This window comes from Camellia sinensis, chromosome 6 (assembly GCF_055761805.1).
Source record: "Camellia sinensis isolate YWXY chromosome 6, ASM5576180v1, whole genome shotgun sequence".
Lineage (NCBI taxonomy): Eukaryota > Viridiplantae > Streptophyta > Magnoliopsida > Ericales > Theaceae > Camellia > Camellia sinensis.
This window is the reverse complement of record NC_138966.1, coordinates 129,739,154-129,875,094: the sequence shown is the minus strand read 5'-3', so window position 1 is coordinate 129,875,094 and position 135,941 is coordinate 129,739,154. Positions and strand designations below refer to the sequence as shown.

Below are 135,941 nucleotides of genomic sequence, written 5' to 3'. Positions count from 1 at the left end.
GGATGATACATTATTTTGAAATATAGTATACTCCATCAGATTTTGAGCTGATTTTTGAAATAAAGTTGTCTTCTACTAGTTTCTTACAATTTTCCCTCTTCTTTTTTTTTTTTCCCTACTTTCTGCCTACTTTGTAGGTATGCATTTGTAAAAATGTATGGGTCAGAAAATTCTCTAGATCACAAAAGAAACAGCAAATCGCATTAGTCCTACACAGTAATTGCAAGGAAAGACCTTTAAATTCAAACTCAGAACAACTAAATTTTCAACAACAACAAAGAATCAGATTCATATTACCTTTAAATTATCTAGGTTGGTTACATCAGAACTGTGGGTTGGTTACATTCATATTACATAACATCAGAACAGTGGGTTCATCTTTACCCTCATCATCTCCAAAAAATATTACCAAATCATCCTCAAATTGAAAAAAAATTCAGACGTTAAAAGCCCTAAATTTTTAGCCGTTCGAATAGAAATTCGAATCCATAATTCCCAATTCAATCCCTAATTTTTCAAAAACCAAAATTCCTAATTTTTCAAAACCCAAATCCCTAATTTTTTTAAAAAGCCCTAATTTTGAAATTATAAAATCCTTAATTCTGAAAACCCTAACTTGTCCATATCAATTCCAAACCCAGATCTCAATCTCAATCTCAGACGTTGGAAGACAAAAGATCTTTGTTCGAAGACCAACCTGGTTCGTGAAGAAGAGATCTTTGCTCAACCGATGGTGAGTTCACGAAGCGTAGAGGCTGGAGCGGTGGAGTTCGCCGTCGGTGAGGATGGAGTTCGCCGTCGGTGAGGATGGGTTTGCCGGTGAGGATGAGGATGGGTTCGACGGAGGCGAGTGCTGCGTGAGAGTGAGAGTGGTGTGTGAGAGTGAAAGTGAATCCCTCATCTGAGCTGTGTTGTTGTTTTGTTTGGGCGGGAAGTCGAAAACACAACATTTTTTATTTTTATTTTTATTTTTTTTATAATATCAGCCGTTGGATGACCAACGGCTTATCTGAGCCGTTGCCCGCAGGAACTCAAGGACCTTCCTCAAGGAGAGGATCCGGACTCCAACTGGAGGTGTTTGGTGAAAATTATTTTAATATAAAAGTTAATAATTAAAAAGTAAAAATTAAAAGCAACTTTCAGTCAGTTTCTGGAAAATCAATTTTTTTTTAACTTATTTAAACTATTTCTATTTAATAAGTTATAACCAGAAACTATACTAAACAGTCTAATATAAACTCCCATATTAAAATAAATTATAAATTACTTCCATAATTCTCGCCGATCACCCCACTACAAATTAGTGGAATTCTTTTAATCTTGGCAGGGGCCCTCCCCAGCCACCCCTTGGGTCTGCCAGTGCTGGTAGCATTCGAGTCCACGCATCAATGCTCGTGTCAGTTTTGTTAGGAACACATAACTTGATCACAAAATTAAAGATAAAATATAAATGAATGGATAAAATTTTTCAAGTTGAGAGCCAGGCTAAGCTGAAGACTCCACGTAATGCTGCTGCAATACCCCCCATTCACAAAGGCTGGTAAATTACCACCTCCAAAAAACGCATCCAATGGCCCACTCACCATAGCCACCACCACCTGATTCAACATGAGAAATGATATTCTTACATAATTTTTATATAAAATTTAAAGCGACAAGCATATTTTAAAAAAAAAATTGTCACTTGAATGAATTTAAAGTGATAAAATAAAATTACTCCCAGGAGGCGTTTTGTAAATAAATTTATCTTGATCGGTTTTAAGGTATAAAATAAGGGAAAAGTTAGGGATCATGAATTTTTTTTTATGAAAATGATTATGAAAAATTTATGATCCTTGGATTACCTTGATTAGTGTGCGGTGTTTTATTCTAAGTGTTATCCAAAGGTTACAAAGTTTTCATGATTATTTTCATAAAGATTTTTCATGATACCTACCATTGCTGATAAAACAATAGGCACGCAACTGAAGGCATAATTTTAAAAACATTTTCTGTATAAATGTTTTTTCTGTCGGTATATTATTACCCAATCAAAACTTGCCACATCCTTTTTATTAATTTATGTATACATTTTTTAAATTTATATATCACTACTCATTTCAACGTTATTTCCAAAAATTATTCCACTAACAAAACTAACTCATCTCAACTAATTGGCACGAGAGAAACTTAACTCATGCATGTCATGTTAATTGTTGAATCTTACCTGTGGTATCACAATTGAAAGATTTAGAACGCCCAAAGCAAGTCCTACAAAGTTCAAACATCCAATGTGTCTTAGAAGGAGACCTTAATTATATAGTTGTCAAACATTGTTTCATAAGTCACATAATATTTACCTTGACCTGCACCAACTGAGCTGGAAATTATGGAGGTTAGAGCAAATGGAAGGCTATAGGTCACCTGCGCAAATGCAAAATATTTAATTGTATCATCACCAATTATTTCTCACCATTTTGTATCTTCAACTAATTGTATACTTATTTAGAATTTATGATTAAAAAATTAGTGAAAAAACAATAATATATTGTCGTGAATCTAGTTTTTTTTTTTTTTTGATCGGCAAAGAAAATCTTTATTGATAAAATATACAAAGTATGGAAGATTACATCAATAAAGAGGAGCTTGGGGCTAGAAAAGCACAAAGCGCCAGTTGGTGAGAAACCAACAAAAAGAGAGAAAGAGAAAGGACAATAAACAGAAGCAAAAAACACAGAGCCAATCCCAAGCAGAATCCTCACTAAACACAAAGCCATATCCTCCCACAGAATTAGACATTACCCATTTCTGATCAATTCAATCCTCACTAAGCCAACCATCCATTTCTAATCAAGTTCAGAGCCACAGCCTACCTATACAATTCAATCCATCTGCCTTCAGATGATTGCAGAAACAGAACAAAACGAGTGACACAGAACATCCTTCTCATTTCTGAAGCAGAAGCAATTAACCAGATGAAACAATTGACCAGCCTTCCCATTTCCAGGTGAAGACAATTGGCCAGCCTACCTGTTTGCATTCCAAATGAAAACATCAGATATACTTCAGATTGTAGAACAAGCTTCAGAACAAGCAGACTGCACAACAGATATAACACACCAAAACCCAGAATACACAGACTACAAGTAGATTCAACACTACAATACACATCAGTTCCTCACACAGGTGCAAAGCTTGTCAGAACATCACGTAATAGAACACTTGCCTCTTACCATGCAAGCCATTCGCCCAGAGCACAGACCAAACAACCCTTACAGCATCATCTGATCTGATGAAGACCAAACATAGCATATGCAGCAGAAGGACTCCAAACATAGCAGAATAACAGATTCAACAGATGAACTCCAAAAACACCTAACAGTAATCAAGCTCACTATGGAGACCCACCAAAGCACCCAACAGATGTAACCCACCAAAAAGCACCCATCAGCAACCAATCTCACCTAACACAAAACACCCCACAGAGAAGTAGACTAGCAGATTAGAGTAGAAGTAAATAGACTAGCAAATCAAAATGAAACCTTAAGGGGAGTGGTTCTATTCCAAATGGATTTACAGATTCTGAGATTGGGGTCGAAATTAGAGCTACTAAGGGAGTAAAGAGAGGACACAGAGAACTCACTGTTACTTGTAGATGCGCAAGCCCAGGACAAACAATCTGCTCTATCAAGACTTAGAGAAGGAACTGAGGAAAGGACACAAAGCAATCTAGCTTCTTCAGCCAATTCCCGTACATATAACACTCTTCTATGGGGTAAAATCCAATCACTTGAGCTGATTTTTCTTGCAAAGAATTGGTAAAGAGATCCTTCTTTATCAGTTGAGAGATTAAAGAGATGTGGAAAATCGATCTTAAGACAAGAGTTACCACACCACCTATCATGCCAAAATTTGATTCTATTTCCATTTCCCACTTTAATAATGCAGTTGCCCAAGTAGAAATTGTAAATAATACTGCTATGAGACCCTATGGAGATGATGTCCTTCCACAGTCTGGAATGTTTGTAAGAGGACTTCATTGGTGGAAACCAACACAACTCATCAATCTTATATTTACTACAGATAGCTCTCCTCCAAAGAGCATTGATTTGAGTTCCAAATTTCCACCACCATTTGAGTAGCAAGCAAGCATTGACATCTCTGATCCTTCGGATACCCAGCCCCCCTTGATCCGTGCTCCTTGTGACCTCTATCCATTTCACAAGGTGAACTTTCCTTTTAATGGCATTACCACCCCCTAAAAAGTTAGCCTCAATCTTTTCAATATCTCTAGCCACACCTTCAGGCATCTTGAATAAAGAAAGAAAGTACACTGGTAGACAGGATAAAGTAAACTTGATCAAAGTTAGTCTTCCTACAAATGACAACATTTTCCTCTTCCACCCGGAAAGTCTAGCTTTAAATTTGTCAATCACAGGCTTTCAAGTAGATTTCCTACTAGAGTTAGCACCAAGGGGTAGCCCCAAAAATTTGATAGGAAGGTTATGCACTTTACAATTTAAAAGCCTTGCAAAAGAGAGCAGAAGTGCATCATCCACACCAACACCACACACCACACTTTTGTGGAAATTAATTCTGAGACCGGAGAGGACTTCAAAGCATCTGAGAATTCTTTTGACCAAGACCATTTGATCCCAATCTGTTTCAGAAAAAAGAATTGAGTCATCGGCAAACTGTAGGTGAGATAAGAGAACATCATTAGCCCCAAACTAACACACCTTTGAGAATGTCAAGATTATGTGCTCTGCCCAAAAGTATATTAAGCCCTTCAGATACTATATTGAACAGGAAAGGTGAAAGCGGATCACCCTGCCTAAGACCTCGTTGAGGTGAGAATTCCTTTGTTGGTGATCCATTCACAAGAATCGAAATTCTACCTGTAGAGACACACACTTTCATCCAGGAAGTCCATTGAGATCCAAAACCAAAACTAGACAACAATGAGAATAGGAATTCCCAATTTATAGAGTCGAAGGCTTTCTCAAAATTCAACTTTAAAATCAGACCTTGTTTCTTGGCTTTCTTCCATCTATCCACCACTTCATTGGCAATGAATACCCCATCAATGATATTTCTCCCACCTATAAAAGCCGTTTGAGTTTCACCAATAATAGTGGGTAACACTAGCTTCAATCTATGTGTTAGCATTTTTGCCAAAATTTTGTATAAAGAACTCACAAGGCTAATGGGTCGATAATCAGACAGATTAATGGAATTTTCCAACTTAGGGATGAGAGTAATAAACGTACTATTAATACCATATGTGAGCCTACTATTCTGATGGAATTCTTTAAAAAATTGCATAATCTCAGCCTTCAAGATCTTCCAAAATTTCTGATAGCACAACAGATTGAACCTATCAGGGCTTGGGGCTTTGTTGCTATTGCAATCTTTAATTGCAGCTAAAACCTCAGCTTTAGTGAACTCTGGAACAAGGAAATGAGAAACAAAATCTTCCTCTATAGTCTTGAACACCCCTCCCAAAACAGGTCTTTTAATCCAATCTTCAGTAAAATGAGTCTTGAAATGTTGAAAAACCTCATGCTTGACCCTGCTAGGCTCCTTATGGGACACTCCATTGATAGTAATAGAGTTAAGCAGATTTCTACTCTGTTTGAGATTGGCAGAGACATGAACGAACCTAGTATTCCTATCCCCATTCAGAGTCCAATTCAGTCTGGACTTTTAATGCCATTACCACTCCACCATTCTGTAAAGCTTCCACATTTCTTGTCTGACCATTCTTCTTCGTATCTTTTCTGAATCTAGCAGTGCTCTATCTTTTGCCATAATATCCAATGTATGCAACTCCTCCTCTGAAGCCTTAAGTTTGGATGTGACATTACCAAACACCTCAATATTCCATTTTTTTAATTCCATCTTTAGATGCTTGAATTTTTGAATAAGCCTGAATCCTGCCCACCCAGAGAAAGAACTGTTATTCCAGCAATTGATAAAGAGGTCTGAGAAGCTTGGGTGTAAGGTCCAAGCGTTTAAAAATCTGAAAGGGCGAGGTCCTCAATCTCTTTCATCTTCCATCATCAACAAGGGGTAGTGATCTGAGATTAATCTAGGTAGGCCCCAAAGTTTCATTCTAAAGTTGACCATCCACTCCGGACTGAGTAAGACTCTATCAATTCGGCTCCACTTCTCAGAATCCTGGGCATTACACCAAGTGAATTTCCTTCCATACAGAGGTAGATCATTGAGCTCACATTTCCCAATATAATCATTTAATTGTTTCATCCCCCTGTCTCTTCTGGAACAACCTACCCTCTCCCCAATATGTCTGATCTCATTAAAGTCACCTCCCATGCACCAAGGATCAGGAAAAAAGACCTTGAGCTTTAATATATCTTCCCAAAAATTGGCTCTAGCACTAACATCATTGGGTGCATATATGTTCAACAAAACACAATTAAAGGAGTTGTATAGAGAGCCAGAGAGTAATATGTACCTCCTATTACAACAGCAGCTAGATAGTTGGAAAACAGCAGGACCCCAAATGCATAGGAGCCCACCCGTAGATCCATCAGGGTCTACAGACATGTATTCCATGTTTTTGCTTCCCCAAAGATCCCTTACAACATTTTCTGAAACCACTGTTTTCTTGGTCTCTTGAAAAAAAACAATATCAATAAGTCTATCCTTTAGAAGGCATTTGATTTTACCCTTTTTCTCAGGTTTTCCCAAACCCCTAATATTCCAAGAGAGTAGCTTCATCAAGAAACAAAGAAATACACTCAAGGCACTCATCTACAGCATATTACTGCCGAGCCTTCCCATCTTTGATAATTCTCTCTTGGTCTTGAAACTCTAGATCAATGATCTCGCTTAGAACAACATCTTCCATCCCATTAAAGTTGATTCCTAGGGATTTCCCCAGATGCATTGTGTCTTTAGCTTCTTGGAGGAGACAGTGGTTAAAAGATGAAGAACTTCCAAACAGATCCAAATGTGCAAGAGCAGATGCAGCTGGTCTGAAAATGACATTCTTAGAAGATTGCTTATGAACTGTAGCAGCCCTGTAGCCATGAATTCTAACAAAGCTAGAAAATCCTTCAAGCTGAGATTTCTTTTTTCCTCTTTTCTTCGTAAATTGCTGGAGTTTTGAATTGGGGTAAGGGGTCAAAAAACTCTTCCCAGCAGAGAGATTAGGCCCAGCAGATTGCATGTGAGGAATGGATGAGGCCAAAGAAACAAAATTGCCATGTTTGGTACTAACCACTTCCTTGGGCCTATTAGAAAGACCACAATCTGAGAACTTATTTAAAGAATGGGCCAAAACCACTTCCAAATTAATGCCAGGCCCAAAGTCTTTTCTGGACTCCATTGCCGATAACTCTTCCAAATTAGTGCCATGTCCAGGCCCATCACCAACTTCATTGAAGTTTTTGATAAACCCGGGTATATAGACTTGAGGGATACACCTAAGATTGTCATCATTGCTTTTTGAATTGCGATCTGACCCTTCCAACAGAGGCTCCTCAACGCTTGCTTCCTTCTCTCTACTGAAACCTCCTACAGCTAGTGTCTCTTCAACAACAGTATCCACTACCTCATCTATATGACTGACAGAGAGCCCCTACCGTTGAGCTACCGCCCCATCACCGTCGTTTTTAATTCTGACATCTGTCCCTGAAACATTTCTACTCTCCTTACTGTAGCAATTTCCGATGAAGTTGAACTCCTCCAAACCGTTGTGGTCCAAGCAATCGAAGAAAGCTGGATGATCTTCACAGATTAGAACGGGATGTGAACTTCCATTACACTTCAAGTTGACAGTTCTATTGATATATTCCATACACCCAGTGACCACTCTAATTCTAGCATGAGAGAATGACTTTGGTTGACATAAGTCACCCTCTAAACTAAGAACAAAACCCCATGTGCGCCCAATGTTATTTAGAGTATTTCTATTCCATAGATTCAGTGGTATGCCAAAGCATCTCAGCCATACACATCTCTCAAGTTGTAGATGAAAGCCAGGCTTCCATTCTGACACGGAAAGACTCCAGTCCTTGAACCAATCTTTGAGCTGGCCGATGTTTGAATGCAGTTCCGCTTGAGATTTAAAAGATAATATTATATCACGACCTCTCCCTTTTCTGGCCACTACCTGCTCCAATCCTTTCTCCTTCAGGGCTTTTGAAATAATGTGAGTGGGATATTCTGTATTGAATCTGATGATTGCACTGTCATATAGCCAACTGTTTCCTTCTTCAAAGGCTTGAATCTCCATGCTTTCTTCCCCAGTCATTGAAGGAATGTCCCCTTTTAGTACCTCTGCGAAAGATTTATGACCCACTAATGCAGCTTTTCCACTAAAGTTGTTTGTGTGAGGGGCCCTTCTAGAATGCTGAGGCTTTCCCCTTCCCTGTTCACCTCTGTTATTTCTATCATATGCAACAACCTTGACCTCCAGCACCTTATCATCCACTAAAAGGCCGTTACCTTTTTGAATGGCAACAACTGCTGCTACCTGACAGTCATATCTCACAAACCCAAAGCGTGAGTTTGTCGCTTGCCTTCTTTTGTATGGGATAAATGCTTCCTTCACAATCCCAAAATTTGAAAATAGTTTGAACAGAGCCTTTGCAGCCATTGCTGAGGGTATGTTGTCCACGAAAACAGTAACAACGCCATGCCTTGCTTCATTACCTTGTGCTCCACCTCCTCTCCTTTGTCTCAGCACTGGGATCCAACCCCCACCTCTACTCATGTTGAGATGGATTCAAAGATTTTTTGGGTGATCGAAATCTTGGCAGCTAGCAATTGAGTTTCATGCAGTGTGTGACTAGCTAAAATAACAAAATTGGTTTATCAGCTCTAATTTGACTAAAAATTTGAAATTGTCATGAATCTAGTGATATAAATAAAACCAATAAAAAAAAGAGAAGTGATTTGTAACATAGAGAATGGACAGGTCTTGGCTTAATACTCCTCCATATCTTCTTACAATGTTTTATTAAAAAAGAAAACATTGATTTGAGGTACTAACCGCTTGTGGGATACCCAACAAGGCGAAGAGACACAAAGAAGCCCACTTGACTTCGGATGGTGGCGACACAAGGTAATTAGCATTGCCAACGGTGCTAGCGGTAATGGCGGCGACACTTCTAGCATGATCAGCCATGTAAGTGATCACCACAGTCATTGCCATGCCAATCGCCAACAAAAAGTTTCCAAGCGCCCACACCTGCTTTATGCCGCCGAGAACTTGCACTAGAGGCTCCATAGCCAACGACGTAATGGCAAGTGTCAAGACATACCACACTAATCCTAATGCCCCGGCCGAAACCCCCTCATGGTACAACTCTTTTTCAACACTAGTCCCTCCAACACGGCCACCGTACACCTCTTTTCCAATCCAATCCGTGTCGTACAACAAGAACGGGAACCAACCGGTCCAGTTCAGGCTCGTAACGAGTAGTAGTATCCACATTGGTTTTGATAAGCTCTTCAATGCCGACGCAAACTGTTGGAAAACCCTGTTGGTACTACAGCCTCCTCACCCTTCCCAAGAGTCACAATCGATATGTTGTTCTCAATGGGGGCCACGAACGGTTCCTTCTTCACTAAGATGACAGCAAACGTAGTTACTGTTGACAGGATGATAATAGAGAAAAGAAAACAAGTTTTGAGATTCGCACAATAATCATCACAAGCTTCGGTTTGCGTAAAGGGAAAATGTTTGTAGAGATTACTGTAAGAACCAGCGGCGTAGCCTAATAGGTTTCCGATGGCCATGAAGAACGCAAACATGGCGTTTGACACCCTCAACATGGTCTCGTCCCTGCCGGAGATGTCGGCCAAGAGAGCTCGACAAGGACCTTGCAACGTGTTGTTTCCTATATTGAGCACCCAAAACCCTAGTACAAAGATGGTGACTGACATAGGCTTCATTCCTTGATCAAGATTGTCACCAAGAACCTATTAGAATATTTCAACAAAAACAAAATTATTATTTGATCAATTGTATATGTATTTTAATTATCCAATTCAAATTTTTAGTTACTTATGATTGAGTGATTTGAAGGAAAAAAAAAATGATTCGCTTGCACTTAATTATTTGTTTGGATTACTAAAAAAGAGAGCAAATGAACCCCCTCCCCCCCCCCCCAAAAAAAAAAAATAATAATAATAATAGAAATTACTCTCCCTTAAAATTCACTTTTTGGACCTTTGAAAAAATAAACAGATCAGGAGAGAAAATAAATAGCATGATTAGTATCTTTGTATAACACTAAAAATGTAAGTACTAAAAGAATAAAAACAGAAATTATTCTTTTAGTAATATAACTTCTAATATTTTCTTTTCCTTTTTTTTTAAGGAAAGAAATCATTATTATTATTTTTTTAAATATTTTCTTTACTCTCCAACTTAATCAAACATATAGAAGAAATTCAGTGTGTTTGGTTTCAGTTTTCTGAATTCAGTTTTTTGAAAACTGAATTTTTTATTTTTCGTGTTTTTTTTTTGTTTTTAGTGAATATTTTTTTAAATTTTAAGGTGTTTTTTTTTACTTTTTTAGATGCACTTTACTTAGATATATTTAAATAGTAAAATATTTGTGAAAACATATTTTAAAAAATTAATAAATATACAAAAATACGAAAATATACTAAATTTTCATTTTTTTTTTGTATTTTTTGGTATTTAGTATATTTTTTAAAAACAAATTCATAAATATTATATTTTTTAAGTGTGTTTATGTTAGGTTTATCTAAAAATTAAAAACAATACTTAAAATATTAAAAAAATTCATTGAAAACATTAAAATACGAAAAATAAAAAAGTAAAATTTTCTGAAAACTGTTTTCTGTAAACTAGAACTAAACAAGCTGAATAGAATTTTTTCCTTTTTTTTTTTTCCTTCTTTTGGTTACCAAATCATTTCTTTTATTTATTTTCTCTCACCTAAATTCCTAAAGAGAACAATTTCAAAACTGCTAATGTACTTTGCTATAGCGACCCCGGTCTTTTCCCATTTGATTATTGTATCAGGACTTAGGTTCCGTAGATTCTGTCATTGTATAATTGTTGTTGTTGTCTCTTATTTTCTCATTTGGAATTATAGGAGGTGTTGGGCAGGTTTGTTTCAGGTTGGTTGGGTTTAGAAACCAAGTGTTGCTGTCCAGGTTTTTGGTTCTTCGCTCGAGCGAGGAGTTGTTCGCTCGAGCGAGAGGTTGCGTTTGATTTGGACCTGTAGCTGTGCATTCTTGGCTCGAGCGAGCTTTTCTTCGCTCGAGCGAGTTAGTTTGTTCTTCGCTCGAGCAATAGTTCCTTCGCTCGAGCGTGTGTCTGGTTTCAGACCTGAGGGTTTGAGTTCTTCGCTCGATCGAGCTTTCTTTCGCTCGAGCGAGCTTTTGGGTTGTTGGCTCGAGCAAGGTTTCCTTGGATCGAGCGTAGTTTCTCTGTGTCTGGTCGCTCGAGCGACCAAGTCTTCGCTCGAGCGAGCCTGTCCAGTTTATATACGCAACAGCGGGTTTTGATCAGTCTTTTTCATATTCTTTTGATTCCAAACCCTAGGTCCGACTTCTCTCTCTCCCTACTCACCTTCTCTCTTAGATTTGATCCACTTAGGGTGTGTTTCTACCCTAGATCCTTCATTAAAAAGATACAGGGAGTCGAGGGCTTTCATTTAATCTGAGCATTTGGTGATTTGGAGCACTTTGGTATTTGGGCACTCATCTTTGTCTTCACCATTTGTGTTGTTTTCTTCGAGGTAGGGATTTCCTACTCCATTTTATAGGTTTTGTTCTAAGCTTTGGTAATTTGATATGTTGGGGATACATTGGTAAATTTTGGGAAAAACCCTAGTTGTATTATTGAATTAATTTGTATAAGTAATTCATGGAATTGGGAAAAGATGGTTAAATTCATGGAATTGGGGAATTCATTGATTAAATAGCGTAATTGGGTAATTGGAATCATTTGCCTATTGAATTGTTGACATAGTAATTTTCAGTTTAGAAATAACTGTTTTGGGCTATCGGTGGAGGATAGTCGTGATTGTTGTAGACATTGCATGTGGATTAGGAATAAATGAAACTAATCACATTGATTAAGTCATTAATTTTGACTATGGCATTGATACAGAAAATATGTGTATTGATTGAGCATTGCATTTGCATACATTGTTTGTGTGTGGGAGGAGATAGGGGATGTACTCCACGGTTTAGGGGAAGATAGGGGATGGACCTCTAAACCGGATTTTGTTTGGGAGGAGATAGGGGATGGACTCCATTAGCATCACTTTTATGTGTGCTTATTTATATAGAAGTGTTTTATTGATACAACACTAAAATGTGTATCAATCTGGAAGTATGAAGTGTTTGATTTGAGCTTGAGTCTCATTTGTTTGTTGATATTGGAGGGATGTGAATTTGATATATGTGATCCACTGTTATAAGTTTGGCCAGGTTCTGAGCCATGTTGATAAAATTGGAAAGTAAAACGTATCTTTGGCAATAGTGTCATGAGACTGTAAAATGAAGTAATTGATTATTTTGGTTAACCATCTGTTGAATGCTATTGCTTTATTCATTGCTTATATGTGGTTTAGTATATTTCTACTGGGCTGTGGCTCACCCTTTATGGGAACATCATTTTCAGGTTCAGGTGATAAACTACCTCCAAGGACTTAGCTTGGGAGGGTTTGGCATTTGGATTGAAGAAGACTACCTTTAGTTAATAGTTTTTATTTATTAGTACATGTAAACATTCAAGCCTAGGGCATTTCTTGTATTGAGATTATAACTCATATTTTTGAATCCAAGTGTTGGCTTGGAAAGATGTATGCCTGTAGGGCATTTTATTCGATGTTACATGTAATGCTTTATTTAGTAATACTCTGATGAATGAATTAATAAATTGTCTTCTTTAAATAATGCATGTCAATGATATATAATGGGTTATTTTTGAGGGCGTTACATTTGCTTTCAATATCCAAATCAATATTTATGCTACAGTTGTTATATCAAAATCAATACAATGTTTATGCAGCTTTATATGAATTCTGCACCACTTAGAGCATCCCCCACCCAACTTTCATATCTTCAAATATGGAGGATCTTCTCCCCAAAACAACTCCAACCCATCTTCTATTTCCTCCTTCCATGGAGGAGAATGAATTGATCCTCCAAATATAGAGAGAGGATGAAAAAATAGAGAAGATTCTAAAATACTATTCACTCTATATTTCTTAATTATATTCAAAATAACTTTTAATGTGTAAATTTAATTTTTATAAAAATGACATCAATAAAAAGTATAAAATCATACCTTTAAAATGAGTATAATATTAAATATGTTTTACAAAAATTTTAAAATTAAATATTTATTGATGAACAAAAATTACTTTTTGATTGGAGTTTGAATGAAGAAAATGAAGGTTTGTGATTGGAGTTTGAATGAATAGTGACCTCCTCTATATTTACTTTTTGAATAAAAAATATTATTTTCATCCTCTTGTGAAGAGGATGTGATTAGAGATGCTCTTAAGGGTGATCTCTGAAGTTACGACTCTCTAGGATCTAGTTATAAAAGTTGCCTCTATGTGGTTAGCTATATGAATTCCATATCATTTACTTTTCAGTTTACTGTTCTAAATTCCAATTTAAATCATGTCTAATAAAAAAAAAAATTCCAATTTAAATTCTGTTTATACCATACTAGGGCAAAATCTGCTTTAATCCCTGTGGTTTAAGTTTAGATTCTTAAATGATATAGAATTAAGGTCTTAAAGTGGATTTCGCCCTAGATTCTTAAATTGCATAGAGCATCATACCTTTCCAATACCTTCGGCGAAACTGATGAGGATGACGGCGACAAAGATCATGAATGCACCTGCAACTATGTACGGGCGTCGGCGGCCGAAGCGGCAGGTGCAACGGTCACTATAATAGCCGACGGTGGGTTGAATGAGCAAGCCAGAGATGGGTCCGCAAAGCCAAACGAAGGCAGCCCATTTATGAGGGACCCCGAGTAGCTGTGTGTAGGGCGTTAACAGCGACAGCTGCAACGCCCAACCGTACTGTACTCCGGCGGCAATAGAGGCTACAAGAATTGACTTTCTTAGTGAGTTTTGTTCCTTTTCTTCGTAGAATTGCTCTAGGATTTGAGGTTGATAAACCATGGTTAATGTAGAGGGTTTTGGTTTTTATTTTTATGAGCAAAATAAATTTTATTGAATAGAATTTGTATTTCGAGAGACACGAATACAATCATCAATCAAATAAACAAACAAAAGTACAAAAAGTATCTGTGGGGATATATTTTCCGATCACCAACACGTGGCAAGGTGACGCCGGCGTGTCAGCCGAGGTGCCACGTGTCCTGGTCATGACGCCGAGGTGATCTCGGCAAGGCCGAGGTTATCTCCGAAGATATCGGAATCTGAGATAAACGGATAAGGGACAAGAGTCCTAGAATGAAAAAGGAACTCAACCTAGATATGGACAAGAGTCCTAGAGGAAAGAGAAGACTTTGCTAAGATAAGGATAAAGCTCTTAGGGAGTTTATCTTTATCTCTTGAGAAATCCAAAGTAAGCACTGAATGGGAGTCCATAGAAGTCAGGCTTCTAGTAGGATTAGGATTGAGTAAACTATAAAAGAGAGGCACCCCCATGGTTCTAAGGTACGCAGTTTTATACTTTGAGTAGTGAGTTTAGCATTTGATTATCTTTGAGAGATATACTGACTTGATCGTCGGAGTGCCCCCGGGTGGAAGAGCCACCGCCGGAGCCTTTTCTTTCTGTTACAGGTTTGCTGAAGCCATCTATTCTGCCGGTGCTCTCCATCTGGTTACTAAGCGGGCAGTGTGGTCAGGAAATCACCCACACAATTTGGCACCGTCTGTGGGAATCTTAGAAGAATAGATGGCCAGTAACGGACAGAAGGAAAACATTGGGGACGACACTCCTGTTGGGAGTGGCAGACCAATTGACCTTGACATTGAAGGAGACAACCACAATGCAAAAACTCATGACCAAGGCCACGGTGAAAAAGACGTCAGCCAGGAGGGCGATACTTCGAAGAGAACAGACCAAAACAAGTATTATAACGAAGATAACCTTCAGGTATGGAGGGATAGGTGCCTGTGCCAGAAGAGATTCCGGCAGTTCAAGAGGGAATTGGCCAGGCTAATGTGGCCGAGCCAGTAAGCCAGCAGGCAATGGGCGCTTTAGCTCGAGAGATAGCAGGAGCATTCAAGGAGTCAGTAGGCATTCTCAGAGCTGAGAATCAAGCTCAAGTTGTTGCTGCTGATGCAGGACCTTCCTTTCTGAAGAGGGAGTTCTTCCGGTCTAATCCAGATGAATTTGTGGGTGATCCAAAAGAGCCGCTTAAGGCAGATGAATGGCTCGAACAGACAACGAAGACGTTTGAGATGCTTGGCATCGAAGACGAGGGGTTGAAAGTGACCTTGGCATCTTTCCAGTTGAAGGGGGATGCGGGTCAGTGGTGGAAGTTTACTAAGGGGCGTATAGGAGGTACGTGGGAGGCTTTTGTGAATGCTTTCCAGGAGAAGTTCTTATCTCCAGCTATCAGGGAGAAGCTGCGAGACCAGTTTTGTCAGCTTAAGCAGTCGAGTTCTTCAGTGGCCGAGTTTGAGGCTGCATTTACTAGTTTGTCCAGGTTTGCACCTGAGTTGGTGGCGTCTGAGGAACGTCGTTGTATTGAGTTTGAGAAGAAGTTGAGGCGTGGCCTCAAGCTGAGAGTTGGGGGAACTATGATTCGGGATTATGGGCGTATGGTTGATGCTGCAGCCCACATGGAAATCATGATGCAGGAGGAGGAGGAAGGACAGAAGGGCTCCAAGAGGAGTCAGGATGGTCAGAGTGATGGTAGGAGACAGAAGGGTTTTAATCCTTAGCAGTCTCAGGGTAGCTTTTCTAGATCGACTTTTCCTGTGCCGAGTGCTAGTTCGGGGAAAGGCAGTCAGGGAGACATTACCTGTTTCAAGTGTGGCCAGTTGGGCCACAAGTCTCCAGTTTGTCCTCAGAGGGGAGGAGTTCAGAGAGCAGCATCTTCTTCGGCTCGATCTCAGAGCTAGAGTCAGGGTAGAGGTCAGCCACTCTCGTGTTATCAGTGTGGTCAGCCAGGGCATATGAAGAGGTATTGCCCGCAGTTGGGTGGCACATCTGGTGCATCTGGTTTGAGGCCGATTCAGGGTCAGCAGCCAGCTCAGTCGGGTCAGGCCTCAAAGGCCAATCAGGGAGGGGCTTCATCGTCTCAGTCGGTGCAGCAATCTTATGCTCCTAGGGTTGAACAGGTTGATCAGAGGTCGTCTGGGCGCGTGTATGCTGTTACCGCGCAGGATCTTGTGCCAGCACCATCAGTTGTGAGAGGTACCTTCTTGTTTTGCAACTCGATTGCTAATGTTTTGATTGATACGGGTGCATCTCATTCCTTTGTGTCTGCTGCATTTGCATCTGTTTTGGAGTTGGAGTTAGCACAGCTAGCATCTCCTATTTGTGTAGTGTCACCTCTTGGGGGTGAATTGATTTTGAAACAAGGCGTTAGGGGTTGTGATATAGAGGTTGATTATCATAGAATCCCATTTTCCTTTGTAGTTATGCCTATGAGAGGTTTCGATGTTATTTTGGGTATGGACTGGTTATCGTCATACCGGGAAGTTATTGATTGCTACCGCCAGAGGGTCACTTGTTGTACCGTGAGCGGAGAGTATTTTCATTTTCTGGGGGACCGGGTTGGTGATGTGTTGCCACCGGGGTATGTTCAGCGAGGACGGAGTGAGCTTAGTGGTCTACTTGCTAACCTTTCGATTAGTGAGGATGTTGAGACTCAGATTGTGTTGCCAAGGGTGGTTTGTGAGTACTCGGACGTTTTTCCCGAGGATCTTGTTGGTTTGCCACCGCATCGAGAGATTGAGTTCTCTATTGACCTGGTGCCCGGCACGGCGCCGATTTCTATGGCACCTTATCGTTTTGCCCCAGCCGAGTTAGTTGAGTTGAAGATTCAGCTCCAGGAGTTGCTAGACAAGGGTTTTATACGTCCTAGTGTTTCGCCGTAGGGAGCACCAGCCCTCTTTGTTAAAAAGAAAGGTGGTGCTTTGAGACTGTGTATAGATTACCGAAAATTGAATCGGGCTATGGTTAAGAATAAGTACCCTATGCCTCGTATAGATGATCTGTTTGACCAGTTGAAGGGTTCCCGTTGTTTCTCTAAGATAGACTTGAGATCAGGTTACCACCAGTTGAGGGTCAGAGAGGAGGATATTCCGAAGACGGCATTCCGTACGCGGTATGGCCATTATGAGTTTCTGGTGATGCCATTTGGACTCACCAATGCACCGGCAGTCTTTATGGACTTGATGAACCGGATCTTCCGGGAATTCTTGGATCGGTTTGTAGTCGTTTTTGTGGACGACATCCTTATCTATTCACCTTCTGAGGAGGAGCATGAGTCACACTTGAGGGTGGTGCTTGAGTTACTTAGAGCTCATAGGCTGTATGCCAAGTTTGGGAAGTGTGAGTTCTGGCTGAGGGAAGTCAAATTCTTAGGCCACGTGGTATCCGGGAAAGGAGTGTCTGTTGATACATCTAAGGTGGAGGCAGTGCAGGATTGGGCACAGCCTAAGAGTGTATTTGAGATCCGCAGTTTTCTGGGATTAGCTGGGTATTACCGTCGGTTTGTGAAAGATTTCTCCAGGATAGCATCACCGTTGACTAGACTGACTCGGAAGGGAGTCAAATTTGTATGGACTGGGACTTGTGAAAAGTCGTTTCAGGAGTTGAAAGTTAGACTGACCACCGCTCCAGTATTGATTATTCCAGAGAGAGGTTTGGGTTATACAGTCTATTGTGACGCCTCACGAGAGGGTCTGGGTTGTGTGTTAATGCAAGAGGGGAAAGTAGTTGCCTATGGCTCACGTCAGTTGAAAATTCACGAGCAGAATTATCCTACACATGATCTAGAATTAGCAGCTGTGATATTTGCCTTGAAGATTTGGAGGCATTATCTTTATGGTGAGAGGTTCGAGGTGTTCTCGGATCATAAGAGTTTGAAGTATTTGTTTACACAGAAAGACTTGAACTTGAGGCAGAGGAGGTGGATGGAATTTATAGAGGATTATGACTTTGAGTTGCATTATCATCCGGGAAAGGCCAATGTGGTGGCCGATGCCCTTAGCAGGAAACCTGTTGGTGACATAGCTAGTATAGCCATCCGAGAATGGGAGATGTTGGGTGCACTTGGGGAGTTTGATTTAATTTTGGGTGAATCCGTTGAGGCTGCGACCTTGTTTTCTGTTATTGCACAGCCTTCACTTGTGACTCGAGTGTTAGAGGCTCAGAGAGATGACTTCGAGGTAGAATCTCTCCGTGAGAAGATTTCCAGTGGGAAGGTTGAGAAAGGTTTGACGGTGTATTCTGACCTGAGTGTGAGATACCGAGACCGTCTGTTTGTGCCGGAGTCTTGCCGAGAGGAAGTACTCCGAGAGTTCCACCATTCACGCCTTGCGGTGCATCCGGGAGGCACTAAGATGTATCGGGATTTGGGTCGCCAGTTTTGGTGGCGGGGTATGAAGAGAGATGTGGCAGCTTTCGTATCTAAGTGCCTTACTTGTCAGCAAGTGAAGGCTGAACATCAGAGGCCAGCGGGTTTGTTGCAACCCTTGCCTATTGCTGAGTGGAAGTGGGAACACGTCACTATGGACTTCGTTGTGGGTCTTCCGAGGACTCAGCGGGGTAGTGATGCTATTTGGGTGGTTGTAGATCGGTTGACTAAGTCGGCGCACTTCATTCCTATGCGCGTGAGAGATTCGGTCGATCATCTTGCCGACTTGTACATTCGGGACATAGTGAGGTTACACGGGATTCCAGTGACGATTGTTTCGGATAGAGATCCTCGTTTTACTGCCAGGTTGTGGCAGAGTTTACAGAGTGCCTTAGGCACTAAGTTAACCTTTAGCACGGCTTATCATCCTCAGACTGACGGACAGTCCGAGCGTACTATTCAAATACTTGAGGATATGCTTCGGGGTTGTGTTCTAGACTTTAGTGGGTCGTGGGAGAGGCACTTGCCGTTGGTAGAGTTTGCCTACAACAACAGTTTCCAGTCTAGTATTGGTATGGCACCATTTGAGACCTTGTATGGCCGACCGTGTAGATCTCCTGTGTGTTGGGCCGAGGTGGGTGATGCACCTCTGTTGGGTCCAGAGTTGGTGAGAGAAACGACAGAGAAAGTTGAGCTTATCCGTAAGAGGCTTGTTACAGCACAGAGTCGTCAGAAATCGTATGCCGACCGTAGGAGGAGACCTTTGGTGTTTGCGGTGGGTGATCATGTCTTTCTGAAGATATCACCTAGACGGGGTTTGATGAGGTTTGGGAAGAGTGGGAAGTTGTCCCCTCGGTTCATTGGTCCGTTTGAGATCCTTGAGAGGATTGGCGAGGCTGCTTATCGTTTAGCTTTGCCGCCGCAGTTGTCCGGAGTACATAACGTATTTCATGTGAGTATGCTTCGGAAGTATGAGCCGGATCCATCACATGTGTTGGATTGGACCGATTTAGTGGTTGATAAGGATATTTCGTATGAGGAGAGACCGGTGCGGGTCTTGGATAGGCGGGATCAAGTTTTGCGAGGCAAGACCATCCCTTTGGTAAAAGTTTTGTGGAAACATCATGGAGTGGAGGAAGCCACTTGGGAGCGTGAATTGGAAGTCCGCGAAAAATATCCGGACATGTTTATTGATTTGTAATCTTGTATTTAGATTTTGTAATATTGTTGAACTTAAGAGCTTTATAAATGTCTTAAGTTGTAAAACACTGGGTATGTTTTGGTCAATGGATATATTTTGGAATTAAATTCGATATGGGAATTGCTAACATTGGAAGGAATAATGCACAATAGTAATGCAGGTTGAGATATATGTTGTTTTTATATATATTGTGAGATGCCTCTTGATAAAGAGATGAAGTGACCAGTATTGGGTCAAGTTGTTTATTATTGTTTTATAATATCTTTGGGAATTGAGAAAAGAAAAAAAAAATCTGTTTTCAAAAAAAAAAAAAAAAAAATTTATGCTTAATTTTGAGGACGAAATTCTTTGAAGGGGGGGAGGTTATAGCGACCCCGGTCTTTTCCCATTTGATTATTGTATCAGGACTTAGGTTCCGTAGATTCTGTCATTGTATAATTGTTGTTGTTGTCTCTTATTTTCTCATTTGGAATTATAGGAGGTGTTGGGCAGGTTTGTTTCAGGTTGGTTGGGTTTAGAAACCAAGTGTTGCTGTCCAGGTTTTTGGTTCTTCGCTCGAGCGAGGAGTTGTTCGCTCGAGCGAGAGGTTGCGTTTGATTTGGACCTGTAGCTGTGCATTCTTGGCTCGAGCGAGCTTTTCTTCGCTCGAGCGAGTTAGTTTGTTCTTCGCTCGAGCAATAGTTCCTTCGCTCGAGCGTGTGTCTGGTTTCAGACCTAAGGGTTTGAGTTCTTCGCTCGATCGAGCTTTCTTTCGCTCGAGCGAGCTTTTGGGTTGTTGGCTCGAGCAAGGTTTCCTTGGCTCGAGCGTAGTTTCTCTGTGTCTGGTCGCTCGAGCGACCAAGTCTTCGCTTGAGCGAGCCTGTCCAGTTTATATACGCAACAGCGGGTTTTGATCAGTCTTTTTCATATTCTTTTGATTCCAAACCCTAGGTCCGACTTCTCTCTCTCCCTACTCACCTTCTCTCTTAGATTTGATCCACTTAGGGTGTGTTTCTACCCTAGATCCTTCATTAAAAAGATACAGGGAGTCGAGGGCTTTCATTTAATCTGAGCATTTGGTGATTTGGAGCACTTTGGTATTTGGGCACTCATCTTTGTCTTCACCATTTGTGTTGTTTTCTTCGAGGTAGGGATTTCCTACTCCATTTTATAGGTTTTGTTCTAAGCTTTGGTAATTTGATATGTTGGGGATACATTGGTAAATTTTGGGAAAAACCCTAGTTGTATTATTGAATTAATTTGTATAAGTAATTCATGGAATTGGGGAATTCATTGATTAAATAGCGTAATTGGGTAATTGGAATCATTTGCCTATTGAATTGTTGACATAGTTATTTTCAGTTTAGAAATAACTGTTTTGGGCTATCGGTGGAGGATAGTCGTGATTGTTGTAGACAGTGCATGTGGATTAGGAATAACTGAAACTAATCACATCGATTAAGTCATTAATTTTGACTATGGCATTGATACAGAAAATATGTGTATTGATTGAGCATTGCATTTGCATACATTGTTTGTGTGTGGGAGGAGATAGGGGATGTACTCCACGGTTTAGGGGAAGATAGGGGATGGACCTCTAAACCGGATTTTGTTTGGGAGGAGATAGGGGATGGACTCCATTAGCATCACTTTTATGTGTGCTTATTTATATAGAAGTGTTTTATTGATACAACACTAAAATGTGTATCAATCTGGAAGTATGAAGTGTTTGATTTGAGCTTGAGTCTCATTTGTTTGTTGATATTGGAGGGATGTGAATTTGATATATGTGATCCACTGTTATAAGTTTGGCCAGGTTCTGAGCCATGTTGATAAAATTGGAAAGTAAAACGTATCTTTGGCAATAGTGTCATGAGACTGTAAAATGAAGTAATTGATTATTTTGGTTAACCATCTGTTGAATGCTATTGCTTTATTCATTGCTTATATGTGGTTTAGTATATTTCTACTGGGCTGTGGCTCACCCTTTATGGGAACATCATTTTCAGGTTCAGGTGATAAACTACCTCCAAGGACTTAGCTTGGGAGGGTTTGGCATTTGGATTGAAGAAGACTACCTTTAGTTAATAGTTTTTATTTATTAGTACATGTAAACATTCAAGCCTAGGGCATTTCTTGTATTGAGATTATAACTCATATTTTTGAATCCAAGTGTTGGCTTGGAAAGATGTATGCCTGTAGGGCATTTTATTCGATGTTACATGTAATGCTTTATTTAGTAATACTCTGATGAATGAATTAATAAATTGTCTTCTTTAAATAATGCATGTCAATGATATATAATGGGTTATTTTTGAGGGCGTTACATTTGCTTTCAATATCCAAATCAATATTTATGCTACAGTTGTTATATCAAAATCAATACAATGTTTATGCAGCTTTATATGAATTCTGCACCACTTAGAGCATCCCCCACCCAACTTTCATATCTTCAAATATGGAGGATCTTCTCCCCAAAACAACTCCAACCCATCTTCTATTTCCTCCTTCCATGGAGGAGAATGAATTGATCCTCCAAATATAGAGAGAGGATGAAAAAATAGAGAAGATTCTAAAATACTATTCACTCTATATTTCTTAATTATATTCAAAATAACTTTTAATGTGTAAATTTAATTTTTATAAAAATGACATCAATAAAAAGTATAAAATCATACCTTTAAAATGAGTATAATATTAAATATGTTTTACAAAAATTTTAAAATTAAATATTTATTGATGAACAAAAATTACTTTTTGATTGGAGTTTGAATGAAGAAAATGAAGGTTTGTGATTGGAGTTTGAATGAATAGTGACCTCCTCTATATTTACTTTTTGAATAAAAAATATTATTTTCATCCTCTTGTGAAGAGGATGTGATTAGAGATGCTCTTAAGGGTGATCTCTGAAGTTACGACTCTCTAGGATCTAGTTATAAAAGTTGCCTCTATGTGGTTAGCTATATGAATTCCATATCATTTACTTTTCAGTTTACTGTTCTAAATTCCAATTTAAATCATGTCTAATAAAAAAAAAATTCCAATTTAAATTCTGTTTATACCATACTAGGGCAAAATCTGCTTTAATCCCTGTGGTTTAAGTTTAGATTCTTAAATGATATAGAATTAAGGTCTTAAAGTGGATTTCGCCCTAGATTCTTAAATTGCATAGAGCATCATACCTTTCCAATACCTTCGGCGAAACTGATGAGGATGACGGCGACAAAGATCATGAATGCACCTGCAACTATGTACGGGCGTCGGCGGCCGAAGCGGCAGGTGCAACGGTCACTATAATAGCCGACGGTGGGTTGAATGAGCAAGCCAGAGATGGGTCCGCAAAGCCAAACGAAGGCAGCCCATTTATGAGGGACCCCGAGTAGCTGTGTGTAGGGCGTTAACAGCGACAGCTGCAACGCCCAACCGTACTGTACTCCGGCGGCAATAGAGGCTACAAGAATTGACTTTCTTAGTGAGTTTTGTTCCTTTTCTTCGTAGAATTGCTCTAGGATTTGAGGTTGATAAACCATGGTTAATGTAGAGGGTTTTGGTTTTTATTTTTATGAGCAAAATAAATTTTATTGAATAGAATTTGTATTTCGAGAGACACGAATACAATCATCAATCAAATAAACAAACAAAAGTACAAAAAGTATCTGTGGGGATATATTTTCCGATCACCAACACGTGGCAAGGTGACGCCGGCGTGTCAGCCGAGGTGCCACGTGTCCTGGTCATGACGCCGAGGTGATCTCGGCAAGGCCGAGGTTATCTCCGAAGATATCGGAATCCGAGATAAACGGATAAGGGACAAGAGTCCTAGAATGAAAAAGGAACTCAACCTAGATATGGACAAGAGTCCTAGAGTAAAGAGAAGACTTTGCTAAGATAAGGATAAAGCTCTTAGGGAGTTTATCTTTATCTCTTGAGAAATCCAAAGTAAGCACTGAATGGGAGTCCATAGAAGTCAGGCTTCTAGTAGGATTAGGATTGAGTAAACTATAAAAGAGAGGCACCCCTAAGAGACAACCACAATGCAGAAACTCATGACCAAGGCCACGGTGGAAAAGACGTCAGCCAGGAGGGCGATACTTCGAAGAGAACAGACCAAAGCAAGTATTATAACGAAGATAACCTTCAGGTATGGAGGGATAGGTGCCTACGGAGGGATGAGGAAGTAAAAGACTTGGCAAACAAGTTGGCAAACCTACAGTCGGTCGTCAACTTCATGATGCAAAATAATGTCATGCAGCCACCATACCCGCTGCAGGATACGCCGATGCTCGCAACTAATACACAGAAGAGGGGAAGAAGAGCAATCCCCGAAGTCCCTCAGCACACCAGCAGTGGAAGGCACTCTCACCGACCTTCCAGGGAAGTCAGACGAGAGGAGCCAAGACGAGAAGAGTCCCGAAGGACGTATCAGACAAAGGACCAAGAGCCCAAAGAACATCGGCATGTTCAAGGGCAAGCGCTCTGCTTTGACACAACACATGGAGAGAGGTCAAAACGAGCCCACCACGAGGCTGAAAGTAGTGTGCCAAAAAGATTGAAGTCTAAAGATAGCCGAGCTCCAGGGAGGAGTAAAGAAGACTTGAGAGATTACTTGAAGAGGAAACAACAGAATGTTGAAGCCGAGGTAACTTCCCCGGTTAAGCCGAAGACACCATTCTCGATGGAACTGGACAAATTTCAAGCACCAAAGCAATTCAGTATGCCGAGGTTCCAAATATATGATGGTAGTCAGATCCCAACTTCCACGTCGGGCTATACCTGAATTCGATGGCATTATATAGTGGGAACGAGCCGTTGCTCTGCAAAGTGTTCCCCTCGTCCTTTAGGGAAATTGCATCAGATTGGTTCCATAAACTACCGAAGAGAAGTGTAAAGACTTGGGAAGGCCTGGGCGAGATATTTGTGGCCAGGTTTGTGACGAACAAATTGTAGCCATTGAGGGTGGACGTATTGATGGCTCTGAAGATCAGCAAAGACGAAGTCCTTAGGGCCTATGCGAAAAGGTACTATGAGGTGTTCAATCGAATACCAGAATGTAATCAGGAAGTAGCGGTCGTGTCATTCAAGAACGGCCTGAAAGACAATTGTCCACTACGGAAGTCTTTGGCAAAAACTTTGCCAAAAAGCATGAAAGAGCTCATGGTGAGAATTGAGAAATATGCCAGAGCAGAGGAGGACACATCGGGGAATAAGGAGGTAAAGCAGGAAAAAGGGAACGGTGAGCCGAAGCGAAGCCGAGGTGACAACGGATTTAACAAATCAGAGATAGAATTGAGGGGTAAACAGGCAGTGACGACTGTGTTCTGAATCCCAGTACACAAAGTCCTGGATCAAATCCGAAATCAACCTTATTTCAGAGCACCAGCAAAGACCCTAGGGGAATACATGGGAAGGAACGTTGGTAGGCGTTGTGCTTACCACAATGAAGAAGGGCACCCAACTCAAGGCTACAGAGCCCTAAAAGCATACTTAGAGGACTTAGTAAGGCAAGGCCATTTGAGGGACCTCGTCGACGAAGCTAGGACAAGAGAAGAGCAGACAAGATTGCCTCAAGCACCAGCAGCCCCGCCTCCCCCAGCACAGCAACCACAGGGAGGGGGACCTAGGGTGGTTAATGTAATTCACTCAAAAGTGAACGAAAGCGACATTCAGGGAGAAACCCAAACAGTAAAACATCTGCAGTACGTGAACCAGGTGGGACATAAATGACCTCAGCCTAAAGAGTACCAAGGACCAATGATAGCCTTCACTAAAGCTGACCTAGAGATGGTCCATCATCCGCATAATGATGTCTTAGTAGTATCCCTCCAGGTTGGGGAGTGCCAAGTGAAACGCATCCTAATATATCAGGGCAGCTCTTGTGACATCATGTACGTTAGATGTTACAAGGAGCTAGGCCTTCACCCAGATGACATGGAGCAAACAAATGGCCCGATGGTCGGCTTCAATGGAACGCCGACGTGGCCACTGGGCGCAACAAGCTTGGAAGTACAAGCTGGCACTAAGAAGATCAGGACAGAATTCATGGTGATTGACACACCTTCACCATATAACATCATCTTGGGAAGACCATGGTTGCATGTAATGGGGGTAGTTCCCTCAACATTGCATCAACTACTGCGATTCCCAACAGAGCAGGGGATTGAAGAAATCAGAGGAGATCAACTGCAGGCAAAAAGTTGCTCCATGGCAGCAATAAAGTCCACTTGCAACGTTTGAGAGCCAAAAGAGGCAGAAATTGAAGATGTGGACATGGAAGTACTAGAAGACGTCGGCAAAGAACCAGCCGAAAAGAGTGAAGAGGCGCTAAAGAAAATCCTCGTCCAGGATGGAGACGAAGAACGCTTTTTTCTTCTCGGCTCGGGCTTAGTCGAAGAAGAGGAAAAAGAGTTGGAGACTTTTTTAAGAGCCAACATTGAGGTGTTCGCCTAGACACCTTACGAAATGCTTGGCATTGACCCGAGGTCACTTGCCATAGACTGAATGTTGACAGGTTGGCAAAACCTGTGATTCAACGAGCCAGAAGACCGACGTTGATGCACGTCAAAGCAGTCGAAGAAGAAGTGGACAGACTTCTGGAGGCTAAGGCCATCCGAGAAGTTCATTACCCGACATGGCTATCCAACACAGTAGTGGTAAAGAAGAAGAACGGTAAATGGCGGGTCTGCGTAGATTTTACAAGCCTGAACAAAGCTTGTCTCAAAGACTGCTTTCCTCTACCCAAGATTGACCAATTGGTAGACGCCACATCTGGACATGGAAGGATGAGCTTCCTGGACGCTTACAGAGGATACCACCAGATAGCCATGTACTCCCTAGACGAAGAGAAGACAGCGTTTATCACCCCCAAAAGGCCTGTACTGTTACAGAGTGATGCCTTTTGGGTTGAAAAACGCAGGAGCAACCTACCTAAGGCTGGTAACAAAAATGTTTAAACACCTGATTGGCCAAACAGTAGAAGTCTACATCGATGACATGGTCGTGAAGACCAAGAAGCCTAAGAGTCATCTTGCTGACCTAAAAGAGGTATTCAAGATCCTCAAAACATATCGCCTCTGACTCAACGCATCAAAGTGCACGTTTGGAGTTGGATCTGGTAGATTTCTGGGGTACCTGGTAACAAGGAAGGACATAGAGGCCAGCCCAGATCAGATCAAGGCCATCCTAGACCTACAGAGCCCAACATCGGCAAAACAGGTACAAATGCTTACTGGAAGGGCCGCAGCCCTAAACAGGTTCGTAAGCCGAAGCTCAGACAAATGTAAATCCTTCTTCAACATGGTGAAGAAGACCACAGACTTCCTATGGACTGAGGAATGTGAAGCCACTTTGGCCGACCTAAAGAAATATCTGACCACGGCTCCGGTCCTCTCGACACCTGAACCTGGGGAAGCGCTGTTTTTATACTTAGCTGTGTCAGAACAAGCAGTAAGTGCAGTGCTAATCCGAGAAGAACAAGGAGAACAAAAGGCTGTTTATTATGTAAGTAAAACCTTGGCCGACGCAGAAACAAGGTATCTACCACTAGAGAAATTGATGCTGGCCTTAATAATGGCCTCAAAAAAATTGAACCATTACTTTCAGGCGCACAAGATCGTGGTACTCACAGAGCACCCATTGAAGTCCCTATTGCAACAAGGAGACTTAATAGGAAGAATCGCAAGATGGGCAGTTGCCTTGGGCCAGTATGACCTGGAGTTCAGGCCCAGAACAGCAATAAAGGGCCAAGTTTTGGCCGACTTCGTGGCAGAATTCATGCCTGAAACCATCGAACATCGGGCTCCGTTGAGCCAGGATGAGCATCGTCCCAGCAAGCAAGGAGAATCCCAGCCTAAGACAAAAGATCAAAGGAAGGAAAAACTCAGACCCTGCAGCATCTACATCGGCGACCCATTCAGACTGTTTGTCGATGGAAGTTCGAACCGACAAGGAGCGGGGGCAGGAGTACTGCTGATATCTCCAGATGGAGAAATAATAGAACAGTCCATCCGTTTGGGGTTCAAGGCCTCAAACAATGAAGCATAATACGAAGCATTAATTGCAGGGCTAAAACTGGCAGTAGCAGCAGAAGCAGATAAGGTAATCGTTTTTTGTGATTCACAGCTTATTGTTAACCAATCAACAGGAGAATTTGCAGCCAGAGACGAAAGGATGTCGGCATATACAAAAGAAGTCATCAGATTAGCAGCCCTATTTCAGAAGTACCGACTACTCCAAGTTAGCCGAGATGACAACACCCACGCCGACGCGTTGGCTAACCTGGCAAGTTCAATGCAGATTGGAAAAACAAGGACAATTATGATCGACTATATGTCGGGCCCTGTAGACGTCCCCGAACGCCCCGGGGAGGAACGAGTCCACCCCATTTTGTTTGTTTTGGGTCACTACAGTTCGGACTCACAAATTGTCACGGTTCTAAATCTGAACCAAAGAGTCCAAATCTGGCAAATCGTTTTGAGAAAATAGATTTTTAGAAAAGAAATGCCAAACATGGACTGCTTTGCCAGATACAGAGTCGCCACCTAAATATTTTATTTTTGGGAAATTTAGGAAACCCTGACTCGTTGCCTAAGGCCACGTGTTCGTCATCACCAAAGTTACCTCGGCTCGGGAATTTGGATACGATTGGGGAAGGTCACTTCGTGAGCACCCCTGCTCGCCTGATCAAAGATCGGCTTCTACTAACCATGATATCTAGTTTTGAAAATATTATGCGTTCTTATTCCGGTTATTAGCCTAGATTTACTATGTGATGCGCACAGTATACAAGTATAGACTGGGTCGCCTGATTTGGAGCAAAACATTTCATGTTTGTTTATTTGAAAACGGTTTGATGGTGCTACCCGCAAGTAGGCTAAGACGTGGATTTGCCACCCTCGGGTGGGCTTAGAAAACATGATTTTGCCACTATCTAGTGGGCTTAAAACATACATTTTAACGAATTGCTCCAACTCAAATAACCCAACCTTTACCCACAGGCATTCAGGCAGTTATATCACATAAGCATATAGCCTCATGGTAAGCATGCTATCATAGCAGTCACTCACACACATGCAAGGATGCTAAAGCATAAAACTTACCGAGTACTTCAAGCCAAAACAAAAGCTAATTAGAAATCCATGCATGATCCTAATTATACAGAAATGCCTAATGCAACACATGCAAAAATGCAATTAAGTTAGGCTCGGCTATTCTAAACATGGCATATGAAATGCTACAGCTAATATGTATTCAACTTGGAATTGAAAATACAATGCAATTAGTATGATGCGCCGAGCCCGGTGCATGCAATACAGATGAATGAACGCAAACATGCTATCATACTGTATGCTAATTGAAACATGCCCTAATCTAACCATCATAAGCTGGTAAATAAAAGGGAGAAAGACGTGGGGTTGGAAGACATACATCACACACACGCACACTTATTACAATATTGCCCTCGCGTAGAGGGTCCGAATAAAATAATATACAGTCCCAAATAAATAGTACAGTCCAAATAAATAATACAATCCAAATATGTACATAATCCAAATTAAATAACAAATTTAACTAAGAAAGCGGTAAACTAGCATGCAAGCTAGGGACTGCCTCGACTCTGCTTCGGATGATGAATGGTGCATGCTCGGGTTGTTTGGCACGAAAATCCATTGCGATGCCCCAATTAGCCTCTGTTTGCGATTGATGTCGGAATGCTGTGCAAGGCCTTTGAAAGGCTACTGATTCTTGATTTGCTGCAACAGAGAGCAGGAAAAGGGCATGGCAATATATTTTCACAAATGTATGCATGCCTCGATCCTCGTGCCACCAATCACCCATATCGATGCATGATGGTCGAGGAGTCGAATTGTGCAACTCAATATAGAATGAATGCATATATAAACACAACAAAACCTAAACTCCATCATGGGTAATCCGAAGTGTTGGTGATTGGGAATTGAGACACGTTCCGTCACTCGGAGTACGAAACGTACCTCGTTTCCCGTGCTCGGGCTAACTCCTATCCCAAGCACAATGCAGTATGCATGACATGTATGAATGCAACTAAGATACAACCTAACATGCACAATGCTATGAAATGGCATACACGATGCACAAGGTAACATGACATACACTATACGCTAACATGCAACCTAGCATACACAATGCTATGAAATGAAATGGCATACACAATGCAATATGGGCTTACACCAACATGAGTGGACCTCAGCCACACTTACATAAGAGGCCATGAGATGAAAAATGAGACACTCGAAATGCGCGCACACATGCACGCAAACCGAGGACCGAAACTAAGGCCCGAATGCCATTTTACCAAAGCATGTCAAGGCATGGAACATGGTATGAAAACATGCAAATTTCAGCGCTAAAATATGACACAAAATAGCCCTGAATCATGGAAACATGGCACCCGATGCATGAAATGAATCCCGAAACATGAAATGAGGTACATGGAATGACCTATGGCTATGCAAAGCATGAAGTATTTGAACATGAAGTGTGAAGATAGAATCAAGACAGTCCCAAAACAATCATAGTTACAGTTTTAAGCAAGGTCAAACAATGAACACAAATAGGACTAAGCTAGCATGCAAAAATGGCCCCGTAAGAGAGGTAATGAAGCAAGTAGCAGTTTCTGGGCCTAAATGGCCAAGATCCCTTCAAAAAAGTTGAAGAGGGGCTCAAAATGAATCACTTTACAGTTTACAACAAGCCACGGATCTAAACACAAACAGGCCTAAAACATTGTGCAAGAAATGAGCCAAAAGGGAGACAAAGAAGCAAGTGATGGTTTCTGGCCTCAAACATAGGAGGGCCCTTCAACAAAGTTGAAGAAGGGCCAAAAACATGGTGTTTTATAGTTAGTGACCAAACCCAAAACAGTACACATGCAAGCTTAAGATACTATGCAAAATAAGGCCTAAAAAGAGGTTTAAACACAAACAGCTAAAAAGGAGCTTCAAACAGCAAAAGTCCCTTGATCAAACATGAAGAGGGGGTAACAATAAGGCTATTTACAGTTTGGACCAGAGCCCAAAAATACAAGTACAAGGGTCTAACAAAATATGCAAAAATAAGGTCAAGAGAGGGATAAAGAGGCAAGTGACAAAAGGAAGCCTCAAACAGTGAAGAGCCCTTCAACAATGTTTAAGAAGGGCTCAAAATAAGCCACTTCACAGTTTATATCAAAGCTCAAAAAAATTTACAAATAGGCGAAAAATACTATGCAAGAAAGAGGCATACAAGAGAGGTAAAGAAGCAAGTGTTAAAAGGAAGCCTCAAATAGGGAAATTCCCTTAAACAAACATGAAAATGAGCTCAAAATAATTCTATTTTCAGTTATGGTCGGAGCCCAAAAATGGAAGCAAGTATAGCTTAGATTGTATGCAAGAATAGGGCCAAAAAGAGGAGAAGGAGACTTACCCTTGAAGACCAAGTCTTTGACAACTCTTGGACCAAGTTTGGTGGCTCCTTAGCTCTAGAAAACAGCTCCAAATGGCTGGAATGGATGGTGGTGGTGTGGTGCTAGGTGGTGGTGTAGAAATGGTGTAGGGTTTGGGAGGTTTTGAGGGTTGGAGTGTAGGGAGAGAGAGATACAATATAGGAGGCTTAGAGCAAAATTTGTAACCCTTCAAATGGGAGCTGGAGGGCTTGATATATAGGCGAAAGTGTGGGAAAAAATGGGGGAGAAAAGGGGGGGGGAAATGGATTCAAGTTTCCCCCCAAAAGTGCAGCCCCCCGGATACACAATCTGGGGGGAAACAAAATACATATCTGTAATGTACCTGGAGAAAGGATCAAGGCCGGCTGGTTTGCTAGGGTTTAGGTGGCCGGCCGACCAAGGGTCAAAAGGGTCAATCATGATTAGTGGCCGGTCACCCCAGATTGGTGGCCTCCCATGTGTGCACAACACAACCATGTGGTCAAAAACTGGAGAAAGTGAACCAAGAGAGAGAAAAGGTCACTTTTAGGAGGAGTTCAAAAGGGTCACATTGAATTACTGGCTGACCATGTGATATTGGTGGCCTCCCAGGTGTGTACAACACAAATATGTGGTTTGGGGCAAGAAAAAGTGGCCTTATGGTGGTCAACATTGGCTTTCAGGTGAGAAAAACGGGCGACGGAGGGCGATGGAGGAATAAAACTGGTTGTCAGAACAATTACTGGCCTCCCACCCTTCTACAACCTTCTTAACCATGAAACAGAGGTCCCTGCCAAAAATAAACTCAAACCGATGCAAAATGGAGGTTCGGGGGCCGAAACGCGCAGCCCGAGGCCTCAAAAACTGACTGTTAGGCACCAAAAGTGGTGTTCGACCACGAAGTTGGTTTTTCGAGCCACAGTGTCCCTCAAAAGGGAGCAAATAAGATGCATGCCAAAAATCGGAGCAAACGGAGGTGGTTAAGCGGTCCCGAACCGAGGCACACGGCCAATGGCTCCGAAAAATCGGAAACCAGACTCCAAATGGGCAAAATGGCCTACGACCACGAAATATAGCCTACGGCCACTGAGAGATGATCTACGAGACCTCTCCCTCCCTTCGGGAGGGGAAAACAGAGTCTGGTTCGCAAACCGAGGCAAAGCATGAAAGAGTCCGGAAGTCCGGAGGTAAGGCTCGTAGCCGAGACTCTGAAACCTCTGAACGAGCACGATATGCAACATCACCAAGTGCTCAATCGGTGACGTCTGAGTCTTAAGGTCGGTCAAAAATGGGCTGTCTACAGTTGCCCCTCTTTGACAGAACTCGAAAGTCATAAGTGACGGGTGTGAATGTCAAAGCCCAGAGACGACCCATTTTTGACAAGGCCGAAGACTTAGACAAACAGGTGAGATAAACAGAGATGTGCCCGCAGGCAGGGGAAAAATGCAACCGACAATGCAAGAAGCCAAAGGTAACTCATGGATCATGCGAATGCAGCAAGCTGTAATGAAGCACATATTCACAATAGGTGCAACAGTTTTAAGCAAGAATGCAAAGCAACAACTACATTTCATGCAGTTAAGAATGCGGATAATTATCCAATTCTCGTCGCGTCTCACGCGGAGAAGATACGATACCTGCGCAATTCGTCTGGTCGCACCAGCCTCAAATGAACCGTACATACAATATCGTGCCTGCAAAAGAAGGAAACTCAACAAGCACAACAGATCTAATAACATAGGTTCAATGTGATATCGAATGCAGACAATCGCGGTGCCAATGGAAAAGTGCATCTCAATGCGGGAAGGAACGCGCGTGACGACGTGAGTTTAAGCACGGAGGCTCGGTGATATCAAAGAGACGTGCATAACAATGCAAGTATGTGCATGGGAATGCAAGTTATGTACATGATAATGCAGAACAAGCGTAAACCAGGATGTATGTTTGTCACAAAACAACGAGCAAGGAAATGTGCGTTTCGGCGAGGGCGACTCGATCGCGGCCTCCGGTTCACCTCTCGGAGAGGTTACAACATGTTCAAAAGGATATATCTCCCTTTCGATGAGTAATGATAAGACACGCATCGGAAGTTGAAGCTGAGGTTCCGGCGGAGCGATTTCGCGATAGAAAGTGCACTTCTCTTGTACTTTTTCAGGTCTCGGGGACTCCAATCCTGCCCAAAATTTGCAGGGACCTGGGGGGGCATGTGGGGAACACCACCGGCCATATTTATTGGGAGAGGGAGGCCACCGGCCAGTTTTTGAAAAGGATATGGCCGGCCTGCTAGAAAAAGTGGCCGGCCGGCCACTTTGCCAAATTTCGGGGCAATTTTGTACTTTCACCCTCCTTTCTTTAAATACACTCATCCAAACACTTTGTGCTCACAAGTGCAGCTCCGAAAACATCTTCTCTAGCTTCCTAAACCATTTTCTCCCTCAGATCTGTGCTCTATACGCGTTTTCCAACGTGCCACGCAAGTTGTTTTCGCGAAATCTTTCAGTTTTAAGCACTTTGAACCGATTAAATTTTGATTTCGGGGCTTCTTTTCTCATTTTCGCCACTTGAGGTGAGTTTATCTCAATATTTGGAAGATTTTCTCGGGAGTTGACTTTTGTTGACTTTTCATTTCCCGGGAGTTGACTTTTGTTGACTTTTTCCAATTTTGGCTCATTTTCGCTCATTTTTGCCCCTTTTGCAGATTTTCCGAAATGGCTGGTCATTTCCCCCACGGTGGAGGTCCCTCGGACGCCGGAGGTGATCCCGATATCATGGCTCTGCCTCCGGGGGTTCGACCTTTCATACCCGAGAGGTACGACCCACCGGTACATATTCTTCCGTGGGCTGTTTTCTGTCACTTCACCGATTTCGACGAGCGAGCACTCGAGGATCTCCTTCTGCGGGAGCCAGAGTATCACCTCTCCCATGAGGCATGAGAGGTATTTACTTCGTTTTTACCTTTTCTGTAACATATTATGAATTTTTCATGCATTCTATTTGCACTCTGAACACATGGTTCAATCACTTGAATTCCTGAACACTCAGCCCATAAATTGATTGTGAACACACGGCACACACTGGTTGAGGGTTGAACACGCAGGCCAAAACACTGATTTTCTGAACACACAGCCCAAATTGAAGGTGAACACACAACACACACTGATTGAAAGTTGAACACGCAGTCTAAAACATTGATTTTCTGAACACACAGCCCAAATTGAAGGTGAACACACAGCACACACTGATTGAGAGTTGAACACGCAGCCCAAAACACTGATTTTCTGAACACACAGCCCAAATTGAAGGTGAACACACAGCACACACTGATTGAGAGTTGAACACGCAGCCCAAAACACTGATTGAACACACAGCCCAAATTGAAGGTGAACACGCAGCACACACTAATTCTGAACACGCGGCTCACTTACTTTACTTTGCACGCAGCCTATTCATTTTATGCTGAAACATGTATTCATTCTGAATGTAGGTGACTTCTCTCACTGTGCGGGGATATGGCTCTACCGCAACGAGAGATTGGTACACCAAGCTTCCGGAGGCTGTTCGGGATTTGGTTGACTTAGCGGGGTTTGGGCCCTTCTGTACTGGGCTATCTCGTTGTCCTGCCAGGAGGACGTTGATGGCCGCCTTGGTGGAGAGATGGTGGGACACCACTAACTCCTTCCATTTTTCTGCCACGGGGGACTTGACTATGACCCCGTTTGACTTTGCTATACTGACTGGCCTTGACGTGGGAGGTTGGCCCATCCCTTATGACGAGGACATGGGCCAGTGGGAGGCTGCTTGGATATATTTGCTGGGGGTTCGCCCGCTTGTTGATAGAGCTTCGGGGAGAGTCTGATACACCTGGTTCTCTTCCCATTTCCGGCGAGTGGAGATGAAGCCCGGGACTCCTGAGGAGGCAGCACAGTATGCCCGCGGCTTTCTGATGTTCCTTTTCGGGACCACTTTGTTTGCCGACAGGGGGAACGCCGTTGGGCTTTATCTGTTGAGTGCATTGGTGGACCTGTCACAGGTCAGACGGTATGACTGGGGTGGCGCCGGCTTGGCTACCCTTTATTGCTACATGAGCGCGACCTCCCGCGGACGGGGGGACTTACTTGGCGGCTATTGGAGAGCCTGGGAGGTACTTTCTGCCCTCTTGATTTATATTTCTGCTCCTCATTACTTGCACATTGCACACACGGCGCACTTTATACTCTGTATCGTGCATTTTGCCCTCAACACTTCGTATTCTGCTTTGTTTTCCACAGTTGTGGGTCTATGTGTATTTCCCGACATTGGCCCTGGAGATGGTGGTAGAGGGACCTCTCGTGACCCCGTACTCATTTGTATTTGAAGGCCAGCACCGGCCAAGACCTCGGGAGTCTCTCCTTTATCTACGGCAGTACTTCGACACGGTGCGGTCGATAGAGGTATTTCAGAACTCTCAGTTCTTTCTGTTTTCATCTTTGATTTGTCCTGTACACTTTTGATTTTTGCTTGGTTTATGCGTCTGTTATCCGCAGATTACATGGCAGCCCTTGGCGCCTTTAGGTGAAGGTCTCCGATTCCAGTTTGCCGGAGGGTGGGGTGCCTCTCGGTACAGGATCCTGTTCGAAGGGCCGGTTGGTAGGGCCTGGTTTTTGGGGGACTGCTTCTTGCGTTAGGTCTGGGGATACACTTCTCAGGACCCTCCCTCAGCACCCCTAGTCGATATGTGGATTGTTGATAGGCTCTCTTCCTAGGATGTTGTTAGTGCTATGCTGGGTACTGATGCTTTGCTACATCTTGAGGAGGGGGATTACACTACTTATCGTCACATATACCTGATGCCTCCATTGACGGGAGTTTGTACTCCGACGATGAGGCTTGCTGGCATGCCATCTTCGAGCCAGGCCCGGGCTCGGGCTGCAGATGCCCCTTCCACCAGCATGGCTGGTACATCTAGAGGTGGGGGTGGATTGGTTCCCCCGATTCCTCCGACTTATCCTCATCCTGGATGGCCGGACATGCCGACCGAGTTGATGGGGTGGCAGTATGGGCTACCTCTCCGATTCCGATCCCGATAGAGCCTCCGATGCCCGGCCATCGATATGTCAGAGACCCCGACTCATTACCGGTATGCTTTACGGCTTTGATTCATTACTCAGATACTTAGACGTTCATTCCTTTACTGATACCCTTGCCTTTGCATCTGCAGCCCCCTGTTGAGTACATGGATCAGGTGCTCGAGATGGTAGCCTCACTTGAGGGGATGGTCCTGTGAAGGGAGGCGCAGTTGTCCATCATGGGCTTCCAAGTACCCTTTAGTTTTCTGGCGTTTATCATACTTCTGATGATATGCTGATTTCTACTGCATTGATAGGCTACTTGTGTAGAGCACATCTGACACACACCTCACTTATACACTGTGTTTACATGTACCCACTTCATGTAGTTTTCTTGTATCTGCATCTAATGTACATATTTGGACTGATGTATTTAAATTGAACTCTTTATTCTCAGATGCCCCCGGTATATGCTCAGCCGCAGGCCGGGCTACCTGGCCCTTCTAGGGGAGGTGGACCATCCGGGCCTTTTCGAGGAGCTGGGCCATCCAGGCCTTTTCGAGGAGCTGGAGGAGGGTCATCTCGTAGACGCAGAGCACACATTGTAGAGGAGGAGCCTAGTGAGGATGAGGAGGAGGAGGCTGCAGATCGTCAGTCGGAGACATCTGCTGACAGAGAGGATGGCTCCGGTCTTGGTTCCGGGAGTGGAGGCGAGGCTGAGGAGGATCCCGAGGATAACGACTCCGATTCAGATGATGATGATGGCAATGGTGGCGGAGAGTCTATTCCGCAGAAGATGACGAAGAGGGCCTCTTATTCCTGCTCTTGAGAGCACAGATGCGGCTGTTTCTTGTTTTATTTATCTTTTTGCTAGTAGTTGTAGCACATTGTACATTATCGGGCAGTTTTATTCTCTGTAAAACTTGTGCCTTAGTCTGTAAAATGTTGTAACAAGCGATGCATGATGGAATGAAACAGCTTTTGAAAAAGTGTTGTATTTTAAACTCTTAGCATCATATTGCATCATTTTGCACCATAATGAGATTGAATGGAAATGTGCATTGTGCATTTTGCCCAGTCAGGTAGTGAACCGACGCAACAACTTAACTTTCTAAGATATAACAAAACCTTAGCAAGTTTACAACTCGATAAGCAAAACACAATAGTGTTGACAACTCAATAAACAAGACTCAAACGAAAATTGCTTAAACAAAAAGTAACAACTCAAAAACACGAAACACGACAGCTCGACAAACAACTCGATAAGCAAAACGACAACTCGATAAACAAAACAACAACTCGATAAACAAAACTTAACAAAACAAAGTGTACTTCGGACGATCTGGGCAACGGAACGCATCCGAAACAGAGGGAAATAGAGGCCTTCGACACACCTGTTGCATGGAAATGCTTGAAACTTTCTCTTGGAGGGTAAAACAGGGCTAAAGACACACATTGGAGCATGGCCGACTACTTTTGGGAGCCGGCCGGCCAGATTTATTACAAAGGGGAGGCCGCCGGCTAGGTTTTGAAAAAAGAAATGGCCGGCCTGCCAGAAAAGGTGGTCGGCCGGCCACTCAGCTCAGTAACCGTCAAATTTTTGACACTTGTCCTCTGAATAGTGTCTTTTCCTCTTTAAAAGCCTTAGCTCCATGTTTTGATTCAATTCATCTTAGTTTTGCACAAAAATGGAGGCGTTTCTCATTGAAAATCTCACAACTTGGATCGCTTCTTTGGATGGTTTGGAAAAGTTGAACTTCCGGGGTTTCGGCTTGAATGCACTGTTTACGCTAAGTCGCACTCCGCTACACCTTCCTTTCCTCCATGTCGCGGCGAGGTTTTGGAACCCGGTGACGCATGTCTTTAGCTTTGGTGGGCAAGAGGTATGTCCGACTTTTGAAGATTTTCAAGTTTTGATGGAATCTGAATGTCATGAAGAGATCTTGCCCCAATTCCGCTTTGGTCACGCCCAAGCTTTAGGGCGGATGTGTGGACTCACCGCGCATGACGCTTGGTCTCTGATCTGTAATGGGGAGCTGGATGTCCTCGGTTTGATTCATCGCTTTTTTGACGCTGGTGACCGCAGCAACCATTATTGGCAAGGTTTCCGGCAACACGCCCTTTGCTTGTGCCTGCTGTCTCACTTTCTGCTTTCCCCGGGCTTTGGCGGATTTAGTATTTGTCTTATTGAAGTTGCTCAAGGCTTGAAAGAAGGGAAGAGCTGCATCGCCATGACCCTGGCCGAGACACTGATGGGCTTGGATGCTATCTATCGCCGGGACACGACTAGATTTGCTGGGAGTCCACTGCTGCTGCAGGTAATGTTTCCCACCTAATCTTACATATGTATTTGCTCACATCACTCGGCCCTCAGGCTCGGTTTTTCTCACAAAAACCCTTTTCTCATTTTTCTCTCACCGTACATCTCTCTATTCTTTATTCTCTCATTTTTCATCCCTTCCCAGGTATGGTTGATGGACAAATTGCAGGTTGTGGACTCTTGCCCAGCCTACTCAGCTCGAGGCTATTTCTTTCGACAGCGCCTAGTCGATGCCCCTGATGAAAGGTGGTGGTTTGACTGGATGTGCAATTTGTCTGCAGGTCGCATTGCTTGGCGTTGTCCTTGGCTCAATCTCCCGGTAATGAGCTATAGCATGTCCCGGCTAATCGGGATCTAGTTAATTGGTCTGACCCACTGTGTGTTCTACTTTCCATTCCGGTTCCTGCGCCAGTTTGGTCATGATCAGATTTGACTGCCAGAGGGGATTGAGTACCCGGCCGCTTTCCCGATCCGAGGTGCACAGCTTGCTTGATATGCCACAGCATGGAGGACTAGAGAGCTCCTGGCCCCGCTCCCACTTTGAGTTGCACTTTGTCTGACGAGTGCTTGGATTGACTCAATGAGGAGGCACAAATTGGACCTAGCTTGGCATCAGAGGCTTCGACCAGCTCTGGGAGGGGGCGTAGGGATACTTGACTCGACTATGCCCCGGACTTATTGCTTTATTAGTACTTTCAAGTTTTCTTTATGAATGTAATAAAAAGCAACTTCGATTGTATGCAAGAGCAGGAGAACTCTGTTTTGAAATCAATGAAATTGAAGGTTGTGGTACTGAAAATTTTCCGCTTTGGTCCAAAAATGGTCTTAGTTGTAAAGAGATTAATTTGAACAAAGTCAACTTTTATTAAAACTTTTCAAAGCCATTTTCGATATGGATTAGAACTGGAAACGCCTAAGATCTGTCACTGAGATGCACAACCCCCGATCCTAGCAACTGGAAAGTTGCCCCTAGTCTGAATAGTACCGCGACACCGTGTGGCAACGGAAAGTTGCTCCTAGTCTGAATAGCACCGCGACACCGTGTGGCAACGGAAAGTTGCCCCTAGTCTGAATAGCACTGCACCGGAGATTGCGATAAATGCTGATGGATAAAGATGACTGAGATGGTCAAAATGGACAAAGTTGATCGGGGAAAAGTTTATGGCTGAACTTCAGGGTGAAGTTGCCTACGTATCCCAAAGATGGGAATCAAGCCTTACGTAGTTCAGGCTTAGGTTCACTCGAGTATTTTCACTCTCCTTTTACGCTCTAACTTTTGCCAAGGTCGCCCTTTGCGGGTTTTCAACCTTGCGAGCTCAGTTTTATATTTTCCAATTTTTTGTGATCTAACTTTTGCTTAGGTTGTCCTTTCGGGTTTTTGGCCTAGCGAGCCTCTCAGGGGTAATATTTCTTCAACTTGTCCATGTTGATCGGTTGGGAAAATTCCAGGCCATCTAGGTTCATCAGAATCACAGCTCCACCTGACCAAATAGCTTTGATGATATGGGGACCAATCCAATTAGGTCTGAACTTGCCCCTTGGGTCGTGGATGGGAGCTCGGTTGTCCTTGAGCACCAAATCTCCTTCTTTTAGATTCCTAGACTTAACTTTCTTGTTGAAAGCCCGGGCAATTCTGCGCTGATAACCTTGAACATGGTACATTGCTTTTAGTCTTCTCTCGTCAAAAAGCATGAGTTCCTCAAACCTGCTCTGCTGCCAATCTGCTTCGGCTATTTGACACTCAGCCAATACTCGTAATGACGGAACTTCAATCTCGATAGGTAGAACGGCCTCCATCCCATAAACCAATGAATACGGAGTTGCTCCGGTAGAAGTTCTAATTGAAGTCCTGTAGCCCCACAGAGAAAATGGCAGCTTATCTGGCCAATCCCGGTAGGTTTCCACCATCTTCTGCAGTATGTGTTTGATATTCTTGTTGGCGGCCTCGACCGCTCCGTTGGTTTGCGGCCGATATGTAGATGACTTATGGAAAGCCACGTTGTATTTCTCCAACAAGTCAATCACTTCCTTCTTAAAGTGGGAACCATTATCTGAAATGACCTCGTTTGGGACCCCATAGCGACAGATGATGTTGTTTCTGATAAACTTTGCAACGTGCGACACCTTCAACACCGCATACGATTGGGCTTCGACCCACTTCGTGAAATAATCTATCGCAACCAGGATGAACTCATGCCCATTCGACCCCTTCGGAGTGACAGCCCCGATCACATCGATTCCCCAAATTAAAAATGGCCATGGCGAAGTCATGTTGTACAGCTTCGACGGCGGGATATTCATGCGGTTTGCATGAATCTGACACTTGTGGCATCGCCGAACAAAACCAATACAATCCTCCTCCATGGTGGACCAGTAGTAACCCTGTCTGAGGATCTTCCGTGCTAGCATTACTCCGTTCATATGCGCCCCGCATTCTCCTCCATGGATGGCCTCCATCAGGCGCTTCGATTCCTCGGCTTCAACACACAGCTTATGCATTCCCAGATGACCTCTCTTATACAGCTTACCCCCACAGATGATGAACTGAACGGCCATTCTTCTGATTGCCCTTTTATCCTTGGCATTTACCCCTGGCGGGTATGCTTCCTTTTCCAAGAAATTCCAAATGTCATAATACCATGGGTTTTCGTCTTGAACCTCATCTATAGCAGCGATGGACTCGTAGGCTAGCGCAAATTTCTGGTCAATGACGACTGGACGCATCCGGATTCCAAACGGGATGTCTATCATGGAAGATAGAGTTGCTAAAGAATCTGCGAACCTGTTGTTCTCTCTTGGAAGATGAGCAAAGTTTAGCTTTTCAAACTGAGGAATTAACAAGTCCAAGGTCTGGTGGTACATCATCATCTTTTCTTCTTTGACCTTCCAGTCTCCTTTTGCTTGAGACACAACAAGGTTTGAATCCCCGATGACGTCCAACCGTCTTGCTCCTAATTCCAGGGCTGCTTCTAGACCGGCAATGCATGCCTCATATTCTGCTTTGTTGTTCGAGACTTTGAACCGGAGTTTGAAGGCTAGAGGGATACGGGAATTGTCGGGTGCTGTCAGCAACACTCCTATCCCATACCCGTATTGATTTGATGCTCCGTCAAAGTACATAGTCCAATATTCGTCGTCGATGTGCAAAATGGCTTCATTTGGGAATAAATACTCAACTGCTTCACCTCCTTCAACTGGATGATCGGCTAAGAACTCTGCTACTGCTCTTCCCTTGACTGACTTGCGTGTCATATATTTCAGGTCGAATTTGGAGAGCAACAATAACCAACGAGCTAGCCTACCTGTAAGTGCCGGTTTCTCGAAAAGGTATTTGATGGGATCCAGTCGTGAAACCAACATTACGGAGTGAGCTAACAAGTAGTGCCGCAGCTTCCCGGTAGCCCATGCCAAAGCTAAGCAAGCCTTCTCCAGCGGAGTGTAGCGGGTCTCGTAATCCAACATCTTCTTGCTCAGATAGTAGATGGCCCTCTCCACCTTATCCTTTGATTTTTGTGCGAGCATGCAGCCCATTGTAATCTCAGTCACTGAAAGGTACAATATCAACGGTTTCCCCGGCTCTGGTGGCGACAACATGGGCGGGTTCTGTAAATATTCCTTGATCTGTTCAAAAGCAGCTTGGCATCAGCTGTCCTATTAGAATTTCTTTCCTTTCTTCAGGAGACCAAAAAGTGGTTCACAAGTCAAGGTTAATTTCGAGATAAACCGTCTTATGAATTGCACTTTACCCAGAAAGCCTCGCACCTCCTTTTCAGTCCTTGGTGGTGGCATTTCTAAGATGGCCTTGATTTTTGAAGGGTCGACCTCGATGCCCCTTTGTGTAATCAGAAATCCCAGCATTTTTCCCGCTGTAACACCGAACGTATATTTCTGAGGATTCAGTCGCAACTGGAATTCCCTGATCCTTTGGAAGAACTTCTATAAGGCGGTGTAGTGGCCCTCTCTTTCTTTGGACCTGATAATCATGTCGTCCACGTACACCTCAACCTCTTTATGGATCATGTCGTGCAATATTGTGGTCACGACCCATTGATAAGTAGCTCCGGCATTCTTCAACCCAAACGGCATTACTCTGTAGCAGTATGTCCCCCACGGGGTGGTGAAAGCAGTCTTTTCCCGATCTTCTGGTGCCATCACTATCTGATTGTACCCTGAGAAGCCATCCATGAATGAGAGCAAAGCATGCCCTGCTGTGAAATCCACCAACTCATCAATATGCGACAAGGGAAAGTCGTCCTTCAGACTAGCTCTGTTCAAATCCCTGAAATCCACGCACACCCGGATCCTGCCATCCTTCTTTGGCACTGGAACGATGTTGGCCAACCAAGTCGGGTATTCAGACACCAGCAGGAAGCCTGCATCGATTTGCTTGGTGACCTCTTCTTTAATCTTGAGAGCCCAGTTCGGGCAGATCCTTCTGAGTTTCTGTTTGACAGGTCGGGCCTCGGGGTCAAGGGGGATCCGGTGCTGTACAATCTCAGGATCGATCCCATGCATGTCTTCGTAGGACCACGCGAAAACATCTTTGAAATCTTTTAATAAGGCGACTAAGCGCTCGCGTTCTTCCGAAGACAACGTGGACCCGATCTGGACCAGCCGCGGGTCCTCCTCAGTACCAATTTTCACGGTAATGATTTCATCTGTTAAGGGTTTGACAAATCTCTCCTGCTCCTGCTCAATTAAACGTTGCAAAACCGAAGAAATTTCTTGCTCGTCATTTTCATCAAAATTTTGAAAGTCTGAGTTTATGCAATAAATTAAGGACACAGAAAAGTACTCAGAAACCACAGTTACTTGATTCTCATTAAGCACATCCAAATCGTCCAAATTCTCGGTTACAACAGACTCAAACGAGAAAGAAAAAGACGACCTGGACATAAATGTGGCATCCGGGTTATCATCCCCAGGATTACCAGACTCAGACTTAGTCGAGCTGGAACCTGATTCCAACTCACAAGACTCGGTGGAATTAGATTCCGGCTCACTACCTGACTCGGTGCTGCTGGACAAAAATCCCTCCTCGTACTGCCAAGTGAGAGAGGGTGCGATAGATGCATCCAAAATAGTTGCTGGCGGGCTGGCAGCCGTTCCATTCCCGATCACGCATATCGAGAAGTTATCCCCCAAGCACTTATGGTCGATCGGAGGATCTGAGAGTAGACTCGCCAGCGCTACCCCCATTTCAATTTCAGCGCCTTCGGAACCCACTGGCTTACACTGCCCAATCTCAGCTGATGGGTCTATCTGTTCTTCAGTAATATCATCCCCGGGTAGTTGCAGGTCGAAGAAGATCTCGAAACCTGGCGCGCGCTTCTTCTCCGCGTTCAGCCATGGCTCTGGGAAGCCACAAAATGGAAAGTCCTCCCCTTCCCGGACGAAGCGTCCGTTTAGGGTACCCTGAATGGGCCTATGCATCAACTCGAAAGGCTTCCCTGCCTTCTTTGCTTTGGCTCTCCCAGCCATTTCCTTACCCTTCCTTACCTAGTCCTCTTTGGTGGGCATATAACCCAAGCCAAAGGTATGAGGGTTGTGTGGCACTTCGGCCAATGCTGCGACGCCCTTCCGGCTGCTCCTTCCTAATCCCATCCCGGGGATGTGTTGCAACTTGTTCATGAGGTAGACGGATTGAGCACTGACGTACACCCCCTCATTCACAGCCATAATATTCTGCACCACTCGAGCCTCAGCCAAAGTGAACCCTGATAAGAACACATCCTCAGTGCCATGCTCGATTTCCAAGACTGGTGTGCACTTCCGGTGGCGGATGGATTGATGAATTCCCGAAGACAATAGCCACCCCCTTCCCGTGAGGGTACTTCAACATCTGATGTAAAGTGGAAGAGACTGTCTTTACTTGGTGCAACCACGGCCGCCCCAAGAGTAGATTGAAGGTTGCGGGAACGTCCAAGACATGGAATTCAATGTTGTGTTGTCCGGGACCAACCTGGGTCTGAATTTTGACAGTTCCCATCACTTCCCTGCTAGTGTTATCATAGGCTTTGATCACTTGAGTAGTCGGCACGAAGTCCGCGGGCTTCAACCCGATTGCATACGCTGTTCTGGCTGGGCAGACATTGATGGCGGACCCGGTATCAACAAGTACCACCGGTATCCACTTGTCTCTATATTCCACGGAAACGTAAAGGGGTTTGTTGTAATTTGTGCCCTCAAGTGGTAGTTCTTTGTCTGAAAAGGTTAATGCCGGGAAACCTCCTCCCGGAAAAACCAGCCTAACCAACTGTTCTGGTGTAGTATCTATAGAGTGTTTGGCCTTGTCCATGGTAGATAAGACAGCCTGTCTGTGTACTCGCGACGCCATAAACAGTCCCCAGATAGAGATGTCTGCTTGTATCTTCTTCAGCTGTTTCAGTACAGCTTCCTCTTCGATCTGCTTCTCTTTCTGTCTCTCGGCTTCTTTGTCCTTCCCAGATGCCTCGGGTTGGTCTAGGTGCGGGGGCTTGAAGTACCACCCGCTTCTTGTCATATGATCAACCTCATCGAGGTACCAGGTATCATCTGGTTGATTGCTTCCCCAGTCTTCGTCTGTGTGGGCAAGACATAAGTCATCGTCTTCCCACCACATTCCGTTGGCATTCAAAAAGCACCTGTTTGGCTTGGGCATGTTTGTACTCACAGCACTTTCAGCCTGCATGCTCACAGCATCCTCTGTTCTTGTGCCCATAGCACTTCCGATCCCCTCATGGATTTTGGTTTTCCCGGTTCTCTCAGATCCCTGTTGTTCTACCTGCGTCAGTGCAGTTTGTTGTTCAACTTTCCCTGCATTCACAATGCTTTTGTCCTAAGCGAAATTCTTTGTACCGGCGCTCTCCGACAATGCACTCTGACTTTCAGCCCTTCCGGCCATCACTGGTACTCTCGCCCCTGTTTGGCCTTGTTCTGGTTGAAATTCTACAATGTCTGGTTGATCATCTAACCATCCGGTAACTTCTGCCGACTCCTCATATTCAAACCAGTTGACTGCCGCATCCCCTGATTCTTGGTCACTGAAGAACTACAGGTTGGCAAGGCCCTCTTCTACAGCCATCAGATTGTCGGTTCCTTGTTCAAATCTGTTCCCCTGAATCACACATAGTTCTGCTTATTCTGGCAGCCCTACACTTAGCTCAGATTGGCCCACTGACATGATGTACTCACTTGGGTCGTAGGCTTCCCCAGCAAAACTCTCAGACTGTTCAATCCCAGACTCAACAATCCCATTCTTTCCTGAAGTCTGCCCTGCCCCATCTTCGATGGTCACCACCGTTGGCTCGGGTTGGGTCGTAGAGATGTCCATCATGCACAAGAAGTCAGTGCAGTCGGGAAAGAGCACCTCCGGCTTAGGTAGATTGGTAGGAGTAATATAGATGCTAGGATCGTAAGACATGACCCCAGTCTGGATAAGATTGACTCTTTTGGGAGGTGGAGCTTGGTTGTGTGTAGGAAGTGGATTGGTTGTGACGTTAGGTTTCTCCGGGGGTAGAATCACATTTTTGTCAACGAGGTCTTGAATCTCGTGACGCAGCCTGAAACATTAGTCAGTATCATGACCGTGCTGCTGGTGATATGCACAGTACTTGGCTGGGTTGTGAGAGGGTGGAAGTGGATTTGGTAATGGCCTCGGCTCCAGGGGTTTTAGATGCCCCTTTTCTAATTAAGACCCCCAGAGCCTTAGACAAAGGCATGTACAGTGAGGTGAAGGTTCTTTGGCCTCTGGGCTGGTATTTAGAGGTTTGGGTATTACTTCCGGATGCACCGGAGAAGGGTGTGGCTGCCATGGGTCTTAGAAGGGGAGGGGGGATGGTGGTGACTATGCTCACCTCTGAAGCTCTTGCAGTTGCAGCGCCACTCGGGCCTGCATTGTTGTTACGGTTGAAAGTCCTCCTTGGTTGCTCCCTACCTTGGTCGATCAGACCTTGTTTCATTGCATCTTCAATCTGTACCCCCATCTCGTGCAGATCTGAAAAAGTGGGGAAGGGGAGTACAATCATCTTTTGCATTAATTTTGGCTGGAGATTGCGCACAATCATCCTGATCTGGTCTTTATCGGTGGGCCTTAAAGTCATCATCGAGGCCTTCGCCCTCCACCGGGTTACGAAATCTGAGAAAGTCTCTTTGGGCTCCTGCCTCGTTGTAATCTCGATCTGGGTAGTGTATGAGTACTGTGCGACAAAGGCCTCGGCCATTTCATCCCAACTTCTTTTTACCTCATCTTCCAACTTCGCGTACTAGATAGTGGCCACACCCGACAGGGTTCGGCCGAACAGCGAAAGCTTTTGTGGTCGGGTTAGGCCCATTGGCCGCAGTATATCTGAGAATAACTGGAGGTGGACCATGGGATCCCCGGATCCGTCGAAACGATCAATCTGCGGCATCTTGAATCTATCTGGCAACGTTACGGCCACATCGGTATATCCGTCCTCGATATCCGGAATAGCCTTTACCCCTTGTGATTTCTTGAAAAGCTTCTCGAGCTTGCTCAGTTTCAGAGCTGTATGGTCTATTTCGAACTCGAAGGGAGAGTCCGGGTGGTTGGGTGTATGGGTCTTCGACAGTTGAGGCGGAAGCGGGGGCGGAGCTGGCCCCGTTGGAAGGTCTGTGTCCTCTTGGATGTTCTGGACATTGGGTAAGGTGTTCTGGGTGTTTGGCAGGGCAGTCTGGACAATAGGTGCCTACTCGGGTAATGGGACCCCTGGTGGAGGAGGAACTGGATGTGAGGCAGATGCTGCATTTTGCTGTTGCAGTCTAGTGATTAGTTCGGCCTGTTGAGCCATGACTGTGGCTTGCTGTCTAGAGAACTCTGCTTGGCGGGTAGCGTCCTCCTGCATTTGTTTCATGCTCTCTTGGAGCTGGCGCATCATTTCTTCCATCCTGGCAGTATTCTGTTGATCTTGCTGACTGACTGGTATGTGTATCTCTATGGCAGAAACTGACACCTCAACCCGGCTATTCACTGCTAGGGTAGACCACTGTTCTGGTAACCTCTGCTCAGACACACTGAGTCTTCTCGGCCTTCTTCTGACAATTGGGGGTAGAGAATGAAACATTGGCTGTCCGTCAACCAGATCCTCGGATCGATTAAGTCGGCGACCTTTTGTCCAAAGTGCTTGGGGAATATCTACTGGGTTGGAAGCAATTGTGCTAAAACTGCCCTAGTAAAAAGATAAATAAAGCAATAAGGAAATAAATAAACAGATAAACGGATAGCATAACAGCTTAAAGTAAATGCATGACACACAGCCGGGCATAACAACACACGGTCGATAAGATGAATACACACTGTCCTCAATCACTGATCATTATCCCTGAATCACTGTCCCCAAAACTGAATCTCTGATACTCGCAGATAACTGATTCTCAAACACTGACTTATGCCCGCAGGCCTGATGCCCAAACTCATAAACTGATACATGTAATCCCTGTAGAGACACACTCTGACAGCACATAACAGATAATTGAGAGCCGAAACACCCCTATGTTGGGGTAGGGTTTCCCTGTCCTATTTTGTTAGGAGCTAGGGTTTCACTACGTACGCAGCGGTTTCAAACAACCTATATCGGGTAAGCAACCTGTCCTAGTTTGGAATGGTCACTATGGATCCGAATATGCACTAGGTTGAATGGTCGAAAAGGGTGCCCCGGTAAAACCGGGGTTTGTGTTCCCATACTGGTAGAGCCCACAACCGGTCAGCTTATGGTCATGTCTTGACAAGACAAGCCTCCGGCAAACCGTTCAGGAATAGCAGATGGCAAACACGGTGTCCTAGGAGCACCAATGCAAATGCAATGCAAAGAAACACATAAGTGTAGTCAAAACCAGATATCATGAGTTCGAGTCAAGTTCTCTAATTCCCCAGCGGAGTCGCCAGAAACTGTAGACGTCCCCGAACGCCCCGGGGAGGAACGAGTCCACCCCGTTCTGTTCGTTTTGGGTCACTACAGTTCGGACTCACAAATTGTCACGGTTCTAAATCTGAACCAAAGAGTCCAAATCTGGCAAATCGTTTTGAGAAAACAGATTTTTAGAAAAGAAGTGCCAAACATGGACTGCTTTGCCAGATACAGAGTCGCCACATAAATATTTTTTTTTTGAGAAATTTAGGAAACCCTAACTCGTTGCCTAAGGCCACGTGTCCATCATCACCAAAGTTACCTCGGCTCAGGAACTTGGGTACGATTGGGGAAAGTCACTTCGTGAGCACCCCCGCTCGCCCGATCAAAGATCGGCCTCTACTAACGATGATATCTAGTTTTGAAAACATTATGCGTTCTTATTCTGGTTATTAGCCTAGATTTACTATGTGATGCGCACAGCATACAAGTATAGACTGGGTCGCCTGAATTGGAACAAAACATTTCATGTTTGTTTATTTGAAAATGGTTTGATGGTGCTACCCGCAAGTAGGCTAAGACGTGGATTTGCCACCCTCGGGTGGGCTTAGAAAACATGATTTTGCCACTATCTAGTGGGCTTAAAACATACATTTTAACGAATTGCTCCAACTCAAATAACGCAACCTTCACCCACAGGCATTCAGGCAGTTATATCACATAAGCATATAGCCTCATGGTAAGCATGCTATCAGGGCAGTCACTCACACACATGCAAGGATGCTAAAGTATAAAACTTACCGAGTACTCCAAGCCAAAACATAAGCTAATTAGAAATCCATGCATGATCCTAATTATACAGAAATGCCTAATGCAACACATGCAAAAATACAATTAAGATAGGCTCGGCTATTCTAAGCATGGCATATGAAATGCTACAGGTAACATGTATTCAACTTGGAATTGAAAATACAATGCAGTTAGTATGATGCGCCGAGCCCGGTGCATGCAATACAGATGAATGAACGCAAACATGCTATCATACTGTATGCTAATTGAAACATGCCCTAATCTAACCATCATAAGCTGCTAAATAAAAGGAAGAAAGACGTGGGGTTGGAAGACATACATCACACACACGCACACTTATTACAATATTGCCCTCGCGCAGAGGGTACGAATAAAATAATATACAGTCCCGAATAAATAGTACAGTCCAAATAAATAATACAATCCAAATATGTACAGAATCCAAATTAAATAACAAATTTAACTCGGAAAGCGGTAAACTAGCATGCAAGCTAGGGACTGCCTCGACTCTGCTTCGGATGATGAATGGTGCATGCTCGGGTTGTTTGGCACGTAAATCCACTGCGATGCCCCAATTAGCCTCTATTTGCGATTGATGCTGGAATGCTGTGCAAGGCCTTTGAAAGGCTACTGATTCTTGATTTGCTGCAACAGAGAGCAGGAAAAGGGCATGGCAATGTATTTTCACAAATGTATGCATGCCTCGATCCTCGTGCCACCAATCACGCATATCGATGCATGATGGCCGAGGAGTCGAATTGTGCAACTCAATATAGAATGAATGCATATATAAACACAACAAAACCTAAACTCCATCATGGGTAATCCGGAGTGTCGGTGACTGGGAATTGAGACGCGTTCCGTCACTCGATGTACGAAACGTACCTCGTTTCCCGTGCTCGGGCTAACTCCTATCCCAAGCACAATGCAGTATGCATGACATGCATGAATGCAACTAAGATACAACCTAACATGCACAATGCTATGAAGTGGCATACACGATGCACGAGGGAACATGGCATACACAATGCGCTAACATGCAACCTAGCATACACAATGCTATGAAATGAAATGGCATACACAATGCAATATGGGCTTACACTAACATGAGTGGACCTCAGCCACACTCACAAAAGAGGCCATGAGATGAAAAATGAGACATTCGAAATGCGTGCACACATGCACGCAAACCGAGGACCGAACCTAAGGCACGAATGCCACTCTACCAAAGCATGGCAAGGCATGGAACATGGTATGCAAACATGAACATTTCAGCACTAAAATATGACACAAAACAGCCCCGAATCATGGAAACATGGCACCCGATGCATGAAATGAATCCCGAAACATGAAATGAGGTACATGGAATGACCTATGGCTATGCAAAGCATGCATTATTTGAACATGAAGTGTGAAGATAGAATCAAGACAGTCCCAAAAAAAAGCATATTTACAGTTTTAAGCAAGGCCAAACAACGAACACAAATAGGACTAAGCTAGCATGTAAAAATGGCCCCGTAAGAGAGGTAATGAAACAAGTAGCAGCTTCTGGCCCTAAATGGCCAAGAGCCCTTCAATAAAGTTGAAGAGGGGCTCAAAATGAATCACTTTACAGTTTATAACAAGCCACGAATCTAAACACAAACAGGCCTAAAACATTGTGCAAGAAATGAGCCAAAAGGGAGACAAAGAAGCAAGTGATGGTTTCTGGCCTCAAACATAGGAGGGCCCTTCAAAAAAGTTGAAGAGGGGCCCAAAACATAGTGTTTTACAGTTAGTGACCAAACCCAAAACAGTACACATGCAAGCTTAAGATACTATGCAAAATAAGGCCTAAAAAGAGGTTTAAACACAAAGAGAAAAAAAGGAGCTTCAAACAGCAAAAGTCCCTTGATCAAACATGAATAGGGGGTCAAAATAAGGCTATTTACAGTTCGGACAAGAGCCCAAAAATACAAGCACAAGGGGCTAACAAAACATGCAAAAATAAGGTCAAAAGAGGGATAAAGAGGCAAGTGACAAAAGGAAGCCTCAAACAGTGAAGATCCCTTCAACAATGTTTAAGAAGGGCTCAAAATAAGCCACTTCACAGTTTATAGAAAAGCTCAAAAAAATTTACAAATAGGCCAAAAATACTATGCAAGAAAGAGGCATACAAGAGAGGTAAAGAAGCAAGTGTTAAAAGGAAGCCTCAAAAAGGGAGAGGCCCTTAAACAAACATGAAAATGAGCTCAAAATAATGCTATTTTCAGTTAGGTTCGGAGCCCAAAAAAGGAAGCAAGTATAGCTTAGATTGTATGCAAGAATAAGGCCAAAAAGAGGAGAAGGAGACTTACCCTTGAAGACCAAGTCTTTGACAACTCTTGGACCAAGTTTGGTGGCTCCTTAGCTCTAGAAAACAGCTCCAAATGGCTGGAATGGATGGTGGTGGTGTGGTGCTAGGTGGTGGTGTAGAAATGGTGTAGGGTTTGAGAGGTTTTGAGGGTTGGAGTGTAGGGAGAGAGAGATACAATATAGGAGACTTAGAGCAAAATTTGTAACCCTTCAAATGGGAGCTGGAGGGCCTGATATATAGGAAAAAGTGTGGGAAAAAAGGGGGGAAAAAAGGGGGGAAAATGATTCAAGTTTCCCCCCAAAAGTGCAGCCCCTCGGATACACAATCTGGGGGGAAACAAAATACATATCTGTAATGTACCTGGAGAGAGGATCAAGGCCGGCTGGTTTGCTAGGGTTTAGGTGGCCGGCCGGCTCTCCCCATGGCTGGCCGGCCAAGGGTCAAAAGGGTCAATCATGATTAGTGGCCGGCCACCCCAGATTGGTGGCCTACCATGTGTGCACAACACAACCATGTGGTCAAAACTGGAGAAAGTGAACCAGGAGAGAGAAAAGGTCACTTTTAGGAGGGGTTCAAAAGGTTCACATAGAATTACTGGCCGGCCATGTGATATTGGTGGCCTCCCAGGTGTGTACAACACAAATATGTGGTTTGGGACAAGAAAAAGTGGCCTTATGGTGGTCAACATTGGCTTTCAGGTGAGAAAAACGGGCGACAGAGGGCGATGGAGGAATAAAATTGGTTGTCAGAACAATTACTGGCCTCCCACCCTTCTACGACCTTCCTAACAATGAGACAGAGGTCCCTGCCAAAAATGAACTCAAACCGATGCAAAATAGAGGTTCGGGGGCCGAAACGCGCAGCCCGAGGCCCCAAAAACTGACTGTTAGGCACCGGAAGTGGTGTTCGACCACGAAGTTGGTTTTTTGAGCCATAGTGTCCCTCAAAAGGGAGCAAATAAGATGCATGCCAAAAATCGGAGCAAACGGATATGGTTAAGCGTTCCCGAACCGAGGCACATGGCCAATGGCTCTGAAAAATCAAAAACCGGACTCCAAAAGGGCAAAATGGCCTACGGCCACTGAGAGATGATCTACGAGACCTCTCTCTCCCTTCGGAAAGAGAAAACAGAGAAAACAGAGCCTGGTTCGCAAACCGAGACAAAGCATGAAAGAGTCCGGAAGTCCGGAGGCAAGGCTCGCAGCCGAGACTCTGAAACCTCTGAACGAGCACGATATGCAACATCGCCAACCGCTCAATCGGTGACGTCTGAGTCTTAAGGTCGGTCAAAATGGGGTGTCTATAGGCCCGAGCATAGAACCACAGAGCACAGAGCAGGAAACAATGTGTGTGGACATGGGGCCAAGTTGGATGGATACAATTGTTGCATTCCTGAAAGAAGGAAAGCTGCCAGAAGATCGTAAGGAGGCACACAAAGTCAGATTGAAATCGGCAAGATTCAGTCTGACAGCAGATGGACACCTCTATAGAAGGTCCTTCACTGGACCCCTTTTAAGGTGCGTACACCCTTTGCAGGTTGAAGATTTCCTATATGAAATTCATGAAGGAATTTGCGGAAGCCATGTTGGGGGCAGATCATTAGCCCATAGGGCCATTACCTAAGGGTATTGGTGGCCCTACATGCAAAAGGATGCTGAAGCCTACGTGAAGAAGTGTGAACAATGCCAAAGGTTTGCACCTTTGATACATCAGCCAGCTGCTGACCTAAACCCAGTATCCAGCCCTTGGCCGTTTGCCCAATGGGGCATGGATCTTATTGGGAAACTTCCCCAGGCAACCGGGCAGAGAAAATACTTGCTGGTAGCAACAGATTACTTTACGAAGTGGATAGAGGCAGAACCTCTCGCCAAAATCCGAGATGTGGACGTCAAGAACTTTATATGGAGAAACATCATCACCAGATTTGGCATTCCAAGAGCAATAGTTGCCGACAACAGAACACAGTTTGACAGCAAACTCATCAAGAACTTCTGCGCGAAATTCAAGATAAAGAATTACTTTTCAACACCAAGTTTTTCCCAAGGCAATGGGCAAGCAGAAGCATCCAACAAAGTAATTTTGGATGGGATAAAAAAGAGGCTGCAGGCAGCAAAAGGAAAGTGGGTAGAAGAGTTGCCCAATGTACTCTGGACATATCGCACTACGCCGAGAAGATCAACAGGGGAAACCCCCTTTGCCATGGCTTATGGCACAGAAGCAGTCATCCCTCTGGAGATCGGCATCCCAAGGATCAGAACCGACGGAGTAGAGAATGGCACAAATGATATATTTCTAGCCCGAGATCTGGATCTCTTAGAAGAAAGAAGGGAGAAAGTTGCAATTCAGCTCACACCATACCAGCAACAGCTTGCCAGAGGTTACAACAAGAAGGTCAATCCAAGAGATTTTCAAGTCGGCGACCTAGTCCTGAGAAAAGTCGTCGACAACAAGAAGGATCCCAGAGAGGGCAAGCTTGGCCCAAACTGGGAAGGACCCTCCAGAATTACTTCGGTATTAGGCAATGGAGCTTATCGACTTGAAGATAACGAGAGCAAAGCACTGCCAAGACCTTGGAACACTTGTAATTTGAAATTCTTCTATCATTAGATATGCATTATTTTTTGTCGAGGTCATCAATAAAATCTTTTCCTTTTTCTTTAAACACATATGATTGATAAAGTTACATATTGGTGTTTTTGGAGACATGAATAATGAGAACCCAAGTAGAACTCAGGTTCACATTGGAGGCAGAGAGAAGGCAGAGACACTTAATTCACTTGTTGAAATTTGTAGCAATTTACAAGTTGAAGTTAAGCTGAGATGGTTCCTTATCTTCACTTGTTGAAATTTATAGCAATTTACAAGTTGAAGTTAAGCTGAGATGGTTACTTATCTTCATTTGTTGAAATTCATAACAATTTACAAGTTGAAGTTAAGATGAGATGGTTCCTTATCTTCACTTGTTGAAATTTGTAGCAATTTACAAGTTGAAGTTAAGCTGAGATGGTTCCTTATCTTCACTTGTTGAAATTTGTAGCAATTTACAAGTTGAAGTTAAGCTGAGATGGTTACTTATCTTCACTTGTTGAAATTTGTAGCAATTTACAAGTTGAAGTTAAGACGAGATGGTTCCTTATCTTCACTTGTTGAAATTTGTAGCAATTTACAAGTTGAAGTTAAGCTAAGATTACTGTTTCTCGTCGCTTGTTTAAATTCGTAAGCAATTTGCGAGTTGAAGCAAAGCCGAGGTCATTGCTAAACACTTGTAGCAATCTACAGGTTGGTTAAACCAAAAAATATGCTTAACACTTGTTGAAATTTATAGCAATTTACAAGATAACGTTAAGCCGATATATGATCATCTGTTGAAATTTGCAGCAATTTACAGGTTGAAATAAAAGCTAAGTATATTGTTTAAACACTTGTTGAAATTTGTAGCAATTTACAAGTAGATCATTGTTTAGCACTTGTTATAACTTGAGAAATGTTTGCAAAGATAGCATTGAATAGTATATACTTGTTAAAATTCATGAAAAGTTTGCAGGTCAGTATCTTGCCGAAGTAAAGCTTGTAGTTACTATACCTGAGGTCTTTAATCCCGAGAAAATTGCACAAAAGAGCCAAAGTATGAAAGGCATGCCAAATGTTATAAGTATAAAACCATGTAGAAGCAATCAAGAGAAAATAAAGACTAAAGCATTCAGAGAAAAACAGTTGCAGTTGTGTACAAAAAAGGCACTACAGCCTAACCAAAAGCAAATTACTCGGCAGTAACAAAGATAAGCACATCGGCCACAAAAGGAAGCTTACATTGTCCAGAAAACAGAAAAGTAAAAAAAGTTCAAACAAAGAAAGACATTGGAGTCAGGCTCCTTCAGCATCAACAGCTGGATGGGCTGAAACCTCGGAGGATTCTGGTGGAACCACCTCGGCAATCTTTTCCGCCGCCAACTCGGCGTCAATTTCGGCAAGTGTTTAATCAAGACTTCTATCGACTGGAGGAACATCAGATGATGCTTGCTCAGGAGTGGTCTCCTTGATAACCTCCTCATCCTTCTCATGAGTCAAGTCTAGGACTTGATCATCCTGAGGAGGGAACTGGGTCTCACTAGCATCTTTGGGCTTCCTTACCAAAGCCTCATCATCATCTTTATCCTCATCCTCAGATTCAGACTCAGATTCATCTTCAGCTTGGCTTGGCGGAGGAGGTGGAGGAAATGGAAGAGGAATAGCGTCGGCTTGGCGCAGTGGTGAATTGTCAGGAAGATTAAGTTTCTTTGCAAGGGCCATCCAACCAAGGGAGAAGCCCCTATTGCACGCCTGCCTAACTTGTAGTTTGTATTCCTCTGTAACGTCGGCCATTCCTTGAGCATAGGCATTTTCGTCGGCCAGTTTGATTTCGCGTCTTTAGTGGATAAGGCCTCTTGAAGTTCCTTTTCGGCTTGGGCCTTTTTGTCCTCGGCCTCTCTTTTCTTGGCCTCAGCGACCTTCTTAATAGCCTCGGCAGATTCGGCCTTTTCTTCGGCTAGGATTTGGGCTTTGATGGCAGCCTCAACCTGGTCTTCAAGCTTCTTCATCTTTGTCAGAAAAGTTTTGTTTTCATTTTTTAGGGCAGAAACCTCCTGCTTCATATCGGCCAACTTCTCCCTTGTTTCAAAAGCTTGCATGGAGAGAGAATGGGCATGTTGAATGGCCTGAAAGAACCCAAGGGAAAAGTTATTACACAAACTTTACAAGTATAGAAAAAGAGGCAGAAAGACAAGTTGCCAAATGGGGGAACTTACTTGTACAGAACGTTGGAGCATGAGGGCATAGTTCTCGTACTCGCACATCTTGGCATTCCGCTCAAGATCGCCAGGAAGGAGAACAGCAGTACTGAGTGCCACGCCGACATTGATGTCATTGGCACTGTCGCAAGCTCGAACAGGCTTATCTTCCAGGGTGATTTTAGGCACCCAAGGGACTCTTGGTATTTTGGAACCCGAGGTCGTCGTAGATGATGACCTTGGCTTCTTTGATTGAGTGGACTCTGATGGCTGTGTATCAGCAGACCTTTTTGTGGGAACGGAAGTGGTCTTCCCACTCTCAGCTAGTTTGGATATAGGTAAAGTGTCCTCAGACTCAACCTGAGTCACTTTAGCCTTTGGCTGGGCTTTCTTGGTTCTCTTCGGTTTTGGTGGGGGCATGGTTTGCATCGGCTGAGCATCAACGTCCGTAGGAAGGTCGACTAGGAGATCTTGGGCAACAGGCTTCGGGCGACCCATCTCAGCAGTTTTGACAAGTCGTCGCCGACGTTTTCTTTCTGGTATTGGGATTAAGTATGGGGCTGAAGTTGATGGTTGATCGGCTGGATCAGAGGTTGACCCTTGGTCAGCCCGAGATGTTGATGCGGTTTGTAGAGTGGTAGCAGAGGGAGGAGATAAGCCCTTCTTCTTTCTTTTTGGGACGTCGAGCAGTGTAGACTTGTACGTCGGAATAAAATTCAGTACCAGTGGAGCCTTGCGCTTTTGGATTAGCAGATCTAGGAGCTTCTTTAAGTCTTTGCCTGGAAAGTAGGACTGGCGAAAATCCTTTGGTGGCTTGCGAACATCTGCAAGAAGAACAAGACATTAGAAACGGACAAAGTTTTGAAGACTTGAAAAAGAAACAACTAAGTAATTGACATTGGGCTCTTACCCTTGCCCTCTTTAACTGTTCGAGGAAGAGGGTATAGATGGACATCCTCGTCTGGGGCAAACTCCCAATTTCCAGAGGCAATGAAGTAGTCATCTCCAGCCCCCTTGTTGGAGTCTGAGAGGTCGGCTACGATTTTGAATTCGGTGGACCTTGGCTTGAGGTAATAGACGAAACATCTTTCTTTTAAGTTCAGGGCGCACATGGTATAACAATATTGGATATCAGCAAGGGTGATCCTAACGTTCTCCTGCCTAGCTAGGGCTATGATACCATTAATCACTCGATAGGAGTTGATGGTAAGTTGCATGGGGTTCAACCTATAGTAGTGGAGAACTTCGCGAAAAAGGGGATTAAGTGAAAGCCGGAGTCCACATTCAGTAAAGGCTACAATGGGAAAGGGCATCGTATTGTCTGTAGGCATGATGGAATCGTCATCCCCAGCTAGCCTAAGGTGAACAACGGTTGGAATGGAGAACTCTTCCCTAAAAGTATTCGAGTTTGGTTGGGGTATTTACCCTATGTCTCCACATACCCATGATTTCGGCGTAAAGGAATTTGATTACCGAAAGAAGATGTTCTTAAAGGATTATTGGAACCTCGGCAAAAACCTAGGTAAGTATTGGTACGGCTTGTTTCAGTTTTCCCTAAAAATTAAAGGCTCTATAAACAAATCCCAAGCCTAAAAAATATGAAGATGAAGATCAAAGGCACGGATCTGGAAAAGATACAAAAAAACAGAAAACAAAGACGAAGTTTCAGAATTTAGAACAAAAAGGGGCTATCAGAAACATGGAGAATACAAAGGGTTGAAGGCCAAGAACAGTGGCAAAAAAAGTGGTGAAACAGTGCAAGTGTTCAAGACATGAGCAAAATCGTGGAATAGACGCATCCAAATGAATAATCCAGTAAATTAAATGTTTGAGCACGACAGTAATAGCAAGAAAATTCCAGAAAAAATCAAGAACTGAGGTAAGAAGGAACAGCTGCTTACCAGACAAAGTAAGGCCGGAATAGAATTCGTCGAAGATAGACGACGGTTACTAAAGTACCAGAGTGGTAAAAGCTTCACCAGAAAGACGAACGAAGACGGTTGCAGAACTTGGAGCCTTAGCAATGGTAGATTCAAGAAGCAAGAGCTTTAGAGAGAGAAAAACAAGTAAATCGAATACAAAGGTAAGGAAAGAAAGAGGGAAAAAACAAAGTTTTGTTAAAAACTTGAAACGGCGGCAAAACGGGGCATTTAATGCGCCTAGAACATCGCATACGTCAGACGGCGCAGACAGATGGAGGACGGCTTACAGGCGCGTCGCAGACACGGGCCAATGAAGATATAACGCGTAAGTGGAACGGTTTAGAAGTGATGCATGACAGCTCATACGCGTAGGAGAGTTCATTTGAATTCTTGTTCTTGAAAGAAGACGTGTCGGCCTGAGATGAACGACCTCGGCTGAAGAGTTCTTATGCCGAAGTACTGGAAAGAGGAATAATATAGGTTCCATCACCTCAGAATGCTGAGGTAATAGAACCAAAGGGGCAGTTGTGGGGATATATTTTCCGATCACCAACACGTGGCAAGGTGACGCCGACGTGTCAGCCGAGGTGCCACGTGTCCTGGTCGTGACGCCGAGGTGATCTCGGCAAGGCCGAGGTTATCTCCGAAGATATCGGAATCCGAGATAAACAGATAAGGGACAAGAGTCCTAGAATGAAGAAGGAACTCAACCTAGATATGGACAAGAGTCCTAGAGTAAAGAGAAAACTTTGCTAAGATAAGGATAAAGATCTTAGGGACTTTATCTTTATCTTTTGAGAAACCCAAAGTAAGCACTAAATGGGAGTCCATAGAAGTCAGGCTTCTAGTAGGACTAGGATTGAGTAAACTATAAAAGAGAGGCACCCCATGGGTCTAAGGTACGCAGTTTTATGCTTTGAGTAGTGAGTTTAGCACTTGATTATCTTTGAGAGATCTACTGACTTGATCGTCGGAGTGCCCCCGGGTGGAAGAGCCACCGCCGGAGCCTTTTCTTTCTGTTACAGGTTTGCTGAAGCCATCTATTCTATCGGTGCTCTCCAGTTAGTTACTAAGCGGGCAGTGTGGTCAGAAAATCACCCACACAGTATCCTACCAAGACATGCCCATCTCAACCATGATTAATTATGAGAGTTTCTACCAACAACATTGTTGGGTACCTGACAAAGTATTGTGAAAAGATATCCAACAGTAGTTGGACATGAGAAGAAAGGGAGAGAAGAGAGAGAAACTTTATTGATGACAATGAAAAATACAGGTTGTATATACGAAAATCATCAATAAAGAGAAGAAAGGGAGCCTTTATTTGATGTAATTCATGTTTGGCAATTTTCATCAATAAAGGGTTGTTTTTTGCTGTTAAAAAAAAAAAAGAAAGGGTGAGGAGAGAGAAAGAATTATGTTATTGTTGCAGGCTTAGAAAGATGGGCATTTTGGACATGCGATCAAACACTCAAAGATCACAATGAGAGAGAAAATGTTTGCAAAGCTTGGAGCGAGGTAAGAGAAAATGATAAGAGAGATTGTTAGAAAGCCTCTATGGTGGTTGTTGGGTTAAAGTTTTTTTTTTTTTTTTGCTGATTAAAAAAAAAAAAGTCTTGCAGGGCGAAATAAAGGGTATGGTGCTGTTTTTTTTTTTTTATCAGCAAAGAAAAATTTCATTAACAGCATGAAATTAAGGACATGTTTGATTGGGTGGATTAAAGCATGGGATTGGAATTATTTATCCGTGGGCCCAATTATACTATGTTTGTTTTAACATTTTGGTTTAGGATTATTAATCCAATGGATAATTAATCCAATAAATTTGTAGGATTATTAATAATGGGGTAGGGGTGGGATTATTAATCCAATGGATATTAATCCAATTAGATAGTGAATACCACACTAATTTAATAGGATTATTAATACTTCACTATTAGTTTTGTGAATCAAACATGACCTAAGAGTACAGGAAGATGAAGTGCATCGAGAGAGATTTGGAAAGTACAAACTACCCTTACTACTGCTACTCGCACCCATACAGCCATCCCATCAGCATCACAATTTTTTTTTTTTTTAAACAGGAAAATAAAAAACAGAGGTAAGAAGGACTTACCTCAACAAAACACAAGAATCCCCCACAAAATTATCCCTACAAAACCCAAGTAAAACACACCCCACAGAGCAGAACTCTCACGCTTAACCCTCACCCATTTAGCAGAGGTAAACACCCATCTCCACCTCCACGGTCAGAACACTTCTATCCCAATACAAGCTCCGAACACCCATTGCAACCGACATCTCCACTGCCAACAAAACCCACTGCCATCTCCACTGTTTTACTAGCTCCTTTTTTCCGATCCAAACTCCGAACACACCCACTGCAGAAGCTCCAATGTTGACAACCCAAACCCTGAAAGTTAAAACAAAATGACCCTCTATTAGACCCCAGCACACTGCTATTACAGCTGAGCCTTTCCATCCTTTACAAGTCTCTCTTTGTCCTTAAGCACCAGCTCAAGAATCTTATTCACTACACCATCTTCTTGCCCACAGAAATTAATTCCTAGATCTTTCCTTAATTTGACAGTGGCCTGCGCTTCCTTAAGGAGATAGCTATGCGAGCTAGATTCACCCTCGAATTCACCCTCGGATAGCTTAGAGTGTGCACGGGCTACTGCTGCTGGCCTGAAGATAACGGACTTGGAGGAATACTTACTGATACCTGCAGATTTGAGACCATAGAGTCGAGTACAACGAGAAAAGCCCTCTATCTGCACCTTCTTTTTCCCAGCTTTCTTGGCAGACCGAACTGGGCCTTGATCATGTAAACTTATAGTGCCTAACCCATTTGAAGCAGCAGCTAAGTGAGGCCCAGGTAATAAAGATTCATTACATGCCATGTTACCTTGTTGTTCAAATGGCATGAAAATAGGGCCTTGTACTATTTGCTCATTGTTCGGATGGCCCAATGCAACCTCCAGATTAATACCTGGCCCAAACCCATCTATGGATCGTTAATATTTTTGAACAAGCAAGGTGCAGAAGCGTGCACAACACACCTCTGTGAGTGATCATTGTTCTTTGTGCAGGGTGCACGCTCCTCCGTCATTGCTTCTTTCCCACCTATTGCAGTAGGTCTACTGACCTCCACATCACACCTTGTCTCCTCAACAGCTGTGTCCACGACCTCTCTACTGTTGCATTGAGAAAGCTCCTTCCTTTGTGCCACTTTAATGGAAGAACGCAACGCAACAGCAGACAAGTCATACTGTTTTGCCACTGAATCAACATCATCCTTCCTCTTGCAACCCTCGTCTGTGAAGTCATTTTCCGCAGTGCTGCGCTTAACTCCACATTGGAGTTGCTATTGCACTCTCCCAGCCCAATGTTTCTCATTCCATTACACTCTACTGGATTGACAGAATGATCTTCACAAACAAAAAGTGGGTGTAATTTACCCTTGCATTCTAGATTTATGGTTTTGTTAATGAGCTCCATGCATGTTGTAACCACTTTACTTTGGAGTAGGAGAATGACTTTGGTTGACTAAAATCACCCTCCAATTGAAGGACTGTCCCCCACAAAGCTCCAGTGTTGTTTGGATTGTTCCTATTCCAGAGATTCAAAGGAATACCATGACATTTCAACCAAACATATCTCTCTTGGTCTATTTGGACTCCTAGCCTCCATTCCAAAACAAACTGACTCCAGTCTTTAAACCAGTCCTTAATCTTCTGGATATTTGATTGGAGCTCCTCCTGGGATTTGAAAGTCAAGATTACATCCCTGCCGCCCCCCTGCCTGACCACCACTTGAGCTAATTCATTATCCTTCAAGGCAGATTTTATACTGTTAATGGAGAAATCCAAGTTGAGCCTGATAATAACGCTTTCATAAAGCCAACCATGACCATCTTCATTGGCTTTGATGGTCATGCTAGCTTTGATAGCCGCCATGGTCGTGGCCCCTTGTAGTACCTCTGCAAATGATTTGTGAACAATACATGGGATTGTACCTTTACCTCTGTTTGGGTTAAAGGTTTCTTTGTTGACCTGGGGCCTTCTCATGTTGAGCATGCTCCTGTCATGAGTTGCATACTCGACTGCAAGTGCCTTATCATCCACCAAAAGTCCATTAGCTTTCTGGAATGCCATGCCTGATGCAACATGACAGTCGAATCGCACAAATCCGAATCTTGAATTCGTCGCTTTTCTTCTTTTGAAGGGGATGAATACATCTTTGACTACACCAAACTTTTTGAAGAGTTCAAATAGTGACTTTGCATCCAAAGAACTTGGGATGTTGTCCACGAACACAGTAAACAAACCACTCCTTTCTTCATAGTCCCGAGATCCAACTCCTCGCCTTTGATTCACCACCGGGATCCAACCACCATTTCTTCCTTGCTCCAATGGTTTCTTTCTAGTTTGGGTACGAACCGAATGTATAATTGGCAAAATAGGTGAGCTGTGACAGATTAAAATGTGTCGTGTATTTAAAACTATCTAATTTAATGTCTATTTAATAAACGTGGTTAAACAATTTGGATTGAATTTGATATAGGTTGACAAATGAATTCAATCCATCCATTTAATTTATTGAATTTTCCCTCCAAAGAGATGGTAGTGATAGGGTAAAGGTGAGTAGCAGTAATGATCACTACAAATTTATGCAAACAAATGATATATTGCCATGTGGGCCAGTGATATAAAAGGGGAAATAAACAAGTAATATACTGCAGTTATCGGACTTTAGTGACCAAACTTTTTTATTCTTAAAAGTAAAAATTTTGTTACAAAATATATTTGGGACCAATTCCTATCGTAACGAAGTTTATTGCTAAAAGATCATCTCGAGAAGTTAAAAAATTAATTTTAAAAATATCTCTAATAAATATAACTTTAGAGACAAAATAATTTGATATAAAAAAAACTACTCCTAAAACACAAATTTTGGTCCCAAAAATATAGTAATTCATCACTAAAGATATAATTGAGCCACTAAAAATATAATAATAACACTTTTGATAACTAATTTTTTTTAAATAATAATTTTATCATTAAATTTTTATTTCTAAATCTTTAATTTATTAGAGTAGGTGGTGGAATTATATAAATAATTGAAGGGAGTAATGATTAATTGACCACAATGTTCAATAATTTAATTTTGTTAACAAATTATAGGGTAAATTACATAAATAGTCCCTGTAGTTTATACGATGTGTCAAACTTGAAAGGAGTAAATTACTCAATGCATGATATTGTGGCAAACTTGAAGCAGGTGCGAGGTTGTTTGGTATAGGAGGTCTGTTGGAGTATGAAGATGATATGTGGTAGCAAATATGTATGCTGCTGTCTGGTGCTGGTTGACAGAGGCTGTCCTTGCTAAAAAATTGCTTTTGCTGCTGTTGAAAGCTAAGTGGTTTGGTGCTGTTGAATAGGTATATCAGTTGGGCTGCTATTGGTTTGGTGCTAGTGAATAGAGATGGTGGAGTTGTTGAAAGTTAAATTTTCTCTATGGGTTAAGTCAAATGTTAAGGGGATGAATTACTTAATGCATGATATTATGGCAAAATTGAAGCAGGTCTGATGCTGTTTGTTGTTGCTGTATGATGCTGATTGGCTTGCTGTATGCTGCTGTTCTGAGGCCGGTTGAAGTTTGCTGTTGGTTGGCCTGTATTTGTTGCTGGTCTGGTATGTGCAGCTACTATAAGGGGAGTTGAAATGCTGATGCGGCTAGTTTGTTGCTCTGTTGCTTCTGGTTTTGTTGTTCTGTTTTCTGTTTTTTCTCTTTTTTTGGTTTCTCTTGATTAGTTTCTCACCAATCTTGGGTCAAGTGCTTGTAAATGATTGTGCTTTCTTAGAGGTGCCAACCTAGTTGGGATTGTTAAGGCCAGTGTTGATACTCTCTACACTTCCTTCTTTGTTGATGTAAGTTTTTTGCTTGTATTACTTTCTTCATCAATAAAATTTCATTTTGCTGATAAAAAAAAAGAGTTTATACAATGTGTCAATTTGGTCCTTATTGTTTTAATTTGCTCGATTTTGCCTCTTAATTTTACGGATGGTGTCATTTTAGTCCAATAAATAACGGTTGTTAAGTTTTGTGAACGGAAAGTCAAACTATGTGTCAATTTGGTCCATGTAGTTTATGGAATGTGTCAATTTGATCTCTATCAAAATCGAGCAAATTATAACAATAAAGACCAAATTGCCACATTATGTAAACTACCGGGACCAAATTGACACATTATGTAAACTACAGGGACCAAATTGACATATTGTGTAGATTTTCCGTTCACCAAAATTAACAATTGTTAAATTAAGGGGCAAAATCGACACATTATTAGACTAAAATGACTGTGATGCTTTTTTTGCACTCTCCTCTTTATTGATGTATCTTCTTATACTTTGTATTAGGGGTGGGCAACGGTTTATCCGAACCGCTCAATCGGCCCAACCGGCCCAACCCGCATATAAATGGGCAGTTTCGCAAACATAATGCGGGTGGATGCAGTTTGAAATATGACAAATTTGCAAGTTGCGGGCTGGTCGCGAGTTAAACCCGCAACCCGCAAAACCGCCCGCACTTTTATTATTATTATTATTATTTTTTTATATACCAACTTTGTAACTTTAACAGGAGCACTATTATGTTCTCTATGACACCAGGATCCTTGTTTTAAGTATTTCTCAATTTTCTTAATGCCGTAGAATTATCAAGTCCTAAACTTGGTTTCTTATATGATTTTCATTGGTGACTCATCCGCTTTTTCCTAATAAAATTTTCCTTCTGGTGGTCGATGGAACTTCTAGTTTGATTTTTGATTATGAACTGAAAATTCTAATTGAGTACAACCTTTAATGCATTAATATACATTTTTTAATGCATTGATATACATTTTTTTCATGGCAAAAATGCTAGTGTAGGGCCTCTTTGTTTTGGATACTTTCATTTAATGCATTGATATTCAATTTTTATTTGTAAGCTCATCAGAAAATTGTTGTCAAATGATCACAAATATATAAACTGAATCTGATGCCTAAATTCGATGGGGAAAAAAATTCAAAAATTAATTTTTAAAGAAAGAAGTGTAAACTGCAAATCGCCCGCACATCCGCAAACCCTATCTGCACAAACCGCAAACCGCACTGCGGGCGGTTACGGGTTGACTTTTTCCCAAACCACATAGATGCGGGCGGGTCAAAACCGAACCGCAAACCGCACAAAACCGATCCGCAAGTATCCCTACTTTGTATGTGTTTTCATCAATAAAGCCTTCTCTTTGCTGATAAAAAAAATGACACAATTCGTTAAATTAAGGAATAAAATCGAATAAATTAAAACAATAGAGACCAAATTAACACATCGTGTAAACTACATAAACCATTTACATAATTTACCCCAAATTATATAGGTTGGTTTAAGACTAATCATTTGTACATAGGATGCATGTTGTTAGTCACCAACACACCGTCCATAAACCCAAAAATTTTTAGGGCAGAGTCACTTTTTTTTTTTTTATTGGAAAAAACATATTAATTCAAATTGTAAAGTACATGGAGATATTAAGGGTCTGTTTGGGAATGTTTTTTTTTTTAGTGATTTTTTAGTTAAAATCTGAAATGAACAAAGAATTAATATATTTAGAAATATTTTTTTAGTTTTTACGGGAAAAAAGTGTAAAAAAGAAAATTTTAACTTTTTTAATAAATGAGTCAAATTTTTTTACTTCTTATTTTATTATTTTTTAACTAAAATATTTATTTCTCAGACGAGGTCTTATAAAGGGGAATTATTAGTATTGGCCTTATTTATGGATTCATGGCCTTTGTTTGTTCTAAATAGTAGTGAGATTCCCAATATATATATATATATATATATAGATATATAGGAGTATATATAATACTTCGCTTTTTAATGTGTAAAAAATTTAAAATGTTGTAAATTTAAATATTGAGAGATTAAATTGAAATATTTTTATATATTAGGAACTAAAATGACATAAAACTCATATTTTGGAGACTCAAAATATAATTAATCCTATAAACTATATTGTTGTATCATGTACTTATTAATTGAGGTAATTTCAGGTTTTGATGGTTTAAAACAGAGAGAAAATTACTGCTAATTTCATATGAAATTATTTATCACATTTCTTTGACATGTTCTTTATTATTTTTTTTAAATTTATAATTGAAAAACACCCCACCAGAGATGCCATATATATATATATTACACAACTCTACGGAGACATCAGTCCCGCTACGTAGCCCGAATTCACTCCGGCTCGACTGTCCCGAATTTTAAAATGACGTCGTTTTGAATTTTTTTTTCTTCTTTTCTTCTTTTCTTCTTCCTTCCCCTCTCTTCTTCCTCCCCTCCTTTGCTTTGCTCTGCTCTTTGAAGAAATGAAAATGAAAATCTAAATCTAAATCAAAACCTCTGTAGACAAACCCACGTGTAAGTCTACAGCAACTATAATATTCCCAACATTTCATCTAGAGCCAAACACACTCCTATGTTAAACTCCATTTAGGATACCTAAACCCAACTCCAAACTTGATAGTAGGTGTGACCAAACACCCTATTTCAACACAAAAAAAAAAAAAAGAAGTGCAGATTTTTTTCTTCTTCATTGTCTTCGTTCATCCTTCTCTAACTTCTCTCTACATTCTCTCTCATTTTTCCTTTACTTTCTTGGTGGCCAAACACCACACCCTTGCTCCACCCTTACACCACCACCTTAACCCACCATCTCCACCACCGCCGGCCACCTTATCTCGCCGGAAAAAGGGTTCGGCCGGCCACTCCTTAAATCCATCCGAAAATAGCACAATAGAAGTACCAACTCTAGATTTTTCTTAATCTTTTGAAGAATCAAATGATAAGGTTTATTTTCTTGATGGATTAGAGGCTTGTAATTGGTAAGAATCTTTCTCTAAAAGTTTAGTTTAAAGTTTTACATATTTTGAGTTAGAGATGATGAAATTTTTTGTATTTTAGATCTATTATGATTTGGGGTTTGATTGTTGAATTTTATACTCTCAATTAGTTTCTATGAATGTTTTACATGTTGAAAAATGATCAATTTGATGGTTATTTTGGAGATTAAGATTTTGGGTTAATCTAGGGTTTGAATGTGATGTAAAAATTGAGAATTTTGGTATTAGGAAATTTATATGTTGAAAGTGATTTGATAAATGGTGGATTGGGTATCTCTATGTTCTATGGAGGAATTTTATAAATGATTGAAGAGATTTTACTTAAGTTGTTGAGTTTATAAAAATGTTGATTTTTGACTTTTGTAGTTAATTGATGGTGGTATTGTGCATATAAATTGATTGGATATTTAAAAAGTTACTAACTCAAAGATATACAAAGGATGGGTGTTGTGGAGATTGGATAAGTTATTTGTTTGGGTGACTTGAAATTGGAGGAGTTCTTTAGCTTGTCATTCCTTAGCTTAATTTATTTAGGATCATTTTTGTAGATGTTGTAATTTTCATTGAAAGCTTTTTCCTAATTTTAGGTCCTATTTAGTAATTGTTAGGATTGGGGGAAGGCGTCTCTACACCTCTTGGGAATTAATTTGTAGAGTCTCAATCTACACTTTTGCTATTTTTGGAGGTGAGTATACTTACCATGGAAATTACCTTACCTCTATCTTTATTACAAAGTTTGAAGATAATTTTGAATTAAAGGAAGTGAATGATTCATTTCATCATGATATATGTATAAAAAGAAAAATCTATAAACCTATTGAGGCCAATAGTTGAGTTTAAATAAATATATTATTTCATTTGTATAATGAAGCACTAATTTTTATGAGAATTTATTTAACTTGAGTCCTTCAAATTTTATGATGATGATGATTGAATGACAATGAAACGCTATTTGAGGGTATTTATTTTATTGATCATATAACCGAATATAGCCTTCGGGGCCACAAGGGCCAAAATGCTTTGGGGTCCTGGGGACCGAAATGTTTTAAGGACCATAAGGGTCATTGTATGTATAAGGGGTCCCGGGGACCGAAACATTGAAACAAGAATTGAAGTGCTACAATGACATGAGTTATGTTCCTATGGTTATGTTTTGGGTAACGGTACCGTCACCACCTAAGTCGCGAGGTAACGCGACCCTAAGGCTATGTAGTGGTTCGTATGATGGACATGAGATCTTAATGCATTGAAAAGTTGTATTTTTGTTTACTTTCATTATTCAAATGTATTTTTTTTCTGCCTTATGAGATTCCTTGGAAAAATCTTGATAACGTTTTATGAAAATTATATTTCATCTTTTTTATTTTTATTTTGTATAAATTTCAGTCCAATTAAACTCTTATGTTTATTATCTTTATTTTGAACCCAATTGGAAGGAGCAAGTTTTATAACTCCATGGTATTGGTATACTCATTGAGCTTTAGCTCATTCTTTTTAAATAATTTTTTTTTTTTTTTTTTTTTTTCAGATTCATAGACTTTTGTGTGGCTCGCCTCAACTTGGAAGACTAGAATTTTTTTGAAGGATCAAAGGTGGGCATCTTGTAGTTGAGGTTTTGCTTAGGGTCATTCTAGGATGTAAGTTTGCCTTCTTTTTTATTTTATTTTTTTTTATGAAGGAGGTTGATTGTAAATAATTGCTCATAAAGTTGGATATATTGATGGATTCGTGAATAGTATGTATTATTTTGGGGCAGGAAATGCTTGGGAACTATCTTGTAGCATGATAATACTTTTTGTCTTTAAATAGATCATCTCATACATGTTGGGCAATTGAAAGGTCTTATGCACTTTTGGTGATGTGATGTAAGGATTATACATGAATTATGGTGTAAAGGTGATATAGCGTTTGAGGTGCACCCTCTTGGCGGGGTTTTGCCTTGCCAAGATTGGGTTGTTACAACAACAGACAAACTCACATGTGTAAGTCTTCAAAAATTTACCAGTTGAGAAGTTCCAAAGCCTTTGTAGACACAAATAAGAAATCAAGAGAAGACAACAGATGGCAATGAATAGAAGCTATTGGAAGAAAAATAGGTGAATGCAAAACAACACAACACCAATGAGCAAATTCAATCCTTTTAGGGGAATTTGGTCAAATTTACTCTATTTTCTATATAATTAGTAAGCTAATTACTGCAAACTAAGTAATTGTTCCCATCAAAATGACATGGGAACTGGTAATTCCCAAGCAAGAAATCAGAAAAGCAGGAATTGACAAGTGCAACAAACCATGCACTATATGTGTCTGATGCAAACAGAGGTGGTCCCATGTACTAAAGAGTAAACCACGATAATCAAAATCAAAAACTCAAAAAAATCTCACAAATTACCAAATCTACACAAATTAAAAAAAATCAAAATCAAAATTAAAAAAACGAGCCCACAGCAACAGAGGAAGAATGAGGAAAAATAGGAAGAAAGAAGAAGAAAAGAAATAGAAAGAAGAAGAGAGAAGAACTGAGGAAGAAGGAGAGGAGGAAGAAGCCGTTGTCATCACTGTTGCTTTCTGTCTCTTCGTCGCCCATCGCCATCGCCATCACCGTTGCTCTATGTGTATACACAAATCTGTGTATACATACACATAGATCTGTGTGTATACACAGCCTGCCGTCGCCATCCGTTGCTCTCCTCCATCTTCTCTCCCTCTCTTCTCCCTTCCCTCTTCTCCCTATTTAAAGAGAGAAAAAAAAAATTCAAAACTACGTAGTTTTGAATTTTGGGCCAATCGAGCCTCGAACTTTTCAAGCGGCCAAGCTTTATTGACAGAGACATAGCCAATGTTGTGATTGAACAGTACAATACCCATACACATTAGACACCATGAAAATTCAATTTTTTTTTTCTTTTTATATCAGCAAAAGAGAATCAAAAACTAATTTACAATAAGATAGTAAATCAATAAAGAGAGAAAATAGCAACTGCAAATGCTGCATCACAACTGTAAATCAAAACACAAAACATGCAGCGGAATAAAATCATCAGATCATACCTTTTGATGATAGAACCTCGTGGATAAATCACGTGCTTCCAGAATCAGATCAATCAATCCCAGCAGTGGGGTGATATTACAATGGTGAATATCACCCACACAAACCACAGTGCAACTGACTTGATCGTTGTTTCTTGGGAGAGAGTCAGTATATGGGTAGAAAACAGACTCAACGTTGTTTCTCTTGGATTACCCATAACCATATAACAAATATTTAATATATTATAATATCTATCCATATCAGTTAAGATACAGATAATATCTAATATATATTATATCTATCTATATCAGTTCAAACTGATAACGTCTGTTTCAAGAGTGGTTAGCCTAAATAGGTTTGATTTCAAAATCAAAACCTATTTGGATAAGGATTCAAAATCAAATTTAATGGTCATGCCACATGGGCGCCCATTACTAACATCTCCCACTCGCACATGAGTTGGCATGACACTGCCACATCTCTATCTCAATCTCCCCAAAAACGAACAATCTCATACTAGCCACTGCACCGTGCGACTGCTGAGAACACCTGCATGTGGGAGCTCTATACTAGAAACTCAAAATGAGCCAGCATAGAGACATCAACCCAAAAAGAAAAAAAATAGTGTCTCATATACCCCAGACCCATCTAATTACACCGGTCCAAAAAACATCTCTAATCCCTCAAAAAGAGCATGTTTGACCCTCTCAATTCTTGCAAAATATTCACACTCAATTCGCCTCTCATACAGAGCGATGTGAGTTGCCGGCAGTGAATATACAACAGTGGTGTAATACTAGATGATCTTCCCTTTGCACTCATGCCATTTAGTTTAGGATTGACCGCTTTCCCAGTGATGTCCCTTAAGGCCGAATCATGCATGACCGCAGGCAACATACCAAAGTAGCAGAACATCAACCCCTTACCTTATGACATAGTCAAAAGTCACAAAAGGGTACATAAATGAAAGTCATATCAATAATGACACGTAAGACTCACACGGTGAGGAAGCCGGGATCCATTCTCTCACCTCATTACTCGGTCGCCAAGCACATATAGTATGAATACATGCTACGGTGGAGTAACTCTTCCATAAAGAGTGACGTCATACTCGATACACCGTACAGATATTAGTCTAGTCGCTTTCTAGCGCTTAACCCGAATTCTCTATTTGCTCGCCTTCTAGGCGCCAAATGAGATCTCGCATCTGGCTAATCATAACAGGCACAACATGGAAAGTAGGTACTAACATCCATGTTTGGTCCTTAACACGACCTCATCTTGGTTATAACCAAGGCGACATACATAGTGGATGATTTAAGCCTCTCTTGGCTCCGAATAAAAATAAACCACCAGTCTCATCCTTGCTCGCTCCCAAGCGTCAAGGGCGATTGCTCGTGTGAGTGAGCCAATCTTGCCTGCTGACATCATCATTTGCTAATCATTATGACACAAACCGTAATAGTGTCAACATCCCATCATCTCAAAATAAGTGATCGATTTTAAAAAAAAATTGACCACAGCTTGCGCAATTATAGATTCCAAACATAAGCCTTATCAGCACCTCTTGCGATAAGTATATACAACGGAATCCACCATGTGCGCCTCACATGAAATGATTTAAGATCACTACCTCTTGCGCAATAACCTCTCTAAAGATATTTTTGGTGACCAATTTGCGTTCATTCTTAATGCGCCCAACTAGCGCAGATGCGCCCAACTAGCGCATTGAATTTTACAAGGAGCAAATTAATATGCTTCTAATAAAGCATTTTATCCACAGTCTAATGAGCAAGGTCAATGTCTGAACAACTCAGTTAACCATTTATCAAAGATAATACTTATCATGCCGAATACGCCCACATAGCGTACTTTAGGCTCCCACAACAAAGAAAAGATCAAGGAATATAGGTCATCTGTTTCTCCCAAAGACAATCTGAGGATTCACTCAATAGCTAAGGCTCTGGCTTTTACCGATAGGTAAGTCAATGGGTTTGCAATTTTGCATCTAGAATCGTTCTAGGATATTCCTTATGTAAGTCATCGAAGACAAATCGAGAATTTTCCTAAAACAATCCCTAAGGATCGTACATCCGAGCATATGAATTACATCACCCATGTCCATCATATCTAAAATGGAGGACTGCCCACCCTAGGTGGCGACAACCTTATAAATTCCTGGCTCATAATGACTAAGTAAGGAAAAACTTCTTTTGGACCATTGATCATGCCTCAGTGGTCTTCATCGATCATCGTTGCCCTATCATGGCTTGACGAAATCTAAGAACCACTGTTTGGATAACTGCTTTAGGCTGTAAAAGATTTATTGGAACCAGCAACCTTTTTTGCGCTCCTAACTTTTCACTATAAAAGCAGAAGGTAAATCCTTACGGATCTACTTATCCAATTCTCTAATGAGAAATCAGGTCACAATGTCCACAAATCAATGTTCCGAACTTATGTCAATTATAGCCTAAGTCAAAATAACCTCACTCCCCAGGAGGAAGTCTTCTCATGGTCTACACTTTCCTCAATGGTGCGACCATTCGGTATCTAGCGAGCCTTATGCCTCAACAATGACTATCCAAATTACGCATAACTTTATAACAGTTTTGCGTCATAATGGAAAGTCAACCAAATTATAAAAATGGTTAATCCTCAAAGACTTTGTCTTAAACTGCGCAACATTGATCCACTTTCTAAAAACAGGAGACTAGAGCCTTTGGCATTATCCTAGGCTCTTTATCATCTTGCGGAGCAATCATGAATGTTTCCCTCTCAATCACCCAGTGATGACGTGGAAAATTTTCACATTTGCTACCACGCAACTAAGAATGTAGAGTATTCTGTTCTAATGGAGTAATCCATTAGTAGACACATCGCTCCCACTGTCCCTAGGATATTGGAAATTTCTTTCCATTCTCAACTAGGCTACATAGAGCGCTATGCTTGGAATTCTCCATCTTATAGAGTTCCGAAAACTCTATTCACGTCACCTTTACTAATAAAACTTTATGTGACTTAGTTACACTACCACAAAGCTGCTTACCTATATGCACATGACCCGGAGGGTTTGCATGACCGCATACAATAATGCGCCACACGACCCTTTGTGTTTACAAGACAGCATACAATAATGCGCTATAGAACCCTAGGTCTTAACTTCGCAATCTTATGAGAAGTAGAATAAAGATAAGCTGCTTAATGGTTACAGATCGCCCATAGATGGCTCTCTGCTAACCCATTACTCAAAATGGAGTGTAAAAACTGATATGGAGGGCACTTAGTTAGGGATATAGGCAACAAACTAGTGCAATTCCCAATTGGGAAACATTTTGCGCCATTATCTACCTAACATTAACAATATTTAATTCCTTATCTCTACTACACCAGTGTGTTGTTGAGTACTAGGAATAATCAATGTTCTAAGCATCCATCTCTCTTCACAGAGTTTTTCTGAAAAAATAACTCAAATAGATACTCGCCACCTTGGTCAAAACTAAAAGCACAAAAAACTCTTATCTAATTGATCTCGACCTTATATGTGCAATGTCAAAAATCATCTCAAAAATTTTTGACTTATGGGAGATCAAATAGTCTTGACTCAGATGCGTATCGTAATCTATAAATGTGTCGAGATTGAGGCTTAGCTATCATACCCTCACACATATCTAGTCACAAAATATCATAGTGGACTAAATGCGCCAAAACAAATGACCTTCTGCGGCTTTCCTACTTACTTGTGCGCACCCATTGCGAACAAAGTTACACATTCACATGAGAGCAGGATGTCATAAGTGAGTGGGCCCGAGAAGGCCTACTCAAACCATCGTGTCATCATCTCATTAATGTGATTAAGTATAATAAGCCACTGGTTCATGACCAATGTCATAAACTAATTCCAATCATCTTAATGTGTGAGTTCTCGAAGACAAGTTTTAAAGGTTTAGGCCCAACTAGGTAATGACTCACGACTAAGTCATATTCACTAGATCATAAAAAGGATGTCATGGAGATATCAACTGCGCCTAAGTCGCAAATTTAACTAGTAAGTGCTAATCCCCTGCATCTTCAAGTCAATTTTATTCTCCATACACTTTAATACATCTAGTTGAAAGATGACGATACTCCTGTTGCCATCTCTATTTCTCGCTTCATAGTTACTTGCAATTAATTCTACTATCCACAAGAAGGAGAGAATAAGCTATCAACTATGATAGCTCCTGAAGTAACTTAAGCGCGAATTAGGCTAAAGAGTCTAATTCAACACAATGCTCTTACAAGCGATGCGTTAAATTCTTAGAGTCATAACAACCTTGTCAGCCTTAACCTTTTCATTACTATGCTGCAACGTTTGCGCTTAGTGGTAAATGTTATTCAAAACGTTAGCCTAGTAAAGGAATCACACAAAGAAGCACCTCATCCATGTTTCACACTCAAGTGTGGAAACAGTAAGTGTCCACACTTAGACAAGTTGGCAATGCTAATAGATTTTGCAGCCACTAAGCGCTAATCTTTTCACTCAGTGTTAATAGATTTTGCACCTTCTAAGCGCTAATCTTTTAACTTCACGTGATATTTCAACGCACACTATTATAGTGCATGAAATTTCGCTCAATCCACTCCCAATAATTGGGTAGAGAGCAAAACACTGCTCGTACTGGCTACTCGTCTTACACTTAATGACTAATTTATTTAAGCTCGCATTTCTTGGATGACGTGACTCTTGAATGTTACTTCATCCAATGATGTAACATTATTTACAAGTCAAACTACAAAGTCAATCCGCGCAACTCATTAGTCAAGATCATATACAGATCTATTGAGGGCTTACTAATTTCATAACTCCAAAACTCGCCAACCAAAACTATGTAGCGTGCCGCTAACTATAGCGCACACATTAGTTTTTATTGTGCCAAACAAGGCAACAAAAACACGGCGACTTTGAGTCATGTTTCCTTACTTTGGCTCAATTAAGGTTTGACCTAAAGTCTCCAAGACTTTTGCTCATCTAAAGAATGGGATTAGTTTGTTCACATTTGAACATCTCTACTAAGTTTAGGTCAACCAAATTAACTTTCATAAGCTAAATCAATTTAGAGAGAAATTCGCATTGGGATTAATTTGATTAGCATAATATAATTTTGCTGCAAAAATCTAAATTAAATAGTGACAATATTACACAAGTCGCAAGATCGAAAATCCGCTATGCTCGTAATCATCTCTTGCGCCACAAGTGACAATTATCCAAAATTTAGTTTAATTTATGCGCAAAATATTGGTTTTCGGGAGTTAATCTACAAAGATTTCTCTCAACCGAATAACCTCCCACAGACTATGGCATATACAAAGCATGATAAATTCCATACAATAGCATTTTAATGTAAATCTACAAATAACTCATGCTATATTTATTTAATAATGGAATTCTAATAAATAAATAAATAAACATGCTCTTCTAATTACAACATATTACAAACCCAAAAAAATATGCTGTATCCAATATTTAAATTATGCCATAACAGAAAGTACATCATCCTGAAATTTTCTGGTATTTTCTGGAATTTTAAATAACTAATTAAACACACATAAAATTAGAAATAAAAAATCCAGAAACTAGTAAACAGAAACAATATTCAGATTATGCCATAATTAAAATGTACATTGTTCTGAAATCTTCTGAAATTTTTCTGAAATATTCTGGAATTTTAAATGACTAATAAATACACATAAAATTAGAAATAAAAAAATCCAGAAACTGATAAAATGAGACAATATTACCAGTAGATATTAAAACATTTCAGAAGTCCACAATAAAAATTTCAACCCCAGAAAATTAATCATGCAACACCAGATGCATTTTAAAGCAAAAAAAATGCATTATTAACACAGGAAAAATATTACATATTTTCGTAAAATTTTCAAAAATTTTACAGAATATAGAAAAATTAATTCTGAGTCTAAGGGTACCAACCATGCTTAAAACAAAGCTATAACGAATAAATTATGGCCAATTAACGCAATTCAGAATTAAAAAACAAACAAACAGAGCCTTAGAGCTAAGCCAGCGCGGAAAAACGGCTCGGCTCGGCTTGGCGCCGCTCAGCGCAAGTCGGCTCAAGGATCGGCTCGGCGCGCGGCTCAGCCTCGGCTCGGCGCGCGGCTCCAGCACGCGGCGCGCGTGCGGGCGCGGACAGCGCGCGTGCGTGGACAGCACCGCCGACGCGCGCGTGATGGCGCGTGCAGGTGCGTCAGCATGGCATCCGGCGCGTGTAGGCGCGTGGGCGCGCGTGGGCGCGCGTGGCTTCGGCGTGGTGGCGCGTGAATGCCACGCGCCGCCTTCCAGGGTACTGACAGTTCCGATTTTTGTACTGCCGGACTCCTTTTTCCAAAATAAAATCATTTATGCTCTTAAAAATGACATTAATGATCATAAAAATAAAATATTTTGGATCTCCACATCTTTTATAAATATACACATGATAAAAGAAAGCACGAAAATATCCATCATTGGCTCTGATACCAATGTAAATCAAAACACAAAACATGCAGCGGAATAAAATCATCAGATCATACCTTTTGATGATAGAACCTCGTGGATAAATCACGTGCTTCCAGAATCAGATCAATCAATCCCAGCAGTGGGGTGATATTACAATGGTGAATATCACCCACACAAATCACAGTGCAACTGACTTGATCGTTGTTTCTTGGGAGAGAGTCAGTATATGGGTAGAAAACAGACTCAACGTTGTTTCTCTTGGATTACCCATAACCATATAACAAATATTTAATATATTATAATATCTATCCATATCAGTTAAGATACAGATAATATCTAATATATATTATATCTATCTATATCAGTTCAAACTGATAACGTCTGTTTCAAGAGTGGTTATCCTAAATAGGTTTGATTTCAAAATCAAAACCTATTTGGATAAGGATTCAAAATCAAATTTAATGGTCATGCCACATGGGCGCCCATTACTAACAAACAAAACAATACGATCCCAACTAGGTTGGCATTAGGAACAAAACTAGGAATTCATTTGCAGGGGCCAATACATGAATAATTTTTTTTGTATGAATAAATATAAACCACAATTATTTTGAATGCAAAAAATAAACTAAAATGTAATATTAAATTAGTACATAAAAAATAAAATATCTATTTATTCATCCATAATTTATGAATAAAGGTAAAGTCATATATTAAATAATTCTTTATACATAGCAACTCAATCATCTATGAAAGTGGAACTCGACGTCTTTCATATCTCGAAAATCTTTAATGATTAACTTTGGTAAAATTTTTAACAATTTTCTTTTTAATGTACACAAGCAGAGAGTCGGTAATAAATTCATTTTCCGTTTTGTTGCCAAGTCTAGTTTTGACAATCCCAGAAAAAGAAGTAAATTTTTAATTACATCTAACTTCTTATTCTGAATATTAGGGGGGAGCAGCGGATATATCGATCTGACAAAACCAACCGAACTGCACCGATCCGCCGTATTTTGGACGGATACATGATGACGAGTTAACGATTGCAGATTGATTTTTTTCAAACTACCTAGTTTTGGACGGATGGCGGATTTGATATTCTTTTGGCCGCAACCGAACCGCTAAACCGCGAGCACCCTTAGTAATTTGTAAGACTTTGTGTTTTCAATTTGTTTGGATATTCTATTTATGTTTTTAATTGAAAAATAATTTAAATATTCTGTTGAATATATTCTGTTGAAAAAGAGTTTTCAACTTGAATATATTTTTTGAATTAAAAAAATAAATGTGTTATTTATCTATATATATATTTTTTTATTTTTAAATCTAATTCTAAAAATAATAAATAAAAAAGATGATATATGCTGGTTGGTTTTTGTTTTCAAAAACAGATATAGATGTAACAATACGGAGGCTTACAATCTCTACTACTGCTCTGTTCATGATTTTGGTAGTTTGAATTGTTTTTATATTTTAAGAACCACAGAGTGTAATACTTTATGTGGATGAGGCATGCTGTGATTGTAATATGTGGATGATGCATGCAGTGATTGTAATACTTTTTTAAGTCATTGATTGTAATAATTTTTTTTTTTTGAGGAAGTGCACAAGTTAAATTATGTTGAAAATTTATAAAATTTTAAACGGTTAAACCGATTCACATCCATCCGCCAATCTGTCAATCCGCTCAATCCACATCCCCCGGATTGGCGGATGGATGCGAATTGATTTTCTCCAATCTGCCAATCTAGCGGACGGATGGCAGATTGAAGGTTCCGTAGCCGCAATCGACCCGCACCCACCGTACTGAATATGTTTATTTATTTTTTTTTAGAAATAAGAGTGGTCTGACTTTTCTTTTTCCACTACATAATACTCTACTCGTTAAACAGTGTAACCAAGAAAAAGTGTGGCCATCTTAAAAATTAAAAATTAAAAAAATGAAAATGTTGGGGGCCATCTATAATAAATAAAAAAAAAATTATACATAAGTTGAAAGTACTATATCCTAGTTATGTTTTCTGAATTGAGAGGAGGGGCTTGGCCCCTGGTAGTCTCTTCATGAGTCCGTCCCTGGTTGGGATTGGAGAGCAAACTAAATGCGAGCATCACCCCGCAAGTTTGTGAGAAACCAACCAGAACACCTCAATAATTAAACCTTTGCAAATAACCCAATAACATAAATACCAGACAGATGTACATGCAATGCCCAAATTCTAAATCTATGATCCACCAAAACCATGACAAAAGAGTCATGCACCACTGCATATAGCTTTCACAAGCATAGAACAAAAAGTCCCCCAGCAAGCTGAAATTCAAGAACAAAAAACAACAGCACTCGGGTAAACAACCAAAGACTAGCCGCCACCACCACAGCATATATCAGAAGCAGCAACAGCTTCAACACAGCAGCAGCAAAAAAACTCTTCCAATCCTCTGTGCCAACTTCAGATCATACTTCTCATATACACAACTCTAATCAAAATTCAACATGAGAGCTGTATATACACAGCTGCTCTCAAAACCTAGGTGCAAGCGCTAGCTTTAAGTCCCCAAACTACTTGCACATGGAAGTACCAAATTGCCACTCTGTTAACCTAATAGCCTACTTTATTTTATTTTTTTGACCGACAAAAGAAAGACTTTTACTGATGAAATTAAAATGATACACAAATATCAATAAAAGAGGCAAGAGCAAAAAAGCATCAAGGTAAAACTTCCTAATCCCAACTAGGGAAACACGTAATAGCCTATTTGATTGGCATTCGAACCCATGCATTAATGCTATTTTTGCTACAAACATATAAACATATTACAAAACCCAATACAGAATATAGAACAATGGACAAGATTTTTTAAGTTGGGAGCCAGGTCAAGGTGAAGACCCCGCTTCCTACAGCTGCAATGCCCCCCATCACAAAGGCCGGTAGGTTGCCACCTCCGAATAACGCATCCAATGGTCCACTCACTATAGCCACCACCATCTATTTCAACATGGAAAACGGTATTCTTACAGAATTTTCAAACAAAATTCAAAGTAACAATGACATTTTTTTAAATATAAGATACTTTTTTTTTTTTTTTTCTCTGGGGTGACCTATTAATAAGTAATAATAGTTGGACTTAATTCCGTCAAGTTCTATTGAAAATAAGTTATACTAAAATCATCGCTAAAAATAATTTTTTGTGACAATTTTTTGCATATGTCACTAAAAATTAACAATTAGTAAAAAAATTTGTCATGATTTTTATAAATTTTCGTTAAAACTTACAATTAGTGATATCTTTCTGAGACGAAATTTTCAAATTAGTAACATTTTTTGTGACCATGTTTTTAAATTGTCACTAATTAGTAACTTTTTATGACAAAATTGTCAAACTATCACTGAAAATTAATAGTTATTGGCTGTTTTTAACAGTATTTGATGAAAACCGCCACTGATTATCATAGGATTTATTGGACAGTACCACCTAATGAGACCTCTACGTAAGTCCCCTTTTTTTTGTTATGTAGTCAAAAATTTCCACTAAATACAAGTTTTTAATAGGTTGCAACTGTAGCGATTCTAATTTTTTGTAAATCATTATTTATTATTATTATGATAATTATTACTTTATTTTATTTTTGGTTTTATTAATTACGTGGTTACATGAGAATTTAATGTGTTATGTAGTTAATTTAATGTGTTCGTTAATTATATATAATTAATCTGAATATTTATATTTTTATATTTATATATGTTCTATTTAGGTTGTATTTGGAAAATATAGTATAATAATATATATTAGGTTTAAGTGTGCTGCCCTTTAGAGAGAGAGAAAAAAAAAAGCAGCCGTAAGCCCGACAGAGAGAGAGAGAGAGAGAAAGAGGGCATTGTGGTTCAGCCGAGAGTGATAGAAAGCAGCGAGAGAAAGAGGAGGGGAAAGAAGAAGAAAAAAAGATTAGGGTTTTGTTTGGGAGGTTCCATTAGTTCTTCAAATAATTCTTTGATCTTTAAAAATAATTGCATGTACAAAATCCATTTTTCTTGATTTATGTTTAATTCGTTATTTTTATTTAGTTAGTTTTATTTATTTGTTGTTGGGGTTTTTTTTTTTTTTTTTTTTTTGATCAACAAAATAAGAAAACTTTATTGATGAAATCAAAACATACATTACATATGGAGACCATCAATGAATAAAAGACAAGAGCTCGATAGCATCATAGCATCCCAACCTGATCCCAACCTGATCTCAACTAGGTTGGCACCAAGAGGGATGCCCAATCATGTGCTAACTCAAGCCAAAATGTTGGTGAGAAACCAACAACAAACAGAAAAATCACCCCAAAACAAAAAAGTAACAAACAATGAAATAGACCCCACCAGTTAAAACTACCAAACAGCAACCACTTATCTTACAGATAACGATCTCCACAGCCAAAAATTAGCCTAGAATTTTGATTCTGTTCCGCTGCCTTGAGTAAGATCTTACTTGTTGAAGGTTGAACACCACATCATTAATAGAAAAATGTATCCCATTTGTGTTATATGTCAACCATAAAGCAATTCTAACCTTCAATAACTCCCCAAAATCTGTAAAATCTGGTTGAATTGCATTGAACACACATTCATTTCTGAGCTTCCACACATACCACATGATAGCAAAAGGAATAGAATGTCATATCCTCCTTTCAAACCTGCTACAGCTTGTACCTAACCACCATTCCAGAAGATCTCCAATAGACCCAGGAATTATCCAAGACAAGTTCCACCAATCCAATAATTTAGACCACATTCTCTATACCAAAGGGTAGTATGATGTGATTGACAGTTTCCACATTCTGTCTGCAAAACAAACAATAATTGTTCACATTGGGATCCAAAACTCCAATTCTTTGAAGATAGAAAGCTGTTTTCACTCGATCTTTCCAAGCCAACCAACCAAGAAATTCCACTCCCTTTACCCCACATTAGTTCAGTAATCCTAAGAGATGGGCCTTAAGCAGACTCACACCATCTTCTGGCAGAGAAAACATAAAAAGAGCCCATTGGTTCTGCCTTCCACCATGCTTGATCATTAATATTGATCCTTAGAGTGGGAACATTCTCCAATATCTCAATAAGCCTTTTAACCTCCTCCTTTTCCCAAGCTCTTAAAGGCCTTTTGAATGAGAATTGCCACCCTCCAGCTGCATCTCTGATTTGATCAAAAGACCTCAAGGAGCCATCCTTATCCTCTGATAAGTTAAAAAGCCTAGGGAAGACATCCTCCAACTTTTCAATCACCAGCCATTTGTCTCTCCAAAAGTGTGTCCTTTCACCATTACCAATCACAATTTTAAAATTTTCAACAAAAAATGAGTGCAGATCAACATTTGATAGAATAGAAGATAATATATCTCGCTGAACTAAGGACATAGATCTAGTAATCACCACATTTGGGCTCCAACCCCCACCATTATGACCATATTTGCTTGCCACAACACTCTTCCATAATGATCCATTCTCTGCACCATATCTCCACCACCATTTTAGAAGCAAACTCTCATTGAGATCCTTAATTCTGCTTACTTCCAATCCACATTGAGCTTTAGTTTTGGTAACTTCCTTCCATCTCAGCAGGTAAACTTTTTTCTTTACATTTGAACCTCCCCATAAAAAGGCAGCTTGCAATTTCTCAATAATCTTTACCACCCCTTTTGGCATTCTAAAAATAGATAGATAGTAGATAGGAAAATTTGATAGTATTGACTTAATGAGTGTCAGTCTGCCTGCGAAAGACAACAATTTCCTTTTCCAAGATGCTAATTTCATCTTCACCTTATCCATAATTGGTTGCCATGTCTTCTTTCTTCTTGGATTTGCTCCTAAAGGTAATCCCAAATACTTTAATGGTAACTTTTTCCAACCACAATTGAGTAATGATGCATAATATTGAATATTCTCATCTTCCACCCCAATTCCACATACCACACTCTTATGAAAATTAATTTTTAATCCTAATAGTTTCTCATAGCATCTTAAAATCCTTTTTATTGACAGGATCTCATCCCTATCAGCCTCACACAGAATTATTGTATCATCAGCAAATTAAAAATGAGAAATACTAACCTCTTGACTGCCTACCACTGCCCCTTTTATCAATCCCCTTGTTTTTGCCCTTGATAACAGTATATTTAGTCCCTCTTCCACTATTCTAAAGAGGAATGGTGAGAGTGGATCCCCTTGTCGAATCCCTTTTCTAGGTGAAAACTACTCAGTATGTGATCCATTTACCAACACCGATAGTCTTGCTGTTGAAATGCAGGTTTTAATCCATTTCAACCATTTCTCACCAAATCCAAAGGTATTCATCATAGATAATAAAAATTCCCAATTGACTGAGTTATAAGCTTTTTGAAAATCAAGCTTCAAAATTAAGCCCTTTTTTCTTCGATTTCCTCCAACCATCTACCACCTCATTAACAATCAACACTCCATCGAGGATATATCATCCCCCCAAAAAAGCAGTCTGGACTTTACTTATAATCTCAGGTAGCACCATCTTTAATCTTCTTGCTAACACTTTTGCCAAAACCTTGTAAGTTGAGTTGATGAGACTGATGGGCCTGTAGTCAGATAAGTCAGAGGGGTTATCATTTTTGGGAATGAGGGCAATGAACTTGCTATTAATGCCTTTCACCAATTTTCCATTCAAGTGAAACTCCTTTACAAATTGTACGAAATCATTCTTCATGAATCTCCAACATTTTTTGATACATGCCATGTTAAATCCATCCAGCCTAGGAGCTTTATTTCCTTCGCAATCTTTTATAGCTAGCCAAATTTCATCTTCAAAGAATGCAGCCTCTAGTACTTCTTCAACCTTTACCTTATAGATGATTTTGAATTGTCCTGAAAGTTTCGGCTTGCTAACCCAAATTTCAGAGAACAAATTGGGAAAGTGTCTACATACTTCATGTTTAATTACAATTGGCTCATCAACTTTGACACCATTCACTTGAACTGAATCAAGTAAGGTTTTACTTCTCCTCTTGTTAGCACGAATGTGAAAAAATCTGGTATTCTTATCCCCCATCTGAGCCCAATCCAATCTAGATTTCTGAAACCATAAAAAATCTTTCCATTTCCTTAGTTTTCACACCAGGCCCTTAGCTTCACATCTACTTGCATTTTCAGATTCAGATAATTCTCTTTTTTCTTCCTCCAAATCAAATCCATGCAAAACCTTCTCAGCTTGTTTCAACTGATGACCAATATTTTCAAAAACCTCTTGATTCCATACCTGCAATTATGTTTCAATGCTGTGAATTTTAACCTTAGTTTGTATCCAGCCCACCCATCCTCCCGTATCCCAGACCATGCTACTGCTATTTGTTTAAAATTAGAATGTAAAGTCCATGCATTTATAAATCTGAATGGCTTTGACCATGCAACTGACATTATTGGGTAAAGTTCGTCAGATGCAGTATTTAGATGGGTTCCTTGTCAGCAAGCTCGATGACCTTGTAGTGGATTTGATCGATGATTATTCTACTGATTGGTCAGTGGACTCAGATAGGGGATTGCGAATCAGGGGCAGGTTGTGTGTACCTAAGATTGTTGAATTGAGGAAAGAGATTATGAATTATGCTCATAGATCCCGATATACTATTCACCCTGGTGAGATTAAGATGTATCATTACCTGAAGAGGACGTTTTGGTGGAAATGTATGAAGAAGGACATAGGAGAGTATGTTTCTCGATGTTATGTATGTCAACAGGTTAAGAAAGAACACCAACGATGTTTGGACTTTTGTAGCCTCTCAAGATCCTTACTTGGAAATGGGAGTACATCTCAATGAACTTCGTGGATGGATTGCCTCGGTCTAAGCGAGGAAATGAATCTATTTGAGTGATTGTGGATCGACTCACCAAGTTTGCTCATTTTATTCCTATTAGTGTTCACCGAACTGTGGATAAACTAGCTAGTCTATATATTCAGAAAGTGGTGCGACTTCATGGCGCGCCAATTTCTATAGTTTCAGATCGTGATCCGTTATTTGTAGTAGAGTTTTGGGAGAGTTTTCAGCATGCTTTGGCTGCTAGGCTAGACCTGAGCATAGCTTATCATCCTTAGATGGATGGGTAAACTGAGCGGGTAAATCAGATCTTGGAAGATATATTGACAACTTGTGTCCTTGATCTTAGTGGTAATTGGGAAGAACACTGGCTATTGGTGGAGTTTGCTTATAATAATAGCTATCACTCCAGTATCGGGATGACACCTTTTGAGGCTTTGTATGGGAGACCATGTCGATCACTTGTTTGTTGGATGGAGGTAGGAGATATGCCATTGTTAGGGCCAGAGTTGGTGAGAGAGACCACAGAGAAGGTGAACATTAATCGAGAACATATTAAGACTGCATAGAGTCATTAGAAGAGTTACGCTGATATAAAACATATGGGGGTTGAGTTGAATGTTGGAGATTTTGTGTTTTGGAAGGTCTCACCGTTGAAGGGTATCATGCAGTTCGGAAAGAAGGGAAAGTTGGCACCTAGATATGTGGGACCATATGAGATCATTGAGAGGATTGGTAATGTAGCTTACAAATTAGCTTTACCACCTGCTTTAGCTATGATTCACAATGTGCTCCATTTATCTTTATTGCGGCAGTGTGTGCAAGACCCTTCCCATGTAGTATCACCAAAAGTGTTAGAGATTAATGATGATCTCATGTATGTGGTGTGACCGGTTACTATTCTAGACTGGGATGTATAGCAGTCATGCTGCAAGAAAGTGAATTTGGTGAAAGTAAAATGGAGCAAGGATGAGAATGATATCACTTGGGAATTGGAAAAGAAAATTCGGCATATGCACCAAGAGCTTTTTGTTTAATACTCTTTCTTATCGAATCTTGGGACGAGATTCTTTTGAGGTGTGTATATTGTAGCGAGTCTAATTTTTCGTAAGTCATTATTTATTATTATTATTATTATGATTCTTATTACTTTATTTTATTTTTGACTTTATTAATTGCGTGGTTACATGAGAATTTAATGTGTTATGTAGATAATTTAATGTGTTGGTAATTATATATAATTAATCTGAATATTTATATTTATATATTTACATTTATATATATATATATAAAAGAAAAAGAAATTATTTATATGGATTTTATATAAGATATTTATATTTATATATGTTGTATTTAGGTTGTATTTGGAAAATATAGTATAATAATATATATTATGTTTAAGTGTGTTGCCCTTTAGAAAAGAAAAAAAAATAAACATAAGAAAAGAGAGAGCAGTAGTAAGCCCCGAGAGAGCAGCAGTAAGCCCAGAGAGAGAGAGAGAGAGAGAGAGAGAGAGAGAGAGAGAGAAGAGGGTGTTATGGTTCAGGCGAGAGTGAGAGAAAGTAGCGAGAGAAAGAGGAGAGGAAAGAAGAAAAAAAAAAGGATTAGGATTTTGTTTTGGTAGCTCCATTAGTTCTTCAAATAATTCTTTGATCTTTAAAAATAATTGTGAGTACAAATCTACTTTCCTTGATTTATGTTTAATTCATTATTTTTATTTATTTGATATTGATTTGATTTTGTATTTGCTTGTAGATAATGGATTGATTTCATTATTTGGTTAGATATATATGTAAGGTTTAGGGTTTTTATATGTATTTATTTTATGGTTGTAAACACGCTCATGGTTATATGAAATTAAAATAAATTACGAATCCATAGATAAATTCGATATACTCCACCATGACTCCATGGATTGTTGTTTTATTTGAGTGTTGGTGAGAAATAGTGTATAAAAAAAAGTGTGGATTATGAGATTTATTTGAATGTCTTACGCTTGGCATTGTTATGTTTGTTCTCATGAGTAGATGAGAGATTTCGTATATATATATATATATATTGTTGCCTCATTCTCAAAAGTAGATGAGTGCTTTGATTTACACACGTATGTATATGCTAACCATCCGGGGAGTGTGGGTCAAACTCGGGACGATATCCCCGTTCAAGTTTGGCTTCAGAGCGGTGTTAGTGGAGCTATGGTACAAAGAATTAAATATGAACTTATTGGTATAGTTTGAATTTCTTTGATTTGTACATATCGAAAAATAGTAAACGATCTTGATAAATTATGAAATTTGGGAAGAGGCATGTATACGTAATTCTAGACAACTTTTGTATTTTAACTTTTTACTAAAAAGATCGATTAGAACTTGTAATCGGATGATCTTAGTTACAATAGTTTTTGTTCATTTTAGCAATGCTGATTTTAGATACTGTTTTAACCCACAAAACGAGCTCATTTTTATTGGTTTCGAGCAAACTGAAGTAAAACATTATTCTGCACACTTTTCATGTTTTGAAATTTTCCCAACAAAATCATCGTAGGGCAGTTTCTTTTCATTTTCAACTTCATATTTTTCAGTTAAATTCTGTCTTGGTTTTTTTATCAAGTTTTTCTCTCAACTTGTTCAGTTTCTACTAAATTCGCTCGCGTTGCCTTTTAGAAAATTTAATTCTATACAGCTTTTTCTCTTTGAGTTTTGGTCAATTCAAATTATTTAATTATGAAACGGTGCATTTTTATACTTCTTTAGCAAGTTCCTTATGATTAAAGTATACTAACTTTAATTTTTTTTTTTTTGCAGAATGGTGTCTTACTAACTTTTATGCAAGGCTGATCCACCATATATATTTTTTTATTTTGTTTATTTTGTACTCAATTTATATTTAGTTATGTACGGGTAAGAAACTAAACGCCACCGTATCTCGGGAAACTACTCCTTCGTCTCGGTGGGGATGGAACTACTTGTCTTGTCCTATAACAAGAATTAAATGAACTTTTGTTTGTGTCTGATGAAAACGTGGGTGTTAAATCTTGTACTCATACCAGTATACTTGTATACTGACCCGTTTTGTCTCTTGGCAACTCGGGTGCATTCTATTTGAGCGCAGCCGAGCCTCCTTTACATGATTAGTTGGGATTACGGTGGTGACAAGAAATGACTATAGTTGTTGGACATGTTGTTTGGACTTATTCTGTTTTCTGGAGTTTAGAGTTTAGGGATTGATATTAATTTATGTATTTATTATTTGTTTTTATGACCTTAGTATTTTGACAATTTGACATTGTGGGTTATTTTATGACTTTACATTATTTAAATTGTTTTGACTAGTTGTTGCTACTTTAACGTTGAAGGCATTGAATAGTTATGAATTTATGATAGATAGTTTGGTTGGTGTTTTGTTAGTTTTTTTTTAATCCCTTGTAATCTTTTAAGCATTGAAATTTACTTAAACCTTATAGAGACGAGAACATTTAGATTTTGTTTCACCCCTAGAATTTGGATTATGGAATATTGATTGGAGTTTAGTCCTAATTTAATATTTAATTGTCCAAATTTTGGAGCATGACAGTTTGGTATCAGAGCCCTAGGTCACCCTAGACTTGTGAGAGTTTAGGTGGTCCTCGGATTGTGGAAACATGGGTTAGCTAGTTTAGTTTGGTGGTTAAATTTATTCTAAGTATTTATGAATGAATTCTTTTTGTGTGTTTAACTTGAAGGTGATGGCTGGAAGATATCTTTAATCTTTTTCAAGAATCTATTAGAGTACTTTTTTATACTGGTGCCTCTCATTCTTTCATATCTAGACAGTTTGTAGAAAGAGAACACCTTGTAACTACCTCATTGTTTAGACCTATTCGTGTTGAGACCCCTTTAGGAGGGACAGTTACTCTTTATGAGATGTGTAAAGATTTTAAGATTGACTTTGCGGGTAGAGTCTTGTATGCGGACCTAATTGTTTTAGGGTTTGAGGGGTTTGTAATTATTTTGGGTGTGGATTAGCTGCGAAAACACTTTGTGACTCTAGATTGTACTGGAAGGACTGTAAATATAGATATTCCCGGTATGTCACGGCTTACCCACACTTATAGCGATTGAGGAGAGTCGGTGATGACGAGTTTTCTATGTTTGATAGAAATCCCTAAGCAAGATATTAGTGAGGTAGATGTGGTACATGAGTTTGAAAATGTATTTCAAGAGATACCTGGACCTCCACCTTGACGGGTAGTAGAATTTCGCATTGACTCAATGCCAGGAACTACACCAATTTCTAAGGCGGCATGCAGAATGGGGCCTAAAAAGCTTGTGGAGATGAAGAAGCAGTTAGAAGAGATGCTTCAAAAAGGGTTCATTCGTTCAAGTAACTCCCCGTGGGGAGCACTCGCGATCTTTATGTCCAAGAAAGATGGCACTTTTCGCATGTGCATAGATTACAGAGAGCTAAACAATGTGATTATCAAGAAAAAGTATCTGCTACCTAGAATTGATGACTTGTTTGATCAGTTGAAGGGGGCAGCCGTATTCTCTTAGTTTGATCTCAGAACGGGTAACCATCAGATGGGTGTGTCAGAAAAAAGTATACTGCTTACTACTTTTCAAACCCGGTATAGGTTATACGAATTTACTATAATGCCTTTTGGTTTGACCAATGTTCCTGCCTATTTCATGGACTTGATAAATAGAAATTTTCAACCATATCTAAACAAGTTTGTAATTATCTTCAAAGATGATATCCTGGTGTATTTTAAGAATGAGAAAGAGCACAGAGCACACTTGAAAGTCGTGTTGCAGACTTTGAGGGAGCAGTAGTTATATGTTAAGTTCAGTAAGTGACACTTTTGGGAAAAAGAAGTTCGGTTTTTGGGACATGTTGTGTCCAATCAAGGGATAGCGGTAGATCCTGAAAAAGTTGTTACAGTCAAAGAATGGAAGCAGCCCACAAATCCTTTAGAGGTGAGGAGTTTTTTAGGACTAACCGGTTATTATAGGAGATTTATAGAGAAGTTTTCCACTATTGCAGTATCCATGACCAAGTTAACCCGCAAGCATGTGAAGTTCGTATGGACAAATGATTGTGAGAGAGCTTTTTAGGAGTTAAAGAAGTGTTTGACTACAGCTCTGGTGTTAACTATACCAGTACAAGGGGAAAAGTTAGTAGTGTTTAATGATGCGAATGGAACTAGTTTAGGATGTGTGTTGATGCAGCATTAGAAGGTTGTATCTTATGCCTCTCGACAGTTAAGACCTCATGAGAGACAATACCCTACTCATGACTTAGAACTGGCAGCAGTTGTTTTTGCGTTGAAAGTGCGGCGACACTACTTGTTTGGGGAGCGTTTTGAGTTATACACAGATCACAAAAGCCTTAAATATCTTTTTTCTCAAAAAGAGTTGAACATAAGGCAACAGAGATGGGTTGAATTCATCAATAGTTATGATTTTGTGATCCTTTACCACCTGAGGAAAGGAAATGTGGTTGTAGATGCACTTAGTCGACAACATGGGATTATAGCTTTTTTAATGATTCAGGAATGGAAATCCTTAGAGTTAATTTCTATGAATGATGTTCAACCAATAGAGAATGTCAAGAGAGCATATATTGGTAGTTTGACCGTGTACCCAACGTTACTGGGTAAAGTTCGTCACATACAATATTTAGATGGGTTCCTTGTCAGCAAGCTCGATGACCTTGTAGTGGATTTGATCAATGATTGTCCTACTGATTGGTCAATGGACTCAAATGGGGGATTGCGATTCACGGGCAAGTTGTGTGTACCTAACATTGTTGAATTGAGGAAAAAGATTATGGATGATGTTCATAGGTCCCAATATACCATTCACCCTAGTGGGACTAAGATGTATCATGACCTGAAGAGGACGTTTTGGTGGGAAGGTATGAAGAAGAACGTAGGAGAGTATGTTTCTCGATGTTATGTGTGTCAACAGGTTAAGGCAGAACACCAACAACCGTTTGGACTTTTGTAGCCTCTCGAGATCTCTACTTAGAAATGGAAGTACATCTGTGACAACCGTCACCTTAATTAAGTAAATTAATTATATATTGATTACGTGCTTAATTTTAATTATGTGATTATGTATTGTTAAGTGTTATTGATTGTTTTGTGATTTATTGAATTGTGTTATTGAGAACAGATAGGTTAAAATGAGAAATAAACTTGTCTAATTCGTAAATTTTAACATGCTAGAATTAAATTGTTGGTTAGGCAATTAGAGCCTAATTCACACTTATATAATTAAATTTAGAGTAATTGAGATCATAATTTGATGAGGAGTAATTTAATATGAGTGAATATAATTTAATTTAACTTAAAAAAAATTAGTAATTAATTAAGGAAAATTTATCCAAAAATCCCATAACAAAATTAGTGACACCATTTAGTCCCACTGATTTACACTTGCACTAGTAGATCTCATTCACGGTAACAACATAACCGGTTGGTCCTGTTTTGATTTGAATTAGGTTATTTATGGACGTTCATGCCTTTTCCTTTACTAGGTCACACAATTTGAGGGATCACGTCCTTCTCAATCAGGCAGATCCACAGTAATGTTCACACAGAGTCTCACAACAAACATAAAAAGCAACATAGCAGTAGGCATCCATCAAGCTACAACCCAATACCCATACATATAGACAAACCATATCTAATTTCACATACACAGTGTAACAAACAAACATTCCCACATGACATTCACACACCACACACATGTATGCTTGGCACACAAACATACAATCGAACCCCCAATCTGTTGTCTACGATATACACACATTGAAACCCCACCATTTCACTTTACCAACATTATGATTCAAGGAATATCACTTATGATTGTGTCTCATTGTCACAGGATAACTGATTCGTTACATCATCCCTTCGTCGACACATCGTCAGCCCACCAATGCTCGTCATAAACCATAAATGTCATCTCTAGCCACCAAAACTCGAAATTCAATGCCCACCCAACAACAACACAAACGTAATCCTTACTATGTCACCCACAGCCAGAACACCAAATCTCCAAGATTTACAGTCTTACAAAACAGGATCAAACAAACGGCAGCATCAAGATTACAGGGATTCGACGACAAATAGGTTCTAAAATTTGAGTGATTCAATTGGGGATTCCATATTTCACAACCAAGCGCATTGGGTGGATTGGGTTATGTCTGGTATGTTGACACACCGTCACACATGTGCAAAACAATAAAACCTACTATAGCCCTTTTGCCAACGTGACACCCAAACACGTCCCACTCCGGACGGAATACTAGCAACACAGTCTCCATAACTGTGCATAACGAGGGTACTTTAGTAAACACATATGAAATAGGACCAAACAGACTAATAAATGTCTTTCAGGACTACCTGGACCACCTTTTCCAGTTTCGGGATTTATCCATAACTTTCCCATTAATTAAAGCCTTAGACAAATTAATTAGTGAATAAAATAAAATAAAAGTAGAAGTATCCTATTTATAATTCAAGATTTAATTAAGTGTGGTATGTATAAGGACATTTAATGATGTTGAGTGTAGAAGATTATTTTCTGGTGGGTGTGCTGAGAATCTGGGTGTGCAGAGAAATTTGTGTGGGTGTGTGTGCAGAGCAATCTGCTAGGTGTACTGAGTAACCAGATTTGTATCTATAATTTACTGTAGTGAGAGAAAGAGAGGGAGAGAGAGAAGCTTGGGTAGAAGAAGAAGAGCTGTTGAGATTCATCGCCTAACCCAAAATTAAACTCTTGGTATGTATTTATCTTTGCATTTTTGTATCATTTAATCCATGGAATTAAAGGGATTTTGGGAGTAATTGCATGAACTAGCTTGAAGATGATGAATATGGAAGTTTTGTATATATATATATATATATGTGTGTGTGTTGAATCACCATTTGTGAGCATGAATATGTAATCTATGTTGAATTTCAAGGTTTACTCTTACACGTATCCTTGATTTAAAGAGTTTTGAAGTCTAATCTCATGTTTTGAAAGCCATTGTTGTGAGTTTGAAACTAATCTTAGCATGCATGAATATTTGAGACCCATTTATGAAAGAATCATGAGATTTGTGCAAGAGACTTGAGAATAATTATGTATTTGAATTTCCTAAAGTGTTTACAAATTTATGGAAATGTTTTTATCGATTAATGCAAGGCAAACTCCATTTTTGAAGCTTGAACATAGTTTTGGAAGAACCTAGAAATTAAGAAAGAATGAAGTAATTTGAAATGGATTGTTGTAAATTGAGGGCCGTAAAGGCAATAGAAACCGAAATTAATTACTTTATTGTGATTAGTGTAATATTTAGAGTCTATTGTGAAATTTAATTAAAAAATTGATTCAGATCAAATTAGCAGATTAAATTCAATTAACTTAAGTTATAATTATTCAACTTAAGTTTTGATTAATTAAATAAATTGATTGAGCCTATATATATAATAGCTCTTATTCTTGAGCTCAAAATATGAGAGAATTAGTGGGCTTTGTAGAGAGAGAGAGAGAGAGAGAGATACAACTTGAGGAAGAGAGGTTTTTTTTTTTTTTAGAGAGCTTAAGGAAGACATTGAAGAATAAGCTTAAAGCTTCATAATTCAACAAGTTAAGGTAGGAATTTCTTAAATTCTTGAATTTAAGACATCTACATTCATATTTTCTTGAAAGTAAGCTTAATTGAGAAAGATTCATCCATGATTAAGAATGTTTTGTGATGTAAATTGAAGTAGGACACCTACATGAGTATAAATTTATAGAAAACCATGTTTAATTGAGAGTTTTTGGGTGTAAATTAATGTTAAAAATTCATGAGCATAAAATTGAAGAATTGAAATAATTGAGTTCGTATTTTGCACACTGTCTGCTCGAGCGACCAAGCCTTTTCAGTATATTTTGACATGTTATTCTGTGTTCACATCTTTGCTTCTGTCTTCTTCTGAGTATTTCTAAGCATGAATTAAGACTCATTAAGGTACTGATATGTAAGGAAACAACATGTATAATTGAATTAGAATTAGAATGAGAAGATAAAGTATGTGATTAGAACAATGTGTTCCAATGTATTTGGTATATATGATATGTAGGTTTGAACGTTGTGTAAGGACACCAACCTATTCGAGGTGAGTAATCTCTTTGTAACGGTATTTTTGTATGAATTACTTTGCAATTAGTTTTGTTGGATGAAGAATTATGAAATGTGATGAAGTTTATAAATAAGTTCTTTAAAATTAAAAGTTATGCTTTGACATACCGAATTGTGTACAATGTAATTTGTTTCCTGAAAAGGAAATTTGCTAAGGAGTGAATGATTTCCCTTTGAACAACTAATAAGAAAATATGTATTGATCATTCAGTAACCACTGTTTTGTCTATGATCTGTAAATGATGTTCTGTATAAGTTAATGGACCGTTGTAAACGTTTTGTTATCAATGACAAGTTTTCTAAGAAATTATGTTTGATAAGAATGATGAGCCTTCCTATTTGATCAATGAATGTGACACCATGAACATGTGTTGTGATTATCAAAAACTTTCATTATGTTTATGTCAATCCCTAGTGGTCGTTATGCCTATGTCAACCCGTTGCGGTTGTTATGTCTAAGTCGATCTGTTACAATCGTTATATATAAGTCGATCTGTTGTGATCATTATGTATATGTCGATCCATTGCGATCGTTATGTATATGTCGATACGTTGCGATCGTTATGCCTATGTTCTCGTTCCATTGTGGACGTTCTGCTAATTTGCTAACCAATACTATTGGATCACATCACGAAATGAAAGTGACATTGAATGGTATGAAGAACTTTATGACTTTTGAATGTATATGTTTCATAAATACTCTGTTTCGTCATGAACATTTTGTATAGTATTTTGCTAAAGGTCTAGGAACGCTTTTGACAATGTACTGTGCTATGTGTTGATCTATGGAAAGTTTACTGAAGGTTTATGGAACTTTATTCATTAGTACAAGTATTCGAAAAATATTTTGAACATTGTTTTGCTTATATAAGCTGTGAATCCTTACATTGGGATTATTCACTAGGCTCTAGCTCATTGTTTAATATATGTATGTAGGTGATCGGCACTGGATCAGAGTTAGTGGCGCCGACCCAAACTCTTTTTTTTGTCAAGCCAACTATTACGCCTCACCGCGAGGTTCCAAGCCAACACGTGTCAAGGCTTTGGGTAGTTTAGATTCACCTTTTAAAAAAATGATCTAATGGTAAGAGTGGTCTATGACTTTTGTTTGTACTGTTTTGATCATGGGATTTAATTTCCTAACTTGTGTTTCATTTTGTATATAAGTGTTTATGGACTTAAGTGTTTGTGCATAAATAAATATTTGAAAGTGGGTTTGTATATTTAAGTCCTCACAACTCGTTGGACGTTATTTTCTATTATTGAATTGGCTTCCGCCAGCCCCCTTTTATTGTGTTATTGTCATTATAGGTAATCATGGATTACTGGCCGGTTACAACGCTAAACCTATAAGGACGGGTTTGGGTCGTGACAACATCTCAATGGACTTCATAGATGGATTGCCTCGGTCTAAGCGAGGCAATGAATCTATTTAGGTGATTGTGGATCGAGTCACCAAGTCTGCTCATTTTATTCCTATCAGTGTTCACTAAACTGCGGATAAACTGGCTATGCTATGTATTCGAGAGGTGGTGCGCCTTCATGGCACGCCAGTTTCTATAGTTTCGGATCATGATCCATTGTTTGTAGCAGATTTTTGAGAGATTTTTTAGCATGCTTTGGGTGCTAGGTTAGACTTGAGCACGGCTTATCATCCTCAGACGGATGGGCAAACTGAGCGGGTAAATCAGATCTTAGAGAATATGTTGAGAGCTTGTGTCCTTGATCTTGGTGGTAATTGAGAAGAACACTTGCTATTGGTGGAGTTTTCTTATAATAATAGCTATCACTCTAGTATCGGGATGTCACCTTTTGAGGCTTTGTATGGGACGCAATTTTATTACCTGCTTGTTGGATTAAGGTAGGATATGTGCCGTTGTTAGAACCAGAGTTGGTGAGAGAGACCACAGAGAAGGTGAACATTATTCGAGAACGTATTAAGATAGCAAAGAGTCGTCAGAAGAGTTGCGTTGATAGAAAACATAAGGGGGTTAAGTTGAATGTTGGAGATTTTGTGTTTTTGAATGTCTCGCCGTTGAAGGGTATCATGCGGTTCGGAAAAAAGAGAAAGTTGGCACCTAGATTTGTGGGACCATACGAAATCACTGAGAGGATTGGTAATGTGGCTTACAAATTAGCTTTACCACCTACTTTAACTATGATTCACAATGTGTTCCATGTATCTATATTGAGGAAGTGTGTACAAGACCCTTCCCAAGTAGTATCACCAAAAGTGTTAGAGATTAGTGATGATCTTATGTATGTGGTGCGACAAGTTATTATTCTAGACTGGGATGTAAAGCAGTCACGCAGCAAGAAAGTGAACTTGGTGAAAGTGCAATGGAGCGAGGATAAGAATGATATCATTTGGAAATTGGAAAAGAAAGTTTGGCGTATGCACCGGGAGCATTTTGTTTAATACTCTTTCCTATCGAATCTCGAGACAAGATTCTTTTGAGGTGTGTATATTGTAGCGACCCTAATTTTTCATAAGTCATTATTTATTATTATGATTATTATTACTTTATTTTATGCTTTATTAATTGCGTGATTACATGAGAATTTAATGTGTTATGTAGTTAATTTAATGTGTTGGTTAATTATATATAATTAATCTGAATATTTATATATATATATATAAAGAAATTATTTATATAGATTTTATATAAGATATTTATATTTATATATGTTGCAATTAAGTTTTATTTGGAAATTATAGTATAATAATATATATTAGGTTTAAGTGTGCTGCCCTTTAGAAAAGAAGAAAAATAAAAATAAAAAAAGAGAGAGCAGTAGTAAGCCCAGAGAAAGAGAGAGAGAGAGAGAGAGAGAGAGAGAGAGAGAGAGAGAGAGAGAGACAGAAAGAGAAGAGGGCATTGTGGTTCAGCCGAGAGTAAGAGAAAACAGCGAGAGAAAGAGGAAGAAGAAGAAGAAGAAATATTAGGGTTTTGTTTTGGTGGCTCCATTAGTTCTTCAAACAATTGTTTGATCTTTTAAAAAAGTATTGAGTACAAAATCCTTTTTCCTTTATTTATGTTTAATTCGTTATCTTTATTTATTTGATGTTGGTTTGATTTTGTATTTGCACGTAGATGATGGATTGATTTCATTATTTGGTTAGATGTGTATGTAAAGTTTAGGGTTTTTATATGTATTTATTTTATAGTTGTAATTACGCTCATGGTTATATGAAATTAAAATAAATTAGGAATCCATAAATGAATTCGTTATACTCCACCATGACCCCATGGACTGTTGTTTTCTTTGAGTGCTGGTGAGAAAGAGCACTGAGGATTATAAGATTTATTTGAATGCGTTAGGCTTGACATTGTTATGTTTATTCTCATGAATAGATAAGAGATTGTGTATATATATATTGTTGTCTTGTTCTCAAGAGTAGACGAGTGCTTTTATTTACGCGCGTACGTATATGCCAACCATCCGGGGAGTGTGGGTCAAACTCAGGATGATATCCCCGTGCAAGTTTGGCTTCGGAGCAGTGTTAGGTATACGGGAGGCACATGGGATATATGTGTGGGTTGGAAGTGAAGGGCCGAAGTGGTGGAGTTAAGGTACAAAAAATTAAATATAAACTTATTGGTATAGTTTGAATTACTTTGATTTGTACATCTTGAAAAATAGTAAACAATCTTGATAAATTATGAAATTTGGGAAGAGGCATGTATACGTAATTCTAGACAACTTTTTCTAAAAAGATCGATTAGAACTTGTAATCGAATGATCTTAGTTACAACAGTTTTTGTTCATTTTAGCAGTGCAGATTTTAGACACTGTTTTAACCTACGAAACAAGCTCATTTTTTTTTGGTTTCGCATAATCTGAAGTAAAACATTATTCTGAACACCTTTCGTGTTTTTAACTTTTTCAAAAAAAATCATCTTTGGGAAGTTTCTTTTCATTTTCAACTTCAAATTTTTCGATTGAATTATGTCTAGGTTCTTCTATCAACTTGCTCTCTCAACTTATTCAGTTTCTACTAAATTCATTCACGAAACCTTTTAAGAAATTTAATTCTGTACAACTTTTGTTCTTTGAGTTTTGGTCAATTCAAATTATTTAAGCATGAAACGATGCATTTTTATACTTATTCAGCAAGTTACTTGTGATTAAATTATACTAACTTTTTTTTTTTTTGCAGAATGGTGGGTCTTACTAACTTTTTATGTAGGGCTGATCGACCATATTTTTTTTTATTATTTTGTTTATTTTATATTCAATTTATATTCAGTTGTATACGGGTAAAAAACTAAATGTCACTGTATCTCGAGAAACTACTCATTCGTCACAGTGCGGGTGGAACTACTTGTCTTGTCCCGTAATAAGAATTAAATGTACTTTTGTTTGTGTCTGATAGACACGTGGCTTTTAAATCTTGTACTCATACCAGTATATCTGTATACTGACCCGTTTTGTCTGTTGGCAACTCGAGTGCGTTCTATTTGAGCGCAATCGAGCTTCCTTTGATAGATTAGTTGGAACTACTATGGTGGCGAGAAATGACTATAGTTGTTGGACATTTCATTTGGATTTCTTTTATTTTTTAAAGTTTAGAGTTTAGGGATTGATATTAGTTTATGTATTTATTATTTTTTTTATGACCTTAGTATTTTGACAATTTGACATTGTGGGTTATTTTACGACTTTACATTATTTAAGTTGTTTTGACTAGTTGTTGCTACTTTAATGTTGGAGGTATTTGATAGTTATGAATTTATGATAGACAGTTTGGTTGGCGTTTTGTTAGTTTTTTTTTTTAATCCCTTGTAATCTTTTAAGCATTGTAATTTACTTAAACCTTGTAGAGACAAGAACGTTTAGATTTTGTTTCACCCCTAGGATTTAGATGATGGAATATTGATTAGGGTTTAGTCCTAATTTAATATTTAATTGTCCAAATATTTGGACGTGACAGCAACCATGTGTATTTAAATACTATTACTAATGCATTTAGAACCCAGATGTATTTTAGATGCTAGATTGCTGTTCCAATAGGAATTTTATTATTTTGTCAAGTACTTTTCTTAATAGCTTTGAATGTGTTTTATTTGATGTATATGGTCCTAATGATAGTGTTAGAAGGAGAAGGGTGTCGGATAGCTTGACTAGATTAAATCAGTTCTATGAAAAATCTTGGTGTCTAGGGGGTGATTTTAATGAAATCAGGTGTGTATTTGAAAGAAAGGGGTGTTCTAGGAGAGATAGGGGTATGAGAGAGTTTAATGAGCTAATTGACAACCAGGAAGTGTGTGATATGGCCATGATGGGAAGAAAATTCACCTGGTTTAACTTATAGGAAGGTGAGAAGTGGAGTATGATTGATAGGTTCTTACTCAGTTCGGAGTGGATGCATAAGTTTAATGTTAAATTATGGGGGTTAACAAGAATAATCTCAGACCATTGCCCTCTCTTGTTCATAGAAGATGAGAGGGACTGGGGTCCAAAGCCATTTTTATTTCTTAATGCTTGGTCCTTGCATCCAACCTTCTTAGCTATTGTGGAGAAAACCTAGACTGAAACTACTGTGATGGGTTGGGCTGGTTTCCAATGTCTAAAGAAACTCCAAGCACTTAAACTGGCCTTGAAAAAGTGGAATAATGGGGTCTTTTTAAATGTGGAATTTAATCTTAAGCTTCTTGAGGAAGAACTACATTGGCTTGATTTGGCAACGGAAGAAAGAGCTCTAAGTAAGTCAAAGTTAACTAGAAGAAGGGAGGCACAAGTGAAAGCTTGGAAATTGAAAAGAAAGATGGAATGGATATGGATGTAGAAATCCAGAACTAATTAGGCATTAAAATGAGACAGGAATACAAAATTTTTTCACATTATGGCATCTTCTAGGAACAACAAGAATGCATTGAGTTCAATAAATGTGCAGGGGGTTATAAAGGAAGAACCCGAAGATGTTAGGGCTGCAGTCCTACAGCATTTCAAAAATCAATTTACTGAATTTTGGTCCAGTAGACCAAGCTTATCTGGCTCTTTTAAGTCCATTGGGGCTACTGAGGTTAGAGTTACACTAGAAGCTAAATTTATTGAAGCAGAAATAGTAGCAACAGTAAAGAACTGTGAAAGGAATAAGGCAGCTCGGCCTGATGGGTTCAATATGATGATGTTTCAGAAATGTTGGCTGACAGTTAAGGGTGATGTGATAAAATTTATGAAGGGATTCCATCAAAATTCTAAGCTGGTTCATGGAATTAATAGTTTCTTTGTGACTTTTGATTCTAAAAACTGACAATCCTACTTGCCTTAGTGAATTCAGGCCTATTAGTCTAATAGGTTCTTTGTATAAATTCTTACAAAAGTTCTATCAAACAGGATGAAGAAAGTAAGGCCAAGTATTATTAGTGAAGCTCAATTAGCATTCATTGGGGGAAGAAATATTTTGGATGAAGTATTGATTGCGAATGAAGTAGTAGATGGATGGAAGAAGAACCAGAAGAAAGGAATTGTACTAAAACTTGATTTTCAGAAAGCCTATGATTCCATTAACTGGGATTTCCTCTTCTCTATGCTCTCTAATTTTGGGTTTGGTGATAAATGGATTAGTTGGATTCGGGAGTGTATATCCACAGCAAGAATTTCTATCTTGGTAAATGGATCACCCACATCTGAGTTTACTCTTGAGAAAGGATTGAGACAACGGGACCCATTATCACCATTTCTATTTAATATTGTGGTTGTGAGTCTCTATATTTTGTTGGAGAGAGCTCTGCAGAGGGGTTTGATTAAAGAGGTAGTGGTAGGATCAAATGATATTAAAATCACTCATCTTTAATTTGTAGATGACACAATTTTATTTTGTGAGGTAGAATGGGAGGAGACTGTTACGATAAAAAAGATTCTGAGGTGTTTTGAAATATTATCTGGGCTAAAGATTAATTATCATAAGAGTGTGGTATGTGGGGTTGGGATTGATAATGATCTTACTAAAGAGTTTTCTACCAAACTGAATTGCCTCCACCAAAGTCTACCACTGAGATACTTGGGACTGCCATTAGGTGCTAGTCTAAGAAGAATGAGGACATGGCAACCAGTTATTGATAAATGCAAACAAAAATTGGCTTATTGGAAGAGGAGGTTCTTATCCTTTGTTGGTCGATTGACACTAATAAAATTTGTGCTGTCTAGTTTACCAATCTATTACTTATCCTTGTTTAAGATGCCAGCAGGAGTTGCTAAGGAAATAGACAAAATTCAATCTAGATTCCTGTGGGAAGGTGATGAGCTTAGAGGGAAAATTCATTTGGTTACTTGGGAGGATATTTCACATAGTAAAAGTCAAGGAGGCTTAGGAATTAAAAGACTCAGACTTATGAATGATTGTCTGCTTTTGAAGTGGTGGTGGAGGTTTGGATCTGAAAATGGTACACTGTGGAAGTAGGTGGTCTGTAGTAAATACAATGAGGCTGGTAGACATTGGTGGCCATTATCTATGGTAAATTCGAAGTCTTCTCAGATCTAGAAAGATATTATGGGTGTTGCCTGGTCTAGACCTGAACTGATTGAATTTTTTAAGAGCAAGATAGGTCTAGTTATTGGGGATGGGAGGAGAGCTCAATTTTGAGAGGACAATTGGATTGGCAACGTCTGCTTGAAAGAGCAGTTTCCTATATTGTACTCCTTATCAGTGGACAAAGTTAAATTTGTGAATTTGGTGCTTAGTCGGAAAAATGAGTTTGAGGAGGGAAATCTCTGCGTCAGAAGAGTCCTATTCCAATGGGAGGGTGAGGATAGGGCTGCAAACGAACCAAGCCGTACCGAGCTTTGCTGAGCTCGAGCTCAGCTCGTTTATTTATCGAACTTGTTTATTGAGCTCGAGCTCGGCTTGAGAAGGAACTGGGCTCAAGCTCAGCTCGGCTCGTTAATTTTAATGAAACTCGAGTTCGGCTCGGCTCGGCTCGATAAATTTTTTTTAATATTATTTAATATATAAAAAATGTGTTTGTATTATTATATTTATATATTTTTAATATATAAATAATGTATTTATATATATTTATATATTATTTAACATATAAATAATATATTTATTATATAATTTAAATAAAGATAAACGAGTCGAGTTTAACGAGCCGAGCTTATGCGAGTTCGAGTTCGGCTCGTTTACTAAATGAACCTAATATTCGAGCTCGAGCTCGGCTCATTTACTAAATGAGCCGAACCGAGCTGACCCCTTAACGAGCCGATCCGAGCTTGTTCATGAACAGTTTGGTTCATTTGCAGCCCTAGGTGAGGAGTTGAGGAGGTTATAGGAGATGGTAGCTAATGCACCTGCTCTTAGGGAAGGGTCAACTGATAGGTTGAGATGGACTGTGGATACATCAGGGCTCTTCTCTATTGCCTCTGTATATAAAAGATGTCAGTTGAGTCTTGGAAACAATAGTAAAGTAGCATATTTTATTTAGAAGAATGTTTCTCCACCTAAAGTTCAGTTCTTTGGATGGTTAGCTTGGAAAGATTGGATTAAGGCTTCTAGTTATCTCCAAGGAATTGGAGTCCTCAGTGGTGTTATTGATATTAGATGTATTTTCTATAAAGATGAGGTGGAGAGTGTCAATCATGTGTTATTGTTTTGCCCCTTTACTTGGAAGATTTGGTCTAGAATTTTACACTGGTGGGGTATATAGTGGGTAATGCCTAGGTCTATTAGTAGCATATTTAACTGGTGCACTGGTCTTAAGCTCAAAAAACAGGAGAAGATGATCTGGCGAGCAATTCCCCTGGCTGTGCTATGGTCAATTTGGAAACAGAGAAATGACCGCATTTTCAACAATGTCCAAGTGAATCTTGATGGTTTGTGTGAATCCATTAAGGTTAGGATTGCATTGTGGATTAAAACTTCTTGCCCATCTATCAAGTACTCTGTTAATAACTTAGTTCATAACCTTCAGCAAGTTAGATTCTACATAAGGGGTGGATCCTGAGTTGTCTGGCAGTATTCTACCTTGCTTCAGTGGAGCCCGCTGCAGTTGTTTGGTGTTGTTTGTTGGTGGTGTGCACACAGATGTTTGTTGTGCTCTTGGGTGTGTTTCTCGCTCTTTCTTGTTAGTCTCTCATCGACTCTGTAGTTGTGCTAACAAATGATTAGGTATTCCTCTTGGTGTCAACCTAGCTGAGATTGAGGGTTGTACTTTGATGCTTTCTACACTTTCTTTTCTTTATTGATGTATTTTCATATGAAATGCATGTCTTTTCATCAATAAAATTCTTTTTTGCTAATCAAAAAATTATAAAATAATAAAATGTTAAACATACATTGATTTATTATTATTTTTTTTACCACTTAATATAAAGATAATAAATCTCACGTATATTTATTCACACGAGTCTTACTATTTTTACTTCTAATAGTATACATTTATGTACACTCTAACTCTACAAAATAGTGCCATAGTTAGGTAATCTTTGTAAAAAAGAAGACTTACTTCATGCACGTCATGTTAAGTGTTGAATCTTTACCTGTGGTATCACAATTGAAAGATTTAGAACGCCCAAAGCAAGGCCTGCAAGGTTCAAACATCCGAAGTGTCTTAGAAGGAGAACCGAATATAGTAGTCAAACATTGTTTCATAATTCACATAATCTTTAGGGAGATTTATAATTCAGTGGTATTTCAAAAACATATTTATAAATAAATGAAAAAATTTAAGATTTTAATTATTAATATTTATAAAATTTACTACTCATATGTAATTTTTTTTCCCTTCTAAATTTGCATTGAATTGTAATATCCCCTAATCGTTACCTTGACCTGCGCCAACTGAATTGGAAATTATGGAAGTTAGAGCAAATGGAAGGCTATAGGTCACCTGCACAAATATAAAATATTTAATTGTATCATCACCAATTATTTCTCAACATTTTATATCATCAACTAACTGTATACTTCTTTAGAATTTATGATTAAAAAATTAGTGAAAAAACAGTAGTATATTTTTTTTTTGATCGGCAAATAAATCTTTATTGATGAAACATACACAGTATGATTAGAAACATCAATAAAGAGGAGCTTAGAGCTAACACGAAACTCCAAGCGCCTGTTGGTGAGGAACCAACAAAAAGAAAAGAAAAATAAAAGATGCTCCCACAAAAGTCTGATAGGCATTGAACAGCCTGATGGGCATTCAACCCAATTGACAATCAACCCATGTACATTAAACCCGTATACTATATCAGATAGGCATTCAACAGCAACCAATCCAGATCATCACACAGCTGAGCAGACCATATCAGAACCGGGCCAGCAGCAGAGCTATCTATCAAATGACATGAAGACTGTCATTTGAGAATTGCTGAAACAAGCCTTCTGAGACCTGCAAACTACTGAAATACAATCCTCCCAAATTCAGGACAGAACAAAAACTTCACAGTTGCAGCAACACAGATAAACCAGAAAACACAGTGATGTAGAATACTGCAACAGTGAATAAACCAGCAGCCCAGAACAGACAAACAGAGTTGCAGACAGAGTTGCGACCAAGAATTCAGGACTAGATGCCCCAAGATGAACAACATCAGACCAAATTCTTGACACTGAACTAGTCTCTGGAAGGGAAGGTACCCAGCCACCAGCACCCAGACCATATTTGCACCTCACTACTTGTTTCCATATAGCTTTGTCCTCCACACCAAACCGCCACCACCATTTTAACAAGAGGCAAGCATTGACTTCTCGTAGATTTCTAAGCCCCAGACCCCCTTGTGACTTATCCACTGTTAAATCAGCCCATTTCACCAAGTGGACTTTCCTCTTAAGTTCAGATTTGCCCCATAAGAATGCTGCCTGAATCTTCTCAATCTGTTTAGCTACTCCCACAGGGATCTTGAAAATAGATAGAAAATAGATGGGCATACAAGAGAGGACTGACCTGATCAAGGTTAAACGGCCAGCGTAAGATAGAAATTTCCTCTTCCAATTAGCTAGCTTCTTTTTCACTTTCTCAATTACAGGTTGCCATGTACTTTTCCTATTGGGATTAGCCCCTAGGGGTAGACCCAGATAATTAAAAGGGAGTTTTTGACTACGGCAGTTGAAAATGGAGGTAAACTGGTTAACCTCACCATCAGGTACACCTACACCACACAACAAGCTTTTGTGGAAGTTGATCTTTAAGCCGGAAAGCACCTCAAAGCAACGCAAAATTCTCTTAATGTGCACCAATTCACCTCGGACCGCCTCACAGAATATGATTGAATCATCAGCAAATTGCAGATGAGAGAATTTCAACTCAGTAGGCCCCACAGAAGCTCCTTTAACCAGCCCCAGCTCCTTTGCTCTTTCAATCAAAATGTTCAAACCTTCTGCTACAATGTTGAACAAAAGAGGGGATAATGGATCTCCCTGCCTGAGCCCTCTCTGAGGAGCGAATTCTTTTGTTGGAGATCCATTGACCAAAATAGATACTCTGGATGATGAGAGGCATGATTTGATCCACCCCAACCATTTCTCCCCAAAGCCGAAATTCCTCATCATAGAAAGTAGAAACTCCCAATTAACTGAATCATATGCCTTTTCGAAATCTAACTTTAGAATGATGCCTCTCATTTTTGCAGCTTTCCACCAATGTACTACTTCATTCGCGATCAAAACACCATCAAGAATAGATCTACCACCCAAAAAAGCTGTTTGAGCTTCCCTAATAATTTCTGGCAGCACTCTTTTCAACCTTTTTGATAGCACTTTTGCAAGAATTTTGTAAACTGAGTTAACGAGACTAATGGGTCTAAAGTCACTTAACTCACAAGGTTCCTCCCGTTTAGGAATGAGAGTGATGAAAGAGCTATTAAGACCTGAGACGATCTTCCCCTGAGAGTGAAACTCAGCCATAAATTGAAGAACTTCACCCTTCATTATCTTCCAGCATTTCTGAAAACAAGTCAGACTGAAGCCATCCGGTCCCGGGGCCTTGTTCCCGTCACAATCTTTAACTGCCGCCCATATTTCCTGTTCCGAAAAATCTGCTTCTAAGGATTCTACCTGCCCAGCAGAATGGATGGATGCAAAAGGGCCTAGAAGCTTAGGCCTAGAACTCCACGACTCAGAGAATAATTTCGAAAAATGCCTATGACCAGCTAGCTTCATTGGGTTAGGTTCCACCACTCTAACCCCATCAACCACAGCTGAATCAAGGAGGTTTCTTCTTTGCCTAGAGCTAGCCATCAAATGGAAAAACCTAGTATTCATGTCCCCACATTTAGCCCACAGCATTCTAGATTTTTGATGCCACAAACTTTCCTTTCTTCTATGCAAATTCCAAACTAGCCCTCTGACTACTCTCCTTGAATGTGCTTCTGTTTCTGACAATGCTCGTTCTTCAGCCACCAAATCCAAGGCGTGTAAATCCTCTTCCGCTTTCTTAAGGTCTGTTTCCACATTTCCAAACACCTCAATATTCCATCGTCTAAGACTGGCTTTGAGAGAGGCAAGCTTCCTCAACAATCTAAACCCCGCCCAACCCTGTTGATCTTGAACCTCCCATGAGCTTTTTACTGCTGATATGAAATTAGGATGAAGTAGCCAAGCATTTATAAATTTGAAAGGTTTAGGGCCCCAATTCCTTTCATCCTCCTTTATCATGACCGGACATGATCGGAAATCGTTCTGGGCAGTCCCCACTGCTTGAAAGAGAACTGCTCAAGCCACCTACCCTCCAGGAGGAACCTATCTATCCGACTCCATCTCTCCCCGTCAAGAGCATTACACCATGTGAATCTCCTCCCCTTCATGGGCAGATCAACAATATTCAACTGATCAATCAACTTATTGAAATCATTCATACCTCTTTCCCTTCTGGAGCACCCCTTCCTTTCGCTGAGGAATCTAATCTCGTTAAAATCTCCACCCAAACACCATGGAGTCGGGTAAGAGATTTTCAGACTCTCTAAGGATTCCCACAATTGACTTCTTCTACCCACATCGTTGGGAGCATATACATTCACCATCTAGCATTCAAAGGACTGGCCACAGATACCTGCTAAAATGATGAAATTTCTGGAGCCACAACAATCAACAACCTTGAATCTGTCAGGGTGCCAGATGCACAGTAAACCTCCAGCCCTGCCTTCGGCCTCTACTCCCATATACTCCATTTTTTCGAAAGGCCAAATAGATTTAATGAAACTTACCTCCAGATTACTTGTCTTGGTTTCTTGAAGTAATACCACATCCACTCCTCTTTCTTTTAAAATGCTTCTAACTTTACTCCTTTTCTCTGGCCTACCTAGACCACGCACATTCCATGACAATATCTTCATAAGACAGACTTCATAACACCTAAACTCCTACGCTGGGTATTCAGACTTCAGCTGCCCTAACCCCATCTGAAATCCTTTCCAAATCTCGAGTTTCCAATTGGACAATCTGCTTTGCCACGATATCCTCTTTTCCACCAAAATCAATGCCTAACTTTTTCCCAAGTTGTATTGTTGCTTCAGCCTCCTTCATCAGATTGCCCTTTTTTCTGTTTGATTCACGGGTGACCGAGTGTGAGCTGGAAATTGCAGCAGCTGTAGCTCTGAAGATGGCCCCCCTACTGAAGCTTTGAGGTAAAATTCTACCCTGCTGGAGAGCCTTACCACCCTTTTTGGCTGTAACACTCCTCCTTGCTGCACCCTTTCCTTTACAGATAAGAACCAATTCCCCCCCAACCTGATCCGACCTGCCCTCACCATTCTGCCGACAAACTTGGGCTCTCTCAGCAAGGAGCTGTGGACTTGCCACACAGTCACTCATATTAGATAAAGAAAGCCCAGCTGGCCTAACAGGGCCAGCTTCACCTTGGGCTCTGGGGATCACTACTTCCAAATTAAAATTGGGCCTTATAGTTTCAGGCCCACTAATACTCATCAACAACTCATCCGTGTGATTGCTTCCGACTAGAAAATGGGGCTGCTCAGCCACCTCTTTTGAAACTTCGCCTACACACTTCAGAGCTACATCATGACTATCATCCCCTTTTTTTGAATTTTCCAAGCCAGCTCCTAACACCCCTATCAGGGGTCGAAACACCTTCCTGTCCCTGTCTTCCATACAGTCTTCCATACAGTGTGCAGTCCCCTCAACTGTGTCTTGCACTACACTTACCAACTCATTAGAAGCTGCCGCATCAGGTCTACTAACACCTTCCTTACCTACCACCACCCTACCCTCTAAGTCACCGGAATTCATGGCACTCTGACTGCCGGAACTGGAAAGTAAACCCTCAGAACTCTGATGTCTGCATTCCCCAGCTCTTAGACTATCCGGGAAAAATAACTCTTCAATCACCCTTACTGGGTACTGCTGCCCATTACAATTTAGTATGATCACTTGATTAATGTACTCAATCCTGCGAGTAATGATCCTTACTTTTCCACACGCTAAAGACTCCAGAGAACTCGTGGCTTCATCAAGTTGAACGACTTCTCCCCAAATGTTACCCACCGCCTTGAAGGTGCCAACATTCCATAGATTAAGAGGAATGCCATGACAGACCAGCCAAACACACCTTTCTTGTTGAATGGTTTTACCCTTCACTCATTCGTCCATTGAGTCACACCACTCATATATCCACTCCTCTATTCTACCCTTCCAATCTTTCAGATGTGCCACTGACTTGAAGGATAGAAGAGCTATACGACCACCACCATCCTTTATACAAACCTCCATCAAGCCTCGTGTGCTGCATTCTTCTTTGAAAGCTTTAAAAGAGAAGAAGGATTTAAGCTTAATAACTAAACTTTCGTAAAGCCAACCATTTCCAACTTCCTTTACATCTATGGTTATCTCAGTATTCTCCTTGCGTGTACCTTGTACTACATCAGCGAAAGATCTCTGACCATTGAACCCTGTTGTAGTTTTACCGTGCTTCCAATGCTCCATCTGTACACTCTTTCCTTTTCTAACCTCCTCCTTCTTTGGATACTGAGCATCGCTTCCAAACTCTGCCAATCTCACTTTCAGACTCTTATCATCACACCATATTCCATTCGCTTTCTGAACTGCTACCCTGGCTGCTGTAACACAATCATACCTCACAAAACCAAATCTTGAACCAGTAGCTTTCCTCCTCTTATTTGGGATGAATACATCCTTTACCACACCATAGCTACTGAACAGTTTAAAAAGACTTCGTGGCACCATAGATTCCGGCAAATTATCGACAAAAACCGTGATGTATCCTGCACCCCTATAGTGGATCTGTTGGTATCTTGGCCTTCTCTTTCGGGTCACCGGTGTCCACCCCCCTCTCTCCATTTTTGTTTCAATTTAAAAAAAAAAACAGTAGTATATTGTCTTGAATGTAGTGATATAAAACCTATAATAATAAAAAAATAAATAAATCCAACTTAGAGAATGGATTAATACTCCTCCATATCTTGTTACAATGTTTAATTAACATCAATAAAAAAAAATTTAATGATAAAAATAAAAATTTAAGCTCATTTTTATTTAAAAAGTGGGGGGAGGAATAAAAAGGAAAGGAAAGGAAATGATTTATCATTGTATGTTGGGAAGAAGTTGATTTGAAGTACTAACCGCTTGTGGGATACCCAACAAGGCGAAGAGACATAAAGAAGCCCGCCTGACTTCGGATGGTGGCAGCACAAGGCTACCTCCATTGCCAGCGACGGCGGCGACATTTCTTGCTTGGTCAGCCATGCTAGTGATCACCACCGTCATCGCCATGCCAACCGCCAGCAAAAAGTTTCCGAGACTCCACACCTGCTTCACGCCGCCGAGAACTTGCACCAAAGGCTCAATAGCCAACGATGTAATTCCAAGTGTCAACACATACCACACTAGTCCTAACGCCCCGGTCGAAACCCCTTCATAGTACAACTCTATTTCTTCAGCAGTCCCTTCCACACTCCCACCGTACACCTCTTTCCCCATCCAATCCGTGTCGTACAACAAGAACGGAAACCAACCGACCCAATTCAAGCTTGTCAGGAATAGTAGTATCCACATCGGCTTCGATAAGCTCTTCAATGCCAACACGATCTGCTCGAAAAACCCTGTTGCTACTACCCTTTCATCATCCCCATCCCCTATAATCACAATCGCAACGTTCTCTCTTCCAGTGGGGGCCATGAGTGGTTTCTCCCCCACTAAGGTCACAGCGAACGCAGTTATTGTTGTCAGCATGAAAACAGAGAAAAGAAAACAAGCTTTGAGATTCGCGCAATGCTCATCACAAGCTTCTGTTTTTGTGAACGGAAAAATTTTGTAGAGATTGCTGTAAGAACCGAGGCCGTAGCCTATTAGGTTTCCGATGGCCATGAAGAAGGCGAATATGGCGTTCGAGATCCTCAGCATGGCCTCGTCGTTACCGGAGATATCGGCTAGGAAAGCTCGACAAGGACCTTGCAACGTGTTGTTTCCGATGTCGAGCAACCAAAATCCTAGCACAAAGATGGTGACTGATGCAGGCTTCTTTCCTTTTTCAAGACTATCGCCCAGAACCTGTTAAAATATTTTAATAAAAACAAAACAATTATTTAATCATTTGATTTGCGTTTTAATTAACCCATTCAAATTTTCATTTAATCACTCTCTCTTATATACATCAATCAATTATTTTTTCTCTCTACTCTCCCCGTCCTCAATTATTTTTTCTTTCACACATATCTACTCAACTACAACAAAATATCAAATCATTCTAAACTCTCATATTCCAAAATTATTTCCAAAATATACAACCAAACAAACCAAAAAATTTATTAACTCTCTCCCCTCTCTCCCCAAAATTTTTTTTGAAAATTTGTCTCCCAAAACCAAACCAAAAACACCCTTAACCTTTTCCTTCCAATTTTAATTTACCATTATAAATTTAAATTTAAATTGTGTCTATAGCATGCTAAAGCTTTACGGATTCTTAAATTACGTGCATGTTAGTTTATTTTTCTGTCAATATGAACATCATATCATTCTACCTTGCCAATATCTGCTGCGAAACCAATGAGGACAACAGCGGCGACGATCAGCATTGCCCCAGTGACAATGAAGGGGCGGCGGCGGCCAAAGCGGGAGGTGCAGCGGTCACTATAATAGCCGACGGTGGGTTGGACAAGCAAGCCAGAGACGGGTCCGCAGAGCCAAATAAAAGCAGCCCATTTGTGAGGGACGCCGAGTAGCTGTACGTAGGGCGTTAAAAGCGAGAGCTGCAATGCCCAACCGTATTGTACTCCCGCGGCAATAGAAGCTACGAGAATTGCCTTTTTTAGTGGGCTTGGTTGTTCCTTTTCTTCAAAGAATTGCTCATATGGATACTGAATTTGAGGTTGATATACCATGATTTTATTTTTTATTTTTTTTTTTAAATGGCCAAAACTAAAGGACAAAAGCAAGTGCAAAAAGTATGATGACGATGTCAGACCATCACAACTATGGTTAATGCCGAGAGTATGTGTGTGGATCAACAACGTTGTTGTTGATACCTCACAAAGTATTGCGAGAAAATACCCAACAGTGGTTGGGCATAGGAGGAGAGAGAAAAAGAGAAAAAGAGAAAAACTATGCTAATGTTGCAGGCTTTGAGAGATGGAACATTTTAGACATCGAATAAAACACTCAAAAAAATCATCCATGAGAGAGATAATGTTTGTGAAAGTTTGGATGGCGGAGAGAGAAAGAATGATGAGAGAGATTGGTGGATAGCCGCTATGGTGGTTGTTGGGTTTAAAAATGGGTTGTAGGGCGAGATAAATAAGGCATGGCGGCTGTTAATACGGAAGATAAGAATGGATTATTTTCGGTCTATTTACTGATGGAACATATGACAAAATAGGTGAGTTAATCTATTCATTTAATAAATTAATTTAAATGGATTGGATTGAATTGTATGGATTGACAATTGTATCCTATCCATTCATTTAAATTAGAGCATTTTTATTTAAGTTCAAAAATTAAATTTATCTTTTAAACTTAGTGATATGTCAAAGATAATTGGTTAATAATTAAATATTCTTTGATTATTAACTAATCATCTTCTTCATATATCATTAGATTTAGATTTAGAAAATGAATTTAAAAAGTAAACTTGTTTATATTTTTTTTTTAAATTATTGATTTTATTTGTATTAGATGGCGGAGGTAGAGTAGCGGCAACAAATTAAGAATTTAATGATCAAATTTTTTTGTCTTTCATAATGAAAATTTTGTTATAAAAAACATTTAGAAATCAATGTCTAAACGGTGGTCACAAAAAAAAAAAAATTAGCAATAAATATTTAAAAACAATTTTGTATAAAAAGTTTTACTTTTTGAAACATAAATTTTAATCTCAAAAGAATAATAATTCATGATTAAATGTTTAATTTCGTTATTGAAAATATTATAATAATATTTTGACAATTAGAATATTATTTATATGCAACAAATCAAATACAAAAATGATTTCAGTTCTGATTACAAGAACATGAACAGTAAAACCCCAATTCCATCAAACAACTATGATTTATTTAGGTCCCAAACAAACTATATATATATATATATATATATAAGTGTTTTTAATGATTAAAACATACTATCACACAAAGCCCAATCGTGAGATTAACCACCGGTCTGTAACCACGCTTAGCGTATATATACAGTAATTCTTGCATTCTAAAATTACACTCCCAAAAAAAAAAAAAAAAAAAGAAAAGGGTTAGGCTCCAACACCCTAACATTAGAAAACACTTATGCACAAAAAAATACTCAAAAATTTATTGTGTAGTCTGGATTTAATTCATGTATTTTGAGATTCACATATAAAGTGAATCTGAGTTGCACAATAATTTTTTTGGTATATTTTTTTGGATGAGTTTCAATGAAAAGTGACGGTTGTCATTGAAGCTTTGGCAGTGTCGGGCGGCGGAGATGGCAGCATAGTAAGCGCAAACACCCCACTTGCCGCAGCTGCAACGGCTCCCACAACAAATGCTGGTAAGTTTCCACCACCAAACAAGGCATCCCATGGTCCACTTGCAACAGACACTACCATCTGTTTCAACATTTATTAGTACACAAATTAGTTCTCACTTTGGCTAAAAGTTTTGTATTTCTACAAAAAGAAGTAAATATTTTCAAATACGCAAATATTTTAATATAGACAAATATTTTGAAATAAAATAAAATAAAAACAAGCCTTTCGTGAAGAATCTTGTTTGCCTTTTTTTTTTAAAAAAAACAAAAAAAACAAAAACACAAACCCTTTTGTACCATGTGTCACATGCTAATGTAAGGTTCACATCACTGTACTAGCAATATTGAAGCTTAATCATATGCTATAAAATAGTACCAATAATGCATTTCCCACTTTTACGTGATATCTTGTCTCCTTTTGATTTTAAATCACATGGTGAATTTATTTTTATTTTTGTTTATATAAAAGATCTATTTTATTAATTATTTTCTTAATTTATTTACCAACAATCACACCAGTCACTTCGTTAAGGATAAAAATCCTCATGATTTATGGAGTCATATCATGGCAGGAAAAATTATTGGGAGAAATATCACTTGAATGCAATCTTTAAAAAAATAATTATATACTAATAATAAATTTTATAAACATTAAAGCATTATATTATAAATTTTTCTATCAATTTGTAAATATTTTTTGAGAGCATTATTGATCTATAATTTTTCTATTTTACAACAAGAGCGTTTAGCGTAGTAGTTGTGTAATACATTTTTTGGTATGAAATATCATGTTCAATTCTTATGAAAAGAAATTTGATATCGTTTATGATAGTGCATATTTTTTCCTAGTATGAAAGTTGCTCATAACTAGTAATTGTTGGGCTTGATAGACTTCATGATTGGTTGTATCAAGTTTAGTGATAAGTGATTATTGACTTTTCTAGCGCCTTGTTGGGCTAGTATTTAGGGGTATTTTGGAAAGTAAGTTAAGGCTTAGTTTGGGAAGACTAAATAAGTGTACTTTTTGACTTTTTATGAAATATGGGTAGGGTTTGGGTTGAGTTTGAAGTGATGTGTTAGAGAAGTGATGTGACTTAAATAAGATGATGTGACTTAAATATGATAGTGACTTTTTGACTTTTTGTCTTTTTTTAATCATGTCAAACTTGACCTAAATGTCACTTCTCAATTTTTAGTCTACTTTATTTCTCACAAAAAAAAGTTAAAAAGTCATTTTTTAACTATTTTTTCAAAACACCTTTTAGTATAATATTTTTTACATTTGTAATTATTTTATCATCTTAATGATTGATTAAAAAAAAAGTTTTAAAAAAATTCTCCATTATTTATTTGCACAAATTCTACATAAATAATTAACATTTTTTTGGGATATGATCACACTATTGAATAACTTTCGAAGATGATTGGTCTCACCTAGCATGGAGGGTCCTCCAAATTGCTTGATATTTGTGCGAGCTTTTTCTCAATTATTTGGGTTTTTTTTTTTTTTGTTTTTTGTTTTTTGTTTTTTGAAGTAGATAGAAAAGAAGTGAAAAGAAAACTAAAAGTTTAGAAAAAAGAGTAATGGTCAACATCATTAATTTCTTGAGACAAAAAAAAAAAAAAAAATCATTAATTTCGTAGCCTCCTGTGTGTACATCTATACAAAAAAAAAATATATATTAAATTGATCCGATAATTATAATTAATTGATTTAATCATATTTGTTTTCGGAAACATAAACAATTTATTTTTAAAATAATACTTATCATCCTTTTTTTAAAATGTAATAAAATTATGTGGTTATAATTATCGAATCAATCTAATTTTTTGATATATAAACTATACACTGAGACTTAAAAGATCAACTAATCGGATTATAAAAATGAGACCCATTATGAGCTCACAGCCCGAACTAAACTGGTGGGAAGCCAATCCCAATAAATATTTTTCACATAATTTTTATATCAAAAGATAGGGCTTGTTGGAGTCCATCTCCAATCAAACATCCATCATTGTCTTTATAATTTTAAAAATATCATTAACATATTAATTTAAATGTATTTTCTGTATAAGCTTTTTTGCTTCCAAGACAATAGAAAATTCGTTACTTTTTATTTGGTTGGGGTAAAAAAATACTAAAAAAATGAATAAATGCTAGTCCAAACATAGCATTAAGTCAAACTCATGCATGGATAGTAAATATAATTATAAATCATACCTGTGGAATAACAATTGCAAGATTGAGAACCCCCAAAGAGAGACCTATATGGAATTCAAACATCACAAAGACATTAGGAGGAGGATATATATATATATATATATATATATGAAATGAATCCCTACAACAGTAGTTCAAATTTGGTACAAGCTTTATACCTTGTCCTGCACCTGAAGTGTTGGAGAAAATGGATGCTAGAGCAAAGGGAATGCTATAAGTTACCTGCAAAAAGTTCAAACAACAACATAAAATATTTGCTTGTTAAAAATAAAAAAAAATAAAAACATAAAATATTTGCTAATTATTTGTGAATAAATAAATTTAAAAAATCATTACAGATAAATATATATATATATATATGTTCTTTTTATTTTTTGAAATTTATTTACAAATATTTAATTTTCAAATGAATATAGACTCGGTGCATAGGTTACCTTTTCAAAGGCAAGTCATTTTATTAAGAAAAATCTTACGGATAAGCGATTTATTGACTGATTTTTTTATTTTTATTCTTGTTTTTTTAATTTTTTATTATTATACATCATCAAATGGATTCCACATATAAACTACACCACACTTTAAACCACAAATGATGTGGCACAAGAGTGAAATTCTATATTATTAAATGTATAATATATCAAAAATTGACATATATAATATCACATTATTGTGATTTTTTTTTTTTATAAGTTTTAAGCATTCTGTTTAAAGAAACGGTTAAAGTTATTATTTAAATATTTTAATAATTTTAAATTTTGTACAAGTTACACGTGTGCATAAAAATCTCATAAAATGCTACGTGTACATCAACTCTAAAAAGATCTCAAAACAAACAAAAAATGCTACCGATGCTAAAAATTATAATATTAAATTTTTTATCAAATATGCCACGCGTGAGACTTACATAAAACCCTCCCCTTACACGGTATTTAGGGTTGGTTTGAAAGTATGTTATTTTAATAATTTTTTTAATTTTTTAGTTAAAATTTAAAGTAAAAAAAATTAGTATATTTAAAATGATTTTTTAAATTTTTAAAAAATATATATAAAAAAAATAAAAATAAAAAAAGAATCTTTGCCCCTTTAATATAAATTATTAATTTTTTAATTTTTTTAATAATTTTTTAATTTTAAATTAAAACAGTAACAGGATGATGTGTCAAAAGTTTTTGAGCTAAGCTAATCCAAAGCTAACGACTATGTCAGACTGTGGATATGATGATGCAAAAAGAATTCCTAAAAAATCCAATACACCACGCGCCAAAATTTAATTTTCACGATAAAAAGTAGATTCGCTCACCGCTAGAGGGATTCCGAGCACTGCGAACAGCGTCAGCGCACCGACCTTGACGCCGGTATCGGGAAGCGAGGCGGTGGCCCCGCCGTGTACTGCAGCGAAGTGGCGGCCGGCCTCGGCCTTTTTGGTGATTAGCACCGTCATCGCTAAACAAACCGCCAGCAAGAAGTTGACCACGCCCCATAACCGCTTCACGCCGCCGATTCCACGCGCCAAGTACTCCGCCGAGAGGGACACGAATCCCAACACCACCGAGTTCAGCATCAGCCCTAATGCACCAGCGCGCACACCGTGATCGTACGCCTGCCCTTCCCCTACTCTCCCTCCGTACACCTCCCTACCCATCCAATCAGTATCGAACAGCAGGAATGGAAACCAAGCAATCCAGTTAAGACACGTCACTAAAAGCAAGATCCACATCGGTCTAGGCAAGTCCTTTAGAGCAGCGAACATTTCCCCGAAGAAGGGCACGGGATTAGCCTTTCCCCCTTCCTTCTCAGCCTCGTCTTCCTCACCGGTATTGCCCGGTTCCGGTTGCGACACTGGAAGTTTGTTTTCGCTCACTGTGGTGAGGGCTATGGTGGTTAGAGTGAGTAACAGAGCGATTGAGAAAATGAAACAGGTCTTGAGATTCGCACAGTAGACATCACAAGCGTGAGTTTTGGTGAATGGAAAGGCTTTGAAGAGGTGAGTGTAGGAACCGGCGGCGAAGCCGAGGACGTTTCCGACCGCCATGAAGAAGGAGTAGAGGGAGTTGGCGGTGCGAGTTTTGCGGTGGTCGCCGCTGGAGATGTCGGCGAGGAGAGCTCGACAGGGGCCCTGGAGAGTGTTGTTGGCCACGTCGAGGATCCAGAAACCAATGACGAAGACGGAGATTGCGCGCGGCTTGGCGGTGGAGCCGCCTATGGGGTCTCCGAAGAGGTGCCCGAGGTCGGCGGCGAAGCCGATGAGGAAGACGGCGACGGCGACGAGGGCGGCTCCGACGGCGATGAAAGGGCGGCGACGGCCGAATCGGGAGGAGCAGCGGTCGGAGTAGTAGCCGACTAGGGGTTGGACGATCATGCCGGAGAGAGGGCCGCAGAGCCAGATGAAGGCGGCCCAGGTGTGGGGGATGCCCAGAAGCTGGACGTAAGGGGTGAGGAGGGAGAGTTGGAGGGCCCATCCGAATTGGATCCCGGCGGCGATTGAAGCCACCGTTATTGTCTTTCGAAGCTGCGATTGTGGTGGTGGTGGTGGTGGTGGTTGAAGTTGGAGGGCATTTTTAGGTTGTGCTGCACCATCGCTCTGCATTGTCTCTCTCTCTCTCTCTCTCAATTGTGTGTGCGGTGTGTAGTGTGCATGTGATGCATACGCAGCGTAATTTGGGAGTGAGCGAATTGTTTTGGGTGTTGTGGTATGGAATTTATAAGGGTTTTTGGCGGCATTGCTTGCTTTTTGGGGGGTGGGTGACTCAGACAAAGACTGGGATCTGTGTTGCACATTTTTGGACCACTATTACCGCCCAAAAAGCCTAATGACGTAAGAGCAATGCAAACGTTTAAGTCCTACATAAAACCTTTTTTTGGCATGATATTGTTTTAAAAAAAAAAAAAAAAAATTTATCATCTCAATTTTGATTTGTTATATAATTAATCATGTGGGACTTATCTCTCTTATTATGAGGTGTTTTGAGAAGTGAGTAAAAAGTTGACTTTTAATTTTTTATCAAATTTTTTGATTTTTTAAAAAATGATTTAAAAAATTGGTAAAAAGTTACTTGTTGGCTTTTTGGGTTAATACTTGTTTGGATAAACTACCGATACGTCCTAATAATTAGACTTAATTTCCATCAATTCCTATTAAAAATAAGCCTTGATAAAATTATTGCTAAAAATAATTTTTTTATGACAATTTTTTACATACATCACTAAAAATTAACAATTAGTGATTTTTTTTGTCATGATTTTTATAAATTATTGCTAAAACTTACAATTAATGATATATTTTTATGACAAGTTTTTCCTATAGGACCTATTAGACAAAAGTTCACTTATTAGGATCTACACGTAAGTATCTTTATTTATTTACGATGTCACATCATAATAAAATGACCAAAATACCCCACCCAAATTAAGAAATTTACCCTCAATGGAGGGTAGTCTTGTAATTTTACAACCTGCGTTTTATGATCTTCCCATATCAGCGGCCTGCATTTTCAGCTGCTACATGCTGCGTTTTTGAGCTGCACAAAACGCAGCTTTTTTTGAGGTTCCCAAATCACCACTATATCATTATAAGTAAATTTAAAATTTAAATTATAAATCTCTATCATTAGTCATATTACTACATGTATAAAAAATTTATGCACAGATTGATCACTATAGTATGCGCATGTGATTTTAATGGAAAAAATGGATAGCATATTAAAAAATGAATGACTTATTTGTGAGTTTGATTACATAAATCATAGAAGAAAGATTTTGATTTTAATTATTGATATTTATTATGTTTTTCATTTATTTGTAAATATTTTTCACTAACACCATGACACTGTTATTCCTCCTAAAAGTTATAACTGAAAAGAAATTGAATTATAAGTAAATATCACATAAATTATAAATAAATAATTCTTGAATTATAATCAAACAATGTTATAATCAACATCACAATACTAACAATACAATATGTCATAACTAAATAAAACTTATTTTATTTTATTTTATATATCCATAGGAATATTTCTTTAAAAGAATAATGACGACATAAATTCTAGTACTAATCCAAGTCCTCTACTAAACAACACTATATCAAATTTTGTATAAAATTGTCACTAGTAGTTTCGTTTTTCTGTTTTTAACTGATTCAAAATTTTAAATTTTATTAACTTTTTATTTGCATTTTTATATTTGTTTTAATTAAAATTTATATATTTAAAATTTTGTAATCAAGATCTACACTTTTGTTGCTTACTACTTCCGTCCCAAAATGATAATTCCTTTTGGGAAATTCAATTTTTTTTTATAGTACGATTATTGTACTTTAAAAATATATATTTTTTTTAAATTACCTTTTGATAGTACATTTTTTTAGGAATATCAATTGTCATAATTATACTTTTTGTGTTATTAATGAATTTAAAAGAATGGCAAAATAATAAATTTATATTATTTTAGTACTTAATTTTTAAAAATAGATTAATATTTTAGGATAATGAAAAATGAAATAAATTATTAATATTTTGAGACGGAAAGAATACTTATTTTAATCCATTGTTTTTCTTTCTTATCTGACTAAGGCCTTGTTTGGCAACTTGAAGTTTTAGTCAAAAAATTAAAAAGTCCCTATAAGTTATCGTATTACTCTCCCTACTTTTTTAAACATCATTTTGTAAAAAGATAAAAAAATTACTAAAATAATCTATTTCTAAACCAAGCCTAATGAGACCTGGACAGCATTTATTAACATTAATGTGTTTTAAATACATAAAAAAATTCTAAGGTCCCTCCTCACTACTCTCCTTTTTCCTTATCAGGGAAGCAACCATGTGACAAAGGCCAACACTTAGGTTTATTTGGGAGCATTTAAATAATATTTTTTTGATTTTTTTATATAAAAAAAGTATATAAAAAAATATAAAAGCCATGTATATACTTATTTAAATAAGTGCTTTTATATTCATTATGTCAAACAACCCCGCAAAAGAAAGTATCCTATCCTTTTTAGCATAACACCGACTTTCAAGCCTAAGCCCATCTGCCTTCTGGTCGGAATACAAATCATGATTCATAGTAAACAAAAACAAGAAAAAAACCAAAAAAAGAACGACTTTGCACAATGAAAATTTTGCTGTCTAAATCAGTGAAATTTCTATTTAAGCAATGAAAAATTATAATACGTGCAGACTAATTGCAAAAATTAGGTCCCGATTTCCTAATATAGGATTAAAATGTTCAAATTGAGACATTCAAAATGACAAATTTTCGTTCTTTATTTTGTTTTGTTTTAAAACAGTATAATTATTATTTGAGTAATTTGTAAAAATGATCAATTGCAGAAGTTAGGTCTCGATTTTCAAAATTAAATTTTAAATTGAGAGTTTTAAAATGACAAATTTTGAATTATTATATTTTAAAATATCAACCACAGTGAAATTTTATTGACTTCACACTATGAAAAAAAAAAAAAAGAAAAGAGAGAGAGAGAGAGAGAGAGAGAGAGAGAGAGAGAGAAGCACATATTTGAACCAACAATCAAGGAGGCGCCATGAAGAGTAGAGTGGATGGTGACAAGGTGCTAACAATGCTTCAGATTTGGGTTGCCGATACACAGACTGTGATGGAGGTGCAAAAGCTTGTAGAAGCAAGAGGCCACTCCCTTCTGTTGAAATGTTATTATTAGTTTCAAAATTTAAATTAATTGTTACTCCCTCCGTCCCATAATATTAGTCCCTTATTCCATTTTTCATTGTCCCAAAATATTAGTCCCTCTTCAAAAATCAAGTACAAAAATAATATAAATTTTCCATTTTGCCCTTCTTTTAAATTCATAAATAATATAAAAAGTACAATTATGACATTGATATTCTCAAAAAAGTGTACTATCAAAGGGTAATTTTGGAAAACCAACTTTTTAAAAGTACAATAATTGTACTACCAAAAAAAGTTGGATTCCCCAAAAGGGACCATTATTTTGGGACGGAGGGAGTATATTTTTTTAATATAAAGATTGTCCCTTCTGAATGGATGTCCAGTGATCTATATATAGAGGACTACAGGTGTTTACCTCACATTATATATATAACATTTTGTTATGATGTTTATATATGTTTTTGTGCAACTTCAATCATAGACAATTCGACAACCTTTTGGTGTGTGCGAACGTCGGAAAGACTCCCAATGATAACTTCACATGGGGAGACAATAGCAGTTTTAAAAGGGAATTTTTTTTAGGATACCTAGTATTAAGATTTTATATTATAAATGATATTTATAATTTTATAATGTTTAAGGTCTTTTAATACCGATTTAGAAAAAATTTAATTCAGAAAATTTATCTCCATTTCTTTAGACTTTTCAAAAAATTTCTCTCAAATTCTCTCCTCTAGACTTCTCAGAGAATTTCTTCCCAGAGAATTTCTAGAGAATTTTTCTCGTTTTCGCAAGAATTTCTCTGGATTCAAATCACAAAAATTATTTGTCTTCCCAATACTGATGTGCAATACACAAACCGAATATCCAAACAAGCAACAACAATAACCAATATACATACATATATATATATATATATACATACATATATATATATATATATATGTATAGAGAGAGAGTCACTGAAAATAGAATTTCTTTGTGTTCAAACCAGAGAAATCCAGAGAAAATTGAAGATAGTACTTGGTAGAGTTTTAGAATTATGATTTGAAAATAGAATTGTGTTTTGAGTTTGTGAGTTTTCGAATTGAATAATATTAGGGATCATGAAAAAAATATCATGAAATGCTTCATGAAGATATTTTATCCTTTGATTAGTATGTGATATTTTTTGTATGTGTAATCTAACGGTGGAGAATCTTTCATGATTATTTTCATGATATCTAACATTACTCTTTTCAGATTAGAAAAGTTATTTGATTCAAAAATTTACAACTCATAACCAAATACACAATCTAAAATTCTATTCAAAGCTCATATAAAAATTTAAAAAAAAATTCGAAAATATTTTTTATTTAAAATATCAAAAATAACAGATGCAAAAAAAGCATAAAAAATTTAAAAAATTCTGATCATATTTTTTTATTTAAAATATAAAAAATAACAGGTGAAAAAAAAAATGTTGCGGTCAATCGGCCGGACGTCCAGGAGGATGACCGGTTAGATTGAGTTTTCAAATGTCGTATTGGAATCAACTTTTGAAAACCGAAACCAAACACCGCATTAAAAAATGCACTAGAATCACATTTTAAAAGCATAACCAGACATCCAAAATTTCTCTGGCTTTGTTCACATATTTCTCTAGTTTTGTTCACAGAGAATTTCTCTGGTTTTGTTCACAACTTTCTATGTATTTGTTCACAATTTTAAACTAGAGAAAATTATTTTAACCAAATTAAAAAAATTATAGCACAATGATTTTCACTGGCCAAACTAGAACTTCATCACAAATATAGGTGAATTATTTTTCATCATCTAGCTTGTTTTTCTAGTAAACATGCCTTCAAATTGACTTACTATTTAACTAGAAATCTATAGAGGTCATAAACTACAAATTAGTTTGTTTGAAATAGATGAACAAATCCATAACAGGTTCAATGCATGAAATCAAGAATCAGATGCAAAAATCAAAATACGTAATTAGTAAGGAAACTCAATACCCAGATTAAAATCAAAGAACCCAATTAGAAGGAACATAATCAACAACATAATTTAAAGAAAGCTAATCCTAAAAAGCCAGGAACAAGAAAAACCAGGATTATAGTTTGGATAGGGAAAAAACAGAGGGATGAAAAAAACCCAATTACTTGTAGAGAAATGTGAGATGAAATAAGAGAGCGTAACATACGATAAAGGAAAGGGCATATAATCAGATTTGAAATCCAGAGTACCTGTGAATTCGACTCAAGAACTCGAGTCTAGGTCACAATCGTGTTAATTCCAAAAGCTGCAAATGGCCACTTCAACTTCACGAAGGCTCGTCTCTTGTGATGGGCCTCTTTGTTGTCTTTGTAAGAGGTGCTGAGGTTAATGCAAACGCATTGCTCGAGAGAGATGAAGAACACTGAAGTCACGCTTGTGCCCACCCAGATTGGATATTTAGGGGCCTTAGACTACAACAAAAATATTATGGATCTCTCTTGTGTGTGTCAATTTTCGACCACACTGCCAAACAGGTACTCAACTGGAGAACACCAGTAGAATAGATCAAACCTAAACGACCTGTCAACAAAAAGAAGAGGTTTCGGCGGTGGTTCATCCACCTGGGAGGACTTCGACGATCAAGTCAGCTATCTCTCAAAGATAGCAAAAGTAATTAACTCACTATTCAGAATACAAAAAGCGTACCTTAGACACATGAGGATGCCTCTCTTTTATAGCCAACACTGACCCAATCCCAATAGAAACCTAGCTCTAATGGATTTTATCTTAATACTTACCCTGGACTCCTAGTTAAATTGGGAAAAACTCTCTAAGAGTCTTATCCTTTTTCAAACTGAAGTCCTCTTTCATTCTAGGACTCTTGTCCTTTATCCGCTTATCTCGGATTCTAGTATTTTCGCAGATAACCTCGGCCTTACCGAGATCATCTTGATGTCATGACCAGGACACGTGGCACCTCGGCTAACACTTCGGTGCTACCTCGACCACGTGTTGTCATCCAAAAATTATGTCCCCACAACTGCCCACTAGGTTCTGTTATCTCAGCATCCTGAGGTGATGGAACCTATATCATTTCTTCTATTTAGCACGTCGGCTAAGCTCGCTTTGTCATTCATTACCGAGGTCATCATTCATCGGCTAAATACGACCAAGACTTGGTCTGTTTTTATCAATGCTTTAGAACCATTAACCAAGTTTGTTCAAGTTTCTCAGCCGAGATCATCCCTCAAGCCGAGGTCTTTGCTTCATTAAATCAGGAACTCCAAGAGTTTCTTCACGCGTATGAGCTGTCACGCAGAGTATTTCAACCGTTTTTGCCACGCATCTTTCCCCCATTAAGCCATGCTTGACACGCGCCACCAAGTCGCATCGCACTTGCGTGTGCCGTCTGACAAGCACATCGTCCTAGGCACCATAATTGCTATTTTGCCGTCATTCTGCGTGTTTGATCAAAATCATCTCTCTCTCTCTCCGTCTTTTCACTTTTGCATCTTCGTTTTCGTTCGAGTTTTCTCTCTCTTCTCCCAAATCCTCCATTGCTACTTTTACAAAGCTTTTTGCAACCACTTTCACTGTCCTCCTCCGGTGAGGCTTCTGCTGCATTTCTTTGCTCACTGCCACCGTCTCTCACCGGCGTATTTCACACCGGCCTTTTTCTTCCTGGTAAACCACTGTTCCTTTTATTTCAATTTTTTGTTTTACTCCAAAGAACTCCACTGTTGTATTCGCTGCCTCTGCGTACTTGCTCACGTCTTTGATCGTTAATTTGTATCTTGAATTCCACCATGTATTTGAGCATGTTTGTTTCATGATTTCGTTTTTGCCCAACCCATTCTTGAGTATGCACTAACTGCTTACATATTTGTTGCTTTTTTCCGCTGTGTTCTTGATAGTTCATCACCATTCTTGATTCTGAATCACTGTTCTTGTTTTTGTTTTCTGTGTCTTTTTTCTAGATTCTTGCCTTCAGTCGTTGTTTACATAGACTCAGGTTTGGGTTTTGTTGTAGAACCCACGAATTTTTAGAAAAAACTAAAACAAACTTCACTTAGATCTTCAAAATTTCTTGTCCCATCATTCTTCTAGGTTTCGTCGAGGTCCTTCCAACCTCTACAAAGCACACCCTTCTGAAATCCAACACCTTCCCCCCAAGCCGACATCATGGGTATGTGGAGGCATAGGGTAGACACCCCAACTAGGTTAGAATACTTTAGGTAGGAGTTTTCCATCCTGGTTGACGTTCACCTTAGGTTGGCTGGGGAGGATGATTTCATCATGCCCACAGTTGGCTCCATGCCCTTCCCAATTGCAGCTTTCATAGAATGTAGACTTAGGCTCCCTCTCGACATCCTTTTCCGAGAAGTCCTTCACTATTATAAACTCAATCCAATGCAATTAACCATTAACTCCTACAGAGTCATCAATGGTATCATAGCCCTAGCTAGCCGAGAAAAAGCTAGGGTAACTTTAACCGACATACAATACTGTTACACCATGTGTGGCCTTAAGTTAGAAAAAAGCTACATTTACTACCTTAAGCCAAGGTCCACAGAATACAAACTCGTTGCCGACCTCCCAGACTCCAACAAGGGAGCTGGGGACGATTACCTCATTGTCTCGGGCAACTGGGAATTGGCTCCAGACGAGGACCTTCACCTCTACCCTCTTAGCCGTACATTATTCAAAGAGGGAGATGGTAAGAACCAAGTGTTACATTTACTTGCTTTTAAGTCTTTAATACTTTGCTCATTCTATATGTTCTGACGTCTGTTTTTTTTTTGCAGTTCTTCCATTGCCACCCAAGGACTTTCGCAAGTCCTTCTTTCCCAACAAGGACCTCAAAAAGTTGTTGGATCTGCCAGTTGTGCGGTGAAGAGCCCCTTTATTGCTCAAATTCATCCCGACTTATAGGTCGGTGCTTCCCGACGTCCCGAAAAAGAAGAAGAAGAAAAGCAAGTCTCCTCCTTCCGCCACAACTCCTTCAACAGCTTCATCACCTCGGCCAGATCAAGGATCAACCTCTGATCCAGCAGAGAAACCGTCGACCTCGACTCCACAAGTTATCCCTCCATCCCAACGCAAACACCAACGTCGAACTGCAATTGCCGCCGAGATGGGTCGCAAAAAAACTGTTGCAAACGACCTCCTTGCTGACATCCCCAACACAGTCACTACACAACCTTCTCCATCCCAGTCTCAACCAAAAATAAAACCCAAAAGACTGAAGAAGGCCCAACTTAAGGAAACGGTGACTCAGATCGACTATGAGGATACCTTGCCGATCTCAAAAATTGTCGAGGTAGAAAAAGTGCCTCTGTAGCCGAAAAGAGGCCTGCCGAGGCCGCACCCTCTAAATCAACCAGGTCTAATAGACTGAAGTCTGAGTCGGCAATAACCTCGGGTTCTCTGAAGTTTAATGCCCTCTAGGCTGCCCCAATTACAATTGAGGACAAGCCTGTCAGAGCTGGTGACAGCGTCGACGACATTGAAGTCGGCGTTGCCCTCTCTACCGCCTTGCTCCTCCCTAAAGACCTTGATCGCAACGCCGATTTCAACGAGTACAAAAAATTTTCTTTGATGTTGCAGCGTTCCGTACAGGTAAGCCCCCATCACTTGGTACTCTCCACTCTCTATATTTTTATACTTTTAGAGAGATTTACTAACTTATTTTGTCCATTTTTTCTAGCGCGATCCAGCATGGTCACTCCTTTGCCATCAAGAAGGAGTTGGCAGCAAGACTAGGGAGGCTGCTGGTTTGTAAAAGATCATCAAAAGGCCGAGGCAAAGATGAAGACCTTGACAGATTAGGCCAAGGCAGCCAAGAAGGCTCAGGACGAGGCCGAGGAAAAGGCTGATGCTGTAGAGGCCATTGCCAAGGTCCTTGCGGCCGAAAAAAAAGAGGCCGAGACAAAGATGGTCGAGGCCCAAAAAGAACTTCAAGATGCCCTGTCCACAAAAGAGGCCGAGATCAAAGCAGTCGATGAGAAGGCGTATGTCGAAGGGGCAGCCGACGTCACGAAAGATTACAAGAAACAAGTGAAGCAGGCATGCAACAAGGGTTTCACCCTTGGTTGGATGGCTGCTTTGAAGGCGTTGGCTGTCCCCGAGGATTCTCCTCTCAGGAACGCCAGCAATATCGTCCTGCCATTCCCCCCCACTCCAAGCCAATCTGAGGACGAGGCTGAGTCCGAAGAGGAAGCTGAGGCAAAGAAGACTGGAGAAGCTGATGGGGCTAAGTCCCCAACTCTGAATGAGCAAGTCTTGGACTTGACTCAGGATGAGGAGGCAGAAGTCTCCAAAGATGCCAGCCCTGAGAAGACGATATCTGACGTGCCTATCGCCGAGAATAGCATCAACCAGGCTCTCCAAGAGATTGATGTTGAGCTCGCGGCTGAGAAGGCTGCGGAGAAGAGTTCTCAGATGTCTTCCAAACCCCAAACCGATGCTGATGCCGAATAGTCTAGTCTTTGATATTTTCCTTCTGTACTTAGTATTTTTTTCTTACTTTTTGACACAATGTAAGCTTTAATTTGGCCGATGTGCTACTTCTGTAATCTGAACAATTTTTCTTCAATGTCAGGCCGAAGTTCCCTCTTTCCTTATCTGAATGCACGCTTCGCTTTCTTCTTTCAACTTGATTGTATGTTTTTCTTCCTTTTACTGTCTTATATGATTCTATACTTAGAATAATTTACATGTCTTCAATATACACCTTAACTGTGTAATCTTCTCAGTGTGGAATACTTTGGTTTATTCCTGCTAACAGTTTATTTCGGTAAGTACATAGGTACTTCTTTCAATACAACCTTGGCTTAACTTGTAAATTTTTTAAAAATTTCAACAAGTGTTTAAACCAATCTTCCTTTAACATAACCTCGGATTCTCTTCAACTTGTAAATTTTTCATAAAATTTCAACAAGTGTGAAACATGATCTCGGTTTAACTTCAACTTGTAAATTTTTTATGAATTTCAACAGGTGTTAAACATGACCTCGGTTTAACTTTAACTTGTAAATTTTTCATAAATTTCAACAAGCGTTAAAACCTATTTCAGCTTATAAATTCCACCTTCCAAGTACCATTCTCTAACTCTTTGCCCCCTAATGTGAACTTAAGTTCCACTTGGGTTCTCATTAAGCATGTGGCTTTGACCTCGTCGCCGAGGTTATATTTAAACAAAGATTGGCCGAGGTCACCAACCTTGGTCTCTTTTTTAATCTAACTTAATTGCAACTTAGTTCAACTCTATTATACGCAAGTAAAACTCTGCCATATAATAAGTCTAAGTTATTCATCATGTTTCAATCAGAAATATCGCCAACTTAGTTCAACTCTATTATATGCAAGTAGAAACTCTGCCATATAATAAGTCTAAGTTATTTGTCATTTTTCAATCAGAAACATCGCCAACTTAGTTCAACTCTATTATATACAAGTAGAAACTCTGTCATATAATAAGTCTAAATTATTCGTCATGTTTCAATCAGAAAACATCGCCAAGTTACTAATCAGTCATACTACACAAGTGTAAAAAATCAAGCTAAAACTTTTATTATTACTTCAGCTAATAACAAAAAACTAAGAAAATCTAATAATAGAAAAACTACAGATTGCAAGTATTCCAGGGTCTTGGCAATGCTTTGCCTTCACTGTCTTCAAGTCTATATGCCCCATTGCCCAATACCGAGATGATTCTATAAGGTCCCTCCCAGTTTAAGACAAGCTTGCCCTCTTTGGGATCCTTCTTGTTTCCGACAACCTTTCTTAGGACGAGGTCCCCAACTTGGAATTCTCGTAGGTTAACCTTTCTGTTGTAAGCCTTGGCAAGCTAGTGTTAGCATGCCCTCAGCTGAATTGCTGCTTTCTCCTTTCTTTCTTCTAGTAGGTCCAGATCTCGAGCTAAGAATGCATCATTAGTCCCATTCTCCACTCCCTAGGTTCTGATCTCTGTGATGCCAACCTCTAATGGGATTACTGCCTCTGTGCCAAAAGCCATGGCAAATAGGGATTCCCCAGTTGATCTTCTCGGCGTCGTCTGATATCCCCAAAGTACACTGGGCAACTCATCCACCCATTTTCCCTTTACTGCTTCCAGCCTCTTCTCGATCCCATCCAAGATGACCTTATTAGATACTTCTGCTTGACCATTACTTTGAGGAAAGCTTGGAGTAGAGTAATAATTCTTGATCTTGTACTTTGCACAGAAGCTCTTGATTAGCTTACTGTCAAATTGTGTACCATTGACTGCAATTATTGCTCTTAAGATCCCAAATCTGGTGATGATGTTCTTCCATATGAAGTTCTTGACATCAATGTCCCGAATCTTTGCAAGGGGTTCAGCTTCAACCCACTTGGTAAAGTAATCTGTTGCCACTAACAAGTACTTCTTTTGTCCAGCCGCTTAGGGCAATTGTCCGACAAAATCCATGCCCCATTGGGCAAATGGTCAAGGGCTGAACATTGGATTTAAGTCTGTTGCTCGTTGATGTATCAAAGGTGCAAATCTCTAACACTTCTCACATCTTCTGAGATAGGCTTCAGCATCTTTTTGCATATAGGGCCACCAGTACCCCTGAGTTATGGCCCTATGAGCAAGTGATCTGCCCCCAGTGTGGCTTCCACATACTTTTTTATATATCTCATACAAGAAGTCTTCAACTTGTGAAGGATGCACACACCTCAAAAGGAGACTAATAAAAGACCTTCTGTAGAGATGCCCCTCTGCTGTCAGACTAAATCTTGCCGACTTCAGTCTGATCTTGTGTGCTTCTTTATGATCATCTGGCAGTTTTCCCTCTTTAAGGAATGTTATTATTACATCTATCTAGCTTGGTCCCATCTCCACACACATTACTTCATGCTCTGTGTTCATTGGTTCTATGCTTGGACTCGACAAGTAGTCCATCATTATCGTCCTTACCTCTTCAGGTTTCCTTGCACTAGCCAAGTTGGCCAGAGCATCAGCATTGTTGTTGTCATCTCGGCTAACTTGCTGTAGTCGGCAATTCTGGAATAAGGCCACTAGTATGCCTACCTCCTTTACATAGGCCGGCATCCTTTCATCTCAGGTTGCGTATTCACCTGTTGCCTGGTTGACGATAAGTTGGGAGTCACAGAAGACTATTACCTCGTCAGCTTCCACTACTATTACCAGTTTTAACCCTGCGATCAATGCTTCATACTCTGCTTCATTATTTGAGGCTCTAAACCCCAAACGAATAGATTGTTCCAGTACCTATCCATCTGGCGATACTAGCACTACTCATTCCCCTGCTCCTTGTCGGCTTGAACTCCCATCAACAAACAGCCGGAAGGAGTCGCCGATGTAAATACTGTATGGCCTGAGTTTCTCTTCTTTCCTCTATTTGGCTATCCCTAACTGGGTTTCTCCTTGTTCACCTCGGCTCAACGGAGCCCGATGTGTGATTGCGCCTAGTGTGAACTCGGCCACAAAGTCGGCCAAAACTTGGCCCTTGATTGTTGTTCTGGGTCTAAATTCTAGGTCATATTGGCCTAACACTACTGCCCATCTGGCTATTCTACCTGTCAGATCTCCTTGTTGCAACAGAGATTTCAAGGGATGTTCAGTTAACACCACAATTTTGTGGGCTTGAAAGTAATGATTCAGCTTCTTGGAAGCCATTATTAAAGCTCGTGTTAGCTTCTCTAAGGATAGGTATCTGGTTTCTGCATCAGCTAGGGTTTTACTCACATAGTAAATTGCCATTTACTCTTCCTTATCTTCTCTGATTACCACTGCACTCACTGCATGCTCTGAGACTGTCAAGTATAAGAACAAATCTTCTCTTGGTACTGGATTTGAAAGAACTGAAGCTGTAGTCAAATCTTTCTTCAAGTTGTCCAAGGCGACTTTGCATTCTTCTGTACATAAGAAATCTGTGGCTTTCTTCACTAAACTGAAGAAAGGTTCACATTTGTCAGAACTTCTGCTGATGAATCTATTCAGGGCTGCAGCCCTTCCAGTCAACATCTGCACTTGCTTTGCCAATGTTGGGCTCTCCAACTCTAGAATGGCTTTGATTTGATCGGGGTTAGCCTCAATGCCTTTTTTGGTAACTAAGTATCCTAAAAACTTACCAGACCCAACTCCAAATGCGCCCTTTGATGCATTGAGTCGGAGCTGATATATTCTAAGGATGTCAAAAACTGCTTTTAGGCCGGCTAGATGATCTTTAGGTTCCTTGGTCTTCACGACGATGTCATCTATGTATACTTCCACTGTTCTGCCTATTAGATGCCTAAACATCATGGTCACCAATCTCTGGTAAGTTGCTCCTGCATTTTTCAACCCAAACGGCATCACTCTGTAGCAATACAGCCCTTTTGAGGTGATAAATACAGTCTTTTCCTCATCTGAGGGGTACATAGTTATCTGATGGTACCCCCTGTATGCATCTAGGAAGCTCATCATTCCATGCCCTGAAGTGGCATCCACCAATTGGTTAATCTTGGGGTAGTGGGAAACTGTCTTTGGGACAAGCCTTGTTCAGGCTAGTGAAGTCCATACAGACCCTCCACTTCCCATTCTTTTTTCTTCACAACTACCGTGTTTGATAACCATGTCGGGTAATTTACCTCTCGAATGGCCTTGGCCTCAAGAAGTTTATCCACTTCCTCTTCTACTACCTCGACATGCATTAATGTCGACCTTCCTACTCGTTGGATGACAGGTTTAGCCAACTTGTCCACATTCAATCTGTGACAAGTGACCTCGGGGTCAATGCTAGGCATCTCGTATGACGTCCAAGCAAACACCTCAAGGTTTGCTCTCAAGAACGCCTCTAGCTCTTTCTCCTCTTCCTCGGCCAAGCCCGAGCCGAGAAGGAAATAGCGCTCTTCATCCCCTTGCTGGACAAAGACTTTTTTCAGGGCATCCTCACTCTTCTCGGCTGGCTCTTTGCTGATGTCCTCCAGGACTTCCATGGCCTCATCTTCAATCTCTGCTGGTTTTGCTTCTCGTATGTTGCAGGTGGATTTCATTACTGCCATGGAGTAATTTTTTGCCTGCACTTGATCCCCTATGATCTCCTCTATTCCATGCTCTGTTAGAAATCGCAATAGCTAGTGCAATGTTGAGGGAATAGCCCCTATTGCATGCAGCCATGGTCTTTCCAAGATAGCATTATAAGGGGAGGGACTGTCAATTACTGTGAACTCAGTTTTTATCTTCTTGGTGCTAGCCTGCACCTCCAAACTAACTGCTCTTAGGGGCAATGTCAGCATTCCATTAAACCTGACCATTTGACCATTAGATTGTTCCAGATCATGTTGGTGAAGGCCAAGCTCCTTGTAACACTTGGCATACATGATGCCACAAGAGTTGCCCTGGTTAATTAAAATGCGCTTCACTTGGCATTCTCCAATCTGGAGGGATATTACCAAGGCATCGTTGTGTGGATGTTGCACCATCTCTAGGTTGTCTTCGGTAAAGGACACCACTGGTCCCTTGCACTCGTCTGCCCTAGGTCTTTTCTGCCTGACCTAGTACATATGTTGCAAGTGTTTTACCTTCTGAGTCTCCCCACGAATTTCATTCTCATTGACCTTCGAGTGAATCATATTGATCACCCGAGGTTCGTCTGTCTGCAGTTGTGGTGCTGGATGAGGTGGTGTTGCCGGTGCCTGAGGCAGTCTTGCCTGCTCTTCCCTTGTCCTGGCCTTGTCTATAAGGTCCCTTAGATGACCTTGTTTTACCAGGTCTTCCAGATGTGCTTTCAGGGCTCTGCACCCCTGACTCTGATGCCCATCTTCGCTATGGTAAGCACAATATTTGCCAAGGCTTCTTCCCATAAATTCACTAAGAACCCTTACTGGTGCTCTGTAGAGGGCTGATTTCGGATTTTCTCCAAGACTTTGTAAATTAGGATTCAGAATACGGTCATGACTGCCTGTGCAGCCCTTAATCCTGTCTCTTGCTTGTTGTACCCGCCATTACCTCGGCCTCGCTTCGACAAGTCGTTTCCCTTCTCTTGTTTCGACGCCTTTGTCCCCGACGTGTCTTCCTCGACCCTTGCATACTTCTCAATTCAGGCCATCAGTTTCTCCATACTCTTTGGCAGTGCTTTTGCCAATGATTTTCGAAGTAAACAATCATCTTTCAGGTCGTTCTTAAAAGACACGACCATCACCTCTTGGTTGCATCTTAGTATCCGGTTGAATACCTTATAGTAACTTTTGGGATAGGCCCTAAGCTTTTCATCCTCACTGATTCGCAGAGCCATCAGGGAGTCCATCCTTAATGGCTGTAGGTTGTTTGTCATAAACCTAGCCACAAACATCTCGGATAGGCTTTCCCAGGTTTTCACAGTTTCTTTCGGCAACTTGTGAAACCAGTCCGATGCTATTTCCCCGAAGGATGAGGGGGAACACCTTGGAAAGCAACGGCTCGTTCCCGGTGTATAGCGCCATTGAGTTCAGGTACAGGCCAACGTGAAAGTTGGGGTTTGACTTACTGTTGTATATCTAGAACCTCAGCATACTTAACCTTTTTAGGGCCTCGAATTTGTCCAACGCTACCGAGAACGGCGTTCTCAGCTTAATCGGGGAGGTTACCTCGGCATTTTGTTGCTTTCTCTGGAGGTAATCCCTTAGATCCTCCTTGGTTCGTCCTGGAGCTCGGCTATCTCCGAATTTCAACCTTTTCGGCGCGCTACTTCCGATGTCATTGTGAGTCCTTTTGGACCTCTTTTCGTTAGTTGCGTCGAAAAATAGTTCCTTCCCTTGAACATGTCGATGTTCTTTGGAGTCAGCTTCTTTAGTCCGATGCATCCTCTGTGAATCTCCCTTCATTGACTCTCCTCGCCCGACCTCCCTTGAAGGCCGGTGAGAGTGTTCCTTGGTCCTGGTGTGCAGGGGGCCTATTGGGACTATTTTCTGCCCTCCCTTCTGGGTATTGTTCTTGGCCGCTGGAATCGGCGTTTCTTGTAGCGAGAATGATGGCTGCATGACATTGTTCTGCATTATGAAATTGATGACCGTTTGTAGGTCCGCCAATTTGTCTGTCATTCCCTTCATCTCTTCGTCCATCCGTAGGCATCTATCTTTCCATACCTGGAGGTCGTCCTCATTATAATACCCGCTTCGGTCTATTTTCTTTGGTACGTCGCCTTCCTGGCCGACGTCTTTGTCTCCGTGATTCTTATCACAAGTTTCTTCGTTGTAGTTGTCTCCTTCGATGTCAAGGTCAACATGTTTACCACTCCCAGTAAGGATATCATCTCCAACCTTTTCTTTTTGTCCGTCGTTGGCCATTTATTCTTCTTTCTTTCCCATAAACGGCGCCAAATTCTGTGTGTCAATTTCCGACCACATTGTCAAACAGGTACTCAGCTGGAGAACATCGGCAGAATAAATCAAGCCCGAACGACCTGTTAACAAAAAGAAGAGGTTCCAGTGGTGGTTCGTCCACTGGGGGGCACTCCAACGATCAAGTCAATTATCTCTAAAAAATAACAAAAGTGTTTAACTCACTATTCAGAATACAAAAAGCGTACCTTAGACCCATGCTAATGCCTCTCTTTTATAGCCAACACTGACCTAATCCCAATAGAAGCCTAGCTCCAATGGATTCTGTCGTAATACTAATCCTGGACTCCCAGTTAGATTGGGATAAACTCTCTAAGAGTCTTATCTTTATTCAAACTGAAGTCCTCTTTCATTCTAGGACTCTTGTCCCTTATCCGTTTATCTCGGATTCCAGTATTTTCGCAGATAACCTCGGCCTCGTTGAGATCATCTCGACACCATGACCAGAACACGTGGCACCTCGGCTAACACTTCGGTGCCACCTCGGCCACGTATTGTCATCCAAAAATTATGTCCTCGCATCTCTCATTACTAAAAGTTAGAGAGGAATGTTTGACTAAATTTTTCATTTTAAAATAACAATTACACGCCTCTCATAATTACTGGCCAAATTATTTGCTTTATTTTTTATTTACATACTTTTCCCAACAATATAATCAATTATTTTTAAAATGCGTTGTCCTTTCGTGTATGGTGTGTTTGTACATAGTGCAAAACAAATTATCTTTATATCATTTTGTAATTTGTATTTTTATGTGTTTCAATCAATTGGTTGCCATTAAAAATTCATCTTAGTTTACTTTGAATAGTAAAAATTCATCTTAGTTTACTTTGAATAGTTTATGGGCATATGCTTTTCTTGTCTTTGTTTGAATGTTTAATAGTTGTTGAAAAATAATGATGGAGTTACCATGGTGTATTTATTATTTCTTATTCTAACAAAAATATATATATATCACTATTTGATTGGGTGTTTGTTTTTTTGTTGTTCATTGACTGTTTTTCCTATGCATTATCTCTTAGCAAAACTCCATAGATAAAATGAAGATTGTATTGATGAGGTTGGTTTTAGTGTGCAATGAAGATTTTTGTTGTCAAGTGAAAGAATACTGAGAGGGAGATTTATGACCAGATGTGGCCAGACTAGTTTGGTCCTCAGTCAAGGCCGAGCTAGTTTGGGCCGTGGTCAAGGCCGAGCTAGTTTGGGCCTCGGTCAAAGCCTTTACCCGGACAAAATGAGGCCACATGCTCGACCGGGGCTTGAGCGTGGTTAGGTGCTGGATACACTGAGTTAGGGACAACTTTGAGGCACTGGCCCAGTCCGAGATGTTGCATTTCGCTAAGTTTGATGGAATTTGTCCTTAGAAGACCAGAATACGCTAAGTATCGTGATGACTAGTAACTGAAGTTACGTTTGGCCAATTCTTGAACAAATTAATAAACGCGAGCGGAAATAATATTTAAGTGAGGGTACCAAAATAATTATTGGAGTTTCTATTTTTATTACAAAATGTATTGACCAAAAAGGCCGATATTTACATATAAAAATATCATAAATGTGTTGTGTGTGTCTATTCTGCAGCCCCACGTCTAAAACTTTCTAAAAGCTATTTCTGAATTGCATTGTTTCCTGAAAATTAGTAAACAGCTACAAGCACATGGCAGAGTGAGAAATATTATGCCAATAGTATAAGAGACACAAAATAACCATGGATAGTTATGTAACTAAAATATTTAAGATCACTTAGTCTGAGCAAACAATCATTTAAGTAACAAAACTGAGATTATGTAAATAAATAACCATAACCACGGTACCGAACAAAACAGAACAGAGGTCACAGGAGTGACAGTCAGAACAGAGATCACAGGAGTCAAGAGGTGGTTCATACAGATTATAGAGGTGGCTCCCACAATAGTGTAGCACTTATCTTCATACAACATTTTGCTCCGCACAGAACAGAAGTCAATAGATCCATGACAATAGAGGCCCACAAAGTGACTAAACAGAGGTCAATGGTTATTTAAGTCCCTCAAGACATGAGACTCCCGTGGTGGTACTTACAAAACATAATTGTGTATAAGGTCATAGTCAAATATTCTTTAAAATTTAAACAAACATATCCATGAGTTTTCATTTTAATAAATAGAGTTCAGAAATTAATCCACGTAATTAAAATGTTTATAAAACAT

At 39.7% G+C, this 135,941-nt stretch overlaps 2 protein-coding genes, 1 long non-coding RNA gene and 1 pseudogene across 3 annotated transcripts; 1 reads left to right on the top strand and 3 right to left on the bottom strand.

Moving 5' to 3' along the window:
- Nucleotides 1–1,468: 1,468 nt before the first annotated feature.
- Nucleotides 1,469–14,168, bottom strand: LOC114295085 (sucrose transport protein SUC8-like; annotated as a pseudogene).
- A 52,658-nt stretch (nucleotides 14,169–66,826) lies between these two features.
- LOC145792883 (uncharacterized) lies at nucleotides 66,827–68,828 on the top strand. Its single transcript, XR_014333042.1, has 3 exons — nucleotides 66,827–67,113; nucleotides 67,740–67,816; nucleotides 68,660–68,828. It is a non-coding gene; the product is annotated as an uncharacterized LOC145792883 (long non-coding RNA).
- A 10,447-nt stretch (nucleotides 68,829–79,275) lies between these two features.
- Nucleotides 79,276–112,283, bottom strand: LOC114295080 (sucrose transport protein SUC8). The gene is made up of 5 exons (XM_028239276.2): nucleotides 110,587–112,283; nucleotides 109,190–110,116; nucleotides 103,418–103,481; nucleotides 103,132–103,175; nucleotides 79,276–79,651 (listed from the first exon to the last, which is right to left on the bottom strand). Exons 1-5 carry the CDS (start codon nucleotides 110,944–110,946, stop codon nucleotides 79,523–79,525), a joined length of 1,524 nt encoding a protein of 507 aa, XP_028095077.2. The 5' UTR covers nucleotides 110,947–112,283; the 3' UTR covers nucleotides 79,276–79,522.
- On the bottom strand, nucleotides 112,109–117,596 carry LOC114295063 (sucrose transport protein-like). Its single transcript, XM_082874742.1, has 4 exons — nucleotides 116,080–117,596; nucleotides 114,938–115,001; nucleotides 114,780–114,823; nucleotides 112,109–112,637 (listed from the first exon to the last, which is right to left on the bottom strand). Exons 1-4 carry the CDS (start codon nucleotides 117,364–117,366, stop codon nucleotides 112,461–112,463), a joined length of 1,572 nt encoding a protein of 523 aa, XP_082730868.1. The 5' UTR covers nucleotides 117,367–117,596; the 3' UTR covers nucleotides 112,109–112,460.
- Between the last annotated feature and the right edge of the window lie 18,345 nt (nucleotides 117,597–135,941).

Bases quoted from the DNA above. Each gene is read 5' to 3' on its own strand.
- LOC114295080 (XM_028239276.2), bottom strand. From the start codon at position 110,946: ATGGTATATCAACCTCAAATTCAGTATCCATATGAGCAATTCTTTGAA. The intron at 110,117-110,586 runs GTAGAATGATAT...ATATTTTAACAG, and splicing joins TCGCAGCAGATATTGGCAAG to GTTCTGGGCGATAGTCTTGA. The intron at 103,482-109,189 runs GTTAGTACTTCA...ATATTTGTGCAG, and splicing joins TGTTGGGTATCCCACAAGCG to GTGACCTATAGCCTTCCATT.
- LOC114295063 (XM_082874742.1), bottom strand. From the start codon at position 117,366: ATGCAGAGCGATGGTGCAGCACAACCTAAAAATGCCCTCCAACTTCAA. The intron at 115,002-116,079 runs GTGAGCGAATCT...AACTTTTTGCAG, and splicing joins TGCTCGGAATCCCTCTAGCG to GTAACTTATAGCATTCCCTT. The intron at 114,824-114,937 runs GTATAAAGCTTG...AATTCCATATAG, and splicing joins CACTTCAGGTGCAGGACAAG to GTCTCTCTTTGGGGGTTCTC.